Source organism: Ceratotherium simum, chromosome 9 (genome assembly GCF_057802395.1).
Source record: "Ceratotherium simum simum isolate JZ-2026a chromosome 9, ASM5780239v1, whole genome shotgun sequence".
NCBI classification, from domain to species: domain Eukaryota; kingdom Metazoa; phylum Chordata; class Mammalia; order Perissodactyla; family Rhinocerotidae; genus Ceratotherium; species Ceratotherium simum.
Window position 1 is genome coordinate 77,336,819 of NC_141908.1, and position 127,723 is coordinate 77,464,541.

Consider the following 127,723-nt stretch of genomic DNA (forward strand, 5'->3'; position numbering starts at 1 on the left):
CCTGGATGTGTAGGTTACAGTTTTTCAATACATTTGGGAAGTTTTTAGCCATTATTTCTTTGAATGTTTTTTTTGCTCCTTTTCCCACTCTCCTCTCCTTCTGTTACCGCCCAGCGTGGGGCCTTCTGCTCGCTGCAAGACATGCCAATAGTCAAGAGGCAAGGTGGTAGGAGAAAAAGGACTTTTTTTATTACAGCTTGCTAGCAAGAGTGAAGATGGCCGACTAATGTCTGAAAAAAACCATGTTATTTGTTTTTGTTTTTTTTTTGAAAGATTTTTTATTTTATTTATTTTCCCCCCCCAAAGCCCCAGTAGATAGTTGTATGTCATAGCTGCACATCCTTCTAGTTGCTGTTTGTGGGACACGGCCTCAGCATGGCCGGAGAAGCGGTGCGTCGGTGCACGCCCGGGATCCGGGCTGGGGCCACCAGCAGCGGAGCGCATGCACTTAACCGCTAAGTCACGGGGCCGGACCGCGAAAAAAACCATTTTAAAGGGGCACAAATCTTATAGCAGTTATATAGGCCGGTGGCTTATAGAGGAGGGGGTTAGGAATGGAATGTTGGAATGTTGACCTTCTGGTGTTACAGACTGGGAGTCACCACACCAGATCCTTCAGTTTTCATTGATGATTGCTACCAGCATAGACTCTCTGTTTGGGGGTCATCACATTCCTAAGGAACTCAAAAGAACAAAGTTATCATCTTATGGCAGCTGGGAGGTATATACACAAGCAAGGGTTGTAAAATCAACATAGCAGTTAGATCTCCTGGAGGGTGTATATCCAGCTGGGTTAGTTTGTCAGAGGTCATTCAAAGTTACAATAGGGTTTCTTTTCTACAACATGGCTTCCCTCATGTCAACCTTGTCTTGAGCCAGTATCACTTCTGGTACTTTCAGTGTGCATATGTTGGTCTCACATCATCTCATAATGATGTCTCACATTTCTCTGAGAATCTCTTCATTTTTCTGTTCTTTGGCTTGCATAATCTCTATGCCTCTATCTTTAAGTTGTTCTTTTTTTCTGCCAATTCAAGTCTATCATTAAACGCCTAATGAAGTTATTTCAGTTATTGTATTTTTCAACTCCAGAATTTCTATTTGGCTCATTTTTATAATTTCTGAGTCATATCTCTACTCTAGCTGCTGAATATGTGTTGATATTCTGTTTGATATGGCTTGTTGTCATAACTTCCTTTACTTCTTTAATCATGCTTTTCTTTAGTTCTGAGAACATGTTTATAATGGCTACTTTGAATTCTTTTTCTGATAAATCCAACATCTGGTCGCTTTCTGATAAATCAGACATCTGGTCGCTCTCACGTGCAGTTTCTGTTGCCTGCTATTTTTCCAGTATATAGGTCATACTTCCCCATTTCCTTGCATGCATCGTAATTTTTTGTTGGAAAGTGGACATTTTATATAATATATTGTAGCAACTCTGGGTACTTGTTTCCTCCCCATTCCCCTCCCCTGCCCCCAGCCTTTGTTGTTGTTATTTGCTTGTTTATTTGTTTAGTGGCTGGCTGGATTACTGTAATGAAGTGTATGCCGGCCACCCCCTTAAACTTCTGATGTTGTTATCCCAGTATTCCAGTAGTTTGGGTAGGGCTCTCTTCCTTTCATTGCCTGACCACACCCAGCTGTTAAACTCCACAAGTTAGCTGGCTGATTGTTCTACTATTTACAACAATGCCCTGGAGCATAAATTGCTCAACAAATGAATCCAATCAAATTCTAGCCCCTTTGAAGCAACAGTTTATGAGGTCAGTGTTTAATATTTGTTCTTACCACAGGTAGGCTTCCCCCAGCTGTCTTTTTTTTTTTTATAATTTTATTTATTTATTTTTTTCCCCCCAAAGCCCCAGTAGATAGTTGTATATCATAGTTGCACATCCTTCTAGTTGCTGTATGTGGGACGCGGCCTCAGCATGGCCGGAGAAGCGGTGCGACAGTGCGCGCCGGCCCTGGCAGCCAGCAGCGGAGCGCGAGCACTTAACCGCTAAGCCATGGGGCCAGCCCTCCCCCAGCTGTTTTTATCTCTGGTTCTCTCCTGCAAACTAGTCCGCCTACAATTCAGCCCACATCTTGAGTCTCCTCCCAATCGCCTATGACCAAAACCTCCAGGTGTTTGAGAGCACACTTTGGCTTGAATTTTTCCATGTTCTGTTGCAAATGAAGTCAGTACCTTTGGGAAGAGATTAAGAGCTATCTGTTTTAAGGACTGCCTTTTCCCCTAGGCCCAGTCTCGGAGCCAGGGTTTAGGAGCAGGAGGTGGAACAATGACAACTTCAGTGAGTCACATCCCTGCTGCACGGGCTGAGAAATAGCTGGTGGAGCCTGTAGCAACCTGAAGTCCTCTCAGCGTCTCTCCTCTGGCTTGAACCACCACTTCAGGAGCTGGGGTAAGCGTGCTTAGGACCCCCGTATTCTCAGCACTCCAGCCCAGGGTAGAGCCTCTGTTCCATGAGTGGGGCTGGGTGGAAGAAAGGAACCCCACTCAGCCAGGATCGGCCTCAGTATCAGGCGGCTAGGGGCCGAGTGAGAATTGCTGGCACCCTGCCCCTCCCACTGGGAGCCGCGGGAAGAGGAGGCCGTGTGTTCTTCTCGGTTCCAGCAGTCGGGAGTGGGGTGTCTGCCTTGCCAAGCTGGGAGGGTGAAGGGAGCAAGAGGTCTTGGTTGAAATAACGCAGATTCTTGCCTTTCTTACTGAATTTTCGTCGATTTTCTTGAATAGATGTCTCTTCATTTGCTGTCTTCTTTTAGGACTGTTTCCAAGCCTTTAAATGGGTGTTTGCTTGTTTTAAAATAACTGTCATCAGTTTCCCTAGGGCGTGGGTCAGCCCAGCCACCGCTGTCAGGCCGGTAGTCAGTCTCCCTGGTATCGTGCTTGCAACTCCTGTGAGTTTAAATTTATTTCAAGAAAAGTTAAGAAATTAAAAAAGCCCCAAGGAACTAGTGGCTAGGAACGAACAGATCAATCACGAGGCGCCCTCGCGTCGCGGCTCGCTCCTCTCCCCGTCGTCCATGGCTGACAACGCCGGCGCTGCTGCGCCTCAGGACAGCCGCCCCCCGGGGGGAGGCACATCCGCCACAACAGGAAACAGCTGCTGGACCAGCCGGGCCTTTCAATGCCAGGGACTCGTTGGGGGCTGGTGCCGGGGTCTCTGGGCCGACCGCGGCGAATGTCGGGCCGCGCGACTTTTGTGGGGTCAAAGTTGAGAGAAGTCCGCGAGGGCGAGCGAGGCGGGGAGGCCGGGCCGGCGAGCGCCACGTCCGCCTCCGGGTTTCGGTTTCTCGCCTCCATCTTGCCCGCGCTCTGCGAGCTCCGCGGGGGGAAGCCGGGAGGAGCGTCCCGCCGCGGGCAGGACGGTAAGTGCCGTGCGGCCCGCCGCTCCCGAGCGCGGGGGCCGGGACCCGCGCCGCGGTGGGCGTCCGGCCTGCGCGCTCCTCGCGGAGCCGGCCGGCGGGGGTGCGGGCGGGGGCGCGGGCCGCGCGGGGTGACTCAGTCTGTGGAGTCGGCCTCGGGGTTCCCTCCCCCGCCCGCCGACTGTCGGGGGCCGCCCGAGGCCGCGGGGACGCGGACCGCACAGCCCTGGGCCGACTCTAGCCGCAGAGGCGGGAGCAGGCCAGGGGCGGGGCCGCGTCCTGTCACTGAGGCCACCGTCGGGTCGCTCAGTCCCGGGGGTGGCTGCTCAGAAGGCTGGGCAGGTCGCTCGGGGCAGCCGGCCTGCGGGACTCGGCGCTCGCGGTCGCCCGGCCGGGTGGCGCAGGGCGGCTACTTCTCAAAGCAGGCATACATGTTTCGGCCAATTGCCAGGAAAGCTTGCCTTGCAGCGTTCGGAACGCTTGGCTAAGATTTTTGTAAAGCCTTGTAATAAACCTGTTTCTGCCCCGCTCTTTTCCCCCTTCAAAACGACCGGGAAGGGAAGATGATTTCAGGTTGTTCTTGCTTGATGCAGTCCCGATCTGACGGAAGGGCGTGTGCTTTTTTAAAATATTTACTGTGCAGTGTGCAGTGCCATAGAACAAAGGCCATTGAAATGGGGCCAGTACTGTGTTGATTGAAGGGAACAGGAAGTAAGTTCGGCGACGCCAGGGCTCTCCGATATTTTCGTTTGTTGACTTTTGAACTTTGTCCCAGGAGAAGTGGTGCCAGAAGGGACAGCATTTCGGACATGTCCGAAATAAAAGCCCGGACAATCTAAAACCGAGCCTAGAGCGGCCTTGACCTGCTCTAGATAAGAAACTGCAGACGAGAGGAACAGAATGTTCGGTATTTTCCCTCTAAACAGTCTTACAAAAAACACCGTAGGAACAAAGAACTTGGCTCAGTGCCCCCCAGAAAAACCTCGGGTTTGGAAGGAAGTTTTCAGTGTGTTTGTCACACCGTTTTCATTTTTTATGTTAACCCTTGTTTTACTCATAGCTTCTGCGCTGGATGTCCTGCGTTTTCTAACGACCCCTGTCTTGCATCTGTTTATGACTGACACCGGCACTTCTTTAATCCTCTCGCACTGTCTTGCACCCGCCCTCGAAGGTGAATCCCCCTGCAGGTCCGCGGGGCTGGGCGCCCCTGCCTCCCGCCCCCCGGGAGTCCGGTGCGGCAGGGGTTGGGAGGGTCGTCGCCGGCCGTTTTTTGAGAGGTGGCAGGGCGTCTGTTGGAAGCTGTCACGCCCTGGCTCTCGGGGGGTGGAGTGGTGGGCACGGCGGCGGCGCCCTCTCGGTCTCGGCCGCCGCACGGAATTCCCCGGGGCGCCACGTGGGCCCTTTGCCCCCACAGCGCCGAGTTTATTCGGGGAGACGTGCGGGCACGGAGGGTTCTCGAGCCTGAAGTCTTGTGTGGGCGGCGTGTTCCGGGCGGGCTGCCTGGAGGAGGAGGAGCAGCACAGGGGCTCAGCTGGCAGAGGTTCCCGGACGCCTGCCGGGAGGCCACGCCTTGATGCCCGCCGCGTCCCGCCCGGAGTATCTCCACCCGGGGTTCCGCAGCGGCAGGTCCGATCGTGTCCGGCCGAGATCCAGCGGGCGGAGCCGGGCCTGCCCGGGCGTGAGTATCCCAGCGCTCTGCCCGCCCCCTTCTCGACCGCGCCTGTGCCGGCGCCGCCCTGTCCCCCGTCCCGGCGGAGAAGCACTGAGGCTCCTGCCCTCGGCCCTGCAGCCTCCTGTGGACTCACCACGGCACTCCGAGTCGCCAGGATGTCGCTTTCTAAACCTCGGGGACGGACTCCGTATGGCTCTTTATCCTCGTAGGGCCGAAAGGCTAATTAGTGGACGGAAATGCCTCCTTTCCTTTAATTCAGTCCAGTCCTGCCAACATTTCTGAAGCGCCTCTGGGCCGGGCCGAGTTCCGCGTGCCGGGTCGGAGAGACGGAGCCCACCTTGGTTCCCGCCCCGGAAGCTCGCGGGGTGCTTGGGGGAGACAAGTTACCCACGCAGCGAACTTGTATTCGGGCAGCCTGGACAGCAGGAAGCCGGTTGGGCCAGGTTGGGGAAGTAGTGACAGGTCGGAGAGGGCAGCGTGTACTCACTCTGATCTCCTTACCATAAACGAGTGAGGTAAGAACACGGTTATTACTGCAATGGCCTGTTTCTCCTTTATAGTCAGCTCCTGTCACCTCTAGGAAGACTTCACAACCCGCGCCGCCTACGTGGGGTCCCTTCCTCTACCCTGTCCTGTCACCTGCTCACTGGCTGTCTTTGCACTTCAGCATAGGATTAACGCTCTGTATGGTAATTCTTTTTCTTCACAAACTTTTCAGTCAAGTTGTATTATAATTATCTGGGTTAAAATATATGCAAAGTAGAGAAAGCCCCCGGGAGTCCATTCCCTGAGATAACCAAAGATTGCAGTGCAGTGTCTTTTTCAGACCTTTGCGCACTCAAATACAATCTTTTAAGTGTTTTTAAAAATATTTTGCTCTTTTTTTTTTCTTATTTTGTATGATGCTGTTTCTCCAATTATATTTCAGAACTGCTGTTTTTTTTCCCTTAGTGTCTCTGCTTTTCTCACATGTAATTTCACTCCCCTCTGGCATCAGTGTTTCTAATGAAAGATTTTTTCCTTCTAATGACCAGTTTTCTTGTTTTTAAGAATGTGTGTATCCACAATTTACATCTCATTCATCTGCTTGTTCTGATGCCTAGAATGTTTTTTCTCCCTCCTCAGTTCTGGGTTTAGAGAAATAATTCCTTCTTTGGCTCCATGCACATATGAATGAATGAATGAATATACATACGTATATATTCTTGAATCTTTTCTTTCCAGGTGAAATGGCTTCCTTTCCCACACTTTGCACCTTGTTCCCTATTTATGTTCCTCTGATGGTCTCTGCTTTTAGCCACCTTGTCTCTATTTGGCCATTTAAGTTTTTGTGCAAAACAAACAGCTTCTTTGTTATTTTCCTCTTATTTTAGATATTGGGTTGTCATCTTTGGTAATTCAGTACTTAGGAAAGAACTAAGCTCCACCAATTTGATACCACATTTATCTGCGTATTGAAAATGGTTTGTCTTCTGTAGTGAACTCTTCAATTGGAGAAATGAGCCCATTGTTATTTATATCAAAATCTATATATCTCAGTTTTTCAATGTAATTGAAAAATCTTCTTGTACCTACTTGCTCCAAGGTTTAAAATGTTTCCCAGGGTAATGGCTTCCTTCTGTCACCTGATTTTACAAGTGGGAAGCAAAGCTTCCTTATCTACTTGTGAATTTCCTGAGTTTTTTTCTTGAACAACTTTTGGATCTTCCCTTTGGCTTATTTATCTTTTTTGTGGGGAGGCTTTACTTGAAGCTTTCAAAAATAGTTTCTGAAGTCAGTGATCTTTGTTTTAAAGAGTAGGCACGTGACAGATCTTGCTAGAATACTATCTGGTGAATGAACCAGATGCCCTGTAAGTATTACCAAAGCTTGATGCAGAGTTGAATAAAACAGTTAGTTAATCCCTTCATTCAGCATTTCACTGAGTCTGCTCCTTCCCCCTGGGTTGTCCCCAGGAATGTCAAGGAACTTAGAAAGAGGAACCAGGCAGGAGATCAGAAGCTGGGAACAGGTAAATAGATGCCAGAGATGGTGATGGTACTGAAGCAAACGGAATTTTTACTTTCTTCTTCATTCTCCATTTTCCTGCAGCATGCAGGTAGTCTTTTTATAATTAGAAAAAAGAATGGCATGGGCCGTCCCCATGGCATAGCGGTTAAGTGCGCACACTCCGCTGCTAGTGGGCCCGGATTCGGATCCCGGGTGCGCACCGATGCACCAATTGCCAGGCCATGCTGTGGTGGTGTCCCATATAAAGTGGAGGAAGATGGGCACAGATGTTAGCCCAGGGCCAGTCTTCCTCAGCAAAAAGAGGAGGATTGGCGTGGATGTTAGCTCAGGGCTGATCTTCCTCACCAAAAAAAAAAAAAAAGAAAAAGAAAAAGAAAAAGGGATGGTATATAAAAGGAATTTAAGAGCTTTATATCCCTCGTATTATGCACAACTTCTGAATTTGAACATGGCTATCTCCCGATGGGCCAACCTTGGCCCTTTGGTTACAAGTGAATCCGTTGTATAAACTAAGCAAATATCCCTGCTAGGTTGAGGGTTTAATTCAAGCCAGGCTTGTATAGATGGGCTTCAGAGATGTCTGCTAAATTCTTTATTCTTTATTTGAGTGTGGCATAACTGGTAGTAGGCTATTCTCTGGGACAGATAGGGTTGTTTCTTGAGCCCCTTTTGATTGCTTTGAAGAAAACCTCGAGGAGAAGGAATGTATCTTCCTGACTGCTGGTGCATGATGATAAACATCCAGTTCCTCTAAAGGTGACATCAAATGGTTCAGATACTGAAAAAGAAATGAGGCTAAGCCATAGCCCTCTCTTGGACTACTGGGAATTGAGATCTGGTCTCTGAATTTAGACTTTGCTGATGAATTAAAATTTGGAATCTTGCTTAAATTCAGACAGGTTAGCCTGTTGCTATTTTTTTTTTTTTTTGCCAAGGAAATCAAAGCCTCATAGGAAATTGATGAAAGCTGTGAATACCTCTCATTGTCCTCTGGCTTTTTCTCAAGAACATGAGTGAATACAGCAGTAGCTTATGGAAGATTAGTTGTGCATTAAACTTATACCATCTTATACAAAGTATTAGTAATTTCGAGGATGTCAGAGGACTGTCCTATTTGAGGAAAAAAACTTTAAATTTTAGGCTTTTGAGTCCGTCCTAGGAGAATTATACTACACACAGAGGACTGGCCTGGAGGTTTGGCAAAAATGAAACGTCTGACAGATAAATCTTAGAATTTTAGAAATTGTGATAGTGTAAAGGATAAAGATGTACCTTTTGCTAGAAGGCCAGGGGATGTCTGGTCATGTCATGGAATAATGGATGTTTTCATCTGTACCAGATATTGCCAGATTGGTTATTGTGCTTGGGAACATGTTTATGCTTCAGCCGGAGTCCACGGTCTTCTAGGCTGTGTTTGAGTATGTATCTGCAGTATTCCAGAAGTCAGGAACCTAATAATGATCTATTATGACACACCTCATTTTAAATATTTAGAGTGGTGCAAAATGGCATTTCATGCACTGTCTTAGGTTTAAAATGCCTACAGTTGGAGGAAGAAAGATGGGTTCATTATATTAGCTGCTTGAATTGTTACATACACAGCCCGCATTGACAGGTTCTGTACACAAATGGAAGAAGTAGATTGTTATGTTCAGGATGAATGCACTGAACTCCTGTGACATGGCCACATTCTCTTTTGTCCAGGATCATGTAACCCCTTCTCCTTTATCCTTTCAGAAACTTCCGGGTTACTCTTTCCGGGGCTTCATGCTCGTATCTCAGTGGGGATTCCCAGACACCTGTAAGTTCCAGGTTTGCATGCTGCTTTCTAGAGCTGGCAAGGCAGGCTTCCCTCCATTGCTGCCCAGTTTTTTGTTTGTTTGTTTTGTTGTTTTGTGCTGAGGAAGATTAGCCCTGAGCTAACATCTGTGCCAGTCTTTCTCTACTTTATATGTGGGTCATTGCCACAGTGTAGCTGACAAGTGGTGTAGGTCCACGCCCAGGATCCAAACCCGTGAACCCGGGCCACCAAAGCAGAACGCGTGGAAGTTAACCACTATGCCATGGGGCTGGCACCCATTGCCACCCAGTTTTGTGGTGTTGCTGGGAAATTACATTTGCTTTCCTACTGTGGCTCAGTGGACATGACCTTGCTTCAGGTAGAGAAGCCGTACAAAGAATGGAATATTAAGTATGTTCTTGGACAGGTTAAGGTATGATGGGAACCAGTTATGCTGGCTGCCATGCTATTGACTACAGAGAACGTTATGCTTTGGATACCAGAGGGGTTGGAGGCAAAGTTGACATTCCGTGAGAAAAACTGAGAGGCCTGACTAAAGTTAACCAAGTTTTACTGTCACCTATTGGGACCAATGCTGGGTGCCAGGGAGGTATGTACGTAGTACGGTGGTAGTACAGAGGAGTTAGTGACCAAGTCTGTGTGGGCTCTTCGCAGGAAAGCTTTACACAGTAGGAGAGGCTTCAGCTGGCCCTGAAAGCAAAGAAGGGTTTTGCTAGGCAGGTAAGTGGAGGAGGGTAATCCAGGCAAAGGCACAGAGGCATGGGAAAGAACTCCTTGAGGTTTGGTTGAAGCCGAATGTGCGTGGTGTGTGTTAATGAGAGACAAGGGGAGGCGCTGGACCACAAGGGGCCTTGAATGCAAAGAAAATTGGAGCCTGCAATGGGAGATGAGGAATCATTGGAAAGTTTGAATTAGGAAAGTGAACTTGGTTCAAGCGTGAACTTCAGAAAGTCATTCTGATAGGAGATGGATTTGGAGAGGGTGAGGCCACTGGCAGCGGGGACAGAAAGGCCAGAGGAGGAGTCAGGTGAGGGATGGATGCTAGGGCACAGCAGCACTGAAGGGGCAGGTGCAGAAAGAGGGTGCTGAGGAGTGGGAGAGGGCTAGAGGGGGACTGCGGAGGATACCGTGGTGTGAGGTCAGCCAAAGGAGAGGGGTTTCAAGTAGGAGGTAGTCAGCAGCATCAGATGGGGTAGACTTCTACCCAGAAATAAAACTGAAACTGATCTTGGGTTAGGTTTTAGTTGCTCTGCTAGTGGAGGCCAGGGGCAGTTTAATATTCGGATTTTATGTGGCTGTGGAAAAGAGGGGGAGGCATAGTCATCAGATTAGAATTTGCCTGTGAGAAAAGAAAAGGGGAATTCCTTAAAAATTGTAGAAAACACAGATGCCACTTTCGTCAGGCTAGGGAGGATGAACAACTGAAACAGTGGAGTGCAATGAAACTAACAATACTGGTCAGTCAGGAGGACTGGGTATTTGAAAGCAGGAAAGAAAAAGATGTGGGCTTGGATAGCCCTTGGTTCCTTACCCGACTGAGGTGAGGCAGGTGACTCCAGAGGAGGTGAGCGCGGTGCTGAGTGAGGCAGCTCAGGCAGGGGCGCTGGTGAGAGATGGCACCGTCCTTTCACAGAGCCCTGAAGAACTTGTTCCACCTGCCACCCCTTCTGTGGGTCCTCCACCCCTTCTTTCAAATCATGTTAAATAAAATGTGACCTCTTCTTTTTGAGGATAACTTTGGGATGCCTCTAGGCTTTCTTGTTCTAAGGTTTGTCTATATATACACCAAGGGAGCTCTAAAAAGTATTTTGGATGCAATAAGATAGTCTCTGTATGTCATGCTTGGGGTTTTTCCCCACACCACTATTTCCTTTATACCGTATGTGTTAACTAGTAAAGGCTGAGTGCATAAGAGATAGAAACTAATTTTTCAATTTAAAACTTAGAGGGTTTCCTTTTGGTTTATTGTTGTTTTCTAATTTTATTGTATTGTGGTCGGAGAATGTGGTATGAGGTGTGTTTCTTTTAGTGTCTGTATAGCTGCTGCCCAGCTTATGAAGTAAAATATTACAAATTCAGTCATTTCCCGTCTGTATTTTTATCTAGTCACATTTCATTCATCCTGTAATGGAAACTACTTTTCTGAATTCGGTATTTATTATTATTATGTATGTTTTAATATTTTCACTATGCGCACACAATATATATATATCCCTAAGTAATGTATGATATTATTTTTAACATTTAGGATTTTAATGTAAATTAATCATATAGTATGTATGCTTTAGCAATTTGCTTTTTGCCTCAGCAAAAATATTTGTTGTTGGGGCCAGCCCAGTGGTGTAGTGGTTAAGTTCACGCACTCTGCTTTGGCACCCCAGGGTTCATAGGTTTGGATCCTGGGCGCGCACCTATGCACTGCTTGTCAAGCCATGCTGTGGCAGGTGTCCCACGTATAAAGTAGAGGAAGATGGGCACAGATGTTAGCTCAGGGCCAGTCGTCCTCAGGAAAAAGAGGAGGATTGGCAATGGATGTTAGTTCAGGGCTAATCTTCCTCACCAAAGCAAAACAAAACAGAACAAAACAAATATATATATATGTATTTCTTGTTTTTTGTTTGTTTGAGATTCATGTAGTTCTAGTTCATTCATTTTCAGGGCTGTGTAATATTTCATTAAAGGACTATTAACATTTTATTTAGTCTCTTATTGATAGACTTTTAGATGGTTTCTGTTTTTTTTGCTGTAACATCCACAGCTGCTGGGAATGTGGTATACGTTGGTATGCCTTGGTATACCTGTCTCAAGAGTTTTTTAAGGATGTTTACTTAGGAATGAAATTTTCATGGCATGGAGTAATGTATGTTTTCGTCTTTACCAGATGTTGCCAAATTGTTCTTCAAAGTGGCTGTACTAATTTATAATTCCTCCAGTACCGTATAAGATTTCATATTTCTCTTTATTTTCTCTGACATTTGGTGACAGATGTTAGTATTTGACTGATGTGAAATAATATCTCGTTGTAGTTTAAATTTGCATTTCTCTGACTGCTGTTGTGGTTCGAACATCTTTTCATATAGTGGCTATTTGGGGTTGTTTCTTCTGGGAACTGCCTGTTGCCTATTTTTCCCTTGGTTTGCTTATCTTACACTTACTGATTTACAGAAATGCTTTCTATATTCTGGATACTAATTCTTTGTTAACTAAAAATGATGCATTTGCCTTCTCAGTCTGTGCTTTATCTTTTTTCCATTTTTAAAAGGATGTGTGCTTTTTTTGTCTCATGAATTCTTTTTGTATTTGGAGGTTATAATAAAATTCTTGTAGATTTTCTTCTAGAATTTTATGTCTGGGACTTTGGTACGCGTGGAATTGACTCATATATGGTGTGAGGAAAGGATCTCAGTTTACCCCTGTTATATTTAGATAACCAGTTGTCTCAGCACCATTTCTGGACGTTAGTGTCCTTTCTCTGTTGATTTGAAGGCCACCTCAATCATCTGTGTGTGGACTGATTTTTGAGCTCTCATCTGTGTATTGGTTGTTTTATTATCTATCCCTGTGCCAAATTGCTATGCATTTGTATTTAATCTTGATACTTGGTTAGGCAACTTGTCTAACTGGTTGTTCTTCTTAAAACTTGTATTGGCTATTCTTGGTCCTTCTCCTCTTTCATATAAATTTAAAGGCAGCTTGCCATGGTCTGTGCAAATTTTGGGGGGGTTTTGATTGGACTTATATTAAATTTATAAATTCATTTGAGAATTGATATCTTCATGATATTGAGTCTCCTGTCTGTGATTATAGTATGTTTCTTCAGTTATCTGTCTTTACTGAAGTCTTCAATAAAGTTTTATAATTTCTTCTTTAAATGTCTTGTGCGTCTTTTGTTAGACTTATTCTATGTACCTTATAGATTTTGTTGCTATTGTAAATAGTATCTTTTTGAAATTTATGTTTTCTTCCTGTTTATTGTTAATGTATAGAAATGTAGGGGGCCGGCCTGGTAGCGCAAGTGGTTAAGTGCGCGCGCTCCCTGTGGCGGCCCGGGGTTCGCTGCTTCGGATCCTGGGCACGCACCGATGCACCACTTGGCAAGCCATGCTGTGGCAGCATCCCATACAAAGTGGAGGAAGATGGGCACGGATGTTAGCCCAGGGCCGGTCTTCCTCGGCAAAAAAAAGAGGAGGGTTGGCAGATGTTAGCATGGGGCTGATCTTCCTCACCAAAAAAGAAAAAAACAAAAACGTAATTGACTTTTATTTATTGATCTATATCTCAAAACCTTAACCTCTTATTAATTGTAGCATTTTGTCTGTTGATATTCTTGGGTTCCCTTTGTAGAAAATCTTGTTGCCTGTGAATAATGATAGTTATTTCTTTGATTCCAATGCTTATACTCTACTGTTAAGTCTTTTCTTATTTTACTGTCTAGTTCTGTCCTCCAGGACAATGCTGAATGGAAGGGATGATCATGCACATCTTTGTCTCAAGCCTGATTTTTTTTTTTTCTTTTTAGCATTCATAGCAGCTTCATTTATTATAGCAAAAACTGAAAACGAACAATGTCCATCAGCTGGCAAATGTATAAGTAATACAATGAAAACATCACTTAGCAAGAAGAAGAAATGAAGTCTTTTTTTTTTTTTTTTTAAAGATTTTATTTATTCATTTTTTTCCCCCCAAAGCCCCAGTAGATAGTTGTACGTCATAGGTCCGCATCCTTCTAGTTGCTGTACGTGGGACTCGGCCCCGGGTTGGACGGAGAAGTGGTGCCTCGGGGCGCGCCCGGGATCCGAACCCGGGCCGCCAGCATCAGAGCGCGCGCACTTAACCGCTAAGCCACGGAGCCGGCCCAAGAAATGAAGTCTTAATATGTGCAACGACATGGGTGAATCTCAAAATCATTATGTTGAACCAAAGTAGCCAAATGCAAGAGAGTACATACTATATGATTTCACCTATATGACATTCTAAAAAAGACAAATCTAATGTATTATTTCAGAGAGCAGATCAGATGTTTCCTGGGACTGGGGTTAGCAGGGGTTACTGGAATGGTGCATAAGAACTTGTTATGTTCATGGAAATGTTCTGTATCTTGATTGTGGTGGTGGCTACATAGGTATATAAATTTGTCAAAATTGATTGAACCTTATACTTAAAATGGGTGCATTTAATTATATGTAAACTGTACCTCAGTAAAGTTGATTTAAAGAAATATTTTTAAAATGAAGTTACAGCATCTCTAAAATAACAATGTGGATAAACCAGAAATTAAATTTGACTTCATAAAAATATTTGCATATAGACTTTTAGAATATGTTGATGTGTAAAGAGGTCTCTATAACAGAAATAAGTCTGAGGTTCATCACAATTGGCAACAAAATTAAGAAAGAATTACCATTTAAAAAATCTCTTAAGATAGATGCCCCTTATCTTGCTGTAGCTTCACAATCATTATGCAGTCAAGGAACATATTCTGATACTTGTATTACTAACAAATATAATTAGAAAGGTAATTATGCTATTAAACATCACGTGGTGGATTCCAAAGCAATAGCATTAGAGAGAGAACTAGAGAGAGAGAGAGAGAGAATGTGGATGTGTGTGTGTATTTGTGGGGGAGAAGGAGATTGGAAACTATCTATCTGCTTTGGTCATTATCTTATTACAAATTTTACCATTAACTAGATGTTCTGCACTTTTTCCTATTCTGTGATACAGATTATTGTTTTCAAATGTCAAGCCTGATTTTTTTAAGGAAATGCTTCTAACATGTCCCTGTTAGGTATAATATTTGCTGTGGGCTTTTCTCTTTTTCTTGTGATTACTATTTAACTGTTTATAAATTGCTGTCTCATAAGATAAGTCCCTTGCTTTTAATCCATAGGTCAGTTTTTTAGAGAACTCACATCTTTGTTACATTGAATCCCCCTATTCATGAAAAAGGTAAAGCTCTCCTTTTATCTAGGTCTTTATTAATGTCTTTCCAATAGTAGTTTATAGTTGTTTTTTTCTGTTAATGTCTTGCGAATCTTTTGTTAGACTCATTCCTACATATTATCTATTTTGATGCTATTATATATGGTAAATCTTAAAACAACTGTCACTGGTTTTTAGCTGTTTTTTTCTTTTTGGCTCCCTACAATTTTACTTACTTACATGCTCAGCTGTGTATTTGAGCAAATATTTTTTATGTTTTATTTAGCATCTCAGTGTGTATTATAGCCAGAGTTTTTTCAGATTATCTACTGCAGGGTTTCTCAATCTTGGCACTGGTTATGATGACCAAAAAACGTCTCCAGACATTGTCACATGTCCTCTGAGACATGTGGGGCAGACTGCCCTTGATTAACAACCATTGATTTGGCCTATTACATTACAGAAATTTCCCTTCTCTTCTGGAACGTTTGTTGTCGTTTTTTTTTTTTTTTGAGGAAGATTGGCCCTGAGCTAACGGTGATACTGCTCAAGAGCTCGATCTGCTCCCCGCAAGACAAAAGGCCAAGCAGGCGGTGGTGGAGAAAGAACTGTAACAAGGGATAAGCTCGCATATCAAACCCATCCTAAAGGGGAACTGGTTTGGAAAGGACTTATATCAGGCAGCGGGGTTGGGGAGGGGCTCAGAAATGTCAGGTGATGGAGAGCTCGGAACGTTGGGCGCTTCTCCTTAGCAGATCTGCTGAAGGCGGCATTCCTGAGGAATCAAAGCGAACCTCAGTTACTTCTTTGTCTGGGACAGGAGGAACATTTCGGGCGGAGGACAGGTTATTCTTTCTACCAGTCACAGAGTAGCGTGCCTCTGTGCAGTTCTAAGCGTTTTTCCAAAGCACATTGTGAGAATAAGACCGGGAGGGGAGCGTGTGGCCTTGGGGGCTGAAGTTCAAAGAGTGTTCTGCGCAGGGGCAACTGCTTAGTGCTCCTGCGAGATGCTTAGTCAGGCTTAGTCAGGCTTAGTCAGGCTTAGTCAGGCGGAGGGCTGTCAGCAGGCTGCTCTCCATCAGCGGTCCTCCTGCTGTTCTGCAAGGCAAGCTCAGAGACTTTAGTGACTTTGTTTTCCAGGTTAATCTTGTAGGCGCAGGCACGGTTTCATCCTAATCCAGGGAAACTTGAACTCCTTCATCCTCGGTTTCAACATCTGTTGCCAATCTTCCTCTTTTTCTTTTTTCCTCCCAAAGCCCCAGTACACAGTTGTATATCCTAGTTGTAGGTCCTTCTAGTTCTTCTATGTGGGACACTGCCTCAGCATGGCTTGATGAGCAGTGAGTAGGTCAGCGCCCAGGAACCAAACCCGCGAACCCCTCCGAGGAGGAATGTGTGAATTTAACTGCTATGCCACCGGGCTGGCCCCTTGAATGTTTTAAGATACTTATTTTCAGCTCTTTCAGATGTAGGTTCCTAGGATGTGAATTTTCTTTGTTTTGTCTACCGTCAGGGTGATTTTTATTTCTGTGCATGGTAATTTTTAAGCATGAGCTGACCTCCAGTGGAATGAGTCTCACGTGCCCTGGGTTGTGCAAGTGGACTTATGGGGTGGTTTTGAGCTTGCCGCTGAAGACCTTGTGGGCTTCCCTAGTCTCAGAGTAATCTTTATGTTAATTTCTTGGTTTGGGTTTAAAGGAAACTCCAACACAGTAGTGATTATTTGGACCCTAACCCTGCCCCTCCCCTCCAGGACCTCCTATTCCAACCACAGCAGCTGACTTTTTCTCTCTTACATTGGTCAATCACAGGAGATTTTTTGTGTGTGTGTGTGTGTGAGGAAGATCAGCCCTGAGCTAACATCCATGCCAATCCTCCTCTTTTTGCTGAGGAAGAGTGGCCCTGAGCTAACATCCATAAATATGTGGCAATAGTTAGCAACTTGCATTTGGGTTGTTTCCAATTATTTTTTGCTAAGATTAGCTTTTTTTAACTTGAATTATTTTCTGATACAAACAGACAAGGTACTCTCCCAGAACACAAAAACTTACTTAACATAAAACATAGCTATGAAACTTTAGACTAGATAGTAACTGCCATTTGCAACTTAAATTTTGAAAGAAAATAGGTTAAGTTCCAATGGAAGAAATTAAGAATACATCCATGGCATGACCTCTCCACCACTCCCACCCAAGTCCCACCCCAGGAGTGGGATCTTTTCCTGGATCTTCTGTTCCACTGCCTTCCTTCCACTGACACCATCAGGGACTCGGGTGATAACTGCTGCCCTATAGCAGTATTGAGAGTCAGGGCTCCCAGTCACCTCCCTGAAGAGGTGATCAAAACTTGACAAGACCTTGTTCAGCTGTGGTGGCAGGTCCTAATTCATGATGAAGCTATGAAAAGGCCTGGGACTTTGGGAGGATGGCAGCAGGGGTATCTGCTTATAGGTGTGAATAGGAGAACAACTGGAAAAAGGGCTGGAGTAGGGACAGAAACCTCTTTTCTCCCATCATTTTTGAAACCCTACAGAGGGTCCCTTTTGCCAAGACCAATATTTTTTCAAGCCTGCCTGGGAGAGGTTCCCTAAAGTGGTGTTAGCCACTATGACAACAGTGTCTCTCGTTTGTTCACTGGCTGAGTCATTGGGATTTTCCTCTTCCTCCCACAAGGGTCATTGATTTGCCACTTAGTCATTAACCCTGACTTTGGTTTCCCCTGACCTTACTTTCCGTTCTGTAAAGTCTGATGAAGAATGTGGGATTTTTTGGAATAATTTTCTTCTCGTTTTATTTTCTTTAAAAGTAGGTTATTGTCTTTGTCTCTTGTGTTTTGGATCAGTTGCTTTGTCTGCTGAGGATCCCTTTCTGTAGACTTAACAATATGAATGTAATCTGCTAGGTCAGAGAGAACAGCAAGAAAGAAAGAGCCTTCGAATTTTAGCCATAAGGTACTTTGATAAGAGGATTTTTAAAAATTCCCTTTTAACCACAGAACTCCCCCATCGGAAAGGATTCTGAAAGAAATGAAGAAAACCATCAGAAATGAAGTCAGTAGCCTCAAGGCCTTCTGTTGACCAGGCTGGAGTTTTGTTACTACAGTTCTTTGGAATGACGTCAGGATTGTCCACTGTCCATCCATAAAAATCAGGATGTCTGCTGAGGTCATCCATCAGGTCGAAGAGGCACTTGACGACGAGGAGAAGGAGATGCTTCTTTTTTTGTGCCGGGATGTTGCTGAAGATGGGGCTCCGCTTAATGTCAGGGATCTTCTAGATATTTTAAGCGAGAGAGGAAAGCTGTCTGTTGTCGGCTTGGCTGAGCTGCTCTACAGAGTTAAGCGGTTTGACTTGCTCAAGCGGATCTTGAAGATGGACAAAACGGCGGTGGAGGCCCACCTGCTCAGGCACCCTCGGCTTGTTTCGGACTATAGGTAATTCATCAGCCTCCTGAGGCTGGACTGGTGGGAGGGAGAGAAGTGGTCTAGGCTCCTGAACCATAGAAACAAGGACAGTAAGAAAAGCAGCCTCATTATTTTCTCTGTCTGCTGATCCAGCTGCCATACGATGTTACTTCATTCCTTTGAACTCCTTGAATTCTTAGACTGTGTTTGCTTCTCGTAATTGGGTAGAAGATCGTAATGAAAGTGGATGGGCTGGATGGTGTGTGTTTGCCTGACGGAGAGAGAGAGGAACGACTAAGAGCTAATCGTTCTTGCCAGCCTCTGACTGTGAGATCCACAGTGGTCCCTGCTAGCTTGATCTTCTGTGATGTCAGACCCCTGGCGGTTTCTGCTATGAGAAAGGAAATAACAAGTCTGATAGTGATCTTCCTGATGTCTGTAGAACTCTGTGATCCCTCCTGAATCTGTCCTCTGCTGAGCAGTTAGTGGGGTGGGCTCTATTTCTATGAGTTTCTGTGAGGTCCCTGCTCCCAGAGGCTCTGGGAGCACAAATGGAACACCTCTTCACTTAACAACCCCTAGCCCCCTTTAGTTCAGACAGCCTTGAGTTGTTCCTTCCTCCTGTTCACACAGTACCATCTTGGTGGTTTAGGGGAGCATGGAAACCACTGGACAGGCTTCGTTTCTGGGGAAATGAAGAGAACTTGTAACCTTAAATTAGCAATTCCTTTTTCTCCAGATGACCAGCCTTTACTTATATCAATAATGTGTATTTGGAGATGATCTGTATTATTAAAAACTATATTAAAGAGAGTTGAAAGCAGTGTGGGCCTGGAAAGCGTCTGAGACTTGAGGTCTGAAGGTCTGTTTCCAGCCCCAGAACTATCAGTTACTGAGCCGGCCACTAACGTTGGGTGGGCCTTTGTTTTCCTACTTGTAAGGCTAAGAATAATACTACCTGATTTCACAAGTCTGTTGGTGAGGATCAATTGTGCGAGTCCAGTATGTGAAGTCCTTTCTAAAACTATGAAGCACTCTACAAATGCAAGGGTTTAGTATTGTTGTTATACTCGATCATCTTCACCTCTCCTACCATCATATAATGTCAACAATGTTCCTAAGACTTGTTGGGAGGCCCAGACTGGATTTGAGGGAATGGGTTAGGGCTCTCTCTCCACTTCCTGTTTCCTTGCTCTGGTGAGTGGAGGCAGTTCTTCAGGGTCTCTGAGCAGAGAGGCAGAGCAGTGGGAGGAGAGGGCTAGATTTGTTGGTTCATCTGTTCAGTGGGCTTTGTTGTGGGTCGACACATGCCAGGTGTTTGGTAAGCACTAGAGCAAAATGAACCAAGACCCTTGCATTCTCGAGAATCTGAGAGTCTAACTGGGAAAACGACCTTCTAAACAGTGAGGACAATGTCAAGGTAACTGCTAACCAGGGGATGTCCTGGGAGTCCCGAAGAAGCGTGATGGTAGCGCCAACTGGAGCAGAAGTGACAGAGTCAGGAGGGGCTTTCTAGACCGAGACATCTATGGTCACAGTCCCCAGGACCTAGAGGCCTTTTACCCATTGAGTTCGGGCGTGGGCCAGGGGATCCTGAGCGTTACTTGGCTTTAGAATCTTTCAACTCAAAGTATGTTCCCTGGATCAACAGGCTCAGCATCACCTGGGAGCTTGTTAACAGAAAAGACAAGGTCACCTTGAATTCTATTTCTGCCTTTCATCTTAGTCATTTAGGTTCTTCATTTATTCGTCGTCACTTCTGGGGGAGCTAGGGGATTCTTTAGGGAAGTTTTTATTCTCTGAGTTGTTTTCAGAGCAGTTAGTTGGAAAGAGGTACTATCTCTTGTTGAAAACTGGGGGAAGTGTGAATTTCCTCTTTGAGTTCTCTTAAGATCTCTTCCTGGTGATCTAGGCTTTCTGTTTTGGGGGGGCACATTCCAATGGGGGCAAGAACTAGTCTTTTAACCAGTTATTGGCATAGGGGAAGTGTAGGCTCTTGGTGTTCTCACTAGCACTGTATCTGAATTTACTAAAGAAACTTCTCTGGTTTACAGGGTGCTGATGACGGAGATTGGTGAGGATTTGGATAAATCTGATGTGTCCTCATTAATTTTCCTCATGAGGGATTATATGGGCCGAGGCAGGATAGCCAAGGACAAGGTGAGTTATCTTCTTCTTGGTTCATGTTCCCAAGAGCCTCTGAGAAGCTAGGGGATGCTCTCCACGGTGTGAAGAGAGGGAAGCGGGCACTGGAGCAGGGAGACCCAGGCTGGGGTGAAGGCGGAAAGGGAGAAGAGGATGGGTTTTTTCATATAACATTGATGGGAAGGGAATTGGTTTATGAGTTGAGAGGAAATAGGGTGATATCTTCTGATGTGGCCTTGGGTGTTTCTTTCATCCTTGTATTTTATCCTTTATTTGTGTAAACTTCTTAGGCCTGGCTTATCCATCAGTTTCTCTCCCGGGGTTGACAGATCATCTGGGAGGGTTAGGGAGTCCCTAACCGTCCCAGCACGCGGGAGTCTGCTCGTGCTGAGGAGAAACGGGTGGGAAGTGCCAGTCCACTCTTGCTTTGCTCTCCTCCTGCCTCTCTTCTCAGCTAGCTCCAGGTCAGTGAGGAGTCATTAGGCTGCCTGTGGAGATGGGTTGGGGATGGTCCTTGTGACTGATCTATCCGGGGAATGGCCAAAGTAGAGATTTGGGGTTGAAAACCAGGTAGGGGCGAAGAGCTCAGGGATGTTGTGATGGCTGGAAAAGTGTTTAACTTCCGGCTGGCTCTGTATAGTCCTGCTGACCTAAGGACCAGCCAGGAGGAGCCTGGGTCTCCAGTATATGACAATATGCCCTTGAAGGACCTGCCTCTGAGGACTCTAAGTCATTGCTTGAGAATTTCCTCATGTTCCTCAATGATTGTAGTTTCTGAAATCTGGGAACATAGAGTGACTGTGTGCTATCAATGCAAAATGGGAAGGAAAACGACAAAAATAGAACTTTTTTGGTTTCCCCTAATCAACTTATCTCCCAATCATTTATATGGATTTAATTATGATTATTATTTTTAAAAATAAAGATAGCACTTCAGTAACCAACAGAAGGGAAGTAAAACCGAAAGCATTGTCTGTTTCTGAAATATAGTTCTTTCACAATCCCTGTGGTCCAGGGTAAATGAGTAGCAAAATGCCCTAACCTTGTAATTTTGCAGCCTGATACCACCTGAGTCAGAAGGAATTGGAATGTCCAGCATTGATGAAAGTATATTAGGAACTTCAAAACCGTATCATTGGGATTTTTCTAGTGAAAACTTCCCCCCAGCTACCTTCTCTCTTCCTTTTACAGGAAAGCCCTTAGGGTTTCTCAGTATGACGCCAGCCTGGCCTTCGTTTTTAGGCCTGCCCTCTCACAGTACTCCTCGATGACACTGAGTGGCCCATGTGTCTCTCCCCAACCTAGGTACAGCGTGGCCCCCAAAAGACTTGCCACCACCTCTTTGCTGAGTAAAATGCAGGAGTGTCATTTGCTCCTGGCCTTGGAGGGAGTATGAAACAGAGAGGTCTGGTTTGGGATCACTGAAGGTCACAGAGGGCTCTTCTTGTCACATTTTCTTGCTGTTGTAAATCACATGGCCTGAGGTTTGCGTTTGGGGCTTAACAGTCAGCCCTGCTGACCTTTGTTTCTCGTTGGTGGCTCTCTTAGAGTTTCTTGGATCTTGTGATTGAATTGGAGAAACTAAATCTGCTTGCTCCAGATCAGTTGGATTTATTAGAAAAATGCCTGAAGAACATCCACAGAATAGACCTGAAGACAAAAATCCAGAAATACAAGCAGTCTGGTAAGCAGAATTTGGGCCTCTCAGTGGACAAGGGAAAGTACCTGGGCATAGTAGGTTTGGTTAGTGAAGATTCATCTTTTGGGTGGGTGGATGGAACAGAACCTGAGTGTCCACAGCCCCTACTAGCCTGTGGCTGGAGATCATATCCCTTTATATACTTCATATCCCAGATCTACTGACTTCATCACCCCACGCCCATGACCACAGAGTCACAGCTCTGCAAAATGCCACGAAGCAGTTCTTAATATTCCGGTCTTCAAGAAAGAGTCTGCACCCACATTTTCTGCATAGGCTGGCGGCGCTGTGGACGTTCAGGGCTTTTGAGTTTATGCTGAGCCCTGCTGTCTTGCTCCAGTGTTTGGCCTGACCACTATCCAACCCTGGGTGGTATCCTGTCACTGGGATCCATAGTTGTCCTGCACATGTCCTGACTTTCACAAAACCTCCTCATGGAATGGGCACCTTTTTTGCTGCTAACCCCTCCCACCATAAAGGGGACCAGACTACCACAGGTCTTCTCTCTCACACCACCCTTCCCCCATTGTCTTTTAGACTCAGCCTCAGCGTGAGCTCCGCTAGCAGTCCATTGCCACCATAGAGTCACAGCCTGAAGGGCATAGCCAATACCCAGTGATCTACACACAACCCCCCTTCCCTCCTAAATGACTGATAAAAGGTCAAGAATAGGACTGGCATTTCTAGTCCATTCTTTTTTTTTTTTTTTTTGAGGAAGATTGGCCCTGCGCTAACATCTGTTGCCAATCTTCCTCTTTTTTCTTTTTCTCCCCAAAGCCCCAGTACATAGTTGTGTATCATAGTTGTAAAGTTGTAGCTCTTCTATGTGGAACGCCACCTCAGCATGGCTTGATGAGCAGTGAGTAGGTCCACGCCCAGGATCTGAACCAGCGAACCCCGGGCCGCTAAAGTGAAACGTGTGAACTTAACCGCTGCGCCACGGGGCTGGCCTCCCTTTAGTCCATTTGTTTTTTTTTTTTTGTGTGTGCGGAAGCTCAGCCCTGAGCTAACATCCATGCCAATCCTCCTCTTTTTGCTGAGGAAGACTGGCCCTGGGCTAACATCCGTGCCCATCTTCCTCTACTTTATATGGGACGCCGCCACAGCATGGCCTGACAAGTGGTGCGTCAGTGCGCACCCGGGATCCGAACCTGCAAACCCCGGCCCGCAAAGCAGAGCTCGCACACTTAACCGCTACACCACCGGGCCGGCCTTTAGTCCATTCTTAATGACATTGGTGGAAGAGTCATCTGATCTGATATTTTGAATTCAGTAAGGTGGCTGGAAAGTTTAGGGTATTTGGAAAGATGATGATTGATCTTGGATTGAGCCGTTATTGAAGATTCACTTGATAATAATTTGTAAATCGTAACTCGGTACCTCTCTTCTAGCTCGAGGAGCGGGAACAAGTTATGTAAATGCTCTCCAGGCATCTCTTCCAAACTTGAGTCTTAAGGATCCTTCATATAACTTAAGGGTGAGTGGAGCAATGTATGGAGTCCCAGCGTGAAACAGTTTCAGGACTTGGATAAAAATATACATATTCTCACAGCATGTACTTTATTTAATATCTAAGAAAAATTGTGATAGAAATGTGCATTTGTTTTTAAAATATGTATAACTTCTTATGATTACAAAGCTAATATGTGTTCATTGAGATTATTTGGAAAATACAGAAAAATATAAAAGGAAAATAAATCACCTCTGTCCTACTACCTAAAGACAACCATTGGTGTTATCTTGGTTATTCCCTTCCATTCTTTTTTCTATGTGTGTTTATTTGTGTACCTACATATTCAGTTGAACATTTTTTTCATTGTTCATTTGTTCCTTTGAAAATTTAGCTTTTTAAATAAAAATATGTAGGACATGCCCATGGACAAAAAATTCAAAATGGACTAAAATAATCTTTAAAGTATGCTTCCTCCTACCCAGTTCCTTTCCCCAGAGGCAGCTGTTGTTAACCATTTTCTTCTCCAACCATCCAGAGATAGACTATGCATATATCATATTTCATTTTTGTTTTTATCTTTTGTACAAATGGTAGCAGATTGTGACCACTGTCCTGATCTGAGAGTTCGTGGGAATTGTTCCATATGAATCATATGGGACTCTGCCTCTCTTTAATCATTATTTTTAATAGTGAAACATGTTTCCATTTTCTAGATATGTACAACGTGTTTAGCCCTTGTGTATGTACATTTAGATTGTTTCCAATCTTTTGTTAATACAAATAATGCTTCAAAATAAATGTCCTTGTATTTACCTCTCTGTGCATTTGCTTTTTATTGAGGTTATTTTAACGATTTCACCAAAAGGTTTGTGTTATTGAGTGATTGATTTGTGAACTTAAATATCACACAGTCATTTCTGATTGTTGTGTTAGTAGATGGTGCAGGGTATCATCAGAATTGTTCTTTTGGTTAATTTTTTATCTTGAGAAGTTAATCTTAGTATAATCTCATCCTAATCCCCATAAAAAGATATGTGGCACTTGTAGTGAGGACTTAGACCACAGTGCAATTTCATGGTTCAATTATAAACACTTTCATAAAAGTCGTGATGAAAACATTAACTACTCCTGTAATATAAACAGTTTCATGGAGAATATGAGCTGTAAGAGATCCCATTGAGAAATAGAATTTCACAGCTAAAATGGATATTAAGAATTATATTGTCTAACCCCCTAGTTGAGCAAATAAGGAAATTTAGGCCTAAAGAACATTTTACTTTTTATTTTTTTTCCCCCAAAGCCCCAGTAGATAGTTGTATGTCATAGTTGCACATCCTTCTAGCTGCTGTATGTGGGACGCGGCCCCAGCATGGCCGGAGAAGCGGTGCCTCAGTGCGCGCCTGGGATCCGAACCCGGGCCGCCAGCAGGGAAGCGCACGCACTTAACCGCTAAGCCACGGGGCCGGCCCAGGCCTAGAGAACATTTAGTGATTACCCACCTCTAACTACTGCCATAGCTGGGCCCAGTCCATGCTCCTTCCTCTACACTGTGGTGTGTTTAATAAACTACATACTAGTCCTGCCATAAATATATCTGTCATTTTTTCAAGAATCAAATATGCTTTCTGTTGTCCTTCTGAATGTCTGTGATACCAAATCATGAGACAAAACTGATTTAGAATTCAGATCTGGGTTTTCTGAGCTTTCTCTGCTGTTGCCTATCTAATACAAATTATACTGTCATTCTTGTTAAAAGCCTGCCATATTTTTACTACTGTCTTTCTATTTTGTTAATGAAAGTAATTGTATTCACTGTCGATGTAGCCTATTGGGAACCCACATGCTTTGTGTGTAAATTTCTTCTTAAATTTGCTATGTTACTCTGTGACCCTGATCATTGATTCATTTAGTAAGTAGGCACTGTGGCATATGAATTCAGTGAATTTCTTACAAGATATAGGAGCTGAATATCTGGATGTTAACTCATACAACGCTGCAACAGTGCTTTAAAAATTACAGTGGCATTAAATGACATGGATACTAACATTATAGAATAAAAAAGTTGTATGACTACAATATAATGGTTTTTAAATCTAGCTTTGATTTAATGTTATATCTCTTTAATAGTTTGTAAAAGTGAATAATGCACACCCATGTGGGGTTCCAAATTCTGCCTAATATCATCAGCCTCTGGCTAAGTCACTGATGATTAATGGTAAAAGCAACTTACCTGTTTTTCTTTAATTTAGACACCCAGACTTAGCTACAGACACAGCTTAATGAATAGTGTACTTCTCTCTTTTGGCTAGGATAGCTTCAGAGGAGAACTGTCATTTGAAAGCTGAGCGTATCAGATGGTTGACAGTGTGTGGTATGTGTACCTTACACAGGACCTGTCATCTGAGAAGAGAAAGGGTTGGTTCCATCTTTCATTCTCTGATTAACCCCACTCTAGCCCTCAGACGTGGTAGCCGATTATCCAAAACCAAGCCATATGTGGCTTGGGTGTAGTTAGGCAATTGTGGGAAAACAATTTGGACATTCATGAAGCACTTCCATGTGCTGGGCACTGTGCTGACTGCTTTGTGGACATTTAATCTTCACAAAAATTTGCAAGGTAGGTACTATGATTATCTTCATTTTGAAGATAAAGAAACTGACATATAGAGGTTAAATAACTTGCATAGCTAGTAAGTGGCAGAGTCAGGATTCACGGCCAGGTTTGTCTGGCTAGAGCTCTCACTCTCAAGCACACCCACGTGCCTCTGTGTTAAAGGACCAGGTTGCCTGTCAGTCGCATGTTCCCTCAGCTCGACCTAACTTGGAGCCATGACAGCAACCCAGCGTAATGTCCAACTTTACAGAGCTGTTCTGAAACATTCTAATGTGCTAGTTTAGCTTATTTACATGTTCATTGTATTTTCGTTTTTTAAAAAGAAGAGTTGCCTTGTTCTTTGGCTATAGAGTATGGGATTTATGGAGTTAATGGCGCTTGCTCTTCTTCTTTAGATAATTTAACTGTGAATGCGGTATTTTTGTTTTTTCCTGGGTAAGAATCCTGTTGAGATATTTAAAGAGGTGTAATATGATGTGCCTCTGAAAAACTCACAGGGAGTGTGACCTTATTCTTTATATTTGAAGCTCCAGAATGGGAGAAGCAAGGAACAGAGACTCATTGTGGAACAACATCACATTCAAAGTAAGACCAGCTTTTCTTTATATTCGTTTTTTATAAATGCTTGATGATTTAAGTACAAAATGTTGTATTTTAAGAGTTGGCCATTTTTCTTTAATTTTTTAATTTTTAATTTTTTTTTTGTGAGGAAGATCGGCCCTGAGCTAACATCCATGCTAATCCTCCTCTTTTTGCTGAGGAAGACTGGCTCTGAGCTAACATCTATTGCCAATCCTCCTCCTTTTTTTTCCCCCCAAAGCCCCAGTAGATAGTTGTATGTCATAGTTGCACATCCTTCTAGTTGCTGTATGTGGGACGCGGCCTCAGCATGGCCGGACAAGCGGTGCGTCAGTGCCCACCCGGGATCCGAACCCGGGCCGCCAGTAGCGGAGCGCGCGCACTTAACCACTAATTGGCTATATTTTTAAGAGATATGACCTTTATACCTGAAATGGAATTATAACCAGGCTGTGTTAAATATTAATCTAGCCATGATGATGAGCCATGTGAGGCCAAATATCCAGCAGCTGGATGAAGAAAGGTTACCAGGATCTTGTTTTATAGCCCATTTAATAAATCTAGGTACTCTACAGATGACATCCTCCCTCCCCTAAAAAGAAAGAAAAAAAATACAATAAAAAACCAGTAATTTCAACCCATACGATCTCTCTCATCTCTCTTAAAACATCAGTACTCCATCCCATCATTTCTAGAAAGCATATTCCTTTGCTTGTCTTGAGTCCTCCTCGAAGTGAGGGCTGAGACTCAGTCTCTCACTGCAGTGGAGATGACTGTCTTCAGAACTCCTGGAGGCAGATACGGAGGGCTCAGTCTTAACCTGAGGAGCTGGGATTGTCCTGTGTGCAGTGGGGATCGTGCATGTTGTGAGTACAGCAGTGGCCTGATGGAAGCATTCTCTGTGGCAGGCCCCTTGTCAGAATCTTCTCACTCAGCCTACATGCTGTCTGTGTACCCCTGGAAACTAAGAAGCATTTTGCCCAAATTAGCCAGATGGCACAGCTCATGCCTGTCATTCTCTGCCTAAAATTTCACTCTCCAGCAAAAGCTACTGAGAAGCAAATTAATTCCTGAAGTGACAGCATGTTTCTTAAAACACTGGTGAGGTGGTAAGAATTAGCATTCCAAAAGCTGTTTAAAGGGAAAATAGGAGACTGGGTGGGTTTGGATAGGAATTAAAAACAATCCGTGTGCTTTCCGTTGTGCCCCCTGATGGCAGGTTTATCCTTGATTGTAATTATACAGGTGAGGAGGTAAAGACGCTGCCAGCACCCCTGGGAACCTTAGGAGAGCCAGTTACCTGTTTCTGCCTGGACGTGGTTTATTTGCTAATAAAAGAAAAAAGCATTCTGATAACTTGGCCTTTTTTTTTGTGAGGAAGATTGGCCCTGAGCTAACATCCATGCCAATCCTCCTCTTTTTGCTGAAGAAGACTGGCCCTGGGCTAACATCCGTGCCCATCTTCCTCCACTTTATATGGGACGCCGCCACAGCATGGCCTGACAAGCGGTGCGTCGGTGCGCACCCGGGATCCGAACCTGGGCCGCCAACAGCGGAGCATGCGCACTTAACTGCTACGCCATGGGGCCGGCCCCAACTTGGCCTTAATCTAATAGAAGTTTAAAATAATCAAACCATGTATTCATCTTAATTTGGACTTCCAAATAGATTTCAGCTGAATGATAGTGATGATGATGAGAACTACAATTTATTAAGCTCTAAGTGCATTAACCTGAGATAGGCGTAGTACATAGATTATTTTCTGTTTTTTCCTGTCAATCTATGACTGCTAAAATAGAAAAAGATAAACTGAATGTCCTCTTAATTCCAAGTAGCAGACAAAACCACTGCTAATGTTTGGTTATATACCTCTAGACTCTTATTTTTTAGCATATATATGTGTAAGTATATGTGCACAAATACATATTTTTAAGTACATTGGATCAATATTATATATATTATTCAGTATCCATTTTCACTTAATATATCCTGCATATCTTTTCATGTCGAATACATAAAGATCTCTCTGATCCTTTTTAATATTGCATTATATTCCATTATCCATACCATAATTTATTTAACTAGTTTATGTTACTCTTAGACTGGTAGACTCTTAGGTTCTTTCTAGTTTGGGGCCATTATATCCTTTCGTTCAGGAGATACTGTTGACATTTTTGCACACTTGTTATATTATTTCCCTAGGATAAACTTCTAGAGGCAGAATGTTGGTTTAAAAGCTATTGCTAGTTGTCCTTTAAAAAGAGTGTTTCAACTTATATAGTGCTAGCATATGAAAGTGCTCATTTCCCCCAAACCTTACCAATACTGACATTTTCTTTGCCTGTCTTTAGAGATTATTTCTCATTTTTGCAGCAGTCTTATAAAGTAGATATTGGTATATTTATCCTAGAGATTAAAAAAAAAAAAACCCTGGGCCGGCCCCGTGGCTTAGTGGTTAAGTGCGTGTGCTCCACTGCTGGCGGCCCGGGTTCGGATCCCCGGCGCGCACTGACGCAGCGCTTGTCCAGCCATGCTGAGGCCACGTCCCACATACAGCAACTAGAAGGATGTGCAGCTATGACATACAACTATCTACTGGGGCTTTGGGGGAAAAATAAATAAATAAAATTATTAAAAAAAAAAAAAAAACCCCGAGACTTGAGGAAGAAGTTTGCCCAAGATCACAGAGCGTGTCAGTGATGGTGCCAGGACTTGAGCCAGCCTTTTATGGCTTCATAGCTGGTGGTTTCTCCAGCTCCCAGGGCTAATAAAGTCATTTTTATCTAACAAAATTTGCTTTAGGCCCATCTACATTTGCTAAGCTCACTGTCCCCTATCTTGCCGTTGACATTTTATTTTATGATCTCCCAATATCCCTGGCCTAAGCAAACACGGCCGTCTGTTCTATCAGTGGCAAGCCCACTCTTTCTCCTTCCCTTTCTCTTCTCTTCGGGCTGTCAGGCTCTCTCCGTTAGGCATTGTCCAGGGTCAGCACGTGTAGGAAAGCTATTGATATTGTTGGGTGGGGAGGTTGTGTGATCCCTGAATCAGGCTAAGAACTGACCTGTCACCAGGTCCTCCCCTGGAGAAGGACAACGGAGAGGCTTCTTTTACTTGCTATTTAAGCAGTTATCCTACGTAACCCCTGTTTAGCAGGGGGACTTGCATTTTCTTGTCAGTTAGGTTTTTCAGTGTGAGGGTGGAACCTTGGGGCTGAATGTAGCCAAGGAAAGAAGAGTCAGTAGGGAAAGAAAACAGGGGAGGTGAACAGGTGTGACATGAACTCAGCCAGCATGGGGGCCGGCCCCTCTCCTTCAGCTTTGTTAAGGGTTTCTCTCTCGTCCCCCAGGAGAACCAGTGAAGACTTCCATTCAGGAATCGGGAGCGTTTTTGCCTCAGGTACAGATTAAACGACCTGATTTGCTGTTGTATGGTATGCACAGTATCTGTGGAGAATACTGACTACTTTGAAAATATCTGCCCATTAAGAATTCTTTGTGACAGTGGGATGCTCAGCATGCTGTTCTCTGAGAATGCCTCTAAAGGGGAACCTGGTTGGAGTGGGTTGCATTAGTGAATGCAGGAAGATTCCAAAGTGGCACTTTTCTTCTCAGCTGAGTGTGAACATAGAAGTAAGCAGTGACTCTGAATCTGGACTTGTGCTGGCTTTTTCTTAGGCTGATACCTCTTCTCCATATGGAGAGGCAGTAGAAATCCTCTTTTTTTGCTGGTTTGGAAAGATATCACTTGTACAACCTCAGGTTACTGTGGAAACATATGACCCATCTTTTCCCTCTGTTTCAAATTATTTTTATCCTGCAAAGCTAAGACACAAGTAAAGAGACTGCAATTTTCATTAAAATTAAATAAAAACTGAAATAGCTTGTTTGTCTTAAGCACATTATCCAAAGAGAGGACAAATTTGGTATTAATGGGAAATGTCAGCTATGATGACTTTAGACAGCTTCTATTTGAATGACTCATCTGCCAAAGAGATGTTTAAGGAAATCCAAAAGAATACGTGGAATATAGGTGGGACCTTGTGGAAACAGCAGTGTCCAGAGTCTTTAACAATCCCTGCTTTCCTTTCCAGCACATACCAGAAGAGAGATACAGGATGCAGAGCAAGCCGCTGGGAATCTGCCTGATAATTGATTGTATCGGCAATGACACGGGTAAGTGTGGAATGCCCCTGCAGTGAGGTCACGGCACAGGCACGCTGTCTTCATTGGAGTGATCAGTCCTAGTGGCTGTGATAAACTGCTGCCCATACCTGTGGTTTCACACACGAAGGGTAGTTTCTCACTCACATCGCAGTCTGTTGTGGGTTGAGCTGCAGGGAGCTTTGTTCCGTGTGTCTTCATCATCTGAGGCCTTGGAGTTTTCCACAGGAACCTCTCTATCTGGCTGGTGGATGGAGGAAGTGGATGGAGGAAGTGCGTGGAGGATCTCACAAGAGATTTTAGGGGCCGGGCCTGAAAGTGATAATGCATCGTTTCCACCCACATTCCGTTGGTTAGAACTCAACTCATGTGGCCCCACCCAGCTGTAGTGGACAAGGAACTTAGTCTGGCCGTGTGTCAGAAGGAACAGGAACAGGGACTTGGGGAACATACAGCATTGTCTCTGGCACCAAGGTGTAATTTATGAAAGTTGGGGAGCTTTAGTCTTGCCTTTCTGTGCTGGATGCTGCGGCTGAGGGGAGTCCTGGGATCCAGAGGAAGGTTTAAAATGGAAGGCTTTCTGCTTCAATATTATCAGATGCGCATCATTTCCCCACCAAGATAGACTGAAAGCTTTTCTGGGGAACATTAAAAATATGATAAATGTGTGCTCACTTTGAGGCAGTGTGTCCCTTAGTTCTGCCATCTGTACTTTGGCTGTTGGCCTGCGTCTACTTGTGTGTCACCATTGTTTGGATCTGAATTTATTCTTTTGCTCAATTGTTGGATATCTGACTCAAACTGAATCAAGTCACTGGTGACGCAGTAGAAGAGAATGAGAAGAATCTAGATAAGTAGTGTAACATTATGTTTAATTATTTATCTCTTCCTCGAAAGGAATGATCGTCATATTTCCACAGTTTTCCAGCTTCTCAACATTCTCTTAGAATGAGCCAGAACATCTTTTAGGCTCACTTAAAATGTTACCATGGTGAGTTTTATGAGAAGAGGATCTGAGAGAAGGTCAAATTAGCAGATATTAGGCTGAATTTCCCAGGATTTCAAATATGATCTCACTTTCTCATGTCCTATTTTTGGTTAGATGTGAGAGATGCTATCTCCTCAGCTACAGATAAGTGTCCTTTCTTTTTTAGCCATTAGTAGCCATATAAGAATGAGGAAATATTTTCTCAGTGAGTAACTTCCTGCTTTAAAATAGATTGTATCATTGTTCTCTACTTTTGGTTGTCATCACTTCTGCCTCATTCACCCAGCTGCATGTGGTGCAGGGTGTATGTCTGTTGTATGAAGAGAATCATAAACATAAAGGCTTGACCTGCTGTGAATTTGTGGCTAAAACCCAGAGTTTGTGCTTGCTTTGCTTGCTGAGTTGTGGGCCTCGTGGGCAGGGCCAGAATGTATATTTGTGTTTTTCTGCATTACAGGAGCCTGGTCAGAGTTGGGCCCTGGAATATGACTGAATGAGTTTGAATCATGGTTCTGCCATGTCCTCACTTGTAGCCCTGGTCAATTTTCCTAGCCTCTCTATGGCTCAGTTTTTCCTCTGTAAAAAGTGTTAATAACCACTCCTACCTCATAGGGAGGGTGGGAGAGTGAGTTCAGACTTGTCAAGGGCTTAGAGCAGTGCCTGGCACACTGTAAGCATGTATAAATGTCAGCTAACATTTTTCCGCTTTGTTTAATTTTACTTGCAAACTTCTAAGCGAGAACTTGCCATGGCTTTGTGCTTGGCACATGGGGTCTGATCCCAGACAAGTGCGGGACAAGAGAACTGGGGACCTGAGGCCTGCGCTGGGCTCGGGGGAGACGGGCATGTCCCCACAGGCTGGGGCTAACTGGAATGGAGGGGATTACCCGAGCCGGGTAACTTCTGGGGAAATACCCAGGTGGAAAGCTGGGCAGGCCACTCCTACCAGTCATCATTATGAATGGGTTTGGTGGAGAAAGAGAATCAGAGTACAAAAACCAGGGTGAGGGAGGGCAGGGAGTGGCAAGACCTGGTAGGAGAGAAAGATGGAAAGGAGGGTGGAATTAGAGGAGGAGCCTGGAGCACCTGTCTTTGGCCTGAGAAACGAGTAGGTATTGGCCTCAGGTGCATTTGTACATCTTCCTTGACTCAAGCCCTCCAAGCCTCTAGGAACAAAACAAATAACTGGGCTTGAACTACTCAGACAACCCCTCGGGCTCAGGTGGCCAGTTGACAGGCTCATCGTGTCGTGGCTTTTCTCAGCTAAGGGGTCCTGAAGCCATTCACATGCCCAGATGAGACTCAGTGCAGCAGGAGAGCCTTAATTAATATGAAGTGGAAGACAGTCTCCTCCTCTCACGCTCTCTTTAGGCCTCCAGCTCTTCATTTGCCAACTCCTCTCTGGCCAGTTTTTCCTGGGGACCCCAGGCCTGGAATCCTGCTTTGGTTGACAGTGGTCTTCATTACTGACAGCACTCTTCGTTTCTTATGTCCATCTTAACAGCATGCGGGCTGCATCTCGAGTGGTTGTGTGGTGTTTCCTTTGTCTCTTGCCTCATGAACTCTGTCATTTGGTTCATGTTGAACATTTGGGAGGAGGGCAGGAGTCTGGTAATGAACATTACTGACAACTGAAACGGGGCTCTGAAAGAAACAGACAGTAATATGATAGGACTAACTTGGGGGTGGTAGTGATCAGAGAGTCAAATTTATTAAAAATCCATATGTGCCAGGTACTTTGCTAATTCCTTTACATGGATTCTCACTTAAACTTCATAAATAGTATTGTAAGATAGGTACTGTTATTCCCATTTTCAGGGTGGGCTCGCAGAGCCCAGTGAACTCCCTTCCTAACTTCCCTGTAACTGATAGAGTGGGGTTTGAAAGCGTGGCTCCAGAGCCTCTGCCTCAGCTCCTTTGCTGTAACGTAGTTTCTGTGAGGGTGGGGAGCTTGCCCATCTCCTTACTCTGTGTCTGCAGAGTCCCTAGAGCAGCGCCCGGTGCAGAGGAGCTCCAGAAGTGTTCGTCAGGTGAGTGAGTGAGGAATAAGCTCTGTGGTCTCAGTGTTTCTCAGACCATACCTTTGTATCTGTAGAATTTAGCAGACTCTCTTATACCTCTCTTCTTCTGTCCTCAAAAAAATTAGTCTTTTATCCAAAGAGTGTGCAAGTTCCCCAAACATTTATAGGTTTACTCTTTCTTCATCCCATAAATGTTTACTGAGCACCTTCTATGTGCAAACACCATGCTCGGCCCTGTGTGAAGCAAATGTGGAGTCAACGAGGTACGGTCTGGTCTTGGAGCCACATTGTGGACAAAGATAAGGTTATTCTTTGGTGGCTTGTTTGAGGTCAGTAACCTCTTGGAGCAGACAGAGAGGCTTAAGGATTTGGGGCTAATTATCTCAGTTTGGTAGAATTAAAAAATAAGTCCTCGGTGTTGGGCTGTCTGTGTCAGTAACCTAGCAAGGCTAGGCCTGTGCTAGGCCCTGCTTCGCGTGCCCTGAAGTAGCGCTGGACTTTTGATCCTGTTAGGAACGGGGAAGCGAATGTCTTACATCTCAGACAGATGGGCTGGGCCTTGACCTAAAGCTCTGACTGGGCTTTTAGGCTCCTGAATAAAAGATGGTGTTTGCAGATTTTCAGAGGAAGTGTTTATTCCTCTCTTTTCTCCCTTGCTCTTCCTGAAAAACTTGAAGATTTTTTGTGCTTTTTAACCAGGCTAAGACTCAGAATTTTCTAGCAGACGCTGCCGATTTACCATCGTAAATCTTGCGGAAGTAAACCTTCTCTTCCAGTAGAGCCACAGAAGTCGTAACAGCCAGAAGCAGATAGTGGAGACGCCTCGGAGCTTGGCTGCCCCTCAGGGTTACCTGGCCTCTTTCCCACTTTTTCCCTTAGTGGAATGGGCAGCAACCCAAATCAGTAGCATTTTCCTGTACTAACATCTGTAGGAAAATATCTTCACAGAGAATCAGAGCAGCCACTGTGGTCGCTGCTCCGGAGCTGTGAAGACAAGCGGCGAGTGACATCTGAGATGGTAGCTGGAGGCCTTGTCAGATGGAGCAGCAGCCACAGGCTGCCTGCCAGCTTCAGTGCCGAGGAAGCGCAGCGTCCCCTCCTTGCTCTCCTGGGATCAATGTCTATTAAAGTTGGCTTCCTCCTAGGGCAAAAGAGCAGGAAATCTGTGGTAGGCACTTTTTTTCCTGGGCATTTTTACCCTCTGAGACTAAGCAGCCATTCAGTTGGGAACCTAGCATCACTAATGAAACTTCCCTTCAACTCAGTCACCCACAGGCTATGCTACATAGCAAACCCTTTTTTAACAGACAGCATAAATCTAGGGTCTAAATAAGAGTTGGAGGTCCACAGTCGCTTATTGGAGACCCTTGTATTTCAGAATTTAGAAGTTCTAAGAGTTTAGACAGATGACATGGTACATATGCTGTAATTTGTAGAACACTCCAGTGGGGTCTAGTGCGGCACTCCAAAAGGAGTGGATATTCACACTACCTGGGGTAGATAAAGACTGTAAATAGCCTCTCATCAGTTCAGGAAAGGTTTTGCCACAAAATGAGTTGGGGAAAAGAGCTTATGGTTTTCAGAGTTTTGGGAGTTTGGAATTGTGGATAAGGAGTTGTGGGTATATGGAAGGAGAGAGTACTTGTAGGCTGCCTGAGGTACCCAGAAGCCTCTCTTGATATGCAATTGACATGTTTATTATTGATATTATTTTCTCCTAAGAAAAGCTAGTCCAGAATGAATTACTAGTAATCATTTGTGCTTAAAAAGAAGACATTTAAACAGTAGTTTATAATTTCGAGTGTGTATGGATTGTCCAGTAAAACTCCCTTGGTTGGTTTGTCTGCACAGATGGAAAGCTGGATTCATACAAGGCTGCCCCACCACCCACGTCCTCGCTCACTCTTCTGTCTGTTGTTGTTTACCATCATCTCCCCATCTGGGGGCCTTTTTTTGCCCTGTTTTTTCAGGCCCCAGCTTAAATTATACCTTTCTGATCATCTCATCTCCAGGTGTCGGAAACCGCACTGATCTTCTCTGACTGAATTTCCCATTCACGTTTGACCTCGGAACTCCCCTGGCCGCTAAGATTATCCTGCTGCACTTGTGTTCCACCCATGTGCTTTATAGTAGTTAGAGTGGGGCTTGTTAAAGGTGCTCAATGTGTGTCAACAGACCGGGGAAGCCTTCCCTTGTTCGTGTTCAGTCCAGACTTGTGTTTAATGGACCCCTTTTCACAGATAGTGTCAAGATAAATGTGCGCTCATTTTAGACCAAAACAGATTCAGATTAATGAGGTCATCACATTTTACTGTATTTAGTTTTGGGGCTTCATCTTGATAGTCCCCAAACCTGTGGGTAGAGCTGACCCAGCCCTTCACTAACACCCCGGTTCTAACTGAAGGAAACCCTTCTCGTTTCAGGAGGTCGATTTCTGAAGAACAGTGTGCAGAGATATGGCTGGGTCGGGAGTGGGAGTTTCCAGGGGGAGTAGAAGGAGAAGTGGGACTTTTGCAATTCGTTGAAGTTTTATTTCCCAAACTCAGCACCGAGGTTTTTCTTCCCCTATTTGTGGGAAAGGACAAGGAAGTCACTGTGATACATGGATGCAGAATCTGACTGCTGTGAGCCTGTTTTGGGTAGGCTCCAGGAGAGAGACACCACAGGTTCCATTATTTGTGGTGTGAAATGGCTGCCTTTATTTTCTTTAAAATCAATGTCTTATATTTGAATAAATACTCACAATTTGCAGAGCATCTATATGGAAATCCCATTCACCGGATCCTCACAGCCACCTTTTGAAGAACACGGTGTAGGCATTAGTATTAATCCCATTTTATAGATGAATAAACTAAGGCTGTAACTTGTTCACAGTCACACTGTCCCCATCCCCTTGACCCTATAAATTAGACTGGGCTGTCTCTAAGTTCTTGTTGGCCCAAGAGAGAAAGTTGCAAATGCAGCTAGCATCAACCCTCCCCATGTGGTAGAGCAAGGGCGGGGTATTAGTGGGAGATGTCGGCTGTGACGACTTCAGGCTGTGTCTCTTGAGCGACTGTGTTGCCAGAGGGCTGCTCCTTCTTGGACTGGGGCCCATCCGGATTTGGTTCTTCTTGGCCTTATTCTGGGCATTGGGGGCCTGTATGGTTTTTGGCTTCACCAGCAGCTTTAGCCTTTTTCCTCCTGTTCTATTCGGTAAGGACTTCCTGCCCCAGACCTCAGATTCCCATCCCCTTCTTAGCCCCTCTGCGGGCGTGAGTTAGTCCTCTTGCAGGACCGGGCAAGGTCCGACCCAGCATGCTGGTGGAGGAGCCAGGACTTAAACTCAGATCTTGTGGTTCCTCTGTTGCCCAGCACCACACAGCTGCCTGCTCACTGCCATGTGACCTACATGGAAAGAGATGGAAACCACAGGACAGCATTTGTTCTGTCCACACCCTTGCGTGTCACATGAGCATGGAGAGGGAGACTGTGGCTTTCTTACAAGGACTTTGGTGAGGGAGGAAATCTGTCAGTGAAGAGAGCGTCTTGAGGGAAGTGAACAGGCTGAGACAATAAGTGAACGAGAGCTTTGAGTCTGGTGTCTGCCTGGCTGCCTCTCTCCCCTGGAGGAGAGAATACCCCATGGTTAGAGACCCGTCAGTCCTGAAAGTGAGTTTGGAATCAAACAGTAGTGATGGAACTGGGGTCCGAGTCCAGGTTCTATCGTTGTGCAGTTCTGGGTTTCAGTCCGAGCACAGTCCTGGGGACCGAGGCCTTGCCTACACCCCCAGGGCGATGGCCAGGGGAGCAATGCTGCTGGGCCTTTTCTACTGCACTGCGATCCTGTGAGGACAGGTGAGTTATTTACTGGGTTATCAGCAACCTTGTATCATTTCCCTGGGAATCCTTATTTATCATAGGTTTTAAGGAGATTGGCATGTTCTTTATATCTCTTCACTGTTATATGGTGCGTAATTCATTGTTTTCACCCTTCCTGTGGGTCAGGCAGAGGAGAGAAGTAAGTAGCCTAACTGCGGTCTCAAGTCGTGGTGATTATCATTCCCTTTTCTGGACTTAGGTGGTGAATTATTTATCTAATACTGTGTATAAATCACTCCAAAATTCAGTGGCTTAAAACAACATTACTAATGTATTTCTCTCTCACTGCTTCTGTGGTCAGGCATTTAAGAGTGGCTTGGCTGGGCTCTTCTGGCCCGGAGCCTCTCAGGAGGTGTGGTCACATGTCAGCTGGGCTCGTCCGAAGGCTTGGTTGGGACTGGAGGGTCTTCTCCAGTTGCTCACTCCTGTGGCTGGGAAGGTGGTGTGAGGTCTTAGTTCTTCCTGTGGGCCCCCACAGGACTGTTGGACCACGTGGCACCTGGCTGCCCCCAGTGGGCTGTTCAAAAGAGGGAAAGAGCCACGGGGAACCTGTATCCTTTTTGTCATCTGGCTTTGCAAGTCACATAGTATTCCTTCTGCCACATTCCACTCACTAGGAGTGAGTTACCAAGTGTGGTCACATTCAAGGGGAGGGATTACACTCTTATCTTTTTAAGGGAGGAGTGTCAAGGAATTCGTGGACGTATTCAAAACCGCTCTCTCTGGTAGGATGTGGGGCCCCAGTTAAACCCAGGTCTCCGAGTGACCCTGTGTGAATGTGCACAGATACCGCTCATAGGTGGGGAGTTCAATTCAGAGCACTCAGGCCAGCTCTTACTTGTCCCGTGGCTAGTTATTCCAGCTTTTTGTTTACCCAAGGCTGTGTTTCCTTTCCTGGCTTTTACCTTTTTCCTATTTCCTGCAAAGAAACCAGAAGAGAAATTGCAATTGTTTACTTTCACTTTTATAGTTTATTAGAGGTTGGTAAAGTTTGCAGGGCAAGGAGGTTGAAACTACTGGTTGAAGCTGTGAGTTTCTGAATTATTTGTGACTATCCAGACTTCATCTTGTTCCCACTTAGTGCAGAGGATTGAGAATTTATAGTAAACAGTGATGTGGTACCTTCAGTTATTTATCTCCCCACTCCTTTCTGACAGATTTTAAAAAGGGAATAGGAACTAATTTTTATTGAGTACCGGGAGCTCTATTTGTATGATCTCATTTAATCCTCACAGCGTTCTCATCGGGTGGGGATCATCACTTCCATTTAAAGCTAGGGAGACCCGCTTCCTCAAGGTCATGGCAGCCCATGGGTGTGGTGAGGTCAGTGTTGGGAGGCAGGCTTGTCTGGCGTAAAGTCTGCTTTTTCCACCGCCTGACGCTGCTTCTCCAGGCAAAGCCAATCCAGGATTCCTGGAAACTAGGAGGAGAATCTTTGGGGGCCCTGAAGGGAATCTTGGCCCACTGTTCCCCCTGCTCAATCAGAGGTTACACTGGGAAGCAGGTCACAAGAGGAACTGGGGAGTCTGGAAATGGCCCCAGCTGAGATCCAGGGGCCTCCGTCTCAGCCCACAGCAGGTGGAGGTGAGGGAACCCCTGACCTGTGCCACCCTTTCTGCAGCTCTTTGGACCCAGAACTGGATCTGTGCTCTGCAGATGCATCTGTTCCTATGTACTCGGGTGTTATTTTAAGGAAGAGCCCTCTGAATGATCCCCAGCTTTGCTTTGGTTGGAGAGAAAAGCTTTGGTTGAAGAAAAAGCTCCCCCTTGGTTGGATTGCCCTGGAAGTGGGCTCAACCTGTGCCTGTGGCCAGGTGTGGGGGCGGCCTCAGGAAGGCAGGGTGTGACGGGACAGACCATAACCGGGAACCTGGGATGTGCAGTCACACATTTCATGATTCAGGTTGATTCGAGGCCTCCCATCCTGTTCTCGGGTCCTTCAAAGCCTCAAAATATGACACAACAGCAGAAACAGATGGTGACAGAGACCCGACCGTGCTTGGGGTTCTGCCCAGGGCCTCAGCTTTTCTCACTTGGCCTGGTTTCTTCCAGGGGCTCTTCGAGACACCTTCACCTCGCTGGGCTATGAAGTCCAGCATTTCCTGTATCTGAGTGTGGACGGTATAATCCACATTCTTCGCCGAGTTGCCCGGATGCCCCAGCACCAAGACTACGACAGCTTCGTGTGTGTCCTGGTGAGCCGGGGGGGCTCCCAGAGCGTGTTTGGCGTGGATCCGACGCACTCAGGCTTCCCCTTGGATCAGATCAGGAGGATGTTCATGGCAGACGCATGCCCTTCTCTCTTGGGGAAGCCAAAGCTCTTTTTTATTCAGAACTATGTGGTGTCAGAGGGCCAGCTGGAGGACAGCAGCAACCTGGAGGTGGATGGGCCAGCAGTGAAAAATGTGGATTCTAAGACAAGGCCGCCTGGGCCCTGTACGGTGCACCGAGAGGCTGACATCCTCTGGAGCCTGTGCCGAGCCGATGTGTCCTTGCTGGAGCGGCCCAGCAGCCCCGCGTCGGTGTACCTGCAGTGTCTCTCCCAGAAACTGCGGCAAGAGAGGTGAGCCACCCCGGCTGGGCGGCCCTGGACCACTTGTTTGTTCTCCTGCCACAAGGAGGTTCCTACTGTGCCATGCTTGATGCCCTTCTCTTCCGGGAGGAAGGACGAGTTTTCGTTCCCTGCTGGGTTCCCAGGAGTAAGATAGAGACCCTGCACACTTAGGAACGCTTGGTGCTTCAGGAGGTCACTTACTAGTCAGCTTGTAGTTTGGGTATTTTTCTTCAAAATTAAGACATTTTTAATTGTTTTTTTTTTCTTATTACAATAGCAATACTCCTTATTGAAAAATACCGTGAAATATAGATGCTGAAAACAGAACATAACAAGCAATTATAATCTTATAATCCTTCTTATTAGAACCAACCTCTTAACCAAACCTTGGTGTACTGCCTTCCGTGTCTTTTTTGGATACCCACGCAATCATATATAAATACGCTTTGTAAACCAGAATGGAATCATCACCTCCTATTACTTTATAACCTGCTTTTAGTCTGTAACAGTGCATCACATACATTGTTACATGTCTGTAGTCACATTTCCACAGCATCATTTTAATGTCCGCAGAGAAGCCCATCAAATGGCTACAGCATCCTTTACTTCACCAACCTTCACTCATTGGACAGTGTTTTGCTTTCACAAAAAGAAAGTGTTCAGCGTCTTTATCTTTGTGTTTATCCATAATTGTTTCCTTGGGGAAAATTCCCAGAGGTGGGATTACTGTGTCAAGCAGCATGTGTTTTTAAAGCCCTGGATGCATCTTATCGGACGCCCCCAGGACAGCTAGTCCAGCTTTGTATGGGCATGCCTGCGTCCCTGACGATGATTCTCACCGACGCTGCCTGCTCTTTTATTTCCCCAAGTCTTGACAATTTGATAGGTGAAAAGTGGTACCTGTTCAGGTCTGCAAGTCTTCATTATATAGACATTTTGATGTTTATTGGCAAGAATACTTTTCTAAGGGAAACCTTGGTAACCTGGTTTCCGTTTAGGCTGAATGGAGCCACCCTCTACCTCAAATGTAAGATTAGCAGTCCTTTTTCTCCTGCCCTCTAATTACAATTTAGAATGATGTTTCTGAGCCACGTGTAGCTCTGGGGACCCCAGGAATCAGTCTCCTGGCCTGCGCCCCAGAGCCCCCTCAGTGGTGGCTCAGCAGTGCAGGGAGGCGGGAGCAGGGGTCTCAGCCTCCCAGGGCAGCCAGCGCTCCACAGGCCAGCGGTATCATTGGCCTTCTACATGCACCCTACACTTGCACAGACGATCCAGGTGGGTTGTCGTGTGGCTGGTGTGTCCCCAGAGTAACACTCAGTGGCCCCTGGGGGAGGGGACTGGTCGTTGGGCCAGTGTGCTCAAGCTGATTTGGATCACTCACCAAGCGGCTTGTGGAGCATTTAGAAAGGAACAGTTTCAAAGCATTTTCACATCTGTTGGCTCGTGTCACCCCAGTGACAATCTGTCTCCTCTCTCTGATATCTGCATGACATAAATTTGTCCCTTTCTCCTTCCCTCCAGAAGACGCCCCCTCCTGGAACTGCACATCGAGCTCCACAGCCGCGTGTATGATTGGAACAGCAGAGTGTCTGATAAGGAGAGGTACTACGTCTGGCTGCAGCACACTCTGAGGAAGAAGCTCATCCTCTCTTGCAAATGAAAAGACCACCGCCCTCCTTAGCCCTACAGTCTCCCTCCATCACTAGCCAGAGTGGGGTTTGCAAGTGTGTATGTGTGGTGTGGGTGAGATGAGGTCCTGGCCATGCTGAAGTGACCTGTGCGGAATGCTTGGTGGGAAGGGGTGTTCAAACTACAGCTTCTGAGGTGGAGGTATTGGCCCCTGTGTTGGGCCAGGTCAGTGTTGAGAAGGAAATGGCTTGGAAACTTGAAAAACCAAGTCCTGGCTGACTTGGGCACCTCTGGAGTATGTTGCCTTCCATCGTAACAATCAAGTAAACCAGAGCTAAAGATAAGCACTTAGAGCGCTTGCAGTCAGAGAGTGAATTAGCCTGTGGGTATCCATACTCCATGTAGAAAGTGAAATCAAAATACAGAACAATGAAATCAGAACATAACCACCACCTATAATCTCACCTACCAGAAACAAGCACAGTCAACTAAAACTTTGTGTATTGCCTTGCAAAGTTTTCGATGTACACGAGATCTGAATGTCAGACAGGGTGGCTGTGTTAGTCTGTTCAGGCTGCTATGACCAAGTACCATAGACTGAACAGTTCTAGAGACTGGGAAGTTCAAGAGCAAGGTGCTGGCAGGCCTAGTGTCTGGTGAGGACCTGCTTCCAGTTTGCAGATGGCTGTCTTCTCGTGTCCTCACATGAGGAAGAGCAAAGACAGGAAGCGAGCTCTCCTGTGTCTCTTCTCCTAAGGGCACTAATTCTGTTCATGAGGGCCCCACCCTCGTGGGCTGATCACCTCCTAAAGGCCTCACTTCCTAAGACCATCACACTGGGGGTTAGGATTTCAACCTATGAGTTTTGGGGGTGGAGGGCACAAACATTCAGTCCATACAGTGGCTTTATGATTGGAGGTTGCTTGTCAATCTAGGACTCACCTGGCATTGTACAGCTCATGAGGTAAACCTTTCTGGAATTTGATGGCATGGCCTGAAAGGATACCGTTGTTTAAAATATCTCTTGAAGGCTTTTTAATTTATTTATTTTTGTATTTTTTAAAGTTGGTTTTAAGTGGCGTGTGTCTCTGTGTATGTTTGTGTGTGTTTTGCCATGATCACCGGAAGAAGGCTGCAGAGCATGGAAGGAGCCATTTTCCGACCATTCAGAAGTGGTTATCTCTACTTTACAAGTTCTTTTGCTATTGTTGTGTTAATGAGTGTGGGACTCCTGAGTGTGTCTTTGAATTTCATGTTCCTGAGGAGTGCCGGCAGGAATGATGTACACACCTGGACTCATGGACCAGAACCCTGTGTTAGTCATTACAGAGGAAAACTGTTTGAGAGCAATCTGCGCACTTTTGTCTCTTTTGTTTGTCTTTGGATTACATTATCTTTGTTAACACCAACCATCGGTCAACCGCCAGGTCCCAAAGAGAAGGTGCTGAGTGTTTGCTTGTGTGTTTTGCTCACTGGCAAGGGGTGTGGGGTGGAGTAAAGAGGGGTTGTGGTTCCACGCTCAGGCTGACAAACAGGAGGGATGAGGCCTTGCCGTCCTTGGCCACTTCACAGAACTGTCCGGAGGGTGAGATGAGGGAGCCTGTGTGGTCACATCCCACAAGAGGCTCTGGGGTGGCCTCGGTGCTGCCCAGTGAGTGTAGCTGTTGTTACTACACCACGCTCTCACGGGGGAGTTCTTTCGGAAAGGTTGAACAAACCTTGAACAGCTGGTAGGATCTTGGCAGGTTGAGATGGAGCAGAGAATATGTTGCAGGAGAGGAAACAATCAAGTGGAGGGACAGATGGGAAATACAAGTCGTGTTTTAGGAACCTGGGGCATAAGTTCTAGCTGGCGTGGGTGAGCGTGAGCAGTGGTGGGTGGTAAGCCGGCAGATGACTGTGGGTAAAGTGGGAAGAGCCTTGAGGGCCCCATCTTTGTCATTTAGTCACTTCTCAGGCAAGTAAGTTATTTCCCTCACTTTAATAGTGGAGTCTATGACTCCTTCTTTGCCATTTTTGTATATGAACATTTGATTACTAAATGTTTGTCTTATTCTTTTTCATTGAGTATAATTTTTGTAATGAAATGTTAAAGAGAATTATATATAGGTAAGAATATAATGAATCCCCGTATGTCCACAATCTAGCTTAAATAAAATGTTCTAAAATATAGATGAAGACTCTTAAGATACTAATTTAAGTAATAGTTCTAAATATAAAAGAGATAAATGCACTGAATTGTTTCTGACCTAGTAATAGCCCCAAACAGAATTAACCAAGTGTTCAGTAATAGGGGCATGGTTAGGATGAGGTGTCCACTGTTGGGAATTTTATGTAGCCACTAAAATTATATATACAAACAATAAGAGCTTACATGGAGCTGTTATTAGCCCATTACATGAATTATCTCATTTAATCCTCAAAAGAGCTCTGTGAGGTAGTGGTATTGTCCTCATTACTATTTCTTGTCATTTCATAGATGAAGAGAGTGAGCAAAGTGATGCTCAGCCCAGTAGCTCACCCATGGTTACCCCACACTCGGACAGAGACTCAAGCCATGAAGAAAGCTGCTTCAGGGCCCAAAGGCTTACCCGGTTCACAATATGGCCTTGACAGAGAATGACGTAATGTGAAGGATGCTCATATATTGATGTTACGTGTAAAAGAAAGAGCTGGAGGTCCAGCCCGGTGGCGTAGTGGTTAAGTTCGTGCGCTCCGCTTAGCCGGCCCGGGTTCGCAAGTTCGGATCCCAGGTGCAGACCTACAGCACTCGTGAAGTCACACTGTGGTAGCAACGCACATACCAAAAAAAAAAAATAGAGGAAAGATTGGCACAGATGTTAGCTCAGGGCCAATCTTCCTTGCCAAAAAAAAGAGCTCGAAATAATGTAGCAGTACACTTTTTACAGTAACTATGCTTAAAACAAAACAAAAACAAATACCTCTCAAAGGAAAGCAAAAAGCCAGAAAGAAATATGCCAGAAGTGGTGTATGGTTGACAGAACTATGGCTGATATTGTTTCTTCTCTCTGTTTTCCAAATTCTTGTCTGTATCTCTCTGTGTGTTTGAGAATATTGGTTTTTGCACTAAAGCCTAGGTAAATTCCTTTCAACTCTCACCTGGTTGGTTCTTCGTTGCTAATGGAACTACCCCTCTCTTCTTAGTTCTGTCTTCACTTCTCTATCTCGTCTCTGGCTCCTCTTTTCAGTAGCAGGATCCCGGTCTCGGGCTGCTCTTTTGAGCCGATGGTGGGGGGGCTGACATGTCAACCCCAGTTCCACCCCAGTCCCCGGTCCCTTCATCCTCTTCCAGGAGGAGGCCGTGGTAGGGCTCACTGGGCACCCTCTTGTGTCTGCAATGTTCCAATGGGAATCTCTTCTCCTCCTCCCAGATTCTAGGGGCAGGTTTTTAGGATTCAGCATGTTACGTATGCCACAAGAAGGGTAGAATTTGAGGTCAGCTTTGTCAATTTGGCTTTGTGGCACACCCTACTCATTGTCCTCAAATATCCATTCTCTTTTTCCCTAGTAATAGAAGCCTTGATTTGGAACTGGGTACAGTTGTGTCTCACAGAATGTAGTCTATTTGCCCAAGCCTCAACTTGTAGCTAGATGTGGTCATATGTCTAAGTCCTGTCAATAAGATGTCAGCAGCAGAATCATTTGGCAGCTGCTGAGAACTTGCCTTAAAAGGCAGCTGTTTTTTGCTCTTCATCCATTTGTCCCTTCCTTCATCTTGCTGACTGGAATGTGGATGTGATGGCTGGAGCTCTAGCTGCTATCTTGAGCTGTGAGGATAAAGGCCACACTGTAGGGATAGCTGAGTGGTGAGCAGAAAGGAGCCTTGGTGGCTGAGGACATTAAGGAGCAGTCACCATACCAACTCCAGGCTACCTATCTCTAGATTTTTATGTAAGAGAAAAAAGTGTGGGGTTTATATTTCTTTCAATCTACTCTAGTCCAACTGATGCATTGTTATTTGATTAAGATGTTTGGAATGTTTATGCATGTTATAAGTTTAAAATGAAATTTGTCTAGATGATTATTTTAATTTTCTAATTATTGTTTAAAAATGTATGTGCACTTAAAATCTGAGCTGACCTTAATGTTTAGAATGCATGCTCTCATTTATCTCATTTTATCTTTTTGTGGTTTCTGTTGAAGAGATGGAGATGCTTTATTAAGACATTAGTAGGATTTGGATACTATCCTCATAAAGAGATGTAATTCACAAGGAAAAGTTCTAACTGAATCACTTAATAGAGACCAGCTTTTGGGTTATGTTCACAGTGAATAAGAGTTTGAAAGAAACACACAAAGTTGAGTATAAAGAAGACATGTTAACTATGCACGTATGTTTAGGATAGCTAAAGAGAATGACTCCAGAGGACTGACCAAGGCCCTTAAATGAAATGGCTGACCTTTCAAGATCCCCCACTCTCCCCTATTCCCAGAAACACTTCCTCCTCTTCTCCTTGTGTGGTCCCAAAGCGGCAGGACCCCCAGGCCCACATTTTTCTACTTTGGCTCTATCACACAATAAATGAACACAAAAAAGTACAAATTCTTTTCAATAAGTCCTTCTGAAATATCAGCTGGAATACACTGAGTACCACAGATTAGCGTAACTTCCCACGAGATACGTGGAGGGTCCCCTAGAGGGTAAGTTAGAGACAAACAAGTATGTGGATACGCATGCTCACAGCACACACGAGGCACAGTGGCAAAAAGGTGGAAACAACCTAAATGTCCGTCAGCAGATGAGTGGGTAAACCAAATGTGGTGTATCCATATGATGGAATATTACCCATCCATAAGAAGGAATTAACTAATGCACATTACAGCGTGGGCGAATCTCGAAAATGGTATGCTACGTGAAAGAAGTCAGACACAAAAGGCCACTTGTTATATGATGCCATTTATATGAAATATCCCGAATAGGTAAATCCAGAGAGACAGAAAGCAGGTTAATGATTGCCAGGGACTGGGGTGAGAGGAGAATGGGGAAAGACTGCTTAGTGGGGACAAGGTCGTCTTTGGGGTGATGAAATGTTTTGGAACTAGGTAGAGGTGATGGCTGCATAACAGTGTGAATGTACTAAATGTCACTGAATTGTACACTTTAAAATGGTTAATTTTATGTGGATTTCACTGCAATAAAAAAAAGGAAAAAAGGTAGGTTTGTATTGATCATTCATTAATCATTCCACAAACATTTTCCCCTCAACTTTTTTCTTTTTTAATAGACTTTATTTTTTAGAGCAATTAGGTTTACAGAAAAATTGTGCAGAAAGTACAGAGTTCCCATATATACCCCCCGCCCCATAGTTCTCCTATTATTAACATCTTGCATTTGGTGGGACATTTGTTGCAGTTGATGAACGATGTTGATACATTATTATGAAGTCAAGTCTGTAGTTTACATTAGGGTTCACTCTTTGTGTTGTACAGTTCTGTGGGTTTTAACAGGTGCGTAACGTCATATATGCACCTTACAGCATCATGCAGAACACTTTCATTGCCCTAAAAAGGCCTTGTGCTCCTCCTGTTCATTCTTCTCTCTCCCTGGACCCCTGGCAACCACTGAGCTTTTTACCGTCTCTGTAGTCTTGCCTTTTCCAGAATGCTGTATGGCTAGAATCATACAGTGTGTAGCCTTTCCAGACTGGCTTCTTTCACTTAGCAGTATATGTTCAAGTTCCTCCATGTCTTTTGGTAGCTTGATAACTCATTTCTTTTTATCGCTGAATAACACTCCATTGTATGGATATACCACAGAGTGTTTGGTCATTGACCTATTGGAGGATGTCTTGGTTGCTTCCAAATTTTGGCATTATGAATAAAGGTTTGTGTGCCGATTTTTGTGTGGACATAAGTGTTCAACTCATTTGGGTAAATACTTAGGAGAGCAAATGAAGAACTGTATGGTAAGCCTATGTTTACCTTTGGAAGAAACAGCAAGACTATATTCCCAAGTGGCTGTACCATTTTGCGCAATTCCCATTGCTTTGCATCCTTGCCAGCATTTGGTGGTGTTAGTATTTTGGATTTCAGCTGTTTTAGTAGATGTGTAGTGGTACCACATTGTTGTTTTAATTTTGCAATTACCCAATGACATATGATGATGTTCATCTTTTCATATCCATATTTGCAATCTGTATATCTTCTTTGTTGAGATGTCTATTCAACTCTTTTGCCCATTTTTTGAGTTGTTTTCTTATTGTTGAGTTTTAAGAGTTCTTTGTATATATCGGATACAAATCCTTTATCGGACGTGTTTTACAAATATTTTCTCACAGTCTGTTGTTTGTCTTTTCATTCTCTTAATAGTGTCTTTCACAGAGCAGAAGTTTTAAATTTTAATGAAGCCCAATTTATTGATTCTTTTTTTCACGGATTGTGCTTTTGGTGTTGTTTTTAAGAAATCATCACCAAACCCAAGGTCACCTAGATTTTCTCCTGTGTTATCTTCTAGAAGTTGAATTACCTTTGTTTCTTTGTCAAAGATGAGTTGATTATATTTGTTTGGGTCTATTTCTGGGCACTCTCTTGTGGTCCACTGATCTTTTTGTCTATTCTTTCACCAATACCACACTGTTTTAATCACTGTAGCTTTATATTAAATCTTGATGTACTCAATGTTGGGAATTTTGAATATACTCACTTGTATTATTTGTTGCATTTTATACAGGGCACATATTATTGTAACTTTAAAAAATAAAATAAAGATTACTTATTGTAAAAAAGGTTCAGTCTCTTTAGTATATATAAATGCTGTTAATGTATTTATTTTAAACATAAATGGCATAATACTTTAAGACTGTTGTCTCTTTTCATCCATGTGGTCATGTCTATATCCATGTCTCTGTATGATATTTAAGTCATTCACAGTTTTTCGCTGTTTAAATCATGATATAAAAAACATCTTTTCTTCCTTATATGGTCAGGACTTCCTGCCCCAGACTTAGGGTTCCCATCCCCTTCTTAGGCCCTCTTCCGGCATAGGTCAGTCCTCTTCCAAGACTGAGCACTATTTCAGCTGTCTTGCATCTTGAATCTCTCCATCTGTCCTTGATCCTTCAGTCTAAAAACAAGCTCTGGGGCCGGCCCCATGGCTTAGCGGTTAAGTGCGCGCGCTCCGCTGCTGGTGGCCTGGGTTCGGATCCCTGGTGCGCACCGACTCACCGCTTCTCTGGCCATGCTGAGGCTGCGTCCCACGTACAGCAACTAGAAGGATGTGCAGCTATGACATACAACTATCTACTGGGGCTTTGGGGGAAAAAATAAAAAATTAAAAGAAAATAAATAAATAAAAACAAGCTCTGACTCCTCCATCAATTAAAGTCTCTCTCTTTCAAGCCACTGTCTTATGTAAATTTTAGGCTAGTCCATACTCTCTCCACTTCCCCCTGTCCCATTTACTCCATACTTCCCTGCTATCTGGATTTCACCTTAATCATTCTACCAAATCTACAAGATCCAAGGGTGACGTTGACCTTAGTTACCAAACCGTAGTCCTTGGATTCTATGGGGTCATTGTCCTCTTCCTTTGTCTCCAGGATATTCCACTATAGAAGTTCTGTCAAGGACTTCTCTGGCCAAGTCTTCTGTCTTTCTCTTCCTGACCCTAAATGTCTTTCTCCTCCTGACCCTAAATGTGGATATTTCCAAGGATCGCTCCTTTGTTTTCTCTCTTTCTATTTTCTCTTTTGACCATCTTGTAGCTTCAATGACTACTCCTATGCCACTAACAAGATGGATATGTCTCGCCCAGACTCTTCTCAAGTTCACGTCTCACCCTGCAACTTCCTGGCAGGTGTTTCCACTTGATTTTCCCTCTGGTACCTCAAACTCAGTATACTCCAAACATTCAAAAAAGCCTCTATTCCAAATCTGCTCTTCTGCCTGTGTCTCCAATTTCAGTTAACAGCACTTCCAGAACGTCCTTTTCACCGTGGTCCACACACTCCTGTATTTCTACATCTAGCTAGTTTCCAGATCAGGTTGGTTCTGTATCTATAATGTCTTTTCCATCTGCCTCCATCGTTACACTTCCCTTGCCTTCATTACCTCTCCATCGAGGTATGGCAGTAGCTTTCTCACTGATTTTTCCTCTAGCCTCTCAATCCTACCATCAGTTCGTACATGGCCACCCAAAGAATCTCCCTAAACTCAGCTTTGTCACCTCCTTAGAAACCTTCAAGATTCTCCAGTGCATACATGATCAGATTTGTTTGTGGCTGGCAGGGGTCGGGGTGTGAGGGTGGGGGGGTGGTGAGGGATGGAGTGGGGAGTGGGACGGGGTGCTTGTGTAGGTCCTGGAGTCCAAAGGACTCAGAGAGCCAGGAGCTCCAATGTCCAAAGGCAGGAGAAGATGAACATCCCAGCTTAAGAAGAGAGAGGAGGGGCCGGCCCAGTGAAGCAAGCAGTTAAGTGCACGAGCTCTGCTGTGGCGGCCCGGGGTTCGCCGGTTCGGATCCCGGGTACGCACCGACACACTGCTTGGCAAGCCATGCTGTGGCGGCGTCTCATATAAAGTGGAGGAAGATGGGCACGGGTGTTAGCCCAGGGCCAGTCTTCCTCAGCAAAAAGAGGCGGATTGGCAGATGTTAGCTCAGGGCTGACCTTCCTCACCAAAAAAAGAAAAACAAAAAAGGAAGGGAGAGAGGATTTGCCCTTCCTCCTTTTTTTTTTTCTTTTTTTTGGTGAGGAAGAGTGGCCCTGAGCTAACATCTGTGCCAGTCATCCTCCGTTTTGTATGTGGGACGCCATCACAGCATGATGTGATGAGCAGTGTTTAGGTCCAAACCCTAGGCGGCTGAAGTGGAGCCCAATAACCACTATGCCACTGGGCCGCTGTGCCCTTCCTCCTTTTTGTTGGACCCTTAATGGATTCGATGTTGCCCCCCTACATTGGTGAGGGCAGATTCTGTTTACTCAGTCTACCTTTTCAAATGCTACTCTCTTAGAAACACTCTCACAGACATACCCAGATATAATGTTTCCTGGCTCTCTGGGCATCCCTTAGCCGTCTAGTTGACACAAAGATTAACCATCACAAGGTTGTTTGTGACATGTGATTGTGACTTATCCTAGATTTCCCTTTCTTTTTTCATTGAGGTATAATTCACATATCATAAAATTCATCCTTTTAAAGTGTACCATTCAGTGGTTTTTAGTATATTCACAGTTGTGCAATCACCACCACAATCTAATTTCAGAGCATTTTCATCTATGTAAAAAGAAACCCCATGCTTGTCAGCCATCATTCCCTATTCCCCCCTCCCCCAGCCCTGGCAACCACTAATCCACTTTCTATCTCTACGTATTTGCCTATTCTGGACATTTCATATAAGCCAATCATACAATATGTGGACTTCTGTGTCTGACTTCTTTCACTTAGCATAATGTTTTCCAGGTCATCTATGTTATAGAATATATCAGTACTGCATTTCATTTTATGGTTGAATAATATTCCATTGTATGGATATGCCACATTTTGTTTATTCATCACTTGATGGAAATTTGGATTGTTTCCACTTTTTTGGTCATTTTGAAGGATGCCGCTATGAGTATTCATTCATATTCATACATTCATATGTATTCATATTCATAAGTTTTTGTGTGGATGTTTTCAATTCTCTTGAGTTCATGTACATAGGAGTGGAATTGCCGGGTCATGTAGTAACTCTATGTTTAACTTTTTGAGGACTGCCAAACTGTCTTACAAAGTGGCTGCACAATTTTACATTCACACCAGCAGTGTATGAGGGTTCCAATTTCTCAACATCCTTGCCAACACTGTTATTTTTCGTCTTTTTTAACTCTAACCATCCTAATGGATATGAAGTGGTATTTCCTTATGGTTTTGATTTGCATTTTCCTAATGACTAACGATGTTGAGCATCTTTGCATGTGCACATTGGCTGTTTGTATATCTTCTTTGTAGAAACATGTATTTAAATATTTTCCCATTTTTTAATTGATTGTCTTTTTATTGTTCAGTTGTAAGTATGCTTTATCTATTCTGGATACTAGTCTCTTATCAGATATAAGATTTGTAAATATTTTCTTCCATTCTCTGGGTTGTCTTTTCACTTTCTGGATAGCGTCCTTTCCAGCAAAAATTTTTTATATTTTGACGTCCAGTTGATCTATTTTTTCTTTTGTTGCTTCTGCTTTTGTCATCATATGTAAGAAACAGTTGCCTAATGCAAGGTAATGAAGAGTTACACTTATGTTTTCTTGTAAGAATTTTATGATTTTAGCTCTTACATTTAGGTCTTTGATCCATTCTGAGTTATTTTTTGCATATGGTGTGAGGTATGGGTCCAACCCCATTCTTTTGTGTGTGGATTTCCAGCACCATTTGTTGAAAAGAATATTCTTTCCCCCATTGAATTGTCTTGTCACCCTTGTGGAAAATCAACTACTATAAATGTAAGGGTTTCTTTCTGGACTCTCAATTCTATTCCACTGATCTATCTGTCTATCTTTATGCCAATACTGCACCGTCTTAATTATTGTAGCTTTGTAGTAAGTTTTGAAATTGGGAAGTGTGAGTCTTCCAACTTTGTTTTTCATTTTCAAGATTATTTTTGCTATCCTGAGCCCCTTACATTTCCATGATTTTTAGGATCAGCTTGTCAATTTCTGTAAAAAAGGGCAGCTAGGATTTGATAGTGATTGCACTGAATATATAGATTGATCTGGGGAGTGTTGCCCTCTTAACTGAACTCCTTTTTGCATACATTGATATCAGTGACATTTCTTGTCACTTGCCTCGTTGTAGATTTTTACAGACATGGCAAAATCATGTGCTGCCTTTTTGAAAAATTATTAACTCAAAGTCTAAAGCAGTTTTCTCTCTATTTTTTGTCCTAGAAACAACAAACTATCCTCTAAATGAAAGGCCTTTCTGCCTCTATCTTTTGTTTCATTTTTTAGCAGTGTTAAAAAAATTTTGCTCCTTTAACCACATCCACTTAGTTCCCTAGCCAATCTAATGCTAGTTTGTTGAAAAATATCCCCATCTTGTGGAACTTTGAGGTTTTGTCACTCCAGAATTACCTCACTTCTTGACCCAAACCCACTTAGATAAGAAAGGGGAATTGGAAGGCCTTGGGGATTCACAAGACTGGGGAAGGGTGAATTTAAAGATCACCTTGCTAATTCTACATTTGGGTTTATCCTAAGAAAATAATTATAAATATGTGCAAAGATTTATCCATAAGAATCTTCAATGCAGCGTTGTTCACAATAGCAAAAAATTGGAAACGAATTAAATGTCCAATAATTAGAAATTGGTTAACATCCATGGAAGAGAATATCATGTAGCCACTAAACGTTATGTTTTCAAACACCATTTAATGATATGAAAAAAACATATGTATTGTTAAGAGAAAACAGTATAGCTCAATTTTTGGAAAATAATACAAAAAGAGAAAAATGAAAGGATATATGCTAAAATTTTAACAGTAGTTATAGACTATGAATAACTGTGTTTCTCTATGTTCCAACTTTTCTACACTAAATATTGGAAGTTCTTCCCTTCTTCTTCTTCTTCTTCTTCTTTTTTTTTTTGCCACTTTTGTAATAAGAAAAGAGACATGTTAAAATAGATCAGTTTGTAGTAGAGTGAATACAAAACGTGTTGCACTCTACTTGTCTAGCTACAACTTCCTGCTGGTTGACTATCTGGAGATCTCAAGGGTCAGCTTTAGCTCAAGCAATTCCTTGGTCATGTTGGATTTCAGTATTTGGAGATCTGTGCTGGGATCCTTATCTGAAAAAGTCTTCCCCTTCAGAACTTAGCTTCACCGTACTCCCATATACCCGGAATAAAACTGGTCCTGGGAAGGTCTGGAGCGTGGATAGAGGAGGGAGGGAGGGAGGGGCCCTGGAAGCCAGGGACGGGATGGCTAATCCAAAGATTTTAGTACTTCGGGACCGGTGGGTGCAGTGAAGCCTCGGGGCGTGAGCTCCTCTCCAGCTGGTACACCCACCTCCACTGTCACTTGTGTTCATTATCTAGTTCACGAGTTTTGTGAAGTCTCCTTTTATAGACTTTGAGGGTGGGGAACTTGGACCAGATCCTCGATGTAAGGGAAAGCCAACTCCTGTCACCAACCACCCCCTCCCCAGGGGGAAAGAGAGGCAGTGAGTATTTCCCCTTTGTCAGTCACCAGGGCAGGAATAGATTCCCACCACTGTAAAAAGCTCTGAAGGTTTTGATTGGCTCTTCGTGTGGGCCCAGTTGACTGCAACCAATCAGGAAAGAGGCTGTAAGAAATGTTTCTTCTTCCCACTGCTACCAACTCCCCATCACCATGCCCTCAGAAGTTGTGTTCTAAACGGAAAGAAGTGTGAAATGCTGAGTACAAAGGACGTGGCACACTGTCTCCCCTTTGTAACTTGGTTCAAGGGTTTCCTTTGAGTCGGCTAGCAGTACTAGGGTAAAGTTTTTTGACTTGAGATGTCTCTCTTCCACCTCTGCCTTCCAGGCTTAGCTCAAATATCTCCTCCTCTAAGGCACCCCCATCTGGGTCCATCCCTTGCTCCTTGGGGCTCCTGTGGCCCTTAGGTGAAGCCCCTCGCAGCATCACCACACCTTGCCCAACAGTTACCAAGATTACCTTAGGTCACGTGGAGTTACAGGCAGCAGAAACCTTGGGATCAGGAGCTGGGATTTGGAATCAGAGACACCTAGTTTTGAGTGCTGAATTCCCGTCTCTTCCTAGCTTTGGGATAATGGCAGGATACTTCGCCTCTCTGAACTTTGATTTCCTCCTCTATTGAATGTGGATAATAGTGCCAACTCTAGACAGTTCATCAGAGAAAAAGGGATCAAGAAATGGTAGTAGTCACAGTGATTACGGAAGGCAGACACGGTGTTTTATTCACTTTTGCTTTCCAACGGTGCCCAATTCAGAGCTTTACATGTAGGAAGAGCTTGCTAAATATTTAATATTATAGAATGAAGGTTAAAAAAGCTAATGTACCTTATGAAGAGGATAAGAATTGATAGTTTCACCAGATTGCCTCTCCAAATGGCCCAAGGAAAGAAATAGTTATAATTGAACAACTGAATAGAAGACTCAGACTTAGATAGGACAAGATAGGGCTTGTCTATCCTTATCTTTAAAAAAAAAAAAATGTGGTAAAATATACACAACATAAAATGTATCATTTTGTGGGGGAAGAGGGAGAATCCCCTTCTGCCCCTTTCCTTAAGGTCCTTCTGGCTGGCCAAATAATTAAGAAGACAGGTTAGCAGGAGAAAATAATACCAAGTTTAATAACATGTATACATGGGCGAAACCAGGGACGCTGAGTTTCTCAACACAATAGCAGAAATTCTCTTGTTAAATACCATCTTCAGCTAAAGACAAAGGAAGATGTTGGGGGTGGGGGGAGTCAGTTACGGGAGATTACCACTAAAGCACAGTAAACAAGAGTAAGGTTATTATGCAGATTTAAGGCCTCACCTTCCACATTGATAAGTTTCTAGAAATGAGGTCATCCCCCCTCTTCCCAATACAGAGAGGGAGATACCTTTACAAATGAAGATTTCCCTTATAAATGTAAATGTTTGGTAACTCCTTGCAGGGCCATCTAGAGAATGTGGCCAGAGAGACAGAATTTTTGATAAGATGGGCCTGTTGGTGGCTTTCCTATTGTAACATCTATTTTACATTATATTACAGCCATCAGATAGAAAATCTGTTCCAGGAAGGACTTACTATGTCAAATTCTTCAGGCAGTTAGTGGGGGAGGTCAAATGTCTGTCAGAGAAAACAATCAAGGTAAAGAGATATGTTTCAGGGTGGCCAAATCTTGATCTCCCACAATTTCAACCATTTTTAAGTGTACAGTTCGGTGACATTAAGAACATTCACCTTGTTGTGCAACCATCACCACTAGGGCTTGTCTTTTTTTTTTTTTTTTTTTTGTGAGGAAGATCAGCCCTGAGCTAACATCAGATGCCAATCCTCCTCTTTTTTTTTTTTCTTTCTGAGGAAGATTGGCCCTGAGCTAACATCCATCTTCCTCTACTTTATATGAGATGCTGCCGCAGCATGGCTTGACAAGCGGTGCATCTGTGCACGCCTGGATCCAAACCTGCCAACCGCCAGCCGCTGCAGCGCAGCATGCGCACTTGCACCACAGGGGGCAGGGCTTGTCTTTCTTCAACACAGAAGTTCTCTGGATAATGCCTCGGATGTGGAAATGGCACTTTAATACATCTGTTAATAAAGCATCATAAATCTTACTTTTTTTCAGAGATAAAACCTCTTTCTAAGGTTCTGTACTTCTTCCCGGAGCTCTGCACATTTGAATTAGGTGAATTATGGTGTAGTGACTTAGAACCAAACTTGCTGGTTTAAATCTTGGCTTCCCCACTAGCTCACTGGGTGACCTTGGACAAACTACTTAAGCTTCTTTTCACATCCTAAAAGAGGCATTATAGTAAAAGTATTTATCTTAGAGACTTGGGGTGATTCAATGAGTAAATCATGCCTGGCACATGGTAGTTGTGAAAAAGCATTAGGTATTGTTTTTATTATTAGAAATAATGTCTTCCAAGTCTCTTTCCTGCTGGCCTGAATGTGCTGTGAGGGCAGATTCATCAGTTTTGTCTACTGTTAATGGAGTTCCTTGCAAATACCTCCAAACGGCCTTTTGGTCCCACTCCCCCTCCCTTTTTTGCCTTTAAAATGTTTTTTGTTGATTTGCACATGGACTTATTTGAGAAAGGGTTAAGATGGCTGACCCCTATTTCATGAGCTTTTGGGGTTCTATTTTAAAGTTAAGTGCGTTTGGGGCAGGAGATGGTTAGGAAAATCAGCACTTCCTTTCTTGACCGGCCCGAGGCTACAGTGCTCAGTGCCTTCCAGGAGTTGTGTAGGAGCTCTGGGCTTCTCCTGGAACATCTCGAGCTCCCCGCTGGGAAAGTTGTGAATCCGCCTTTAGGAGACGCTGTTGGTCAGGGTTATCCTAACCCCAGGGAAGGGGAGGGGAAAAGGCATAGGAGGCATTGATGACGTCAGCAGGAAACTAATACCAAATTACTCAGATCTAGTTTTCACTTGTAGTCTCAAGTTCTCTTCCCGCGCAAATGGGAGCTTCCTTGGAACTTGGAGCACCCTGAAGTTTCTAATCTCTTTAAAGCTTTGTTTTCAGGCAATTTCCCCAAGAACCATTTACCTCCAGAGGATCGGTGGAATTTGATCTGAAGGTATGTAGTTAACTCTCTCCTGCTGGGTCTCCCTCTCTAGCCTTCTCCTTTGTTCAGGGCAGAGAAACTTGCAAAAACTCTTGTCAGCATCGGCACTGTTTCTGCCTGGATTGATTAGCCGTGCCAGGAAAAATGAAAGTTTAAAAAGCCCCAGGAAGGCTCCAACACAGCCTTTTACCGGCAGGAATACGCTAGTCCGAGAACGGAGTGCAGGCTTGCCAAAGCTGGAGATTGGAATCTTCAGGGAGCTACAAGGCAAATGCGTGATGCGTGAGAATAGGAACATGATTCCAGAAACCAATCATTCGGTTTCTAGTCTCACAGGGCGGCTAGAGGGGAGACCTCAAGGATGATGACATTAAAATGGCATTTTTTTTTTTTAGTTTCTTTTTTCTAACAATAAAAGTAATATATGTTCATTGCATAAAATTTGAGAAACTCAGACAGGAACCCAGAAGAAAATTTATATTATCTATAATCTTACCACCTAGATAGAATCACTCTTTGTTATTGATGTTTTGTTTCTTGCTATGTTCTCCTTCCTTTAGACAGTAGTTTCTTGTTTCTAAATAGCCAAGACTTGCCTGGTGAATATATACCTCAAGTCATTATAGAATGAATAATATTACATTGAAAAATTTTATCAATTTATTGCTCCTCTGATTAGAATGAAATTGAGTGTAGAAAATACCACCGTTTATGAACTGGTCAGGTGGAAATACCTACTTAGGTCATTTGTGACTTCCTACATTGATCTGAGCAGCCCTTGTCTAAAACCGTTTCTCTCCGGGGTCTGGGATTGTGGCTTCTGATTATGAGAGACACAGGCCTACCCCGTTATGGTTAGCAGTGTTATCTTGTTGTCCTTGGGTTGGTAGACACTTCAGAAATACAAGCCCCCAGATGGCTTTATTTCTAAAACGAAAGGCATAAATCTAAGTGCTGTTTCTGCCGTTTGGTGGGAATGAATTGAGAACTCCAACCGGGAGAAAGTGTGCTGTGTCATGCTCCCTTTTGACTAGCCCCCACCGGAGAAATCACGGTAAACTGAGTTCCATAAACTCCAGACCTCCTAAAGGGTTAATGTACAAGTATTGGGGTTGAGTTTTCTGGGCTGTTGGTTTTTGAAGTAAGCTTGCAGTGATTTTTATTTTTCAGCTCTTCTAGCAAAGTCTAATGCCTGGAACAGAGGGAGCCTGAACTGGAGGAGGGCGTGGGAAGCTAGGGTGCTGTGTGTCCTCTCTCTCTAATGCCCCACCTCTCTGTCTCTCACAGGCTGGCCATGACATCTCAACCTCAAAGCCTGAGTTCCAGTATGGATGATAACTGTACAATGAACTTCCGAGGGAAGCTTCTGGCTATTGATTCAAACCTGGGGGATCAAGATGTGGAACGCTTGAAGTTTCTCTGCCGAGACTGTGTCTCCCACAAGAAGCTAGAGAAGTCCAGCTCAGCCTTGCATATTTTTGACCATCTCTTGACAGAGGAGCTGCTGAGTGAGGAAGACTCCTTCTTCCTGGCGGAGCTCCTGTATATCATCAAGCAGAAGTCACTGCTGCGGCACCTCTGCTACACCAAAGAGCAGGTGGAGAGCTTGCTGCCCGCCAGAAGGAGGGTTTCTCTGTTCAGGTGAGGGGGACTGTGGTCAAGACAGGAGGGCTTTCCATTTAGTGTTCGTTCAGGCACTGGGCTTTGGAAGGAGGCTGGGGTTAAGATTTTTTTCTTTTCTTTTATTTATTTATTTTTTTGGTGAGGAAAACTTGCCCTGAGCTAACATCTGTTGCCAATCTTCCTCTATTTTTCGTATGTGGGGTGCTGCCATAGCACGGCCTGTTGAGCGGTGTGTATGTCCACGCCCGGGATCCGAACCTGCAAACCCTGGGCTGCCAAAGCAGAGCATGTGAAGTTAACCACTATGCCACTGGGCCAGCCCCAAGATCTTTTTCTTATCTACCTCCTTGGATGATACAGTGATTCTAAACCAGGAGTTCTCGCAGCTTTAGGTGCTAGTGAGATGAGAGGTTGGGAGGTCAGCAGAGCTTCAAAACCCAGCTCAGGGTTTGGGTGGCTTCCCTTTGTTTCGCTCCTCACTTCCTGAGGTTGCCCACAGGCTCCTGCTTCCCAGCCATCCTTCCTCCCGTGAGTCACTGTGTGTCCACCTATACTCAGCGACTTGAGAAGAGAGGCATGCATACTTGGAGCCAAATAAGTGAAATGAATAAGGAGATGTGTCTCTGGGGTCGGGAGGGACATCGCTTACGCCATGTCCAGTTACGTTTTTGGGTGAAACCCAAAGAGATAAAATACAGGCATCAGGCCTCTCATGGGTCAGACCTTAGACAACACTGTCCTAAATTGTCCGCTGACGTGGTTTCTACATCAGAGAAGCTCACAAGGAGGAGCCTTCGTGTGTTCTCTTATGGCCTGTGCAATGAGAATCCTTCAGGCCGCAACGCTCAAACTGGCTCCCAGAACCTGAGCTACCCTTGATCAGTGAGGGAATTCTGGAAATCGTTATCTCCACTCTGCTGGTTAAACACCCGAGGAATGGTCTCTGGCATGCAGAGGTGTTAGTGTGTGATGAAATACTCCGTTTTTCTGGTTGTCGATTATGTGACTGTCTAGAAGTTGGGGAGTTTCCTTCCTTTTCAACAGTGGACGTTAGCTGACTGGCACCAGGTCCTCTCTGACAAGGGCTTATAAAGTGAGCTGAATTTCTACAATGGAGTTGGGGGGAGGGCATGCCAAAATTGAGTTTTATGCCTTGCTGGTGTGATGCAAAACAACGCTGGACTTGGATCAGAAGGCCTGCCCCTGCTGCTTACTGTGTTATCTTAATTTAAGAGGCCACTTTAAGCTCAAAGTTTTAGTTTTTGAATCTATAAAATGGGGTTAACAATTATCCACTCACAGGGCTGTGATCATGCGCATGAGAGAGAACGTTTGTGAGAGCACTCGATTTCCTGTGCTGTCCTCTGCAAGGGCAAGGCTTTATTTGTCTCTTTGGGTGTGTGTCCTAGAAACCTGCTGTACGACCTGTCAGAAGGCATGGACTCAGACAACTTAAACGGCATGATCTTCCTTCTGAAGGACATGATTCCAAAAACCCAGATGGTGAGTGGGTCATATGGAATGGGGTCTTTGTGAGCATTTAATCAGGGTTTCGGAAGATGCTGGAAAGGGTTTAAGGAGGGTTTAGATAGTATCTTACGGTGGTGAGGAACATCCACTTTGGGGTCGATGGGCCTGGATTCTGTCCTGGTTCTGCAACTACCTCCTGGATGTGGGGCAAGGGATTGAACAGTTCTGAGTCTCCATTTTCTCATTTGTCATATTGTGGACAATCATACTACTTCCTTCCAGGACTATTGGGAGGATTAGATCAGAGAGTGTACACAAGCATTAGTCTGGGGCCTGTGTTTGGCACATAGTAACCAGGCAATAAGTGATTAACTGCTCTTGGCATCCACCGTGTTTTACATATGGAGCTGTGCAGGGCACAGCAGGGAATTGAGGAGGTGGTGAATCACGCAGAGGGAATGTGTCATTCATCACTTGCGTTAGTTGAGTTCTGAGGGAGCCATGTGTCCTTTTCAGTGGACCTGACAGTGTCTCCCATCTAGAGTTTCTGTGAAAATCAAATGAAACAAGTGTTTGAGGATGTGCTGTGTAAAGGGCTGTAAGGTGCCTTGAAGTAATAGTACTGTTTTTATTTTTTTGTGTGTGAGGAAGATCAGCCCTGAGCTAACATCTGCCAATCCTCCTCTTTTTGCTGAGGAAGACTGGCCCTGGGCTAACATCTGTGCCCTTTTTCCTCCACTTTATATGGGATGCCGCCACAGCATGGCTTGCCAAGCGGTGCGTCAGTGCACGCCCGGGAACCGAACCTTGGGCCGCCAGTAGCAGAGCGCGAGCACTTAACCACTACACCACGGGCCGACCCTGACATCCTCCTGTTTTAGTTTTCTACATTTTTTTTCTTTTTATCTTTTTATTCTTAAAAGAAAGAAAACCAACAAAATATGAGTACAGAAAATGACACAAAACAAACATACAGCTTATAAGGCTAATCCCCTTGAAACCACCACCCAGGTCAAGAAACTGAATTTTGCTAGCTGCTCCAGAAACCCCTCCATTTGCTCTCTCCCAATCCCAGGCCCCTGCCACCCCCCAGGAGTAATGCTGTCCTGGCTTTATTAGGAACCACATTCTTATGTTTCTGTATGGTTTTATCACTTACCTGTGCATCTCTAGACCTCAATTTAGTCTTGATCAGTTTTTTCTTTTGTGTCTTTTAATCTACAGGTTAAACTCCCCTCCCTCCAATCCCTTTCTTTTTCTTCTTCTGTTGATCAACCCCAGGACAGCTGGCCTGTAGAATTTCCCCCAGTCTAGGTTTTACTGATCGCTCATACTTGTGAAGTTCAGTGGGCTCCTCCATCTTTGCATTTCCTGCAAAATGGCAGCTAGATTCCGAGTCTTTGTCAGACTCAGGTTGGATCCTTTTGGCAAGATTAAAGCTGTTCTTGTGTTGTGTTCTTTCGTCAGAAGGTACACAATGCCTGGTTTTCTCTTTTTTGGTGTTAACAACTGTTGATGTTCAACAGTTCTATATATTGGTTCTTTGGGGGTTGCAAAATAGAGATATTAAAATTCTATCATTTCGTTTTCTCCTCCTCTACTATTTGGTTACTCAGTCATAGTTTATGTATAAATCCTTGATACCTTCTTTTATTTACCCAGTGTTCAAGATAATTGACTGGTTTCCTGTCATTCTCTGAAAGTGACCCATTATAAAAAATATATAAATTTGAGCTCATGGATTTAAACCTATTTCATGTGTTTCAATACTTTGCAATTATTATCCTTATTGAAGTTCAAATTGTCCCATTTTTTGCCTAGTGGTAGCCTCTTCAAGTTGGTTCCTGAGTCATTTTGACATTACCCTAGTAGCCTTGGTATGACAAGATCTGTCAGGTTCATTTTGTACATTTTCTGCCCAGACCTAGAATCCATCATTTTTCCAAAAAGCTCTGGTTGCTTTTTATGAGAAATGTTATTTCAAGACTACAGACTAGATGCTGGAGATGCTCACTGCTTCTGCGTTGATGACTGCTTCTAGTTTTTTTTTTTTCCAAAGGATAGTGCTAGGAATTGTGTGTGTGTCTATTTTTTTTCTTTGTTTTAATATAAAATAATTCATGAATTTATACTGCTGTTTTCAAGTCAAATTCATGGTTTTAATTAATCTCTTCTATATTATATCTGTATCTTCTTTTTTCCATACTGAGAATCCTGGTCCTCATGTCACAGGGGATGATAGAATTAGTTACATGATGATTTCTTTTATCCCGCAATACACATACAACACTCCCAGCATATCAATATTAATACTTCTACCACCAATATTATTATTCACAACAGTTGAGACATTTATTTTGTGTGTGCTATACCCATTCTCTCCCCATTTGTTTTTAGGGTTGAAATATGTTTACATTGTCAGAGTATATAGCCACTATATACTACACTCTCTCTTTTTTTTTTTTTTTTTTGTGAGGAGGACTAGCCCTGAGCTAACATCTGATGCCAATCCTCCCCTTTTTTTCTTGAGGAAGAGTGGCCCTGAGCTAACATCCATGCCCATCTTCCTCTACTTTGTATGGGACGCCACCACAGCATGGCTTACCAAGTGGTGCATCACCGCGTGGCCGGGATCCAAACCTGCCCGAGCGGGGCCACCGAAGCAGAGTGCACACTTAACTGCTTGCGCCACCAGGCCGGCCCCTACACTAGCTTTTTATTTAATTTAATTAAATTAATTAATTAATTAATTAATTAATTTATTTATTTATTTATTTTGTGAGGAAGATCAGCCCTGAGCTAACATCCATGCTAATCCTCCTCTTTTTGCTGAGGAAGACCGGCTCTGAGCTAACATCTATTGCCAATCTTCCTCTTCCTTTTTTTTTTTTTGTTTCCCCCAAAGCCCCAGTAGATAGTTGTATGTCATCATTGTACATCCTTCTAGTTGCTGTATGTGGGACGCCGCCTCAGCATGGCTGGAGAAGCGGTGCGTCAGTGCGCACCCAGGATCCCAACCCGGGCCGCCAGCAGCAGAGGCGCACACTCAACCACTAAGCCACTGGGCCGGCACCTACACTCTCTTATTAAATATTTATTTATATTATTTTTACACTCTCTCTGTTTTATTCCCCATTTAGTCCTCTTTTTATAAGTAAATATATATGCGTGTGTGTATATATATTAAGTACACACACACATATATCCTAAGCATCCATGAGTTCTTGGAGAATTAATTAAAAAGCCAGGGGGTTTTGGGGCTGGCCCAGTGGCGCAAGCGGTTCAGTGCGCATGCTCCGCTGCAGTGGCCTGGGGGTTCGCCAGTTGGGATCCCGGGCGCGCACCGACGCACCGCTTGTCAGGTCATGCTGTGGCGGCGTCCCATGTAAAGTAGAGGAAGACGGGCATGGATGTTAGCCCAGGGCCAGTCTTCCTCAGCAAAAAGAGGGGGATTGGCAGATGTTAGCTCAGGGCCGATCTTCCTCATAAAAAAAAAAAAACCGGGGAGTTTTGTTTTAGAGAATACTTTTTTCACGTGCTTGCGTTTGCATTGGTGCAAAATGATTACCTGCTCAAGTGACAGCATTTTACCTTAAATGCAGAATTTCTCAACATTAGAGGAGATTCCTGTAGTTTGAAAAGCTCTCCAGGTTATTCTGATAATATTCTTTCCCAACTTTGGGCATCGTTTCACGATCGTCCAGTCTCAGGGTTTATAAATTAAATGAGACCACTTTCTGTGGTTCTACCTCTCCGTACAGCAGGACAGGAGTCTTGACCTCCCGCCACGGGGTGGCAGATGAGGAGAAAGGCATTTGTTAAAGGAGTCCATGATTTCCCACTAAGAAAAGCTGGGGAATGTATTTCTCCCTCTGCTGTTTCCACGGGTTCTGGACCTCTACAGAAACATTTTTATGGTCAGGACTATTCCAAACGCTTATCTCCCTGCTAAATTAGCTTTCAGGTCATCGAAGGCCCATGCTCAAGTAGCCAAATGATTTTATGTGTTTCTCACTCGGTACAACAGTAAAAGGAGAAGTCACTGTGTTCAGTTGTGGCATAGAACTGTGGAATTACCAGGTCAAATTCTGGAAAACTGCACTTCCTTCTTGGATTCCAAATGATCTCAGCTTTATTCTGAAGGAGATCTAATTCTTCACGTCAGAATTGTGGCTGAGTTATGGCCTCAGATAATCCAGGTCGATCTCTACTGGACTTTGTGATCAGGCCAGCCTTCTGAAGTGCATAAAGGACAATCGCTGAGCAACCCGGATGAGTTTCCATACCAGAGCTTAGTATGGCTGCCTTATCTACAATTGCAATTGCAAAAGGTTTTATCACAGAAATAAATTCTTTACCAGCCAGCGGAGGAGGGCCTGAACACGCCTCGGTCAGAAAGGAAGGATTCTAAATTCATATGGTCTCTCTAGAAGGATAAAGATGACCTCTGTAGAGTGTTCTAGGTTTCCTTTTTGATAGCTTTCATGCAAACTTACAGCTGCCCTCACACATCTTGAGAGACACAAACAACTGTCAGGAAATCCGTTCTCTGTGTAACACTCAACCAGAAGGAAATCACACCCAGATTACTAGCTTTTGAGCAAGGAAGCAGAGCGAAAGAGCTTTCAGACTCTTCCTGCCGATACTTGCCAGGGTGGTGTTCTTAAACTAGATTAGCGTACAGGCTTCTTTTAAATTGTGTTACTAAACATCTAATAAACTTTCTACAAAGTATAATGAATTTCCATCATTGCGTCTGGAATCATGTCTTAGCCCCTTTTCTTCCTCCTGGTAGGATGCTGTCAAGATAGGAGTTTCTGTTTTGAGGTTCAGAGAGCTCATTTACATGTAACCTACTACTATATTTGCATATAACCTTGTCGGGGGTTATATGCAAGTATAGTAGTAGCTGACTCCTCTGCCAGCTGGTCAGCTCTGGGTGAGTTGTCCTTTACCACCTCCTGTCTCCTGCTTTATTCCCTAGCCAAGTTGTTGTTGCTGTGCTGGGGCTGCAGGTGGGGACACACACATTTCTTTGCCTTTTCGGTTCTCCTACCTGTCTCTGGAATTTCTTGAAAATTTGTAATCTCTTTTGATCAGATGAGGACAGAAATCAGTTAAGACTTTGTAACTCTGGCCTTTCCCTTGGTTGTTGGCATTTTGAGTGCCTTGTTTGGACACACACACACACACACACACACACACACACACACTCTCATTAATCCTTTCTCATCCTTACATTACTGCGCTGTCTTCCTCCTTCCCTTTTTTTTATAATTTTATTTATTCATTTATTTTTTCCCCCAAAGCCCCAGTAGATAGTTGTATGTCATAGCTGCACATCCTTCTAGTTGCTGTATGTGGGACGTGGCCTCAGCATGGCTGGAGAAGCGGTGCATTGGTGCATGCCCGGGATCCGAACCCGGGCCGCCAACAGCGGAGCGCGCGCGCTTAACCGCTAAGCCATGGGGCCGGCCCTCCTCCTTCCCTTTACTGCCAAACTTCTTGAAAGTATAGTCTATACACACACACTTTCCACCAACTCAACTCTTAGTCACATTCTAGTGCATTCCAATATGGCTTCAGCCTCCATCGCTCCAATGAAACTTGCTGAAGCCACTATGAGCTTCCTCATAACCAGATTTTTAGTTTCTCATCATTTTTCCCATATAATTTTCTCTGCTTGGAATGTCCTTTCCTCTGTTGGCTGTGAAGGCCTAGTTGTCCCTTGAGACACGATTCAAGTATCACCTCCCGCGTGCAGCTTGTGTGAAGCCAGCTCTGTGGAATAGATGAATGATGAATCAATGAATGGTGTCACCATTTGAAGTCACCTTTGACTCTTCCGTCATTTGTTCACCCACTTCCAATTGATCTCCAAACTCACCAAATTATACTTCAGAAATGTCTCTCAAATCCAGTGGCTCGTCTGCATTTCCACCGCTAGCTTTAGACCAGGTCTAGATTATCTCTTCGCCAGAATATTTCATCTTCCTGCCAATATTTTCTCTCTAATCCATTTCCTCCTTTAACCTAGCCCCGAGACTTTTATTTAAAAACAAATCTGTTCGTGTTACTGTTCTTCTTAAAAATCACTACTGGCACCTCTTGATTCATGGGCCCCTTGCTCAAACTCCTCACGGTGTCCCTTCCCAGCGTGAAGCAGCCCTCTGTTCCAGCCGTGACCTCGCTCTCACTCGTACTTTGTACTCAGGGCTGCTTCTCAGTATTCCTGAACGCGCTGTCCCTTTTCAGCCATTAAGCATGTGTGGAGGCTTCTCCCCCAGTTCTCCCCCTGCCTCTCTAACTGCTTCTGTGTGCACTTAGATGCTGTTTAGATATTCACTTTCTGATTAGCTGCTCCTTTCTGTGGGCCCTAATATAACTTTGTTCGTAGATAGTTTTCATAACCAGATTGATACACTGATTGAGAAGCTGCTATCACTGAAAAGACTATGGTGCCTTCTACCGCATATGTAATTCGATATTAAAATAATACTAGCCGCTTTGCAGTTTTTCCCAGGAGTACTTAAGAATTTTTTCCGTTTAAAATAACAAACACAAAATTCTCTTAAAACATTTTCCCCGCCTTTCTTTGGTGCCCCTGTTTTGCTGCTGCCCTAATTCATTCTATCATTTATAGCTGTGAGTTAGAGGCAGCATAGCTCAGTGGTCAATAAGACGGGCTTTGGCATCAACTGCCAGAGTTCAGATACGAGCTCTGTCACTTATTGGCTCTGTGACCTCGGAGAAATTACTGAACCTCTCTGTGCCTCAATTATTTCATATTTAAAATGGGGATTATAATAGTATCTACCTCACTGACTATAGACACTCTACCTTATTCATCAGAGCAAAGCCTGGTGCCTCGTGACCACACAGGTGATGTTCAATGAATGAATGAATAATCGTAGGCGTGTAAACGTGACTCTGTTGATTCTCTTGCAGACTTCTCTAAGTTTACTGGCACATCTGGAGAAACAAGCTCAAATAGATGAAGATAATCTGACGTTACTGGAGGATCTCTGCAAAAAAGTTATGCCTAACTTTATGAGAAAGATAGAAAAATATAAGAGAGAGAAAGGTAATGAGCTTATGCTTGCTTGCTTGCCCCAGACCCTGGGACTTAAACCAATTGGCCATGTATGATGTTTACTCATCACTCTGACAATATTGTCTTGGGAGAGCCAGAAATCTCCCCATTTGTTGATTCCACACACGTTTGTTGAATGCTTACTTTGTAGTAGGCTCTGTTTTAGAAGTTGGAGATACAGCAGGTTTCAGAGCAAAGCTCCTGCCCTCTGGAAGCTTATATTCTAGCGGGTGAGAGTAGTTTTAGATGAATGTTTTCTTCTGATTCTTATATGAGAGTGAGAGTACTGTACAGGAAATTTTTTTGAAGGAAATAAAAACGGAAGAGGCAGGATGGCCTGGGGGTTAAGAGTGGGGTCTTAGAGTCTGGTTGCCAGGACTCCACTTGTTAGTGGTACAGTGGCCTTTCCTTAGCCTTTTAGGTCTCTCTTTTGCCATCTGTAAAGTGGGGATGGCAATAGTACCTACCTCATGGGTTTTTCTGAGGATCAAATGAGGTAATTCCTATAAATGCATTCTGGCACAGAGTAAGTATTCAATCCATATTGTTGTGAATATATTTGTTAGAGAAGAAAGTCATGAAAACTTTCATATTCTCAGGAACTACTACCAGAGAAGAATTTTATTTTCTTGTTTATTTTTCAGTTTGTCTTGTAAAGGTAGTAATGCTGTGGTATTACACAGAGGTAGTAACACAGGGCAGAAAGCAAACCTGGCTGCCTCCCATACGTCAATATGCTAAATATTTATGTTTTTCTGAGTCCATATGTCTACTGTTAAACAAGAGCTATAAATAAAAACTCATAAATATTCTCATGAAGCTTTTACACCACACCCATATTTTAATTCGAAGAGTCAATCTAGTGTGCAAATTTCTCTGGCTGAAAACGAAACTAGCCCAAATGAAACTTCTCTCTGAGAATTCTATTAACACAAAATGAGTTGAGGAACAAAATATACTGTTGTTAAATTGATAAAATCTCCAACAATAACCAAAGCAATGAATAAGTGTATTATATAAGTAAAAGTTATGAAGAATAAAGAGTTCTTCTAACCAACAAGTTATCCAGTGAGAAATAAAAAGCAGGAAGTTGATGTCGAAGTACTTTTGGAATCCTCTGCCTTGAACTCTGAACGCTGAGACTTTTTTTTCTGATCACATTGCCATTTTCCTGTAATGTCGTACCCCACACAAAGTAAACGTGTGGCAGGTGGTCAAATAATAATAATCATTATTATTATTATAATAATCTTATTTTGGGTATTCGAACTCTGGAGAAGGCACTCTAATTTTTATGTGGTAAATGCCTCAGTGAGTCTTGAGGACTGAGCTGTATATCAGAAGAAGAATTCTTTTTTTTTTAAAGATTTTTTATTTATAGAACGCCCCAGTAGATAGTTGTGTGTCACAGCTGCACATCCTTCTAGTTGCTGTATGTGGGACGCGGCCTCAGCATGGCCGGAGAAGCAGGGCGTCGGTGCACGCCCGGATCCAAACCCGGGTCGCCAGCAGTGGAGCGCGCTCACTCAACCACCAAGCCACGGGGCCGGCCCAGAAGAAGAATTCTAACTTTGATTTTTCTTTTCTACAACCTACCTGCTATGTGATCTCTTTTGGATGTTGAAAGAAAAAACTCTTGTTTTCCTCTACTACTATCTCACCAACACTTCTGGAACACTTTTGACCCCAGATGTGTGCGTTTTTCCATACCAAGAAATTCTCTAATTCTCTGCGGACACCAACTGGATGTCCTAGGATTTAATTCCATTCTGACGCTCACGGGAGTTAGCACAGAGCCTAACTAAAGAAAGTTAAGGGCTCAGTTCCCCGACTACCCCCCACTTCAAAGATTTTATTTATTTTATTTTTTCCCCCCAAAGCCCCAGTGGATAGTTGTGTGTCGTAGCTGCACATCCTTCTAGTTGCTGCATGTGGGACTCGGCCTCAGGATGAACGGAGAAGTGGTGCCTCGATGCGCACCCGGGATCCGAACCCGGGCCACCAGCATCGCAGCGCGCACACTTAACCACCAAGCCACAGGGCCGGCCCTACCCCCCACTTCAGATGCCACTTGCAAGTAGTGGGTCCCCAGATTATCCACCGCTTCTGTCTGACTTGGCTACAAACTGGGGGTTCCCATGACCCCCTCCTCAGGTTCAGTAATGTGCTAGAATGGCTAACAGAACTCAGGAAAACAGTTTACTTAGTAGATTATTGGTTTATTATAGAAAGATACAACTCAGGACAGCCAAATGAAAGAGATGCCTAGGGCAAGGTATGGGGGAGGGGACACGGAGCTTCCCTGCCCTCTCCAGGCAGTTCATTCTCCCAGCACCTCCACGTGTTCACCAACCTGGAAGCTCTCCAAACCCCTTCAGTTAGGGTTTTTATGGAGGCTTCAAATGCAGGCACAACTGATTAAATCATTGGCCATTATGAGTAATTCAACCTGTAGTCCCTCTCCCTTTCCCAGAGGTCTTAGGGTAGGGCTGAAAGTTCTAACCCTGTGATCACATAGTTGGTTCCTTGGCAACCAGCCCCCATCCTGAGGCTATCCAGGAGCCCCCAAGCACCAACTTCTCCTTAGCGTACAAAAGACACAACTTCAGAGGTTGCAAGTGCTTTAGCAGCTGTGTGCTAGGAAAGGGGGCAGAGACCAAATATATAATTATTATTATATCATAGGTGTCAATTAATATTTTAATCTTGACGTTCTGCAGTCCTAAGAGTTTGCGCCTAATTCTGCCTTTTAGGATGAAGGACTATAGGACTGAAAAGATAGTAGGTGTGCAGATTTTAGACTTTTCTCTAAGTGACTGTGATCCAAAGACAAAGTTTATTGTATCTGATTAGGACACAAACTCTGTTTAAGGGCCACCTGGATAACTTTCCGAGTTTTCTTCCAAGCCTTGGTGTTTGCTTTAGTATTTTAAATTTATTACGAAAAATAATGTACAATAATTATAATAAAATTAAATAAAAATGCAAATAATGACAACAATACAGAGTGTAGAAGATATAAGGAGATCTTCTCCTCCTTCCTCCACTGCCAGCCCATTCCCCAGAGATAACCACTGTTTGGAGTATATTTTTGTAGCCTTTCTTCTATATAGAGATAATTGTGTGTGCATGTGTGCGTAGATAGACAAATATATATTTAACTAAGATCATGCTAATCTTATTCTGTAACTTGCTTTATTCTGACCTAATATATCTGACATTTTCCCATGTATATAATACAGATATAGCTCATTCTTATTGACGGTTCCATAGAAATACATTTTATTATGTAACATTTATTTAATAACCACTTCTGAGTGGTTTTTCTTTTTCTTTCTTTCCTTCTTTCTTTTCCTTCCTTTCTTTTTTTCTTTTTCATTTTGCTATTGTAGTCTGAGTTCTGGTTTTATTTCTTGAGATAATGCTTTTGTAATCTCTACTTGGCAATTATCTGACACTTTAAGCACTGTAAATTCTAAAATAGCATTTAGTAAAGTATATACTAATTTTAAGGAACTAATAAAATTATAAAAATAATAAAAACAATAAGAAATAAAATATAATAATACAAGGAATGAAAATATAACAATAAATAAAAACAATTTATAAATTCACATTTTTTCCAGGTATATATGTGGGCCTCTTTAAGTAAATGGCACTACAAAGCTACAGGTCCCTGTAAAATAATTTCTTTTGATGATTGGTTATCTTGCATTGCTGCTAGTCAGAAGATGATTTTTGTTTCCCCATCTGTGGTTGTATTTCCAGCCTCCCAGGTAGTGACACCTCCCGTAGACAAGGAAACTGAGTTGTTGGATCCAGCAGAGGAGGAACTGTTTTCCCGTTCGGACATTAAACAAATCTTCAGAGCCTTACCGGTAGGTTCGCTGGTGTGTTGGGAAATGTTTAACCACCAACTCCACCACCAAACCCCTCAAAAAAGAGAGAGAGAGGCCCTGATTTGTAGCGTTTGGTGTAAATATTGCCACCATGGCTGATTTCAAGCTACCAACATGACATCAACTGGATTGCAGAATTTCTGAAAATCTAGCAATTGGCTCTCCCTAACTGGTCTGAGCTGACTCCAGTCACCACTGGGTTGCTTTGAAATCATTCTATTCTTATCTGTGAGACTCTATCGGGCCAACTTCAGGGGGTGCGGCCTGAGCAGTCACACCGGGTCCATACTTTTTCAATGCTCAGCTGTCACTGTTTTGAAATTCTTAATAATGTATGAACGAGGAACCTCACATTTTTATTTTGCCCTAGGCACCACAAATATGTAGTGTGTCCCCCCCAGAGGGCAAGACCTGGGTTCCTGTAGTGCCCAGCAATGGAAGGGTGGGTTGAGGGGGAGACATTGGGTGGGTTCCTGTAGTGCCCAGCAATGGAAGGGTGGGTTGAGGGGGAGACATTGGGTGGGTTCCTGTAGTGCCCAGCAATGGAAGGGTGGGTTGAGGGGGAAATGTTGGCCGAACTTGCAATCTGTTCCTCACAACATGATCATGATCCTTGGGAGACATACAACATTCTTCTCTGGGGTTGAGGTTGCTTCCCAGTGGACTTGGGCAGTTCTGTTTTGCCAGCATCTGTCAGCATCAATGAAGTTAGCTTGGCCTTGGTATTTTTTGTTTTGTTTTTTTTTTAATTGTGGTAAAATACAAGTAACATAAAATTTATCTCTTGACCATTTTTAAGTGCACGGTTCAGTACTGCCCAGCACGTTCACATTGTTGTGTAACCTATCTCCAGAACTCTTTTTATCTTGCAAAACTGAAACTCTACATCCATTAAACAGTAACTCCCTGGGGCCGGCCCCGTGGTTTAGCGGTTGGATGTGAGCGCTCTGCTGCTGGCGGCCCGGGTTCGGATCCGGGCTCGCGCCGACGCGCCGCTTCTCCGGCCATGCTGAGGCCGCGTCCCACATGCGGCAGCTAGCAGGATGTGCAGCTATGACACACAACTATCTACTGGCGCTTTGGGGAAGAAAAAGGAGGAGGACTGGCAATAGATGTTAGCTCAGAGCCGGTCTTCCTCAGCAAAAAGAGGAGGATTAGCACGGATGTTAGCTCAGGGCTGATCTTCCTCACAAAAAAAAAACCCAAAAAACAAAAAAACAGTAACTCCCTGTTCCACCCTTCCACCAGCCCCTGGCAACCACTAGTCTACTTTCTGTCCCTATGAATTTGATTCTTCTAGGTACCTCATATAAGTGGAATCATACAGTATTTGTCTTTTTTTTTTAATCCTTGAACCTTATTTTTTGTTTGTTTGTTGAGGTATAATTGATATGTAACATTAAATTAGTTTCAGGTATAAAATGTATTGATTCGATATTTGTAGTATTTGTCTTTGTGACTGGCTTATTTCACTTAGTATAATGTCCTCAAGGTTCATCCATGTCACAATTTTCCTCCTTTTTAAGGCTGAATGATATTCCGTTGTGTGTATATACCACATTTTGTTTATTCATTCATCCACTGATAGACACTTGGGTTGCTTCTACCTTTTGGCTATTGTGAATAATACTGCTGTGAAGATGAGTGTACAAATATCTTTTTGAGACCCTGCTTTCAGTTCTTTTGGGTAAATACCCAGAAGTGGAATTGCTTGATCGTATGGTAATTCTATATTTCACTTTTTGAGGAACCAACATACTGTTTTCCATAGCAGCTGTGTCCTTTTGCATTTCTACCAACAGTGCACAAGGGTTCCAATTTCTCTACATCTCACCAACACTTTTTATTTTCTTGGTTTCTGATACTAGTCATTCTAATGGGTATGAGGTGGTATCTCATTGCAGTTTTGATTTGCATTTCCCTGATGGTTAGTGATGTTGAGCATCTTTTCATGTGCTTCTTGGCCATTTGTGTATCTTCTTTGGGGAAATGTCTATTCAAGCCCTCTGTCTATTTTTTAATTGCGTTGTTTGTGGAAGTTTTATTTTTTATTCTTAAAAATCCTTTCATATCTTCTTTACTGCTTTCATGGCTTTGTATATATATATTTTTTTATGAGTAAGACTAGCCCTGAGCTGACATTCGATGCCAATCCTCCTCTTTTTGTTGAGGAAGACTGGCCCTGGGCTGACATCCATGCCCATCTTCCTCTACTTTATATGGGACGCTGCCACAGCATGGCTTGACAAGCGGTGCATCGATGCTCGACCGGGATCTGAAACAGCGAACCCCGGGCTGCCAAAGCAGAGCGCTCACGCTTAACCGCTACACCACTGGGCCAGCCCCATGGCTTCATATTTTTACAGTTATAATTTTTTATTTTTAAATTTGGAATAATTTCAATGTTATAGAAAAGTTGAAAGAATGCAAATAATACAACACTGTATACTGTTTATGCAGATTCACCTGCCTGTTGTTGACTTTTATCTTATTTACTGAATCCTTTGCATGCTCTATCTTTACCTATCTATCTATACACACACACACATAATTTCCCGTTTTTTTTTTGTTGTTGTTAGGAAGATCAGACCTGAGCTAACATCCGTGCTAATCCTCCTCTTTTTGCTGAGGAAGACCGGCTCTGAGCTAACATCTATTGCCACTCCTCCTCCTTTTTTTTCCCCAAAGTCCCAGTAGATAGTTGTATGTCATAGTTGCACATCCTTCTAGTTGCTGTATGTGGGACGCGGCCTCAGCATGGCCGGAGAAGCCGTGCATCGGTGGGTGCCTGGATCCGAACCCGGGCCGCCAGTAGCGAAGTGGGCACACTTAACTGCTAAGCCATGGGGCTGGCCCCATAATTTCTTTCTGAACTTTTTGAGAGTAACTTGCATACATTATGGCTCTTTATCCCTAAATACTTCAGTGTGTATTTTCTAAGAATAAGGAAATCCTTTCACAGAATTATAGTACATTTAGCAACGCCAGTGAAGTTAAATTAATACAATACTTTCATCAAGTATAAGGTCCATATTTCAATTTTGTCTGTTGACCCAATAATATTCTTTTTTTAATTAATTAATTAATTAATTAATTAATTTTTTTTGTGAGGAAGATTAGCCCTGAGCTAACATCTGTTGCCAATCCTCATCTTTTTGCTGAGGAAGATTGGTCCTGGGCTAACATCCGTGCCCATCTTCCTCCATTTTATATATGGGACGCCTGCCACAACATGGCTTGATAAGTGGTGCATCGGTTCTCACCTGGGATCTGAACCTGCGAACCCTGGGCCACCAAAGCAGAACGCTCGAACTTAACTGCTACGACACTGGGCTGGCCCCTCTTTTTTTTTTCGGGAAGATTGACCCTGCGCTAACATCTGTTGCCAATCTTCCCCCTTTTTTTTTCTTCCCAAAGCCCCAGTGGGTAGTTGTGTATCATAGCTGTGGAGTTGTAGCTCTTCTATGTGGGCCACTGCCTCAGCATGGCTTGATGAGTGGTGAGTACATCTGAGTCCAGGATCCGAACGGGTGAACCCCAGGCCACCAAAGCAGAACGCTTGAACTTAACCGCTGCGCCACCGGGCTGGCCCAACCAATAATATTCTTTATAGCCTTTTTCCCCTCCAGTGCATAATTCAATCTAGGATCATATATTGTATTTAGTTGTCATGTCTCTTAGTCTCCTTTATTAATTTTATTTATTTATTTATTTTTTCCCCCAAAGCCCCAGTAGATAGTTGTATGTCATAGCTGCACATCCTCCTAGCTGCTGTATGTGGCACGCGGCCTCAGCATGGCCGGAGAAGCGGTGCTTCGGTGCGCGCCCGGGATCTGAACCTGGGCCGCCAGCAGCGGAGCACGCGCACTTAACCACTAAGCCACGGGGCCGGCCCTCTTAGTCTCCTTTAATCTCGAACATTTCCACAACTTTTCTTCCTCTTTTATGGTATTGACACTTTTGAAGAATACAGTTATTCCCCCTGCCTTTTATAAAAAAATAGAATTTTCCTCATTTTTGGTGTGTGTGGTGTTGCCTCATGATTAGATTTAAGCTATATATTCTGACCAGACTATTACATCAATGATACTGTATCTTTCTCAGCGCATCACATCTGGAGGCACATGATGTCCATCCACCCCCCCATTCGTGATGCTAATTTTGATTTTTTGGCCCAGGTGTTGTCTGATTGCTTCCCTATATAGTTAATTTTTTATAGTTACTATTTTTTCCCTTGCAACTAATAAGCAAGTTGTGGGGAGACATTTTAAGACCGTGCCAATGTCCTACTCCCCATCACAAATTTCCCCCTAGATTGAGCATCCATTGACGATTCTTCTGTGATTCCGCATTTACTATGTTTATTGAAAAGCAATGATTTTCAAACTCCAGTATTCCCTCCATATTTTTAAGTCATCACTCAGCATTTGACTGTAAGCAAGAGCCTTTCTTTCTCCTCTAGAAGTTTTTTTTGCCTACTACACTTAATTCTTCCCCCACACACTTTTTCAAATAGTTTTGTGCTCAGATACTGACATCATGTAGAAAACACTCACACACACACAGGACTTTGCTCTGAGAAATTCAGTGGTTTCTGAGGGTGTGGCTCAGCCTTGGTCTCTGAAGCACTGCTCTTTGCTGACATTAGATGATTGTGGCCATGGCCAGATGAGGATGGGGGCCATTTGTGGTGGTGGGAGTGCAGGAGGATTTGGGGGGGCTGCACCTCACTTTATGCATATTCTCATAGACTCTCAGGGTTGGAAGGTGTCTTAAAAGTTATCTAGTGGGGCTGGCCTGGTGGGGCAAGTGGTTAAGTGTGTGCGCTCCGCTGCGGCGCCCCGGGGTTCGCAGGTTTGGATCCTGGGCGTGCACCAACGCACCGCTTGTCAAGCCATGCTGTGGCGGCGTCCCATATAAAGTGGAGGAAGATGGGCATGGATGTTAGCCCAGGGCCAGTCTTCCTCAACAAAAAGAGGAGGATTGGCAGATGTTAGCTCAGGGCTGATCTTCCTCACACACACACACACAAAGTTATCTAGGCAACTCTGCTTTCCATGAAGTAATGGATAAAATAAAAGTAAATCATCTCATGTTTCATATGCAGCTGAGAGGTTTTCTTACATAAAAGAGCACTGCCAACAATTGAATTTAATGAGAAGAAACTCTGTATTTCAAGCAACAGCCCCTGATTTGTTTAAAAACCAAATCAATATTTTTTAGTGTGGCATAGGATTTTCTTAAAGAGGCATGCCTCTCTATTGAGGAGCTGTAAAATAGCTTCTTTTTTTTTTTTTTTTATTGATGTTTTAATGGTTTCTAACATTGTGAAATTTTGGGTTGTACATTTTTGTTTGTCCATCACCATATATATGACTCCCTTCACCCCTTGTGCCCACCACCCACCCCCACTGCCCCTGGTAACCACAGTCCAGTTTTCTCTGTCCACGTGTTGGTTTATATTCCACATATGAGTGAGATCATACAATGTTTGTCTTTCTCTTTCTGGCTTATTTCACTTAACATAATACGCTCCAGGCCCATCCATGTTGTTGCAAATGGGACGATTTTGTCTTTTTTTATGGCTGAGTAGTATTCCATTGTATATATATACCACATTTTCTTAACCCAATCGTCAGTCGAGGGACACTTAGGTTGCTTCCACTTCTTGGCTATGGTGAATAATGCTGCAATGAACATAGGGGTGCATAAGCCTCTTTGGATTGTTGATTTCAGGTGTGTTGGATAGATTCCCAGTAGTGGGATGGCTGGATCATAGGGCATCTCTATTTTTAATTCTTTGAGGAATCTCCATACCGTTTTCCATAGAGGCTGCACCAATTTGCATTCCCACCAGCTGTGTATGAGGGTTCCTGTTTCTCCACATCTTCTCCAACATTTGTTGTTTTTTGTCTTGGTGATTATAGCCATTCTAACGGGCGTGAGGTGGTATCTTAGTGTTGTTTTGATTTGCATTTCCCTGATGATTAGTGATGTTGTGCATCTTTTCATGTGCCTATTGGCCATCTGTATATCTTCCTTGGAGAAGTGTCTGTTCATTTCCTCTGCCCATTTTTTGATCGGGTTGTTTGTTTTTTTGTTGTTCAGTTGTGTGAGTTCTTTATATATTACGGAGATCAACCCCTTGTCAGATGTATGTTTTGCAAATATTCTCTCCCAGCTGGTTGGTTGTCTGTTCATCTTGATTCTGGTTTCATTTGTCTTATAAAAGGTCTTTAATCTGATAAAGTCCCACTTGTTTATTTTTTCTTTAGTTTCCCTAGTCTGGGTAGGCATGTCATCCGAAAAGATTCCTTTAAAATCAATGTCAAATAGTGTGTTGCCTATATTTTCTTCTATGAGTTTTATAGTTTCAGGTCTCACCTTCAGGTCTTTGATCCATTTTGAGTTAATTTTTGTGAATGGCGATAGCACATGGTCCACTTTCATTCTTTTGCATGTGGCTGTCCAGTTTTCCCAACACCATTTATTGCAGAGACTTTCATTTCTCCATTGCATGTTCTTATCACCTTTGTCAAAAATTAGCTGTCCGTATATGTGTGGTTTTATTTCTGGGCTTTCAATTCTGTTCCATTGATCTGTGTGTCTGTTTTTGTACCAGTACCATGCTGTTTTGATTACTATTGCTTTGTAGTATGTTTTGAAGTCAGGGATTGTGATGCCTCCTGCTTTGTTCTTTTTTTTTAGGATTTCTTTAGCTATTCGGGGTCTTTTGTTGCCCCATATAAATTTTAGTATTCTTTTTTCTATTTCTGTGAAGAATGTCATTGGGATTCTGATTGGGATTGCATTGAATCTGTAGATTGCTTTAGGTAATATAGACATTTAAACTATGTTTATTCTTCCAATCCACGTGCATGTGATATCTTTCCATTTCTTTATGTCATCATGGATTTCTTTCAATAATGTCTTGTAGTTCTCATTGTATAGGTCCTTCACCTCCTTGGTAAGATTTATTCCTAGGTATTTTATTCTTTTTGATGCAATTGTAAATGGTATTATCTTTTTGAGCTCTCTTTCTGTTAGTTCATTATTAGCATATAGAAATGCAACTGATTTTTGTAGATTGATTTTGTACCCTGCAACTTTGCTGTAGTTGTTGATTGTTTCTAATAGTTTTCCAACAGATTCTTTAGGGTTTTCTATATATACAATCATGTCATCTGCAAATAGTGAGAGTTTCACTTCTTCGTTACCTATTTGGATTCCTTTTATTCCTTTTTCTTGCCTAATTGCTCTGGCCAAAACCTCCAGTACTATGTTGAACAGGAGTGGTGAGAGTGGGCAGCCCTGCCTCGTTCCTGTTCTCAGAGGAATGGCTTTCAGTCTTTCCCCGTTGAGTATGATGTTGGCTGTGGGTTTGTCATATATGGCCTTTATCATGTTGAGGTACTTTCCTTCTATTCCCATTTTATTGAGAGTTTTTATCATAAATGGATGTTGTATCTTGTCAAATGCCTTCTCTGCGTCTATTGAGATGATCATGTGGTTTTTATTCTTTGTTTTGTTGATGTGATGTATCACGTTGATTGATTTGCGGATGTTGAACCATCCCTGCGTCCCTGGTATAAATCCCACTTGATCATGGTGTATGATCTTTTTAATGTATTGTTGTATTCGGTTTGCCAATATTTTGTTGAGGATTTTTGCATCAATGTTCATCAGCGATATTGGCCTGTAATTTTCTTTCTTTGTATTGTCTTTGTCTGGTTTTGGTATCAGGGTGATGTTGGCCTCGTAAAATGATTTAGGAAGTGTTCCATCTTCCTCTATTTTTTGGAATAGTTTAAGAAGGATGGGTATTAAATCTTCTTTGAATGTTTGGTAAAATTCACTGGAGAAGCCATCTGGTCCTGGACTTTTATTTTTTGGGAGGTTTTTGATTACTATTTCAATCTCTTTACTTGTTATTGGTCTATTCAGAGTCTCCATTTCTTCTTGGTTCAATTTTGGGAGGTTGTATAAGTCTAAGAATTTATCCATTTCTTCTAGATTGTCCAATTTGTTGGCATATAATTTCTCATAGTATTCTCTTATAATCCTCTGTATTTCCATGGTATCCATTGTAATTTCTCCTCTTTCATTTCTAATTTTATTTACTTGAGCCTTTTCTCTTTTTTCTTAGTAAGCCTGGCTAAGGGTTTGTCGATTTTGTTTATCTTCACGAAGAACCAACTCTTTGTTTCATTAATCATTTCTACTGGTTTTTTGGTCTCAATTTCATTTATTTCTGCTCTGATTTTTATTATTTCTCTCCTTCTGCTGGCTTTGGGCTTTGTTTGTTCTTCTTTTTCTAGTTCTGTTAGGTGTAATTTAAGGTTGCCTATTTGGGCTTTTTCTTGTTTGTTAAGGTGGGCTTGTATCGCTATGAGTTTCCCTCTCAGGACCGCTTTTGCTGCATCCCATATGGTTTGATATGGCATATTATCATTTTCGTTTGTTTCCAGATAGTTTTTGATTTCTCCTTTAATTTCATCAATGACCCATTGGTTGTTCAGTAGCATGTTGTTTAATCTCCACATTTTTGTCACTTTCCCAGTTTTTTTTTCATGGTTCATTTCCAGTTTCATAGCCTTATGGTCTGAAAAGATGCTTGTTATGATTTCAATCTTCTTAAATTTATTGAGGCTTGCTTTGTTTCCCAACATATGGTCTATCCTAGAGAATGTTCCATGCGCGCTTGAGAAGAATGTGTAGTCAGCTAAAACAGCTTCTTTTTAAGGCCTTTCTGGACTCCTCTTGAAAACAGTTGAAAGAAGACCAGGCATAGAGGATGTAACATTTGTTACCTAACCAGGTTTGTATTGCATGTTGCACAATATGCCAATCACTGAGACGACGACTTTGCAGCAGAGAAAGGGTTTATTCACAAGGCAGCCAAGCGAGGAGATGGGAGAACAAATCTCAAATCCGCCTCCCCAAAAATGACAGTTAGGGATATTTATGGGATAAAGCAGGCAGGGTGGTCTGAAGTGTGCGGATAGATGATTGGAGGTAAGGAAAAGTGAGAGAATTGATGATCTGCACAAGCGTAGTCAAGCTTCATGGCTCTTCATAGGACGCATGTTCACAAAATGGTGGTATTAGCATAAACTGAGGGTGGAGTTTTTGGCTCCCTAAGGTCAAATGGTCACCTCTTGGTCATCCGCACAGGCCCCGTTGATAAGTCGGTGCTCTTAAATAACCTGAACTGGACAAGGAGTCGACTTACAGTTCCTGAAAAACTTAAGCACCCCTTATCCTGGTGACCCAGGCATCAGAGATGTTATCTATAGGGTGGGCTTTCGTAATGCAATATCTAACTACTTTTGCAAACAGACAACTGAGTATAGTTAAAAGCAAGTTGGCCCCTGGTTTCACATTCCCAGAGAAAGAGAGCCAGGCAGACCTTAAAACCTATTCCTAGTCCCTGTTTTGTCTGATTTTATCAGCACAGGGAGGAGACAAATCAAAGACACCTGGGGCCTGGAGATGCTGGCAGAGCCTGCTGCTGCATCTGTGATGCCCTGAGTCCCAGAAAATTCGCTCAACTACTTTCAAAACGAACTAGAAAACTCAGAAAACAGCTTGCCTGGCCCTTTGATGTCACTGAGAAGGACTCTAGGATTCTCAAGGAAAGGAAATGTGCCTTGTGAGAAGAAAGGCAGGAAGTCTTTTGGAAAGTGAAACTAAATGTCCTCTGCGTTGGTTCCCTTGGGGCTGGGGAATTCTGGCATTGTGCAGCCTTGGGGTGAGGTGGTGCAGCTTTGGTCTGGCGTGAAGATGAGTCACCATCCTGCAGCCAGAAGCCTGGTGGGCTCCAGCAGGAAGGCATCCCCAGTGACTGGGCGGTGGTCACCTCAGACAGGACTCCTGGCCCTGCCCACCACCCAGCCAGTGCCAGGTCAGCCCCTCCCCAGAACACGTTGGTCATGCCTCCTTTGGGGCTTTCTGCTGCAGGGTAGCGGCTGGGGGCGGTGGTGGTGGTGTGGATGGGGAGGACAATGCAGAAAACATGAGGGCCCTAGACTATGTGTCAATTTTGTATTTAATTATGTAAAATATTTATGTAGGCCCAAAGTAAAAACTGTAACTTGAGGACTCAGAGAAGTCTGCACTGTGTCCCTGTCCCTTCCCCTCCCACATAGAGAACCACTTTATTAGTTTTTTAATTTATCCTATTGTTTCTTTTGGAAAAAAACACCCATCTCTCCCCTTTGCTGTAAAAGAGGTAGCACCCTAAAATACTAACCTTCACCTCGCTTCCTTCGGGTAACAGTGTCTCCCGAGAAGTGTACAGAGATTGTCTTCTGCTGCCTACGTGCGTGGGGATGCCCCACAGTTCTTTCAGCCACTCCTTCCTGTGGCATGAGGGTTAGTTCCAGTCTTGGGTTATTCCAAATAATGCTGCAGTAAATAAACATCCCTGTGCACGCGTCATATCGTATTTTTGCCACAGTGTCTTTGTGAACCTTCCCCTTTGGAAGGAGGGAGTTAATTCTCTTCTTGTCACCTATGGGTGACCTTTTCTATGACTGGGGATTAGGTATCTGTCCTTCTCTGCATCTACTCTAGATTTTTGGCAGTCGTCCTAACTGTGTGAATTTCCTGCATTTCCTGTTTCCTCAACAGGAGGGGCCTGGCAAGCCAGCCTGCGGGAGTAGGGGCGGGTGTTTCTCATATGCTCTTTATGACCTGGATCAGCATGGTGGGAATAGATATGTTTACTGGATACCAAGCAATTCGAGGTGTCTTGGGAGAAGTTTTACAAGTTAGTGGAGAATTCATTTCTGATCTGAGTTCAGGGCAAGCCACTGAATGCATGGCTTTTACCAAGCTTTTCTATGGGAGGGTGGAAGGGGCTGGGTGATATCTACTCGGAAAGCCTCACATAGCAGCATCTGGGAATACAGGCACCTGCTCTCCCTGCACCCTTCAGAATTAGGTCACCCTCCGTGGGGAGGGAAGGAACCCCAGGTGGGGCTGGAACCCCAGGCCAGCAGTGACAGGGCAGAATGTTGAGTCTGAGGGGACATCTGGTGTGGTGTGGTTCCAGATGCTGCTTGTGTGTTTCAGAGTGAGAGAGGCCAGAGGGAGGGACTTGGCAGTGGTGTGTTTAGTGCCCTGAATCTTTGCGCAGAAACCATGACCTCAGGAAAATATTCCAGAATCTGCCACTGGGCTAAACTGCTATTGAACAGACAGGTTTTTGGTGTAATCTCTCGGTGATGAAGTTTATCGGAGCCCATATCTCATTTTTTTCTGCAAATTTAAACTTCAGAATCCAACACACCCCACTTTCCTAGGAATCTCTCTTTCTACCTAACTGGGAGGTTGCATGATCTGATGTTGATGAGAGTGACCAGTGACCATTACTGAGCACTGGTCATGTGCCAGGCGCTGCTCTAAGAGCTGTCTAGGGCTTCTCTCATCTAATCCTCCAGTCACCAGGAGTGGGTCCACTGTTGTTCTCACCTAATGATGAGGAAACCGAGACCTAAGAGGTCTGGTGCTTTGCTGAAGGTCACGAGCTAGAAAGGAGTGGAGATTTGAACCCAGCAGTCCCCCCAGCACTCCCCCTCCCAAGGGGCTCTCCACTGCGTAGCTACAGGAGCACAGGCAACAGCTTCACTTCTCTGAAAAACAAGCAAGTGTCTTTCAGTTTTGCAATTCTGCGATTTCAAAGTTTAGACATGACTTCCTTCTCCCAAGGTGAGGAGGAATTTACAGTGCTCTGTACGACCGCAGCTGGGGTCCCTTTTGGTCTGTTCTCTGGTCTGGGGGATACCGGACTCGCTCAGCCTGAGCTGACCCCCCAGGACTGACCCTTCACGGAAGTTAATCACTAACTCAGGCCTCAGAGACAAGGGCAGAGCTTGCTGGATTCTACTGAGAGCCTGCCGTGTGTGGGAGAAGAAAAGCTTCAAGTTACACTTTCCTGTTACTGTCATGTGACAATAACGCATCTGCTGCTTCCTTTCTGTGGTGGATTCTTATCCAGAGGAACCGGGGACTTTGCAGGCACTCTTCAAAGCAGTGCTGTCCTCAGCCAAGGCCAAAGGTGTGACTCAGTTAACCCCAGGGCAGTGGTGGTTTTTGACCTGCCCAAGTTGGGTCTCTGGGCCTTTCTTTTCTTTTCCTTTCTTTTTTGGTGTCTGCCAGCCTCTCTAGATCCAGTGACAGATAGATGCTGACTCAACCCAACTAAGCTTTCTACCAGGAACACTTGAGCTGATGACTCATGTGCTCTTGACTCCCCACCCATCATCTGCAAGGAAATCTAAGTGTTTGGGGGAAGATATTTGAAGAGTCTGAGTACTTCCCTTTCTAGGAGGCAGAGCAACCCCAGTTTCCATGGAGAAGTTGGGAGCATCTGCTGACACTCTAACTTTTGAAACCAGCACGAAGGTTTGGACAGTTTCTCCAGGTCTTCTCAACTAGGGTCCAGCCTTTAATGACTGTGAGGGCTCAGAGCTGCTTGTCTCTGTCTTGCTGCTTCTTCCTCTCTCTCTGATTCTCTGTCCTTCCCACCTTTCCTAGAACAATCAGAAGTGTGTTCACCTTTGGCTGTGGAGGTGAAGCTGTTGCTCTTTCAGTCATGCATACCCTTTGAATTATTTCCAGAGAGAGGTATTTCTTTTTTATTGACTGAAGCCACTTCTTTTCTGCTTGGATCAAATATGTACCGTATTTTCAGGTGGTCATTTTAGCCACGTTTTAGCTGCACTGAAGCCAACTCATTTATAATCACATGCTGTTTACAATAGCCTTCAAAAATAATTGCACATATTTTTAAATTCCTACTGTGATCTCTACAAAAGAGATTTCTCTGTTTTTGGAGGAATCAGATCACTCCAGCATCCTACCATCTGAAAAAAAAATTGCCATTTGATATTTCTGTTGTCTTGTTAGATCCTTCCCTATGCTTTCTTCACTTTGCTGATCCAAAAGGGAGGATGCTTTTGCATAAACCCTGGGTTTGCCAAGTTTCAAATACGTATTCTGTTATTTAACACTAATTGACATTCTGTGGTCAAACCAGGTGAAGTCTGAATTTTAATCAGGACCTGGCATTCCGCCTTGGAGTTAATGGATTAATTCCAGACCAGGACCAGGATCTTGAGAACTCTCTGCCTTTGGTACTGATGAATGGAGTGGTTGGTTAGAAACATTAAACCCTTAAAATGAGGATTCTCTAAAAAGTGGTTCTTTTTTTTTTTTGATCCCTTGTGACCTTTATTTTTTTGTTTATTGCAGTAACATTGGTTTATAACATTGTATAAATTTCAGGTGTACATCATTATACTTCTATTTCTGCATAGACTACATCATGTTCACCACCCAAATACTAATTACAACCCATCACCACACACATGTGCCGAATTATCCCTTTTGCCCTCCTCCCTCCCCCCTTCCCCTCTGGTAACCACCAATCCAATCTCTGTCTCTATGTGTTTGTTTATTGTTGTTATTATCTTAAAAAGTGGTTCTATATCTTCTTCTTTCAAGGATCCTTTCTTTCAAGGATCAGCCTTGTACAGGATGGATGGGACGCATAGAGGCCACTGTGTTGTTGTCAACAACCACAGCTTTACTACACTGTCAGACAGACGAGGGACCAATAAAGATGCTGGTAAGAAGAAAGTCTGCATTTGATAGTGTATCAAATGCAAGGTGGGGATCTTAAAATCATTTTTTATTTTCACATTTTCTTTCTGTAAATCTACATATAAGGATGATATCATAAATATTTCTAAGCCTCTTTTATACTCCTGGTGTATAAGTCCATCTGGTCTGCTATAACAAAATACTGTAAACTAGATGGCTTATAAAGCCAGCCCTGGTGGTCTAGTGGTTAAGAGTCAGTGCTATCACTCCCGTGGGGAGTGTCTGGTGAAGGAACCACACCACCCGTCTGTCGGTTGTCATACTGTGGCGGCTGCATGTTGCTGTGATGCCGAAAGCTCTGCCACCATTATTTCAGATCCCAGCAGGGTCACCCATGGTGGACAGGTTTCAGTGGTGCTTCCAGACTAAGACAGACTAGGAAGAAGGACCTGGCCACCCACTTCTGAGAAAACTGGCCCTGAACACCCTGTGAATAGCAGCAGAGCACTGTCTGACAGAGCGCCGGAAGGGGAGAGGATGGCGCAGAAAGACTGGGCAAGTCTCCGCTCTGCTATCCACAGGGTCACTAGGCTCTGAATCTACTCAGGGCACTAACGACAAAAACGGCTTTTAAACAACAAACATCATTTCTCATGATTCTGGACACTGGGAAGTCCGAGATCAAGGCTCTGGTGAGAACCTGCTTCTTAGACGGCCGTCTTCTCGCTGTAACCTAACGTGGCAGAAGGGGCGAGAGAGCTCTCTGACGTCTCTTTATGGGCCCCACCCCCATGACCTAATCACCTCCCAAAGACCCCGCTTCCTCATACTGGCACCTTGGGGGTTAGGATGTCAACATATGAATTTGGGGGGGACACAAACATTCAGACCATCACGCCTGGGGTGTCACCAACCTGCTTGGAGAGGACAAGAGTCCCTGACCGTTTACGGCTCTGTGGCTTGGGGGAGAGCATGCTGGGTCAGCACGAGAAAACCTGGGTTGAGCTCTGGCTGCACAGCTAAGTGGGTCTGCACCATGGGAGGGTCACAGGCCTCAGCTTCCTCATCTGTGAAACAGGATGAAACTCAGGCCTCTGCTGACTCTCAGGACCACTGTGATAGCACGGGGGTCCTACAGACAGGCAGGTTCATTGTAAAATTTTATAGTTATGAAAGTAAAAAAATCCAAAGCGTCAGGCTATTTGCTGTGCCATTTTTGTAACTATCAGCATTGTTTCACCCCTTCGTTTTATTTCACTACACTCGATTTCAATTCATTATTTCCCCTTTCTCTCCTTTTCTTTACAGACTGCCTGAGGCACGTGTTTCAGTGGCTTGGGTTCAAGGTGCAGAGATATGATAATGTGACTAAAGGGCACCTGGATGAGATTCTGCAGAAATATAAGAGCCTTCCGGGCCATGCTAATGGAGACTGCTTCGTGTTCTGTGTTCTGACCCATGGGGAATTTGGAGCTGTCTACTCTTCAGATGAGGCCCTCATTCCCATTCGGGAGATCATGTCTCACTTTACAGCCCAGCAGTGCCCTGGTCTGGCTCACAAACCCAAGCTCTTTTTCATCCAGGCCTGTCAAGGTGAAAAGATACAACCTTCTGTATCCATTGTGGCAGATGCTATAAATCCTGAGAATGCGACCCCTTCCCTTCAGGACAGTATTCCTGTTGAGGCGGATTTCCTTCTTGGCCTGGCCACTGTCCCTGGCTACGTATCCTTTCGGCATGTGGAGGAAGGTAGCTGGTATATTCAATCTCTGTATAATCATCTGAAGTCCTTGGTTCCAAGGTGAGAGTTTTGAGTTGTTCCATCCACCTACCTGTTCATCTGTCTATCTATCAACCTACCTGTTCATCCATCTATCCACCCACCCACCTATGCATCCATCCATTCATCAATCTGTCCATCCATCCGTCCATCCGTCCATCCATCCATCCATCCGTCCGTGTATCCATCATCCATTTAAACATCTCTCCGTCCATCCATCCAAACATCTGTCTATCTATCCGTCTATCCGTCCATCCAACAAACCTGTATTGAGCACAGCGTGAAACTGGAAAGGAAGATACAGAATAAAAAAGACACAGGCACTGCCCTCAAGTTGCTCACAATCTAGAGAGATAGACAAGTAGATGGGAAGAGCATCCCCCACTGGGAAACACACATTGTAAAGCATAGGTGTTATGGGAACACACAGAACTAGTACGTCACCCAGATTTGGAGGATCAGGGGAAGCTTCTAGAGATGACAAACAGATGTTAGATAAATATTAGGGATGAAAGACATGCTGGGCAGAGGGAACAGCATGAATAAAGCCCGGGGCCTTGTATTGGTTCCTTCACTTATTCATTCATCAGTCACTCATGTTCACTCAGTGCCTGTGTGCTGCCGGCACCATCACACCCTTGGTCTCCTGCCACTGTTCTGACAACTTGCCTCTGTCTCTGCCACATCTCCTTACCTGGCACCCTGGAAATGGGCCTTCACCAAGGTTCTGCCCTGAACCTCATTCTCTGCTCTCTCGCTATAGCTCCTCCTGGCAGCTTTAGCTGTACCTCGAGGCCACTGGCACCTCCATGAAAACATCTCCCAAATGCTCATCTCTGAGTTTCTGGAGGGCAGAGTTGTTCCATTCAACTTTATATCCTCAGCACCTGACACAGTATCTGGTATATTGTTGAGCTTGATAAGTATTTGGGGGACCAATGACTGACTGAGTCAACTTCATTCTTCAGATCAGTCCTACACATTTCTCATAGCCTGCCAGGCATCCCACCTCTGTGTTGCCCTTGGACCTCACATTCAGCATGCACAGACCTCAGTCCATCTTCCCAGCCCTCTCCAGGAGCTCATACTCCTGAGTCCCGTTTCTAGGAATGATCACAATGTTCATCTGGGAATTCAGGATTGGGGATCAGGATTGGAGCCTTGAATCACCTTAGCTTTTCCCTCTTCTTTTTTTTTTTTTTTTTGTGAGGAAGATCAACCCTGAGCTAACACCTGCCAGTCCTCCTCTTTTTGCTGAGGAAGATTGGCCCTGGGCTAACATCCGTGCCGATCTTCCTCCACTTTATGTGGGACGCTGCCACAGCATGGCCTGACAAGCGGTGTGTTGGTGCGTGCCCAGGATCTGAACCCAAGCTGCCAGCAGCAGAGCGCACGCACTTAACTGCTACGCCATGGGGCTGGCCCCTTCCCTCTTCTTTATGAACCCCTCGATCCCCACCATAGCTATCAAAGACTAATGTCCTATGGCTTCAGGGACAAGGCAGTATTTATCGAGAGCCTACTGTGTGCCTACTGTACTGGATACTAAGCTAGGGGGTAGGGTACAGTTATGACCAAGAGAGGTGAAATCTCTTCTCCATGGAGCTTACAGTCCAATGAGAGGAAGGCAGATAATAAAAATGTAAGTACGTGAATATTTAAATTAATAAGATAATTTCAGGAAGTGATACCTGCTATGAAGAAAGAAAAACAGAGTAATGATATAGAGAGTGGGGCAGGGAGCCACTTGAGAAGGCTTCTTGGTAGGGTGATAATTCAAGTGGGACTGAATCATGAGGAGGAGTGGGCCACAGGAAGACATGGGGAAGGAGAGACCTGCCAGTGTGAACAGGACGCCAGGAACGAGAGCCAGGAGGGCCTGCATCCCCCTTGCAAGATAACAGTGAGGAGGAGGAGGAGGAGGAGAACACTAATAAGACTACAAATGATGGTCAACGGAATATCGTATCCAGTGTTCTAAGTGCTTTACATAAGTGACCTCACTTCATTCTCATGTCAGCCCTTGAAAGGAGTGCTGTCATGGTCCCCGTTTTGGAGCTGGGAGAACTGAGGCATAGTGAAGTGAGCAGCCTGCCCAAGACCACGTAATCGTGGTGGAGCCATGATTCAAGCTTAAGTTCTGTCTTCAGAGCCTGTGCTTTGCTGCCAATGATATGTATTGCCCACCCCTGGAACATTCTGGTAAATGCTCCACATTCTGCAAGCCCAGGCTCAAATCTACCTCCTCTATGGAGGCTTCTCTTCTCCTCCCAGCCAGAAGTGCTGTCTTTCTCCTCCAAACTTGCAGTGAAACTTTTGTTACGTGGTGTAGATCACGTTCTGCCTTGTATTATGGATCTCGTGTATATGCCATGCTTGGTAAGTTTCGTGTCTGCATTCTAAGTGTTCATGAATTGTGTCATTAGCTTTATAGCCCTCCCAAGACCAAGAATAGAGAGGGCATTATTAATAGTAGGTTCACTCTCTCTCTCTCTCTCTCTGTATCACCTACTTATCTATTCTTTCTATCTATCTATCCATCCACCAGCTTGAAAGAGGAACATGGAAAAATAATTGTATGCAAAATTCCATTATGGACTTAGTGCATTAAAATGCAAGGTGTGATTATTATAATATTCTTAAACACTGAATATAGAATTGAAAATTTTTATATAATTTAACATTTCTTTTTCGATTTCAGAAGAAGTATTTCTTTATATTTGGCAGGATTCCAGTTAGATTCTTGGCGTGTCAGACTAGGAAGAAGCCACATGCTTTAGGGTCTTCCTTCCAAGACTTTGTATGTGATTTCTGTCTCCTGATTGAAAATATTTTTTCTTCTCTGCATGCAGACGTGAAGATATCTTATCCATCCTCACCGCTGTCAATGATGATGTGAGTCGACAGGTGGACAGAGGTGGGACAAGGAAACAGATGCCCCAGCCTGCTTTCACTCTACGTAAAAAGCTAGTGTTCCCTGTGCCAAAGGAAGAGCTTTGATTACAGGGGAGAATTGTTATCGACTCTTAGACTTGAAAGGCACCTTTGGTCATCTCCAGCCTCCCACCCAGCATAGGAATTGGTGACAGATGGTGAGCTGGCCTCGCCTGTCATTCTAATGATACGAAATGCCCTATTGTCTTACACTGCAAATTCTGGTTTTTTTTTTTTTTTTTTTTTTTTAACAAGTCTAAATGTTAGAAAACTTTCCATATTGAAGCCTTGGATTGTGGTCTTGGCTTTAGTTGTGCAGCCCGAGAAAAAGTAATTGGGCTTGGTTTGTGCATCTGTGAAGGAGAAGGGGGGGACCAGGTACATTTTAAGGTTCCTTTTAGCTCTGAGAACCACTGTTCTTAGCCTAGACTGAGCTCAGACGTCCTCTCTATGACCACCCCTTGTTAGAATCCTGCGTCCCCTCAGCATGGCCTTGCTCTGGACACTGGATGACCACGAGATCACAGTTCGCTGACCCTCTCACTGCTCTGCCTTCCTAAGGCTTCTCTTCTGCATCTCCACTGAGGAGAAAATTTGGTCCATGCCACGCCCATTTCCTGCTTCCGTGTAAGGAAGGTGCTCCTGCAGGAATGGTTGTCTCTGGTTAAGAACAGGGTTGGCTCTAAGAAGATGACAGCTCAGTGCAAAGAGAGACACATTCAGCTACTCTGGGAGCAGAAACTTTACCACCTGATGTTAAAGTCCATGTTGGTCAGAACCTTTTAGCTGCTGGTGACAGGACACCTGACTCAAACCGATTAGAGCAAAGAAGGGAATTTATTGCCTCTTTCACCTGAAAACACATGAATGAGTGGCTGAATGAGTAGCGCTGGCTTCAGGTGAGGCTTGAATCAGCACCCAGTCTGCAGTACAGCATCTCTCTCTTGGCTGGAGGTCCTCGGGGTTGGCAGCTGCACTGAGCTGACTGCAGTCAACAGCCCTGCCTTGTCACTAACACGCTCTGCTCCTCTGGCCCAAAGAATGAGGGGAGAGACAGCCCGAGGGACTGAGCTGTTCACAGGGATTGTTGCTCTCTCCTTAGCCGGAGGGGTGTCTGGCTATGCCTTGTGGAGAGCATGGCTTGGTATGGAAGCTTCAATACTTTTTAAATTAAGGTTTTGAACATTTTTATGTTTGTGAACTTTTTTTTTAATTTCAAGAGAAATTTCTCTTTTTTAATTCCTGGAAGGAGGAAGATTGAAAGCTTTGTGGTTTCCTCATTTATAGATGAGGAAGCGGAGGCCCAAGGAGGCAAAGCGATTTGCTGCAGTCCTCCAGCCAGTTGCTGTTTACAGAATATTTCCCACTTAAGTGAACTGGAATGTCAAGGGACATACCAGGACTTCATGAATGTCTCCTTGGATATGCGGATGCTCAGGAAAGGTGTCAGGAAAGGAAAAAAAGAACTCTCAGTGATGTCTGACTTTATTTCTGTGAAAGTCACATTAACTTATGGTGAATTTGCTATGGGAAATATTCATAAGAACCTTGTTATAATGTAGCTAGTAATTACATGGGTTTGAATGTAGCTTGACTAAGGAAACAAATCTAATACATATGTCAGAATGATCTTCCAAATCATTGTTCGTACCAGTCAAAGCTAACAGCGGGTGGTTATGGCCTTCGTCCAGTTGGACATTGAACAGTCCTTCTCTGCCAGTGCAGGGTGCTGTGGTACAAGGCAAAGAGCGAAGGGTCTGCAGATAGAAGTCTTGGGTTTCTGTTGTGCCCGATGACTCCCTTGCTCTGAGACACTAAATCAAACTAGTTTTTTGAGCCTTATTTATAGAGAAAATATTATCTGTTGGGAGGATTAAGAATATATATCTGTTTAAATCTAATTGTGAGGTGCATATAAGGCCTTTAGGTGGCACAGTCTTCTGCTAGTAACCTAAACAGAAATAGCAGAATTTGAGTTCCTTTGCAGCTAATTCCAGCTGACTTTTAGCTGCAAATCAACACTAGCAATATCCACTGATATCCTCTGAGTGAAGAACTCGTCTTGCCCTCACTGGGGCACAGTGTCCCTGGCAGCAGCGACGCCAGCTCTTGGCTCTGAGCCTAGCCGGACAAAACACTGCTGATGAACCTTCCTTCATCAGAAACGTTTGGGGTTTGATGTTTACGTCCTAGGCCTGTGTTGTATTTCATATTTCCGTTTTGCTGAAGCTTAGTGCTTGTGCAAGGTTAATCTAGAATCAGGAAACTTCCTATGAACTTTCTTTTCAGAGGCCTCCAGCAAGCACTTTAGGCAAATATGCCTGTGAGTCATGGGTGCGTACAGACACCAGGAGTGCAATTGTCCTAAGTGGAGCGTGTACACACTTGTCCTTTGTCTGTATTTATGTGTGTGCGTGTGTGTGGGTGAGAGTGAATTTAGAGTCCAGAACAACAGGAAGTGATTTGGTCACAGCTATTTGGCAGTGGCTACAGTCATTGTCTGTCCAGACATTTATGAAATGGGCAGTTTGAGTAAAGGTTCTGTACATTTTGCCTAGTTTTGCTCAACCTACAAGAGCTATAGTTAATTTTTTGTTTCTTTTCTCTTCTTTCTTTCTCAAAAGTTTGGCTTCTACCAAACTAAATGAAGGACACAAAAACATTTGATAGAGTATTATGCAAATGTTAGTTATTTAATAATGATACCACTGGTGTTTATTATTATTAGAGCTATTAGTCATCACAGCACCCTGCTGGCATATGCTTCAGGGACTCACCATAGTGGTGGGCAGGTTTGACATCACAGGGATTTCCCTTAGCAATACGGTATATTCCTCCAGTGCTCAGGTAGTTTAAACATATAAGCAACTGGTACACTATGGTTACTGACCAATCAGAATAGCCACTGACTGGTATACACAATGGTGAATGCTGCTGAATGACAGCCCTTTATCAATGATTAAGTCTCCACTGAGGTAAACCAAATTAGAAGTGCTCTTCATTTTATAGATGTCTTTTGTGCCATATCTGATTCACAAAACCTTCTAGGTCAGATACTTTCTGAGTGATCTGGTCAAGTTGTTCTCGACCTGGAATTCTTGGGCCCTCAGGTGTTTGTGGATTTATTCTCAGGATCTGTGAGTCCTCCACCTTCGTTTTTAAATGTTGTAATTCCTTCTTGGCAATGATCTTTAAAAATTAATAGAAGTGTGTCCTGGCTCTTCTGTATGACCACTTCATCTCTGAGCACTGCCACACGATTTCTGTGCCCACAGAAAGCAGTGAATGTTACATCGACCTTTTTAATGTAGCGTGGATTAGGCTCCATAGCTCAAGGTCCTCGGATTTATCCTCAGGTGCCAGTGGTTAATCTACTTGAAACCTGCTCTAATCCATCCTCTCACCCCACGACAGACTCCTACTCCACCATCCCTCACCTCCAGCAGAGGGAACTCACACCACATGCAGAGTCAGGGATTTGGGAGCTTAGAAGGACCCTGGAGACCCTGTGGTCCAGCCTTCAGAATGTCAAATGACTTACCAAAGTCTCACGGCTGTTAGTGAAGGATTTTCAATCCTAGTGAAGGATTAGCTCCTGCTTTGCAGTCCTGCCAACTGGTTTCACTTGAACAGCTTTAACTGCTCTTTTCTCTATTGGACTTGAATCTGCCTTTATCCCAGGGATGCCAGGATGGTTCAACATCCACAAATCAATCAATGTGATACCCCACATTAACAAAATGAAGAAGAAAAATCACATGATCATCTCAATAGATGTAGAGAAAGCACTTGACAAGATCCAACATCTATTTATGATAAAAACTCTAAACAAAATTGGTATAGAAGGAAAGTACCTCAACATAAGAAAGGATATATGACAAACCCACAGCTAATATCATACTCCTTGAAACATACTTAAAACCACTGGTTCTCATTCTAAACTCTGGAGCCATACCAAATGAATGTAATTATCCTCTGCTCTGGTGAGATATATATTTTATGTGACAAGTTATTTAACTTGTTTTCTGGTGGGGTCTGGGTCTGGTCAAATGTCTGCAGTTTGTTCTTAAGGATGTGGTAAGAATACAGTGACACATTTGTATCTTTGAACAGGTACTAAATTTCTGAAAGTGGAAACCTTTTTAAAAAATACTAGAAGAAATTCCCTGTTTAAAGAAAGACTCATTTGGCAATATAAACAACCGTTTCCTAACTTTTGCATATATGAATTTTTAAAAGAGGGATTTTCTATTAAAAATTTTAAATTGTATTAAATTTTTACTTTTTAAATTTATTTTTGAATAGGTAATATCTTTACATTGTTCAAAGGTAAGAAAATATGAAAAGGTATTCAAGAAAAGTCTTGCTTCCATTTCTGTGCACCATATGCCCAGTCCTCCCACTTCCTCATCCCTTAGATAATTTCAGGGTTTCTTAGTGCAAATGCAAATAGGAAAAATAGAAATATATATGTATTTTAAAATAGGTTTTCTTGAAACAAAGTACATGTACTGTGAAACATCTCTCATTTGGTCTCATTTTAAATGATTCTGTAAGATGCTGGGAAATACTGGTACAATTCTATAATGGGAATAACTTTATGAGCTTTGTGGACTGTGTACTTGTAAGTAGTAGTAATTGACTTAGCAATAAATAAAGGGATTTTTTTCCATTTTACTGTTGAGTAATATCTTTGATTTTACTTAAGAACTTTTTTTCTGCTTACATAGCTCATTGTGTATGCTCATTGTGGGAGATTTGGGAAATACAAAAACGCACAAAGAAGAAGAGTTAATTCATGTATAATTCCATTTTGGCATACACTTTCCCCTTATTTCACTCTGCATTCGTCCCTGACCTTCCCTACCCCTTTAAATGAGCTTAACCTCCATGTTCTCCCAATCAGGCATCCAGTAAACTGTCACTACCAATATCTGTCCTTCCGCCCAAGTCTCAATTTCAACCGTCTCCTACCACACCATCTCACTTCCTCTAGGACCCTCCCTCCAACAATCTTCAGGGCCACTGGGGCCCCTATTTAGTCCAATGACCCTATCTGCCATCTTTCCAATGTCAACACTGCACCTCTCTCCCTCCCTCCTTTACTCAGCTAGAGTCCGTGTGTCATCATTTAACTCACTCTCTTACATCCACCCAACACTCTTGCCTTTCCCGTAGTCCTACTCATGGGGCAGAATCCCAATTCTGGTTAATCCCATATGTCTGCTTACTCCACGTTTGTACTGGAATTCCTGGTCGTGGCCGGTGTAACACTACAACGTTGCAGACTGGTCACGTTTAAGACCAATGACCACAAACCTCCAATAGGCTTTCAGTGGTTCCTGGCAATCCTGTGACATTTCCCTAGTTATGTCTCCCTCTTGTTCTCTCAGACTAGTTTACACCCTCTTTCGTCTCCTCAGACCTCTGTCACCGTCCACTCTCCTCACTCCCATGTGATGGTCTCCTGCATTTCCCTCAGGGAAGTGGTCAGAAGAGGCTTCCACCTTCCTCCACCTAGTCTCCACCCACCTGCCCCTGCCCCTCAGCTGCTGCTCTGTCTCCCGTCAACAAGGGGTGAGCTGTCGTGCCCCTCCTGAGTCCATGCCTCCTCGTGCGGAGACCGCCCCTCCTGCTCAGTGAGGACGTCATTCGCATCCCTCCCTCCTCGCTCCTGCTCCTTAACATCCCCCCTCCCAGATCACTCCCCTCGGCATACAAAACGGGCTGCAATTTCTCCTTCCTTCAAAACAAAACCAAAACGAAGCAGAAGCCGCCAAATGCCTGTCTTCTGTCAGGTGCTCAGAAGCAGACCCGGAGAGGAGGGTTCTTGAGCAAGCGTTTTGTTGAGGAATCGCTGCCTGGAGAAATCTGGGGGGAGTGGGAAGGGGGACAGGGAAGCGGGAGGGCCGGCGAGGCCGAGGCCGCACGTGTCATCTCAGCCCGGCTGGCGGGAGCTCTCTGCCGGGAAGGGAATCCTTGACTGCCTGCCACTCAGCCGGAGGCCAGGGAGCTGGGCGTCCATCCTCCCTCACGTCCTTCGCTAAGAGCTGCCGCAGGTGGGGGAACTTAAACTTCCAGGCACTGCCTGTGGTTGAGGGCAGTCCCTAACATAGTCCCCTCACACAAAGGTGTGAGCCTTTAGAAGCAAAACCCCTACAAGCTGGCAAGCTGGCCGCGGTAGGGGAGGCTGCGGGATGGGGGAACGGGGGCAGATGGGGATTAAAAAGGATCAGGAGGTCTGTCTGGAGCACTGACAGCACCCTCTACATCCCTCTTGACCCCACATCCCATCTCATCTTCCCACTTGTTACCCATCCTCAGGCCCCTCCAACGTTTGCATGGCCTGGGGCAACAGTAAAATCTGAGGCCCATAAACCTTATGTACAAACATAAATATCCAATAAACTACGCTCCCACTGCCTCTTTGAAACGACTTGAAAGGCCAGGCTAGAATTGATCATTTTTGTGGTGTGCAGAATGTCTGCCCCTGGCCCACAGCACGCCCAGCTCCTTCCAGGTTACCCGAAGCCCTGATGTGTGCAAAAGAACATAAAAAATGTCTCATGGAGTCGCAGCGATGTAACGTTAAGCCCAGAATGTTGTGGAAGAATCATCTATGGTCTCAACCTAAAAGCTTAGAGATATTTCCGGAAAAGCCTCACTTTTTTCTTTAACAGCCTGCTCTAGCTCTGTCACTTGTTAGTTTATCTAAGCAGACGCGCTCTTTCTCCTCGTGACTATTTTAAAACACGGAAAACGACGTTGAAAAACTAAAGAATGAGTGACAACTGGGAAATGGCATGTGCCACATGTATAACTGACATATATATATATTCTACAATTACGTAAAATAAGTAAACAACCCAGGTAGATGGGGAAAAGTTTCAACCAATAATTAAAAGAAACGGAAGACGAACAAGCAATAAACATATGAGAACATAATCAATCTCCTGAGTAATCAGAGAACTGCAAAAATAAAGCCACAATGAGATACGATTTTACACCATCATATTGACAACATTTAAAAATCTCTTGGTACCAAGCATGGGTGAGGATAGCAGCAAAGGGAAGTCTGTCAGCCTGCTTGGAGAGATGTAAATTGACATGCTCCCTTTAGAGAGCAATTGGCAATATCCATCTGTAAACGCTGAAGACCTGCACACAATATGATCCCCCAATTCCTTTCCTGGGTCGATGGCCCAAAAGAAACTCTCGCACACGCACCAGGAGACATGGAGGAGAATTATCAGAGCAGCATTGTTTGTAGAAGAAAAAAAAAGGGAGTAACCTAAACAAGCTAAATACCCATCAACAGGAGGTGGGATGAATTTTGGGGCCGTTCCATGAACGAATATTACCACACAGTGAAGCAAAATGAACTGCAGTTATTAGGTTGAACCATATGAAATTGCCATTCTTATAGGTCAAGAACCATCAGATATTGGCAATTTCATGCAGTTCAGTCAAACACCTGTATCAGAACACAGTGCTTTCTGGAACAAGATGGTGGTGGATGTGAGCATTGTGAAGGTACTAAATGCCACAGAACCATCCACTGTAAAACGGTTAAAATGGTAATAAAATAAAAATTCTATTTAAAAAAGAAACACAACGCTGAGCATATAGAATATATACAATATGATGCAGTTTATACAACAGTAAAAACAGCCTAACCAGTATGTTGCTTATGGATTCATACGTATGTGATATGCGTGGGGGTGATAAACAGCGGTTTAGAATAGTGGTCTCTTGGGTTGAGGTGGGGTTTCGGGAGAGAGGGAGGAATCATGCAGGGGCTCCACTGCACTAATGTTTTATTCCCTCAGCTGGGTGCTGGATCTGTGGGTGTTCTCTTTCTTCTAGAATCCTTTTGCTTGTCCATGCTGACTGATGTAATTTGGCCACCAGACAGGGTGATTTTTCAGCTTGTTGACTGCTGAGTGCTGGGCCAGGTAGGATGTGCAGCGTGGTTTTGTCCTCTTGACTGGGGCAGAGTAAGTTTCTTCAACTCAGTTTGCTGTTAGTGCCCAGGGCGGGGGTGTGGATTCCGACTCCTGGTGCCCCTGTGGGCAGCAGAGCGGAAGCCTGCCCTGTGTGTTTGCACCATCCTCTCACCTTCCGGTGCTATATCAGATAATGCTCTGCTCTGGTGGCATAGCTTTCGGCATCACAGCAACACACAGCTGCCACCAGGAAGACAACAGTCAGGTGGTGGTATGGTTCCCTGAACAGGAAATGAATCCGGGGCGCAGCGGTGAGAGCGCTGAATCTTAACCACTAGACCACCAGGGCTGGCCGTCTCCAACCAGGACCTGTCCGTATTTTTGGTGGTGGTGATTTCCGTGGTGGTGATGTAGTTAGCATTGCCAAGGCAGGGATAAGGGGCGTTGACTCACTTTTTATGGCTCTGAGCCACACTTGTAAAGTAACCACCCTGATACCTAGTCTGCAACAGGAAGCAAGCCCGCAGGTGGGAAACCCCCTTGTGATGCCTCCGAGTCCCTAAACCTGTTCTGATACATTAGTGTGAGTCAAGGGTTCAAAGGCGGGCTCAGCCTTCCTCAGCCGTGACCCCCGTCCCCAGCCCATTGCTGCTGACTTTTCTCCGTTGCCAGGATGCACAGTCAAGAGCTCAGACTACATCTCACCCCACATTGCTGCTTATTTCACCAAGTGAAAGAACCCTCCCCCCCTCCACACCCCACCCAACCTTGTGCCTTCCTGAATCCCAGCTCCGACACCCTGTGAGGAGATAGGGAGCCAGTTTTGGCTAGGGGCTTCTTGCTGCTGCCAAATTAGCCACTCCTGCCCTTGGGTCCAGCCACCTGCTGATGCTGAAAATGATGACTCTGTAAGAGGGACAGAGAGCTGTTGCTGCTCCCATTTCATAGATCAGAAAGCGAAGGCTCAGAGAGGCTAAGCGATAAGCAAGGTCAGACTGCTAGGAAGTGGGAGGACCAGACTGGAATCTGTCTGGCTGACCCCCAAGTCCAGGGGCCTGTCCCCTCTGTCTGCACCACACTGCTCTGTGGAAACCTTCCCTGAAGGATGGAGGGCAGGCCTACACAGGCTAATTTGCACCCCCTCCCCAGTCCTGGAGATGGGAGCCTGGCCCCTCCGTTTGAGTTATCACCCTGAAATGTCAAGGACAAGCCAATTTTATCAACAGTTTCAGGCCCATGAGAAATGGACTTGGCCCAGGTTAAAGACTGTGATTAAAATAGTTCAACTACTTACAAGAAAGGTGATTCATTCCACAGTAATTGGAAGTGCAGCTATCTGGAGGTGAGCCAGGCTCGTTCAACTTCCTCAGGGCTCAGGCACTGACTCCTTAGGCCTGGGATTGCTGTGTGAGAAACCCACACAGCCAGGCTGCCCCTCTTGCTCTTTGCATTCAGTTTCCGGGAAGGACAATGAAACTAATCCAGTGGTAGGAAAAGATCACATGCGGGAGCACTGAACAGACTCAGATCTCAACACCCTCCCTTCCCAGGTCTATGTTTGCTCAGACCTCACCCTGCACAGGCGGGGCCCTGTTTAATCGAGATTTGCTCCTGTGTCCACCCACCAGCCGAGTTATCTGAGATTTACTGAAGCGAGCACCTGAAGAAGTTGTAAGCCTGGCCCGTTTCCAGCAGCACCTTTCAATTTTGGAGCCACGGAGTGTAGAATTCTGAACTTATCACTCTGTTACTCTCTTAATGTTCTCACTTTCGTTTCGTGTATATATGTGTCTAACTCCCTCATCTCATTGTAAACAGCTTTTTAAAATTCCTGTTTTCTTTATTTGGAAATATAATACAAGCAGGTGGTAAAAAAAAAATTTAAACAGTACAAAAGGATACGCAGGGAACAGTAAGCATCACACTGACCGCTGTCCCCCGAGCCGCAGCTCCTTGCGCAGGGGAATTGTTGTTTCCAGTGTTTAGACTATCCCTTCAGAGATATTTTATTCTGCTACAAGCAAGCATGTGTCTGTGTCCCTCCCCCACGTTAGCAGACTGTGCTGCACTGTGGCTTTCTAATGCAGCAGACCTCGGAGACTGTTCTACATGAGACCTACGGGTCTCCTGGATCCTTCCCATGACTGCTAGTGTTCCTTTGTATCGGCGTCTCCTCCACCATCTAACCAGCCCCTTCTTGATGGGCGTTTGCAAACTCCATAAGGGCGGAAACAAGATCTTACCCATCTTTTGTTTCCTACTCCAACCCAAGACAGTGCTTTGCACAAAGGGGTGAGCCAGGATTGTTCAGTAATTAAAATACAACACAAACCACAAACCACCCATTCATAAAAACTGGGCAACAGCTTTCTGTGTATTCTCAGCTCCGAGTTCTGACATCTGCAGCTTTCCTGCACTAAAAATGTGCTAGTTCTCATTTAGCTTCCCACCAGCAGCACCATCAACTAACCTGTCCTGGGCTTGGCCAGGCGTCAGTAGTTAGCATGGGTGCAAGAAATATCCCTGCCCTCTAGCAAATTATAACCTGGTTGGGGAGAAAAGAAAGGTGCTTTTTGGCAAAAATGACATAACAAAATACTCAAGAAAGGAAGGATAAATTTAAAAAATGGTGTTAGGACAATTGGCTCTCCACCTGCAAGAAAATAAATTTAGATGCCTACCTCAGACCATGCACAGGTACACAAAAATTCCAAATAGTTTAAAGATACGAGTGATGAAACAAAACTATAAAGGTATTAAAAGAAATATAGGAAATAAAAGACCAGAGAAAGTTTCCTTAAGCAAAACATAAAATCCGGAAGTCATACAGGAAAAGACTGATAAATATGTCTACATAAAAATGTAAAACTTTTGTATAATCAAAGACTCAAAGACTGCATTAAAAGACAAGCAATGAAGAATTATTCACAATAGCCAAGACTTGGAAGCAACCTAGATGCCCATCAAGGGAAGAATGGATGAAGGAGACGTAGTATATGTACACAAGGGAATACTACTCAGCCACAAGAAACGATGAAATCCAGCCATTTATGACAATATGGGTGGACACTGAGAGTACTATTCTAAGCGAAATAAGTCAGAGGGAGAAAGTCAAATACCGTATGATCTCACTCATAAGTAGAAGATAAAAACAACAACAAACACATAGAGACAGAGATTGGATTGGTGGTTACCAGAGGAGAAGGGAGATGGGAGGAGGGCAAAGGGATGATTAGGCAAATGTGTGTGGTGATGAGTTGTAATTAGTATTTGGGTGGTGAACATGATGTAATCTATGCAGAAATAGAAGTATAATGATGTACCCCTGATCTTTATACAATGTTATAAACCAATGATACCACAATAAAAAATAAATACATAAATAAAAGGCATTGAAGTTTAGGAAGAAAAAAGTTCTGGAGATGGAGAGTGGTGATGGTTGCACAACAATGTGAGTGCACTTAAAGCCACTGAACTGTACACTTAAAAATGGTTTCAATGGTAAATTTTATGTTATATATATTTTAGCACAATAAAAAAAAGCCACGCAATGAATCAGGAGAAAATATTTGCTACATAAGTAACTAAGGATGAAGGTCCGTAATAAAATTTATACAACTAAACATACTTTTAGGAATGAACGAAGAAGGAATTTCTACGAAGCAGAAAGTGACAAACAGCTCAACTACAAAATGAATAAAGCATATGAACAAGTGTTTCACAGAAAAGAAGAAATAAAAAAGAACAATGCAGTTACAGCAAGATGTTCAATCTTCTTAGTAATTGCACAAAACAAACTAAAACAATGAGATACTATCCCTCAGATTAATAAAAGTTAAAGAAAAAGGACTATTGTTGGAAGTATAAATTGGTGCAGCCTTTTAGGGAGAGCAATTTCACAACATCTCTCAAAAATGTAATTGCACAACTCTAAGACAGCAATTCATTCTTCTTTGAGGATTTTTCCTTCAGAAATACTCACGTTCACAAAAACACATGTTTAGTACTGTACAGTGTAGAATAATCCCAAATTGGAAACTAACCACGTTTCCTTAAGTAAGGGAGTGGCTAAATAAATTTTACAAGCTATACAATAATATACCCGGCATGAATTAAAAGAATGAATCAGTACTATATATAGAGATCTGGAATACGTCTATGGGACTAGATGTAGAGACCCATTCTATCTTGATAAGTAAAAAGAAGGGAACCTGTAAACCATATATACATATGTATATGTTCAGTTGGGGTACAGTCAGAGATGGAAACCCCACCTGTAATTTGAAAGGGTAAATTTAATAGGAAGAGTTATTAACTAGTAAAAGAAGATTAACTACTCTGGGGCTGAGAGAGAGTACCCTAGGAAGGAAGAAATTTGGAAGACCCCTCCCCACTCCACCCAGGCTGGGAATCAGAGCTGGTTGAAGATGCGCCTAGCTGTGCTCGCTGGTGGTGGGGAAGCTCACTGCGGTGTCAGGGGCTGGAGCGTGTCCGTAGTCAGCAAGCCAGGGCTGGTGAGCAGAAGGCTGCCTACTGGAGTGTGGACAAAATGCTCCGGAGGGTGAGCAGCACTGGGTCTTCCGCAAGCCTCCGGCAGCTGTGCTTTAGGAGCATGAAGAGAAGCACCTTGAACCAGGAAGAGAAGTGCGTGATTCTGCTCTGCCTTGAGCTGTTCCTCCAATGCCCTCTCCTAACAAAGCTTAAAGTTGTGCCAGCTGGCAAAGGAGACATTTTTTTAAAAAATTATTTTTTTGAGGTTGTATTGGCTTATAACATTGTGTAAATTTCAGGTGTACATTATTATAGTTCAGCTTCTGTATTGACTGCATCGTGCTCACCATCAATAGTCTAGTTTTTTCCATCACCATACACATGTGCCCCTTTACCCCTTTTGCCCTCCCCCAACCACCTTCCCCTCTGGTAACCACCAATCTCTGTATCTATGTGTTTGTTTATCTTCCACATATGAGTGAAATCATATGGGATTTGTCTTCCTCTGTCTGACTTATTTCACTTAGTCTAATACCCTCAAGGTCCATCCATGTACAAATGGGACTACATCAAACTAAAAAGCTTCTGCACAGCAAAGGAAACCACCAACAAAAGGAAAAGACAAGCCACCAACTTGGAGAAAATATTTGCAAATCATATATCTGACAAGGGGTTAATTTCCAAAATATATGAAGGAGATCTTTTTATAGGGTGTTGCTATAGTACTGCCAAGCAGGGTGAAGAAGAGCAGATTTGGAGCTGAGAGGCGATACACTGATTGATGCTGGTCGGTGTACTGCCCCTGCTTTTGCAGACAACATGGTATATGTGAAATGGATATTATAATAATATTTATTCACGCTTAAGATGTATTTACTCTGCGTGCCAGGAGCTGTTCTAAGTATTTTGCAGATATTATTTGATTTTCATAACAACACTCAAATGCAGGAATTATTGATCTCTCTATGCATGAGGAAACTGAGGCACTAAGCTGTAAGTGACTTGCCCAAGGTCACACAGCTGTTAAGTGGCAGAGCAAGAATCATTATGGCTTTATAAGCCTAGAAGAGTGATGGAGAGAATCAATATGTTAACGGGGGGTGAGGGTGGGGCGTTGACTCTCAAAGTGGCTGGGAACAGGCCACGGGAGAGGATTTCCTTTTTTTATCAGTGCTTCAAATTAAAAAACACAGTGATAAAGCTACTGTTTTTTATTTTGTTTTTGTATTTGTGGGTGGGTTTTTTGGGGGCGTTATTTTTCAAAGAAGAAACTAAAATAATTAATAAATGACAACTCCCTGTGCCGGGCAGTAAGCAACAAGTGTTTATGAGAATTGGAGCTCTCGGCCATCAGGGAGGAGGGCCTCCCAGAGGGAGGGGCAGTGGCCTGAGCAAAGGGTGAGAGCAGAGTGAGTCACATGCTCTGAGCGTTGGTTTCCAGTTTGCACTGTGTCTGGTCTGGTCTGGGGCTGGTCATCCACTGAGCTTCCTTCCTGCCCTCCCTACCCCAGCAGTGTCAGGGGGGAGAAGGTGGCTAGGGGCTGCCCAAGGGATGCCAGTGGGCCAGGGAATTAGCATTCATGGACCACCTGCTCTCTGTCAGGTACCGTATGTAAGCAAGACGTATATTGCTTTACTCACTCTCCCTGGCAACCTTAGCACGTAGTCGTTCCTATCCCAGTTTCCCAGACGAAAAGACCAAGGCTCAGTCGGTGAAGCAGAGGAAGGTATCCAGATCCTCAGCAAGAGGCAGAGCCAGGATTTGAATCCAGATCTGTCTGATCCCGAAGTCTGAGCTCGTTCCATCACTCCAGCTGCTTTCCAGATGGTAAAAGACTAGGCCCCTTTCCCCAGCTGCCTGCTTCTGGGACACTGACCCTGGTGGCTGACCAGCAACCTTACGTCCTTCCCCTGAGACTAGGGCTATGGGTCAAGGTCAAAGTGTCAGTAGTGGGAGAGCCAAGCCATTGGGTTTCAACTCACCATTGCCTCTCCTTCCTTCTAGGAGTAGCCCAGGGCTGCATCCACTTCCGGGACGTGTGGCGTGGGGTGGGGCAGCCTGAGGACAGTTGGCCACTTGAACCTTGGTGAGTGGTCTGGAATTAAGGTGAGCCTGGAATTTCCAGAGGAGGTTCAGCGGGGAGAGAAGTGGTGGGCACTGCTGCCGTGCCCAGTCCAGACACCAACGGGCTGACTGAAGCAGGTGCCAGTTGGGACCCTCCTACCCTCTCTTTGGTTATTGGTCCACTATAGTCACCTGCAGGCTGGGTACGCATGGAGGGGGGCAGTATTTAGCCAAATTCTTGATACCTGTGCTGTGAGCTAATGCAATGTTCCCCTATAGTGTGAGACCCCACAACAGTGGAGACACCACCGGTGATACTGGGCAGTGCATAGACGTGATCATTAAACAATGATTCTGGATCACATAGTGAAAAGTTGTTCTTTCTATGGTTCTCTTACATCAGGAACAAAAATCCACTGTCAGTGCTAAAATATCTTTGCTACATTTCAAAACAAGCTAATTTCCCTTTTTGAAAAAGCAGAGAGTAGGCAATACTATCTAACTAGAACTTAGTAAACAGTGTTACATTTTCATTTTATTCATTTTCACAGTTCCTCTTTTGTAGCAAATGTAATGCTTTTCCATTTATGATAGTGACATAAAATTTTGGGGTTTTTTTTGTTTTTTTTTTGGTGACGAAGATTAGCCCTGAGCTAACATCTGTTGCCAATCCTCCTCTTTTTGCTGAGGAGGATTGGCCCTGGGCTAACATCCGTGCCCTTCTTCCTCTACTTTTTTTATATGTGGGACACCTGCCATAACATGGCTTGATGAGCAGGGCAGAGGTCCACACCTGGGATCTGAACCTGTGAACTCTGGGCTGCTGAAGCAGAGCATGTAAACTTAACCACTACGCCATGGGGCTGGCCCCTAAAATTTCCGTTTTTGCTGGGAAAGACTTGCCCTGAGCTAACATCTTTGCCAATTATTCTCTCTCTCTCTTTTTTTTCCTCCCCAAAGCCCCAGTACATAGTTGTATATTCTAGTTGTAAGTCCTTCTAGTTCTATGTGAGCCACTGCTACAGCATGGCTACTGACAGATGGGTAGTGTGGTTCCATGCCCGGGAACCAAACTGGGCTGCTGAGGCAGAGCATGCTGATCTTTAACCACTAGGCCATCAGGACTGGCTCAAAATTTCTTTTTAATAACATTTATTTATGTAAATTTTTGTTTAAGTAAAGAAAGTGAATCAGTTAAAAATGAGATAAGTAAAGAACGAGTAAATAAGAATATGACAAAAAATGTCCAGGTCATTCAGGATGACTGAGGTGGGCAACTCGGTGCTGTTCGTGATGGAGGCCAGCTGCTTTGAGAGACAGCAGTGGAAGTGCCCAGCTGATGACTCAGCTACAGAAGCCCAAACTCTTTAGGGAAAGTTCTGGAATGAGCTTTGGTTAGAGATTTTAGGATAATATTAAGGAACTCTTTTAAATCTGAGTCTCAATGCACATGTGTTTTTACAATCTGGAAAAATTGGGGTGTGGGAACGGAACAGGCTACAAACAATGGGCAGGAAGTCAGTGGTTTTCCGTGTTGGACACAGGAGTGGGTATTACTGGATGCTCCTGGCTGAGAAAGAGGAGATGGCAACACTCGTTTACCAGGGGGAGAGCCACAATCCCCCTCCCAGTCCTTCTCCCTGTGGTACCTCTTTGAACATTTAAAATTGTTTCTCCTGGGGGGCCAGCACGGTGGCATAGTGGCTAAGTTCGCATGCTCTGTTTTGGTGGCCCAGGGTTCGCAGTTTCGGATCCCAGGTGCGGACCTACCCATCGATTATCAAGCCATGCTGTGGCAGGCGTCCCACGTATAAAGTAGAGGAAGATGGGCAGAGATGTTAGCTCAGGGCCAGTCTTCCTCACACACACACACACAAAAATGAGGAAGATTGGCAATGGATGGTAGCTCAGGGCTAATCTTCCTCACCAAAAAAACAACAATAATAACCAAAAAAATCTGTTTCTTCTGGTATTTAATTCCACATTTATATATAACATGCTTGTACTTCTATCTCTTGATTAACCAATTTGTCATTCAGGTCAAGATGGTTAATTGTGTTATGCAAATCTCCTGTAGTTCCACTGCTTTAGAGGTGCATGAATATCCCACACTAGGACTGCGGATCGTCTGTTTCTCATTTTAGTTCTGATCACTTTTGCTTTATGTCTACTTAGTTTGGTATTCCTGTAATGATACCTGTCGGTATATCTTTTTCCACCTCGTATTTTCAGTGTTTCAGTGTCCTTACACTTGAAATGTGTCTATTGTTAGCAATGTATTGTCACGTTTTTATTGTTGTTGTGGTTTTACAAAAGCCAATTTGGTAAGTCTTTCCTTAGAATTAGAATAGTCAGTCCATTTTTGTTTAATGCAATTATTCATAGAATTGGGTTTAAATCTACTGTCTTTCCAATTGTTTTCTATTTGTGGCACCAGTTCACTTTCCTCTACTCTCTTGACTTCCTTTATTACTATTTTTTTGTGTGTGAGGAAGATCAGCCCTGAGCTAACATTCGTGCTAATCCTCCTCTTTTTGCTGAGGAAGACCGGCTCTGAGCTAACATCTATTGCCGATCCGCCTCCTTTTTTCCCCCAAAGCCCCAGTAGATAGTTGTATGTCATAGTTGCACATCCTTCTAGTTGCTGTATGTGGGACACGGCCTCAGCATGGCCGGAGAAGCAGTGCGTTGGTGTGAACCCAGGATCCGAACCCAGGACGCCAGTATCGGAAGGCACGCACTTAACCGCTAAGCCACGGGGCCGGCCCTCTTGACTTCGTTTAGATGAATTAAATAATTTTTAAAAGTCTGAGCCAGCCCTGATGGCCTAGTGGTTAAAGTTTGGCATGCTCCACCTCGGAGGCCCAGGTTCGGTTCCTGGGGGTGGAACCACACCACTCATCTGTCAGTAGCCATGCTGTGGCGGCAGCTCACATAGGAGAACTAGATGGACTTAAAACTAGAATATATAACCATGTACTGGGGCTTTGGGGAGAGAAACAAAAAAGAAAAAGAGAAGAAGCGTGGCAATAGATGTTAGCTCAGGGCGAATCTTTCCCAGCAAAATAAACAAATAAAAGTCTATTTTACCCCTTTGTTAGCTTGTTAATTATACGTTTGTTTAGTGGTTGCTTTCAAGCTGCACTGTCTAATAGTGCAGCTGCTGCCACGTGTCTGTTTAAAACAGCTTTACTGAGGTATCGTTGATATTCAACAAATGGCACATACTTAACTTGTACAATTTCAAAAGTTTTGATGTATATATATACACTGTGAAGCCACCACCACAATCCGGATAATGAGCAGGTCTGTCACCTCCAAGATACTCCTTAGGGCTCTTTTTTTTTTTTTAATTTTTTTGTTTATTGCAGTAACATTGGTTTATAACATTGTAAAAATTTCAGGTGTACATCATTGTACTTCTATTTCTGCATAGATTACATCATGTTCACCACCCAAATACTTACAACCCATCACCACACACCTGTGCCGAATTATCCCTTTCGCCCTCCTCCCTCCCCCCTTCCCCTCTGGAACCACCAATCCAATCTCTGTCTCTATATGTTTGTTTATTGTTGTTGTTATCTACTACTTAATGAAGGAAATCATACGGTATTTGGCCTTCTCCCTCTGACTTATTTCACTTTGCATTATACCCTCAATGTCCATCCATGTTGTCACAAATGGCTGGATTTCGTCGTATCTTATGGCTGAGTAGTATTCCATTGTGTATATATACCACATCTTCTTTATCCATTCGTCCCTTGATGGGCACTTAGGTTGCTTCCAAGTCTTGGCTATTGTGAATAATGCTGCAATGAACACAGGGGTGCATGTACCTTTACAAATTGGTGTTTTCAAGTTCTTCGGATAAATACCCAGCAGTGGAATAGCTGGATCATATGGTAGTTCTATCTTTGATTTTTTGAGGAATCTCCATACTGTTTTCCATAGTGGCTGCACCAGTTTGCACTCCCACCAGCAGTGTATGAGAGTTCTCCTTAGGGCTCTTTTGATCCTCCTGCTGCTCCTCCCACCTCTAAGTCTTTTGGGCTCTCAGAGCTATACGATTTCCCCAAAGTGCTGCTTTGGTGGCATTGTACAAATTTTGACATGTTTTGTTTTCATTTTAGTTCAGTTCAGAATACTGCCTAATTTCCTTTTGACCCATGGATTATTTAGAAGTGTGTTATTCAGTTTCCAAATAAGGAGACTTTCCAGACATTTTTCTGTCTGAACAGGTCAATAAAAAATTCCAGGGGCCGTGAATTCAGATACCCTATTTCCCAGAGGGAGAATTCTACCCCAGAACCACATGTGTTGTATGTAGTGGTCAGTGCCAGAAGGAACACCACAACATTGGTGATAAATGCCTTAATAAAGTCACCAGAGGGCAGCAAGCCGACATGAAATTCATTCAACGATTCTCTGATCCAGTGAAGCTGATGGGGCCCAGGCAGGTGGGGAGAGAAGGAAGAAGCTGGCAGAATGGACCCTGCTCAGGGCTAATCTTTAGAGGACGGTAGAGGGAAAGGAGGCTGGAGTGAAATTCAGGGAGAAAGGTGAGGAAAATCTCTATACTCAGGATGATCCATTAGTTTTTACATTTACACGTGTACAATAATGACACCTATGGGTCAAAGGATTGCCGATGAATTGTATATTTTTTATTGTTCTTTTTGGCATTTTCAAAATTGTTTGTGCTGAGTATGTACTTTTATAATCAGAAAAAATCTTTAATGATCAAAATTTTGAACAAGGTCCTTAAGATTTAATTGTCTGTTGTGGGTGGGAGGGGGCAGGAGCCTGGAGAGGGTTCCCAGGCAGGAAGAGGGGCTGCGTCTGATTTGGCTGGAGCACCCCCTATGTGGGGTAGGCAGATGGATGGGGGACTGAGGTCCAGGGGACATGAGGGAGACCTCCTTTATTTGGTAAAGGGGGCCAGAGAAGAAGTATGTACTGTAGCGAAAAAGCCTCAGACCCAAATGGCAGATTTTTTTTTTTTCTGAATTAACTGAGACCATTTGGAAATAGATATTGAACAGGCATATTTGGTTAAAAAAGGCAAGCAATTTGGAGCAACATAAAGACACTCATGACAAACAAACTCTGAGTTTTAATTACTTGATGACATAAAGGAATTTAGGGAGCCCCTAGGTTGAAAGGGAGAAGCCTGTTCAAAACTAACCTAAATTACACTGTCAGGATTTCACTTATTCAAAACCCCCAAGTTTTCCTTCACACAGCAAAAATATCCAAACAGCTATTCTGTATTCTATTGTTCTATGCTTATATTCTGAACTTCTATTCTGTAAGGCACATCTATCAAGAAGTGAACGCTGATGGCAACTAGACTTATTGTGGTGATCACTTTGCAACATATACAAATATCAAATCATTAAGTTGTACACCTGAAACTAATATAATTCGTTTACATATATAACATATATATAACGTTATATGTCAATTACACCTCAATGATAATAATAAAAAAAGAAGTGAATGGTGAAATATGAGGAGTGGAGGTGAGGGAATGAAGAAAATAAGTTAAATAAATCCCAAATGCTCACCCAGATCTCTTTCAGGGCACATTCTTCCCTCTGAATTAAAATACAAAAATAATGCAAAACAAACAAACAAGAAGAATGATGTGACATGATTTTTCAATGAAAGAATAAATTTAGCTGAGAAAGTGTCAGTTATTTCCACCACCCACTGAAATCCTCATAGTCTGAATTTCTTCATCAGATTCTTAACCATTTGGAGTCTTTTCAAACCTTTTGGAGGTTTCTTTCCCCTAGTATAATCTTTTTCTCCATCTTTATGAAAACATCTAGCAAGATCTAGGAGGAAAAACAAAAAATCAGGAGACTAGAAATGAGTCATATTGGTTTTTTTTTTTAATGTAAACTTTTTATTGGAACACTGCGTAAATACTGCAGGATGCACAAGTCATAAATGTACAGCTTGAATCATTTTGATGTTTAGACAGGTTTTTTTTTTTCACATCCTTTTCTCTTCTCCAAACCAAGGGTCTCACTTCTTTTACCGCACGTTCTCCCCCCAGAAGGCCTGCCGGTTTGTACAGTCGTTAGTAGACCTGTGCATCAATGCGTGGTTTTGTCTTCTGGCTTCATCGTGGCTCAGAAAGACGAAGGTTAGAGCTGAGAGTAGTAGTCTTTGGTTCTGTGCCAGTGCCGCCTGCGGGCAAGTTTTGTGTGATGATTAAGCAACAGCCTTAGACGTCAGGCACGACATGGGTTAAAGGCTAGCTTGGGGAACAACAGAAAGAGGCATTTTGTGTTATCAAACAACTTTGACATAACCTTGGGGAATAGTCTGTTGGCAAATGGAGAGCAGCTGTGGGATCCTGACTGAATGTGCACGGAGAACTTGGACAAAAGAGGCATCCTAGGCTGGAGCAGTCACGGTGGGCTTCCTGGAAGAAGGGGACAGTGTTATGTGGATTTACACTTTGGAGTATCAGATGGAGAGAGTGTTCCAAGCTGGAACAAAAATTAATGGGGGGCAAAAGAGAAAAAAAGTGGGTGGAACAGCATGATGTTATCAGGGACCCAAAGCTGAGCTGGAATTGAGATGCTCTAGAGAAGAACCCTGAGAAGACTTGGGGTGTCTTTTGGGACAGCAGAGAACTTGCTCTATTTGAAGAAATATGCCTTGAATATGTGAGATGTCACTCAAAGTTTCTGAAGGTTATGTATGAGATAATTTCAGGGGATAGTAACCCTCACCCACAGCACAGGAGGCACTTAATCTCTTATTCTCTTTACTCTTTTTAAATGCATGTCTCCTCAACTGTTAGGTTTCTTCATCTAATTTCTGTATCTTGTTATCTGATTTGCTTTTCACTTTTTGGTTCATCACAAACCTTTTTAGGAGTTCATCAGGGCCTACCAGCTTGCTTTTCTAATACATTGCCTCCTTAATTCTCAGGTATCTGGGCTGATGGCACTTTGGGCTCATTTGCATTCCCTTAGTGACCACGTCTTTCAGTTTCCTTTCCCCTCTGGCTTGACCATTTCCCCCTTTTCCAGCAAGGGAGTCCTCCCAGTTCAGAGGTCGGTGGTGACGGGTGATCGTTACCCCATCGTCTGTGGGCTTGCTCCCTCGAACGTCCCACTGCAGCAGAGTCGTGAAGCTTTTGACCTTGACCCTGGTGCCTTCGGATGCAGCTGGTACAGCACTGGCCTGTTGATGAATGAAACCAGGCTCGTGAAACCTGGCTCTCCTTTGCCAAATACCAGCAAACCCCTACTCTCAGAGCATTTGGGGGACTTGCGATCGCTTTTAGCCTGTTTACTTGTTCCTCTTGCCTTCCTGAGAGGTGAGTCCATGAATAAACAATCTCAAATTATTACTCAGATATTCCTGAAGTGTCCACGTTCCTGCAGGCGGCCCATTTCTAGCACGTGAGAGGTAAGGCCTAGACCTGCAGTGTCTCATAAGCCAAACGGATCACATCGCGTGCATGATGCGGATTTGACCCAGAAACACTCTCTTTCTTCAGGGCCCATTGTCTTCAAGAACAGGAGAGTCTTTTAAAGCCTGTTCACCATTTCATTTTCTGTTATTTTCTGCTTCTTTCTTTTTCCTTCTACCCCAGAGAAACATTAGAGCCGTTCTCCCTCAGAAGAGCAGAGATATAATGACGCCTCCCATGATCACTCCTGTTTTACCTGGTGAAACAGCTCATGCCCGCCACCTAAAAGGACAAAAAGAGAGAAAGAACAGAGGGAAAAAATTAAACTTACACTCCGTTGACCAGATAAAATATACATTTATAGTAATTAAAATGCTGAGAGAAGAAGTACATGAACAGAAACATGGAACAGAGTATATAGCCCAGAAATAGTCCCTAAAATATGCAAAATCTGATACGGACAAAGGGTATCACAGATCAACAGTGAATCTGGGAATGTTAAGTAAGTGGTGCTGGGACAACTATTTAACCACTCAGACAGTCGAATTAGACCCTCACCTTCCATTGTACATCAAAATTAATTCATTGGATCAGATATTTAAATTTAAAATAAAAAACAAATCAACAAAAAAATTGGCTGAATTTCTTATCTCTGTGTGGGAAAGATCTAGCCAGGCTTAACAGCAGTTAGAGAAATTGACAGAGGAAGATAATGAGGGGGAACAGAATTCCCACCCCAGAATGTGCCACTTCGGCATGTCGATTGTTTTGAGCTGAGGGCGTCGGGGGGGCCCAGCAGACTCAGGAAGAGCTTTCTGCCTCTTCCTAAACTGCCAAAAAGAATTTATATGGGGATCTGCCATTTAGATGCATGGCAGGGCAAACATCTGTTTACCAAATCTCTGCTCTTCTCGTCTTCCTGTGAATTGTCTTCCTCCCCTTTGAAGCCCCAGACACCTACCCCTTCTCCTTCGCTCAGGATGATAGATAAGCCTCAGTTACCTGACTGCCCAGGAATCTCATATTTTTATGGGGCTCCTGTATGTATGAAACTCGTTTTCTCCTGTTAATCTATCCTGTGTCAGTTTAATTATTAGACCAGCCAAAGAACCTAGAAGGGAAGAAGGGAAAAGTTTTCTGCCTCTAAAATAGAAAGGTACAATTTCATAAAGACAAAGCATTTTGGTTCACCTGAAAATCCTCACTATTGACCAAATAGAGATCAATACCAGAAATAAAATAGATAGGTCTGAATATCCAAGAATTTAAACTCTCTCTCTCTCTCACACAAATAAAGCAAAAGAAAACAACAAAATTGGAAAAATATAAATGATAAAGGAAATAAATAAATAAAATAAAATAAATAAATTCATATACATAAAAAAGCCAGAACCTCATATCCATTTAACAAGTGACAAAATAGAATATTTATATACACAAAAATTTCTGTTATTGAACAGTTATGGGACATAGAAAAAGAAATTTTCCCAACTCATTCTGCGAGGCCCTGGAAGCCCTGAATCTACAAGCACAATGCAAGCAACTGACTTGTAAGGGACCGAGGTAGGGAAATCCTATAATCCTCTCAAAAGATCCTGAAATTTTTTTTTGATAATTTAATGCCCTTCCCTGATTTTTAAAAAAAAATGCTAGGGAGCTAAGATGGAAGGAAAATTTGCTAAGTTGATAAAAATATCTACCAGAAACCTACGTCACAAACCATCCTTATTAGGGAAACTTTGTAAGCATTCTCATTAAACTCAAGAACATGATAAAGTAGTTCTGTTATTAACGCTAGTGTTATGGAGGGCCTGGCAAATTTAATAAGCTAGATAACTTAACAAGTTAATTTAACACGTGTATTTGGTAGGAAGAGGGCAGCTTCTCATGCGATGGGCTGGGTAAAGCCCTTATAGTTGCCTAGGGCCCGGCCTGAAGGATCATGCAGAGGATTTTTGCCTGGAGCCAGACTCCTCAAATCCATCCTTGATTTTTCAGAGCCCAAGAGAGAAACACAGGCTACACCATCACAGACCCGAATGGGTTGGACTTTGAGAGACTGAGTCAAGAACTAGGTAACTAGTCTGAGGTCATGATCAATATCACTCCGAGGAAGATGATTAGACCTGCCTGAAGGACCGAACATAACCATGAACCCCAACTATTTCGAAGCCAGGAAAAAATGTATATATCCCAACTGGGTCTGCTTTAGAGATCTGGGAGGCTTTTTCCCTAAACATGGTGATGGGTTGTTCTTTTGCCAGTCTGATTGCTTCAGGTGCACCACGAAGTGTTGGCAAGCACACGGACCCCACCTTAGCCGGCTGCAGGAAGTCAAGGGCTCCGCAGTTATCCAACACTACTCGGACCCAGCAACTGAGGGTGATCTGTGGGGCTCCTAAAGCTGAAGTAGTGCCATTAGTGACCCCAGCGAGGGTCAAAGACAGGTTGTGCACAACCGTTTCTAACTGAAGGACCCCGAGAGTGGAAATAGTTACCTAGAGTTGGTAATGCCCCCTGGCAATTCTCCTGAGTAACGGGGGTCCTCCTGGTTTTGGAGTTCCCATCTTACTTGGTGTAATGCCATATACTCAACAGGTGGGACTGTTTTGAATATTTGAAAGTCTCTTATTAATGCTCCATACACGGGTGTTATGTTGATAGTAGGAAGGCCACTGGAAGCCTGGTGTTTACAAAAGAAATAAACACTCCAAGGGGTACACACAGGGATGAGAGTACAGGTCATTGACCACCAGAGGGTCTACAAGCCAGAAGCCACTCCATTGGGCAGAGTCCTTGAGTGGAATTGAAAGGTCTGTGTAAGGCGAGGGCAAGCACAGAGGAGGAGAAGGCTTCACTACTGAGGTCCGAATAGCCCTGGTGGTGGATCCTTGCCCCTTTGCCCAGATGTTCCAGCTGCCCCCATCTCTGACAGGAGCAAGCTGACACCTGGGAAGGCATTTCCCTTGCATTGTCAGAGTCCAACTGGGGCAAAACATTGGGTCCAGAGCAACAAGGTTGGGGTACCCGAGGTACCAGCAAGGTCCATGTTTAGAGAAATGTCCATTTGTAGTGTTCAGTGGCACAGCAATCAAATGTTCATCTGTGGGATCGGGTGGTGGGTGACACATCCAGCAGTTTGTCAAATACAGGGCAAGGGCAGCTTCCTGGGACAGGTATATCAGTGAAGTTGGTGACGGGGAAGTCACACAGGGGAGCAGGGGGAGAAGGTAGATCCTGCTCTCCCTTTCCCACAACCAAGCTCACAGGTTCAGAGGTGCCCCCATCCTGTCAGTTGGAGGGACTTTCCCCATCAGTGTGGTGTGGGCAGTCTGTGATGTGTGTGATGATCGAGCACAGCACCTTTCATCCATCCCCCAGCGGGGGGTGAACCCTAACCTTATGACTTGATCCTCTTATGACTCAACTAAAGTTTCTATTCTATATATTGATATCCATCCCATGGGGCTACTATGGGAAAAGCAGCAAGGCTAATGTGAGGAAAATGTTGAATTAGAAACTCCAAGTTGATGTAATTATCTTCAAAGACCTTGTAGGCAAAAAACCCTGCACTCTGGGGGGGTAAATGACGAAGGGGGCTACTGCCCTCATCCTTATTATTCAATAGCTCTTCTAATCTCCCACCTATTTGAGTTTTCAGAAGGAGTTGGAGGGAATTGAAGGATCTTGTGGGGTTCCTCACAGAGACTGAAGGTGTAAGATTGAAGGAAACAGGCAAACAGCCTGATCATATACGTGGTGCAAATAAAAAGTGCCCTTTCAGGGAATTGCTGCATTGAGACCCCAGACTGCTCACCTGAGAGCTGTAGTCCAGCTGGGGTTATCTTGTCCCCTCCCATCAGCCGCTTAAGCCTGTCCTTTAATTGTCCACAAAAATGCTCAATCACCCTTGTCACCCATGTCACTCTCCATGTCATGCGGGGCATGGAGAGTCCATCATAGGCCCCATGATTGGGCCCAATCACGTGTGGCTTGGGGAGCAAATCCAGGGCTGTTAGCAGATGCAAGGTACTCAGGAACCTCAAACAGGAAACAAAAGTGTTCTTGTAGGTCCTGGACAGTGTGGCCCAAGTGAGTGGAATGCATGGGGATGGCGAGATCAAATCCAGAGAGTGTCAGCTGCAGTCAGGATCCAGAAAAACCCCCTGGATGGGATGAGAGGCCCACTGTGATCCACCTGCCTAGAACATCTGGCCCATTGGCTTGGGAATCTGTCCTGAGCAGTGATTTTTGCCGTGGCCAGGGTTTGGCAGGCAGGACAGCTTTTTCATGCTGTTTCAAAGTCTTCTGATGACAGTCCATGTGTGTAGGCCCAGGCTAGGATGGCATCTGAATTTCCAGGGGCTATCCTCTTGCGGATCAAGGATCCAGAACATCTGCTTGTTTGGGGGTAGAGGACAATTGTGTTTAGCTGACAAGCGTGGTCTGCTCATTGGTTATGTTTCCTCTTTTCAGTTTAGGGGACTTTCTGTTGAGCATCCATGCAGGTAACAAAAATATTAGGAGCAAACTGATGTCTCATCCCCACAGGGGGCCTTGTTTCATATGCCAGTCTGAGGCTTGCCAGTGGCCTGACCAAATGACCGGCTGTTAGCCACAGCCCATGGGTCGTGAAATATATAGCAGAGCTCTTTTGTTGGAGAGGACTGGAGAGCCATCCATCCATACAGCTCTGTGCAGAACATCCCTTCTGCCCTTGCTGAGGAACAGGTCTCTCCTAGGTTGGATGGCAGGTGCACTGCATTCCAGCCAGGTCCAAGTTAACCATGAGGAGCCATGGTGAACCAAGCCCATGCGTGATCCGAGAGGTCTTTGTATCCAGGCCCCCAGTGGGCCAATGGGGGCAGTGGTTCCTTGAGCAATATGCTTGCTAGGTAGAGGAGCATTCCTGAGACCTTTTCATGGAGTTGTGAGACCCCAGCTGGACAAGATTTTGCCCACTCCTGTATGTATCATTTCTACTTTACTATGGATGATCCTGAGTCACTCCTACCCAGAAATTTGAGGTCTCTGTTCAAACCCACAACATTATTGGGATTTCTGGTTTTAAGATTACTTCATGGCTGTGGATTAGACACTTAGCATCCACCGATGCCCGACAACAGGCCAGCAATTGTCTCTCAACGCGTAGTACTTTTCAGCCGACTCCAGTAGCTTATAGGTCCAAAAGCCCAACAGGTACCGACGACCTGTGGCAGTGTCCTTCTGCCATAGGCTCCAATTTGCAAGCAGGGAGGTTGCTGAGGCTTATAACTCAAATGACAAATGTGGTTCTGTGTGGCACAGGGGAAGGATAACCTGGGTGGCCTGTTGGAGGGTTTCCAGGGCATCCTGTTTGTCGGAAGCCTCACTCAAATGTTGTGGCCTTTCTGTTCACCTGGTAGATGGATGCCATCAAGATCCCACGTGGGGAATGTGAGTGCCCCAGTAGCTGAATGGTCCCACCAGTCACTGGGCGTCCTTTCTATTTGTTGGGAGCAAAGAGGACCAAAAGCTTGGCAATCATCTCCTCTAGAATAGGAAGCCATGCCCTTTCCCAGGTTATGCTCAGGAATTTCAGTTGGGTATTAGGACTTCCTACCTTGTCTGTGTTAATAGCATAGTTGTATTGCTGCACGAGGGTCAGCAGGGCATCCAGTCCTTGCTGGGTGATGCCCTCGTCTGGGCCCACCAGGAAAAGGCATTAACCAAGTCTCCAGGAGCAGAGCTTTCCCCAAGTAATGGCTTACCTGTTGATGCCAGGTAGTGGGGAATTTAGGTAGCCTTGTGGAAGGACATTAAAGGTATAACCCATTTCACATGAAGGAAAACAGATCCTGATTATCAGGTGGGAAGGATGCTGAAAAAGGCATTTGCAATGTCATCTGTCACATACCAATTTCCCTCAGCTTGGGCGACAACCTCTGTGAGAGTCACAGTGTCAGGTACCACCAGCACACTGGCAGCCCTACGGCCTGGAGCCACCTGTGATAAACGGTATGTTTCCAGGCACCTGAATTTTGCACACAAGGCAGACACGGCTGCTGAATGGAGAGTATCACAGAGCACTTTGGCTTCCTTAAGCTCAGCAGTGAGGGCGGTTATTTCTTCCTCTTCCCCAGGCTGCTGATATGGTTTTGGGAGGCCACAGCACTAGGCGCCAGTAGTTGGGCAGGCTCATGTCCTCCACATGCCTCATGTGGAAGTAAGATGGCCCTAACTGCAGCGATTCCCATCAGGGGTAGAAGGTGAAGGTGATTGGGGGCACATACAGACAAATCATCAGTACCATTAACACATTCAGTAGTGGGGGCCATGACAAGGGACATTTATAGGGGCTTGATGGGACCCGTCCATAGTTAGGCTTGGGAAAAGGTCCCACTGGTGGAGGCCTCAGCCCCAAACCAGAGCATATCGTCTGTGTGATGCTCATCTTCGTGCCAGGGGTTGGGAGACCACAGTCACCAGTGCATCAGTATCGAAAAGGCCCAAGAAGTGGAATTCTCCCCCTACTTCCCCACTGAAATCCAACGTTGGCATTGGCCTCCATTTCCCCTGGGGACAGAGAAACCTCAGCCTAACTAATCCCTAGTGTTGTTTGCTTTTGAAAGAGGTCTGTGTAAATTTTCCAGGGCTCTCTGATCCATCTCTAGGTCATCAGAAGGGGTGGAGACTAGCACCTGCATTAGCCATAGGTCAGTCACTGTGCAGACCACAGCGGGCTGCTTATCAAGCTCCCCACGGCCTGGTACCTGGCCATGAGTTCCTTGAGGAGAGACCATCAATGTCCTCTTTTGAGACCTAGTCATTGAGTCATGGGACCCAGAGATCTCCTGGGAAGGCCCTTGCCCGATCATCCAGGAGATGGTTTCTGCCTCACTCTTTCTGTTGATCTTTCTGTTGTGTTGTTTGGGCAGTAGCCACTTTTTCCATGCCGGGGGATTTATCAGTTAAGATCTGGATTGTGTCTCAAGCCAATTGACCTGACCCCACAAGGAGGTTTAATTAGGTTTGATAACCAGCAGGAAAGGCAGTAACAAACCTAGAATTCTGGGTCCTGTTAACAATCTCATCATCCACTGTTCACATTTCCTCACTGTAGATCCGAGGGCCAGCCCCGGTGCCCTAGTGGTTAAGATCCGGTGCTCTCACCAATGTGATGCCTGGGTGCGTGTCCCGGTCAGGGAACCACACCACCCGTCTGTAGGTGGTCATGCTGTGGCGGCTGCGTGTTGCTGTGATACTGAAAGCTATGCCATTGGTATTTCAGATCCCAGCAGGGTCACCCCTGGTGGACAAGTTTTAGCAGAGCTTCCAGACCAGACAGACTAGGAAGAAGGAATCTACTGTCCACAGGGTCACTAGAGTTGGAATCCACCCTTTGGCATTAACAATAAAGACCCAAGAGATCACCTGCCGCTGGATAGCCTGCCCCTGCTCCGGGTCTGGAGTGACGCCTGGGTCCCAGGCCGTCCCAGGGCGAGTCAGGAGCACCTCGCCTGCCGGCTTTCTGCTTGGCCACTCCTTTCCCAGTCTCTTGGCGGGAGAGAGCATGTTTTTTTTGTTGTTGTTTTTCCTCATTTTGTTCTTTTTAATCTATGCCTGTTGGTGCTTCTGTATTCTAGGCCTCTCCAGGTCTCAGTCTGGCATGTCTGGGAGATAGAAAGAAAGCCTAGGGGACAAAACAGGATGTCTTCCCTCAGATCTCCAGACCCCTCCCCAGGCTGCCTACTTTGCACCCCTGAGAATTGTGTGATTGTTGAATTATTTTCTCGGTGTTTAGTTGTACTCAGAGGGGAGGAGCAGGGAAAAGCGCGTCTATGCCACTGCGTCTCAGAACTGAAAGTTCCGCTCTTGTTTTAATGTAAGAAAAATTCAAACTGAATCACATTGTGAGGGCTAGAACTTTCTCTGTTTCCTTCACTGCTTTACACCAGAACAGCATCTGGCTTAAAACAGGGTTTCTCTTTCTCTCTCTCTCTCTCAATACAGATATGTATATGTTGAGGCCCTATTATGTATATATTTGAATGAATTAATGTCCTGACTAGAATCCTAGAAGAAAAATAAGGTGAGACCCTGAATGAAAAAAACAGGATATCATCATGCACTCATTAAATGTTTGAACTGAAAGTGTGCTGCGAGATCGTCTCGTCTAGCTCCCTCATTTTGGAGTGTAGACGTGGGAATGATGGCTGAAGTGACCAGCCCAGACCCGAGGTCGGGTCCCTCACATCCCGGCCTGTGCTCTCTCCACTTCAAAACACAGCCTGTCCTACAGCCATGACATGGAGAAAGCTGTGTCTCATTTCTGCTCAGATCCCCACCCTCTCATGCTGTGTTCACAGGAATGCTAGCAAAATGTTCTTCATTTGACTTTCATTGTATCTTTGGAGGCATTTCTTGGCAAGAACACATCCTAGACAGAGGCACCTGTATTTGCCCTCTGGTAAGATTTATTTAGAATTTTAGGAAGGAATCAATTTGTTTCTGTAATTGTCTAGCCTGGTGGCCCCTGGGACATCCAAGTGATACTTATCTTTAACTGAATATGTGTAAACTACAAGTCTGTCTTGCAATCATCCGAGAGCACACTTGGGTCTTTGGTGGCTTTCCAGCTGGAGGTCTTTCCTCACCTCAGCTCAGCTTTTCCCCAGGGGTCGATGCGTTTCTCGGGATTCCCATTAGCACAACCTGTTAATGAATAACAGCCTCAATTTTTGAGGTCCAAACACACTACCTCCTTAGTCATGGTAATTAATTCTCTCTTTTCCCACTGTTTAAATAATTAACAAGACAAAGAAAAATACCCAGAACAATGTAATAGAAAATGTCAGACGAGAAAATCATGGGTTTTCCTTATGGGTTGGCCGAATCAAGGGGTAGTGACGACTGCCCGGTTATGTGAAGGTCCTGTTTCGGGAGCCTGTGTGACCCGCCTGTGTGCTGAGGGAATGTCCCACCAGATCTGGTGGGGACATGGCTGACTGAGGTGGCCGTGACGGACGAGCCCAAGTGGCAACATCATCAGTTTAGGTTTTCAGCCTGAGTGAGTCTTTCAGTTAATACTCACTTCTAAACAAGATGCAAATGTTCCCTCAGAAATCATTTGAAGTGTTTTCCCTCTAGAGGTACCCATCCGTGCTATTGCAGGGGCTGGGATACGGAGGAGACGCCATTCTGTGATTTCTGTGGCCACCCTGGGTGTACCTGTTTGTCCTTCTAGCTTTGCTGCTCTGCACACTCCTTGTCGCTGGTCAACGCGGCTTGGGGGTTCCTCCAGAGCATGACATTTACTCTTCTGTTCTGCCTGCCCTTTTACTCTCTTCATGGTGTCACTTCTGAACAGAAGCTCTTAATTCCAAAACAGTCCAGCTGGTCATTTTTTCCTGTATGGTTAGCACATTTTGTGCCCTATTTAAGAGTCTTTGACTACGCCAACATCATGGAGACGTTCTCTTAGGGTGTCTTATAAAAGCTTTATTGCTTTCCTTTTCCTATTGAGATTTATGATCCGTCTGGATTTGAATTTTCTGTAGGTAGGAGATGCAGGTCCATTTTATTTTTATGTGGCTATCCAGTTGATCTGTCATTATTTATGACCATATAAAGACCATCCTTTCTTTACTTCACTGCAGTGTCATCTTTATGCATTAATCAGATGATCTTACATGTGTGACTTTTTTTTCAGTAATAGACTTTATTTTTCAGAATAGTTTTAGGTTCACAGAAAAATCGAGCAGAAACTACAGTCTGTTTTAAGGGTACCTGGAATTTGTTTTAGCCAGGTGTGGTAGACTTTCAGACATGACAATGAGAAAGTTTATACTCACAGATCCCGCGAGGAGGGGCACTCCACGCAGGACCACTTGCGAAAGCACCAGGTTGGTCAGGAGGCAGAGGGAGTGAGGGGGAAATGTGGGCAGGAGCCTTTATTATGGTTTCTGTGGGAAGGAGAGGGAGAGGCAGGGCAGTCAGGCTTAGGACAGGTTAGTTTGCATAATTTCAGTGGGCTCTGGGGTATAGTGACTGTCCCTAGTTGTCTGGTTCCTGGCCCTGGGGTGGTTAGGGCAGGGGAATAGTATAAGATCTCATAAAGGAGGGGAGGGGGTATGGGCTCTAGATTGTTTGACTTGCATGTGAAAGGTGTGCTCACAGGCAAGCTGTTTGCTCTCTCTAGGAACTAACCAGCCCTGGGAGGGGCAGTCTCTCCAGGATCAGTAAGGCCTCAAGATGTCAAAGCATCAAAACTACAAAATAAAAGACATGATCGATACTCTGTCTTTTATTATCCCTACCAGGATGTGTCTAGCATCTCTTCTTTAGTATTTGGGGATACAGTTGTCCTTAACCGTGGAGATTTAGATGAAATTCTGAGCCACCAGGAACATTCACCACCCTTACACAAAAGAAAGAGAGAAATGAGGTGGAGACCACAGGCCTGGCAATGATCCTTGGCCTCTCCTCTGCTCTGTCACTGGGCTGATTCTTATTTTATTTTTATTTTTTTTTTGTGAGGAAGATCAGCCCTGAGCTAACATCCATGCTAATCCTCCTCTTTTTGCTGAGGAAGACTGACTCTGAGCTAACACCTATTGCCAATCCTCCTCCTTTTTTCCCCCAAAGCCCCAGTAGATAGTTGTATGTCACAGTTGCACATCCTCCTAGTTGCTGTATGTGGGGCGCAGCCTCAGCATGGCCAGAGAAGCGGTGCGTCGGTGTATGCCCGGGATCTGAACCCCGGGCCGCCAGTAGCAGAGCCCGCGCACTTAACCAATAAGCCACGGGGCCGGCCCTGATTCTTATTTTTATTTATTTTTTTTGTGAGGAAGATTTGCCCTGAGCTAACATCCATTCCAATCTTCCTTTTTTTTTTCTCCTTGAGGAAGATTACCCCTGAGCTAACATCTGTGCCAATCTTCCTCTATTTTGTATGTGGGATGCCTCCACAGCATGGCTGATGAGTGGAGTAGGTCTGAGCCTGGGATCTGAACCCGAGAACCCAGGCTGCCGAAGCAGAGTACACGAAACTTGAACCACTCGGCCAAGGGCTGGCCCCACTGGGATTAATCTTGATACTGTAGAGGAGGAAAAACTTTTCTCTCTACCCTCCTAGGCTCTCTGCCGGGGGCCCTGTGAATTAGACTGACAATAGACAACGAACAAGTGAAAAACAAACAGTTTCTTAATGCGTGCAGAGCACATCAAGTGGGAGAAACCTCAGTGATGGGGAACTCAAAATGCCAGTTAGAACTTGGGCTTATCTAGCATCTTAGCAAAGAACAATAAATACGTAGAGAAGTGACAAGACCAAGGTAGAGTTTTAGGCTTTCAGGAGTAGCAAACTGTGGGAAGGTAAGTATATGGGGCAAACTAAGTTTGTTTGTGCAGGTCTATCTCAGCGCTGACTTTCTGTCTTTCTCATGGCCGTGAAACTTCCCCGGGAGAGGGATTTATGGCAGTCTTCATTTCTCAGAAGTTTCTACTTTTAGTCAAATAAAGGATGCTCCGGAAGACTTCTTTCTGCATCTGTTGATTCTCATTTGCCTCCAGTTCAAAATAATCCTTACGCCAAAGTGGCAAATTTGGGGGAGGCATATTCTGGTCCCCTACAACATGTTGTGTCAGGCGAGGGATGACTCACTCTCAGAAACTGGAAGTTCGTATCATAATGTTGTAAATCACAAAAAAGTTAATATTATAACCTAGCTCTTATGTCTACTCACGACCTTTTCATTTTGTGAAACAATAAATAATCACTGGGCATTTAATCAACGTTTGTTTAATAATGAATGAATATGAATTTTATCCACACCCCTAAGATGTTATTTGGAATGACTCTTATCAGGGCTTTTTGGCTGAATCTCCTCCTGAATAACTTTAGAGAAAAAAAAGTTTGATTTGGAGAGTCCATGACATGCCTAACCGTGGTGGCAGGGACCCCTTCCTAAATTCTGGTCCTCATTAGCCAACTGCCGCCGCCTGTGAGGGAATCAAGCGGCCGGCTTCCAGGGCAGCCTCGGGGTCAACACGGCATCCTTGCTCTTCAGCTGTGTCGTTCTGAGGAGCCCCGTGGGTTTGCAGAGACGCCGACTAGAATGCACGTTGTCTCAAGTGGTGTGAAACTCTAGCTCGGAGCACTGAGCAAGGGTAAAGGGGAGTGAGGTGGTTCACAAGCACTGGTGTGAAAAGAGCTACGCGATAGAGTTAGATGAGAAAACTGTAGAACGCACACACAAATGTTTATACAAATGTACAAATCATTTCTGCAAAAATTAAAGTTAATGCAAATGTATGTTTGCTTTTGTTTTCATATAGACTATGCCAAGAAAGATAAATAAGAAACTGCATTAACCCTCCTAATATAGCTGGTGAGTTATCATTTTGAATGTTGAGAGCTGGATTCTGTAGGAATGGGGTATGAACTGTGGGCCTGGAAGGACACTTCTGGGGGAAGAAACAGTGTCTTGTGGGGGAAGAGGCCAAATATACAATTTGCCTACTTGGCAGTCTCACGTGGGCTGGCCTGTGCCTGCACACCAGCTGTCCCATTGAGAATGTGTGCATTGTTCTTATTTTTACTAATAGTTTTTTTTTTTCGTGAGGAAGATCGGCCCTGAGCTAACATCTGCCAATCCTCTTTTTTTGCTGAGGAAGACTGGCCCTGGGCTAACATCCATGCCCATCTTCCTCCACTTTACATGGGATGCCGCCACAGCATGGCTTGCCAAGTGGTGCGTCGGTGCACGCCCGGGATCCAAACTGGCGAACCCGGGCCGCCTCAGCGGAGCGTGCTCACTTAACCGCTTGCGCCACTGGGCCGGCCCCTTTTAGTAATAGTTTTGAGAAAAAAATCATTGCCCAATTTTTTAAATAAATATGTTTGAATTGTTCCTACCATAGATGTTCTTAAAATCCTTTTTGCATTGAGAAAAAATAAGAATGAATTTCCTTTGAAGAAAATGAGGAGTGACTCCTTTTAAAATGGAGAAAATATGTGTTTCAGAGAATGATCCTCCCATCTTTTGATTTTTTTAAGAAGCCGTCACTCGTGCTGTCTGTAGATACATAGCTGTGTAGACCCAGCTCAGTTACATCACCTTTCTGAGCTTTGGTTTCCTAAATGTCTTCATAACACTTGCCCTGCCTGGTAGACCAAAAAATGTGGTTATGAGTGAGGATCAAATGAGATGAAGTAGGAAAAATCGCTCTAAAACTGCCTCATGCTTAACAAATATATTGTTATCATATCATTTAAAGTGGCTCTTGGATGGTGGTGACAGTTGCACAGCAATGTGAATGTACTTAATGCCACTGAACTGTACACTTAAAAATGGTTAGAATGGTAAATTTTATGCTACATATAATTTACCATAATAAAAAAATTTCTTTAAAATGACTCTTGAAACTTGCCCTTAGGGTTTGAGGTGACCCATTCCTTGGGTGTGGGCATATAGTCAAGCGAGAACATGGAGGACCCTTGCCTTGTCTTCACGCAGACCTTCAAGAAAATGTTGAAAAAGATTGGCAATGTGAATATTGGCACCACGGCCCAATAATTACCTCAGTTTCCTCCTTTCTAGATCAGTGGGATGGGCTCTTGCTGGCAGTAGTTTTTTTTGGAAAGTAGAGGAGCAGGTACTGGCAACCAGCAGGTGTAGAATATTCGTGTTGAGATCAGTGACTGTAAACCCATCTATCTGCCGGTGACTGTCTAATCATCTCAACACCGGAGCAAATCCCGGCTGTTAAAAACGTTTGGACAACTGGTTGAGTCCCTCCCTGCAAGGCCCAGGAGGGGATGGAATAGACTGATTGGAAGTCATCTCTTTTCCTTTCCCTCTCCACTCCCTGGAGGGAGTCTAGGGCCCAGCCAAGGCCAGCGCCAGAGTCAAAGAGGGGTCAGGAGGGACCTAATCGAATCCACACACCAGACCACCTGGCCTGTGGGTCAGTTATACACAAATTAATAAGGAAGCAATGAACAAAAGAGCATGCACTGTCAGGGGACTTTTGTTTCACTGTCGGTATTTATCCTTGACTAAGGTCCTGTGGTTCAAATCCAAGATAATGGGACGGGTGTGCTGCAGCCAGGTGAGAGGAGGTTCAATCCTTCTCGGCTTCCTTAGGGAGATTGACAGCTCCAAATGGAGATGGGATTCTTTGGAGCAGGCCTCCAGGTGGGAGTGGAGATCCAGGAGGGTGGAAACCACTAGGCAGTTAAGTCCCACCAGGCTGTCCTCATCCTGCGCTGGGCGGGCACTCCCCCAGGCCCTGCTGCTGCTGCAGCACCTCCAGGTCTCCCAGCTTCCCCGGGACCTACAGACCACCTACGTTATTCATTTTGATATAAAGACATATCTCAAGATGGCACCAAGACACTGGTAAGAGCAAGTGAATTAATAACGATCCTTGCGGATCATAATAGGAACTTAACCAACTTAAGGTTCTGATTCACTTGTTAATTATTCATCTTCCTTTTTAAAAAGAGCTAAGGCCAGGAGAGCCGAGGATCAATCCCTTACAGGTGACACAAGTGGAAGCCTGAGACATGCAACCCAACCTCAGCACCTCCAGGGGTTCATCCATTTCTGCCAGGCTGGGCCTGGGTGTGGACAGCAGATGAGCACAAACCCTCGAGTGACACCTTCCTGGGTTCCTGCACTGGCCTGGCCACTTGTCAGCTGATTGACGCGAACTTAGTTCCTTATCTGTACACTATGTCTCATAATCCAAGCAGTCTTACAGACGTCGTGAGCCAAAGTAACAGTGGTAGTGAGTATCTGTTGAGAACTGTCGAAGGCCCAGGCACTACGCTAAGTGCTCCATCTGTTTCATCTCCCCTAATTCTGCTTGGGTGGGAATTCCAAAGCTGGGACCTGAAGACTGGTGTTTTTTTTAAGCCTCCTCAGTTAATTCTCAGATCAGTCAAATCGAGAACCATGGTTGTGTATGAATACTTAGACAGTGACTAACTGGTCAGTATCTTAGAGACAAACAGACCTCACTCTGTCACTCACTACCTGAACGCACTCAGCCAAGTCTTTCAACCTCTCCAAGCCTCGGTTTCCTCATCCACAAAATGGGAGCAAAAATAGCATCCACTTCTGAGAATTGTTCGGAAGGTGAAGTGAGCCAGTTTAGGCAGCTGTGTCCGGCACACAAAATGTTTGATAAATGTTAGCTAGTGCCCTTAGGCCAGCTCCTTTTTCTTAGGTGACTGAGAACCCAAAGACTGTCTGAACTTTGTGCATAGGTCACTCCCTCTTAGTTTAAATTTATTGCTTTTCCATCTACGCGGTTCACTTCACATCCTAAGTGTTGAGGAAGGGGGGCTAGTGTGCCACAGTGGAAAAATCCATGTGTTTGGTCCAACAGGACTGAGTTTGAGTCTATGTGTTTAAGCCTCAGTTTTCTCATCCATCACATGGGAGAACAACCCCCTGCATTGCTGTGAGAGTTAGAGATAACCCACGTAAAGGGTACAACATATAGGTACTGTACTATTGTCAGTGTTTTGGTTACAAAATGTACAAGACAATGTAGTCCCATTTGCTTAGTTTTTCTTTTGTTTCCCTTGCCTGAGTAGACACGGTATTCAAAAAGATGCTGCTAAGACCGATGGCAAAGAGTGTACTGCCTATATTTTCTTCTAGGAGTTTTATGGTTTCAGGTCTTACATTCAAGGCTTTAATCCATTTTGAGTTAATTTTTGTGTGTGGTGTAAGATAATGGTCTACTTTCATTCTTTTGCACGTGGCTGAGGGGAAGGGAGTGGTGGGAGGGTAAAAGGAGTAAAGGGGCACGTATGTAGGGTGAGGGATAAAAACTAGACTATTGGTGGTGGACACCATGCAGTCTATACAGAAACTGAACTATAATAATGTACACCTGAAATTTACACGATGTTATGAGCCAATATGACCTCAATAAAATAATTTTAAAAAATGTGCAAGATGTGAAAACAAAAGGGCAGAAAACCCTTGAAATAATTCAAACTGGAAACAGAAGCAGAGAGTGGGGAGGGGATGAAGGATGAAGAAAAACCGGTGAGGGCCCCTGGGCAGGTCTTGGGGGACAGATCTCCATATTACCACCACCCCAGCCTCGGCCCTGGACAGGCACTGCTTACTACTGGTCTTGGGAGCTTGGCTAGGGATGCGAACACTGTTGTTACCCCTACTCAGGACTGGGCCAGACTCACTCCACCTTTTTTGTGCACAGTCTCCCCACATTTCAGCCAGAAGCCTGCTCTTACCCAAGGA

The 127,723-nt window shown here is 44.2% G+C and overlaps 2 protein-coding genes across 8 annotated transcripts; both read left to right on the plus strand.

Annotated features, from left to right (window-relative positions):
• Positions 1-3,316: 3,316 nt before the first annotated feature.
• On the plus strand, positions 3,317-47,740 carry CFLAR (CASP8 and FADD like apoptosis regulator). 6 transcript variants are annotated; one of them, XM_087435596.1, is made up of 11 exons: positions 5,580-5,730; positions 17,769-17,889; positions 17,925-18,206; positions 20,231-20,336; positions 21,870-22,005; positions 23,412-23,497; positions 26,615-26,672; positions 30,016-30,065; positions 30,760-30,841; positions 39,752-40,262; positions 41,775-47,740. In XM_087435596.1, the coding sequence occupies exons 2-11, from the start codon at positions 17,819-17,821 to the stop codon at positions 41,911-41,913; spliced, it is 1,521 nt and encodes a 506-aa protein (XP_087291722.1). In that variant the 5' UTR covers positions 5,580-5,730; positions 17,769-17,818; the 3' UTR covers positions 41,914-47,740. The 6 variants fall into 6 exon arrangements, with proteins under 6 accessions (XP_087291720.1, XP_087291722.1, XP_087291718.1 ...); XM_087435592.1 differs by lacking the exon at positions 5,580-5,730 and having other exon boundaries at positions 17,771-18,206; positions 41,775-41,855; positions 44,362-47,740; XM_087435591.1 differs by lacking the exon at positions 5,580-5,730 and having other exon boundaries at positions 17,771-18,206.
• A 9,224-nt stretch (positions 47,741-56,964) lies between these two features.
• CASP10 (caspase 10) lies at positions 56,965-94,192 on the plus strand. 2 transcript variants are annotated; one of them, XM_087435597.1, is made up of 8 exons: positions 56,965-57,120; positions 58,396-58,749; positions 60,141-60,234; positions 67,150-67,285; positions 71,063-71,172; positions 84,703-84,826; positions 86,110-86,602; positions 89,434-94,192. In XM_087435597.1, the coding sequence occupies exons 2-8, from the start codon at positions 58,403-58,405 to the stop codon at positions 89,579-89,581; spliced, it is 1,452 nt and encodes a 483-aa protein (XP_087291723.1). In that variant the 5' UTR covers positions 56,965-57,120; positions 58,396-58,402; the 3' UTR covers positions 89,582-94,192. The 2 variants fall into 2 exon arrangements, with proteins under 2 accessions (XP_087291723.1, XP_087291725.1); XM_087435599.1 differs by lacking the exons at positions 67,150-67,285; positions 71,063-71,172.
• The last annotated feature ends 33,531 nt before the right edge of the window (positions 94,193-127,723 follow it).

Coding starts and splice junctions, on each gene's coding strand:
- CFLAR (XM_087435596.1), top strand. CDS start 17,819: ATGAAGTCAGTAGCCTCAAGGCCTTCTGTTGACCAGGCTGGAGTTTTG. Junction 30,066..30,759: donor CGGGAGCGTTTTTGCCTCAG/GTACAGATTAAA, acceptor TTTCCTTTCCAG/CACATACCAGAAGAGAGATA. Junction 30,842..39,751: donor TTGTATCGGCAATGACACGG/GTAAGTGTGGAA, acceptor GGTTTCTTCCAG/GGGCTCTTCGAGACACCTTC.
- CASP10 (XM_087435597.1), top strand. CDS start 58,403: ATGACATCTCAACCTCAAAGCCTGAGTTCCAGTATGGATGATAACTGT. Junction 58,750..60,140: donor AGGAGGGTTTCTCTGTTCAG/GTGAGGGGGACT, acceptor TGTGTGTCCTAG/AAACCTGCTGTACGACCTGT. Junction 86,603..89,433: donor CTGAAGTCCTTGGTTCCAAG/GTGAGAGTTTTG, acceptor CTCTGCATGCAG/ACGTGAAGATATCTTATCCA.